This window comes from Antechinus flavipes, chromosome 3 (genome assembly GCF_016432865.1).
Source record: "Antechinus flavipes isolate AdamAnt ecotype Samford, QLD, Australia chromosome 3, AdamAnt_v2, whole genome shotgun sequence".
Taxonomy (NCBI): Eukaryota; Metazoa; Chordata; class Mammalia; order Dasyuromorphia; family Dasyuridae; genus Antechinus; species Antechinus flavipes.
In genome coordinates this window covers 545,677,143-545,821,321 of record NC_067400.1, presented here as the reverse complement: position 1 = coordinate 545,821,321, position 144,179 = coordinate 545,677,143, and the positions used below count along the sequence as shown (strand labels likewise).

Below are 144,179 nucleotides of genomic sequence, written 5' to 3'. Positions count from 1 at the left end.
CTTTCCTTTCTCCACTCTTTCCCTTTCTCTTGATACATCTTTTATCAAGTCTCTGATAAAAAAAAAACTTAATTTCAAATTATGCTTAAAGAAAAAAGTGAGAAACTTTAGCTGCAAATTCATAGCTATCATCATTTTGAATAGTTCTGACCTATCTGGCTCTTTGTTTTAAATGCAATCATAATGAAAGAAGAATTTACTTCGGGGTTTTGCTATAGAGCAGAATGAGTGGTTAAAAAAGGACAGCCTTGGTGTTTTTAATATCAGCACTGCTTAATCTGTCCTTTTTTGTGCTCTTTTGATATAGAACCTTCAAAGCTGTTAGGCAATTGGTTAACTTTCAGGTTTGATATTTCTGGCATGTGAAATCTCAGACTGTGGTCAGAGAGTAGATTTCTATCCACACTGTTTGCATAAAGCTGATTGTTAATAGGAATGACTTGAAAGCTGTAATTGTAGGGAATGATCTAGGATGTTCAAGTATGTTGATTTTCTAAATTCATTAATGTCAATTTAAAAAAATTTATTTATATTATATATTTATTCTTAGCTTTTGTCATTTTCCAATATGTTTCTTTCCTCCTTTCCTTCTCTCATAGCCCATTCCTCATAAAAAAGAAAAAATATTTAGCAAAACTATTAAACATATCAACCAAATGCAACACTATTTCAAGCTACCATACTCACAGTCCCTTCCTTTTTCTGTAAAGAAGGGAAGGAGGTGACATCTTCTCTTTGGGGCCATGTTTAGACATTATAATTTTTTGTTTGCTTGCTTTATGCCATTATTCTTTTCATTTACATTATTGTAGTCATTACATAAATTGTTTTCCTGGTTCTGCTTTTGTAACTTTGCGTCAGTTCACAAAAATCTTCCCAAGATTTTCTGTATATTCAATATTTTTTATAGCATAGTAAGGTTCCATTACTGGTTTGGCCAATCCCTGAATGATGGCTATGTACTTTGTTTCCAATTCTTTGTTATTATAAAAAGTGCAACAAATTAAAAAAAAACACGTTTCTTTTCATTAATAATCTCCTTAGAATATATTGTTTTCTGACAGACTTTTTAAATCTGCTCTTTCTACTGCCATGCATTTGTTCATGCTTTCCTGTCTGTCTGGAATGCTCCCGTACTCCCTTCCCCACCACAAACACTCTTTAAGCTTTAATTTCAGTGTCACCTGCTCCTCAAAGCTTTCCCGGATCCCTCTAACTGAAAGCAATCTTCTCCTTGGAGCTCTCATAGCACTCACAAACTCTCCTTCACCTATCACTTATATCACCTCCTCTGCACTCAGCATCATTCTAGTACCGCCCCTCATCACCTCTCGCCTGGGCTATTATAATTGTTCAGTTGTTTCAGTCATGTCCACCTCTTCTTGCTTCATTTAGTGCTTTCTTTGCAGATACTAGAGCAAGTTTACCATTTCCTTCTCTAATTTTACAGATGAGGAAACTGAGGCAAACAGAGTTAAGTGATTTGCCCAGAATCACACAGCTAGAGTCTGTTGTCAGATTTGAATGGAGATAAATCTTCCTGACTCTAGACCTGGTACCCTTTCCACATGCTACCTAGAAGCCCTGGATAATACAGTAAAACACTCCACTAACTGTTCTTTTCCCCAAGTTTTTCTCCCCTCTTTAATCCATCTCCTGTCAGCTGCCAAAGTGATCTTTCTAATGAGCAGGATAGATGGAGTCCCTTGATCAAGAAACTTCAATGGCTACTGAATGCTGTGAAGGATAAGAACAAGCTTCTCTCTTTGGCATTTAAAGCTCTTAGTGCTGGGGCTCCAACCCATCTTTCCAGACCAATTTCTTGACCAATGCTCTTTTTCCCTTCTTTGGCACACATGCTTGTTGCTTCTGCTATGTGACATTCCATTTCCCAAGCTGTGTGCCTTTGCGGCTGCCTAATGCCTTCAATATTATCTTTTTTAAAATCCTCTTTCAAAAAAAAAAATCAAGGCTCAACTAAAGCACTACTCTCTATATTCTTTCTCTGTTCCTCTAGTCCTTAATTTTCTTCTCACCTCACACCAATTATTCTGGTTTTATTTTACTTATATTTTATATTTATTTATTTATATACTTAATCTCATCCTCCCCTCTCCCCACCAGTAGAATGTAAACTTCTTGAAAGCAGGGGCTATTTTTCTACCTAAGCACGTAGTAGGAACTTAAAAATGCTAGTTGAATTAATCCCATCCTCTAGATCTCCACTAGTTGCCAAGGGCTGGAAATGACAAACATTTGTTAGGGTGGACCTTTTTTCCATTTTATTTTAAACTTGGCAAACCTTGAACAAATGCCAGCTCCTCATCATTTTTCAGGCAGGTGGAATGTACTTTTAAGGCATGTTCTGTTGTGACAGTAAGTCTCCAGGGACCTTAATACATCTGAAAGAAGTTTATTTCTGCCCATGAAAAAGAAAGGCCTGAGGGATGCTTCCTAATGACTATTCCTGTGGGGCTGGAGCACTAGTTTACATAATCTTATTCCTGGGAAGAATGTACAGGTATACAGGAGAGGGAAGCAGAAGAGGAGAAGTACATAATTTTCTTTCTTTTTTGGTATTTGTTTATTTAAAGACTCATAACTTTCCTTCACTGGAGTTCTTTGTTACATGTCCTTGTGACTCCCCTGATGTACAATCCCTATGGTGAGCTCAATCCATGTTATCGTTGCATTCATTGTTTAGTCATTAGAACTGTTTAATCATTGCTGCCATATATTTGTAGAGGAAGAAAAAAATGCACCACTATTTGTTTGTTTTGATCAAAGAAAGTAATAAAATAGTAAAATAATCTAGAAACCTAAGTGTGAATCCAACAGGTACAGAATCTGGTTAATCTAACTTTATAAATGGTTTTTGAAACCCATTTAGCAAGCACAAATTCCATATGACTCCCCAGAACTCTGGTTTTCTCATTTATAATATTCCTTATTGTCACATATTGACGAGTAGGCTTGGATTGGAGTTCAAATGGTGAGGTTCAGAAGGAGCATCCCAAAGGGTTGGAGTCACAGACTATTGTTGTGAGGTATCTCAAAAAAGAATTTGCAGGTTTGAAACCATCTCCAAGTCAAGGTGCAAAGTTTATTGTAATTATAATGCCATTTGAAATGGGCTAAGTTCTAAAAGGATTTAGTGAAGAACCAGGAGAGAGAAAGAAAATAAATTTATAGGACAAAGTTAGAGAGATAAGAGCTTCATGGTACTTATTTGATAATTTTATCGCTTACAGGTAGGTTTGAGGAGTGATCTATTCATTATTGTCTCAGGAACTTGGTTAGCACTGATCAATAGATTATCTATCTGACAGTCAGCATTGTTTGTAGGACTATCCCAAGGCTGGAAAACTTTAGAACCATTGACAGACAGATTTGTAAACTGAGTAAAGACACTCTCATGGAAATATAACTTTAAACTATACCTTAATTGTGATTTGAGATGTTATAATAACAAGTAGAGTTATAGTTTTTAAAAAAAAGTTGCAAGTGTATTGATCCCCCTCCTGTTTCCTACCATCTCTTAATTAACATTTAAGTACATTTTTAAAAGGCAATTTACTCTTTTATTTGTAGGATAGATTTCCATGATTAGAATATGTCCCGACTCCTCCAAACAATGGGAGAAAAGACATGGGGGGAGGGGGAGAGGCGAAGGCTTCTATGTTCAGGTTAGGTAATCTGGTGTTTTGCAATTTTTTTTACTTTGCACTCCTTTTACTGACGAACACTTTGTTAGATGGGAGATGCTCTTTCTCAGGAGATGGTTATAAACCTCTATGTGTTTTTTCTTACTCTGGGAGTTTCTGATTGTTTTTGTGGTTAATACAGTCCCACACAGTTTGTTTGAACAATAGCACTCTGAAGTCGGGGACCTCAGGATCACTGCTATATTTCCCCTAGAAGTTGTACTCCATCACAAAGATCTAGGTTCAAATGCCATTTGTGCTACTCACTACTTGTATTTCTTTGAGCAAATAGACTTTCCTCTCTAGCCCTCAGTTTCCTTATCTGTAAAATGACAATGTTATAGGTAACATATGAGTTTTCTTACAACTTTAGATCTATGATTTTGACTTGGAGGGTAGGGGCTGAGAATCAACTACTTTGAAGTGAGACAAAGCCCTAAATTCTTAGCCAGCATTTTAGCTTTAAGGTTTGCAGAGTATTTTACATTGAGGGCAGCTAGATGTCCAGATTATTATAAAGAAAGTACTTTGCAATCTTTATTGCATTTATGTACATCTGAGTTATTATTACTGTAGGCATATGGATATTTATGTATCCAGCTGGATGAGACTTAGTCCGCTAAAGAAGCCCATGATACAAACATAAATGAATGACTGAATGAACAAATATATGAATGAATAAATAAATAAACAAATAGGATAGGAAACTCTCCTTCTTCAAGGATAAGGGAAACTCTAAGAAACAGTGGGTATTAGCTAGATGGAGAAAGTTCAGCGTGTCTGATTCCTAATGTACATGTAGTTATATATTTCTTCTAGGTTTTAGGGAGGATGAAGTGATAACCCTGAGGTCCCTGGCCTTGGGAGTGCTATAGTTCCACAAACATTACTGGCTGTCAGTTGGTCAATAATCCTGAGGTCCCCTGGCCTTGGGAGTGCTATAGTTCTACTGGCTGTCAGATAACAATCTGTTGGTCAATAATCTTGAGATCCCCTGGCCTTGAGAGTGATGTAGTTCCACAAACATTGCTGGCTGTCAGATGACAATCTGTTGGGTCAGTGATAACAAAGTTTCTGAGACAATAATGAGGTACATATATCAGACCATTCCTCAATCCACCTGTAAAGCCATAAAATTAGCATATCAGTGATATAAAGCACCCATTCTCTCTAATTTTTTCCTATAAATTTAGCTTCTTGCTCCTGGTTCTTTGCTTTGCTAAATTCTTTTGGAATTTAGCCCACTGTTAGCAGTATACTAAATCTTTGCCCCTTAACTTGGAGACAAAGTGAGTTTGTGAATTATTTTGCCATACCTTCAACACCAACCTGGGGACCCTAATATTGCTGGGGTCTTTTTCACCTCAACATAGGGATAATCTATATCTGATGGGTGATAGGAATTGGACTTGTAATTTCATTGATATAGGGAATTCCTCAAAGGAAGAAACTCCTTCCACCGATGCAGAATGACACCTTCTGTGCAATATATAGTCTGGAACCATTGAGAAAAATTGCCTAGAGAACTGAGAAATTAAGTACCTTGCTTAGAGTCTCAATCTTTGTGTCTACATCATTGTTGTCTGAATCAAGAGCCAAGCTCAAAGAACTAGTCTCTTATCTATATACTTCACTATGGACAACAATAAAGCAGACACAAAGATTATGTCTCTATGATGTCAAAATAAAAAAGTTGATTTAATTTTAATTTTCAGTAAATTGTATAGATTTGGAATCATAGCCAAAGATATATTGTTAAATGTGAGGATCAGGGGAGAATTTGGTTCTAAAACAGTGTCACAGAGTGGGAAAAGCATGAGAATTATATGCAGAAGGCTTGATTCAAATCTACAGTTTGCTGTGTATTACTGTAGGATCTTGGACAATTAAATTCAATTCACAATCATTTACTAAGTGCCTACAAGTCAGCATACAAAGATAAAATTGAAAATAGTCCATACCCTCACGGAACTTATTTTTTACTGCGGGACAACATTTATATAGATAATTACAAAATACAAATTGAAAAATAAAGTTGTTTTGGAAGGGGAGTACTGATAATTGAGGGGATCAAGAAAGGCCAGGGTGAGTGTGATGAACAGCTCTTGAATGGAGTGAAGGCAATCTAAGCACTGGAAATGAGGAGAGAAAACATTCTACTTATCCTTCCTGGAAGAGTTTTTATCTACAGATATAATGGGGCTGATGTAGCAAATGTGGTACCATGTAATGTGCTTTAGGAGAAGCACCAAATGTTGAGGTTTAGTCATGTGAAGAATTCACAATGTTCCTTCTCTTTGTTAAAAGGTAGGTTTATTTAGGGGGAAAGGTTACATACAAAATAAAAGGTACAAATAGATACTAGGAATGGTAAATATGAAATAGGACTGGGAGAGCATGGAAAGGGGTTGTATGGAGATGTCAAGTTCCCTACTGAAACTTGCCATTTACCATGAGAAAGGGGATTCTCCATGAAGTTGAAGCATGCTCTTAGCTGGCAAGCTAAATCTTGAGAGAGAGTTAGCACCCCCAGAGAGCCATAAAGAGAAGAAGTGAGGTAAGGGGAAACACCATAGTATGGGGGAAGGATGGGGGAAAGACATCCCAAGACAAAGTGTCTTTGTGGACTGACCCAAATGAAAGCACTAAAGAAGCCATGGCCATAAACTGTTTTATAGGGAAAAGTTAGCCTCAGAAACTTGACATAATTTGGATTTCTGACTGGATTACCTCCATTGAGGATGGGACCATAGAACTAATTTTTTATTAATACTTCAGTTTCTTTCTGTCCACCACATCCACCATTCAGGACCTCATCAGACAGTTTCTTTATCTGTAGAATAAGGAATCAGAAACAAGGGATATCTAAGGACTCTTTCAGCTTTAATTCCTAGGATTCCAAATTTCTTTTATTTTGTTTGTCTCTGAGGAAAAGGGAAAAGGAAAAAATGGAGAAAGGAAGGAATGTAGGAAAGGATTCAGATAAAAAGATGTGGAGAAGGTGAGGGAAGAAATCAGGCTGGGCATTATGGGTCATGAATAAAAGAAGAGTCATGGGGCTCATTTTTTCCCCTGTGTCCCCCACTTCCTCCTCTTCATAGCTGGTCCTGCAGGTGTTCAAAATAGGAGGGGAGGAAGTAGGGCTTGAAAGCATTTCCAAGAGCCCTCCAGCTTTTACCGGTCATGGGAAGCTCACACTGTTACTCAAGCTGTGGTTTGCCTATGAATACAAATACCTCAAAATCCTTTTAAACAGATTGAACCAGTGAGCCTTGGAGAGATTTGCATTACTGGACTATTGTGAAGAATAAAACTGACAGAGAAGGTCTCCAACAGCTGAAAAATACTCACTGACCTGGCAAATAACATATGTACCACAGGGGTTCATTGCTAGGAAGATAGCTCTGTAAAATGCCAGAAAGGCAGAGAATTACTAAGACTCATATTTGAAATGAAAAAAAAAAAAGTCCTGACACCTGCTTTCCCATAAGAGATATAGCAGCTTGGGAACAACAATAAAAATGAAAAGGATAATTTGCATCATTGCCTCTCCTTGCTTGACTTTTATCAGTTGTGTAGAGTGTCTTGGTCAGGGTTCCATTGCCAAAATAAATCATAGAACGACAGATCTAGAATTAGAAAGGGTTTCAGAGGACAGTCAGTCCAACTCTCATGTTTTACAGATTGGGAAACTGAGGCACAGAGATTTGACCAAGAACAAAGTATGTTCTGATCTGCTCTTCCAAAGCTAAGCTATTGAATCTGCCCCTCAAGGCTCCAGGGCACTTTTTGAGAGGGGGAGTTGTTTTCTTAATGCTTTCAAGTTCTTACCATATGCTTCCCCAAGATTCTCCCCTATAAATCTCAGTTTCTAAACAGCCTTGATCCTACCATGTTCACATCCAGATGGGCCTGACTGCTGACCTAGGATCTCAAAGATGCCTCCTTGACCTGTAGGATATCAAAGCCAGACAAACTGCAAAGTCTGTCCTGGATCACTGGATCAAAACATTTTCCAAACCCTAGAAGCTGAGATGCACAAAATCCATGGGGGCTTTCCTCCCTTTACTGAAAAGAGAAAAGAACAAATTCAGAAACCAGAGTGAAGCCTCTTCACAGGGCCATTTGGTCTCAGAGGGGATAAAGTCCCCTGGCCCCAACCCTTACAAACATGTCTTCCACCAGAGGCCACAAGCCACAAGTGAAGTCATCAAATGAGACCAAGGGGAAGTATCTGACAAATTTTTTGGAAACCTCCACAGCAAAAAGCCTCCTCTTCAATAGATTGTGATCAGATGTCCACAAATATTCCACAGCATCTCCAAGATGGTCTATTCCACATCATCACTCCTGTCCAGCTTCCTACCTTTCTTGGTGAGCCATATAATGGGATGATAGGGTCCGCATAAGGACCAGATCATTCATATATATATATATATATAGATAGATAGATATAGATATGTATCTATATGTACATATATAGAGATAGATATAAATATAGATAGATTAAATATAGATATAGATTATAGATATAGATATATAGATATAGATAGGTAGATATAGATAGATATAGATATAGATTATAGATATAGATAGATATAGATATAGATATAGATATAGATTATAGATATAGATATATGGTACAAAGACCACTGGTTCAAATAAATAAATATAGATATATGGGACAAAGACCACTGGCTCAAAGAAATCAAGGAGATTTCTCAAGGTAGAAACAGAAAGGAATTTTAGGAATTTTATTACAATCTCATTAGAAAGGGCATCTCCCTCCCAACCAGCAGTCAGACAAGGAGAGGTGAGGTTCAGTAAGTTTGAGGTAACATTCCCTAAAGGCTGGACCTTCACCCTGATTAGTCAGGATAAATGATCTCACATTCTAAGTCATAAATGAGGAAAAACTTCTAACTCAACCACATTTTTAGGATGATTAAATTACCTTATTTGGGAATTTTAATGCCAAAGTGGCCCTAACTTAGTTTCATAAAGAAAAGGGCTATATGGTCCCATTCTTTGTAATTTCTAGATTTCAAGAGAAAGAAACCAGGCCCCGGGGCACAGCCAACCTTCACTCAATTTTTACAACATTGTCTCCATCTTGTGAGAAAGCTTTCACAGTTCTCCTCATTCAATTCCCCGTTCTCTTTTATCATTTGAAAGCTTCTCACACCAAAGTTTATACATTTCTTCAGCTTCCTAATGCACTTCCTTTTCCCGGCCTGACCTATCTTCCCAGTCTTTTGAGCACCATCAATGGCACTAATCCCATGACTGTATTTTCTATCTTAATGATTTTGCACAGTTTCTGAACCACATTGATAATAAGTTACATCAGATAGTGGGACATAACACCACTGAGGGCTATTAGGAGACACCATAAAGCCCATCTCCAGCAGGCTCCTCCAAATCAAGACCACCAAGAGGTGTTAAAAGGGGAGGTCCAAGTTTGAATCAGAACATGTGATGATTTTCTAATGTCTTTGGTTACATCTTTTACCAAGGCAATAGTCAATATTTTCTCCTGGTAACATAGTCTTTTCTTATGGGAACATTAACTATGAAATCACCCAGGCAGTTTCCTCCCTTCTTGCCCTTCATTCTAACCATTTTGGATAATACAGATTGGGATAGGAGGGGCCCACCAGGGGCTATAATGATAGCCTCCCACAGACATCTTCTTCTTGATAGGAGTCTTTCTTTCTTCTTCATCTATAATCCCAACCGGTTATGTCTCCCATGATTGGAGTAGACAGCCTTTCACAAATAAAGATGTCTTCACAAAAGTCAGCAACAACAAAAATGTTAAAATAAATAGACAAACATATGCACCTAGCAACAGATAAATGATTAGACAAAATACTCACCTACTTTAGGATATAATGACCACATTTTTTTTTTCAGATTACTTGAATTGTGCTCATGGCTTCCACCGACCATTTGCTCTGATTATAAAAACTTACCATAAGAGAAAAAAGGCAGGGACTTAATTTAAATAGAATCAACACTGGTCCTTCATGCCTTGGCCTGAGAGTGCATACATGATAACAGGATAAAGTATCCTTAAGTAAGTTCTACTTTAGGTAACTGTCACAATTTTCAATTAATCATATAGTAACAATTCCACCTTATAGGTGGACCTTATAGTCACCTTATAGTCAGACTCAGGAGTAAACAGGTAGGTTCTTATTCAAAAGAACACCACTGTGAAACTGAGTCAGAAGGATCCCACCTTAAGCAGAGACCAAAGTCATCCTCACAACTCTTGCCTATATACTAACCTCCACCTGTAACAATTCACGATCACATTCTTCTGAGTAGCTTGTGGCATATTCCTTTCAGATGATGGTTAGTTTGATGATCCATCAGACAATCATGTCCGAATTTAAAACTCCAAGAGGTTTTATCTCAACAAATCTAATTAAACAAAGCTTCAGGTGAATTTGGCTCTTAAGAATCATATATCCTAAATAGGTATTGACTGTGACCTTACATTGATAACAGTAAGAGATTCATCCTAGAAAATCCACAGCTTAAGTTTCATATCTAAGTAGCTGGTTTTAAGTTCAACCTTACAGAAATTATTTTGCTTCTAAAATGCTCAATAAATAGAAAAAAATTCTAATTTGCATAGTGAATAAAGCAGAAACATGTTCAAAGAGACAAAGGCAAAAACTGTCCCTTATCCCTTTAAGTCATGAGTATAACTTTAAGATGACTCAATATAACCAATTAAAACAAAGTTTGATAAATTTCATATACATAAGAGATTTATTTCACTTAATATCTTTGACACCTCCCCTTTTTTTAAATAAAAATTCATTCTGATAGGAGGTAAACATTAAAAATCATTTTTATATAACAATCTTGTAGATTATCAATAAACCCATTTTTTTTTTTTTTGGTTTGGAGACTATAAAACCTAAACAAACTCTATTCCCAAGGCTGCCAAAATGATTTCAAAAAATGTAGTAATTTTTCAAATAGGGAGATCAACAAGGTCCCAGTAAAGGGGCTGAGCTTGATGTTCCTACCTGTTCATCTCAACTATCCTTAGGATTTTTCTGCGGGTTGTCTCTTTGATATACATTTCTCCCCCATCAAAACATTTTAATTGTCCCGAGGCAAAATCAATTTTTATAGATTATAAATTGTTTTCCATTATCCATTCTTGAGTTTCCTCCTCAGGTCCTTTAGCCTTGGTATAGAGTCCACCTCTTCTTAGCCTCTGAACCATGGTCTTGGTCATCAGTAACATCTGATAAGGTCCTTCTCACTCCGAATCTTCCAAGATTTAAAAGGCACTCAGTCTCCTGGTATTGGACAAAACTCCAAAGATATTGTCTGGATCAGCAATCCTTGCTTCCTAAGGACTAAAAGGGAATGAAGACATAGCTAGTATCTGTTCCACTAACCCTTCCTAAAGCAGCAGAGCTCACAAGAAAGCTTCTACTCATCCCCTATATCTCAGTTTCCCCACTGGTATCATTTCATTAACACCTAACCTAAATTCTGGAGCCAGGCTCTCTCCCTGTGGGGGGACATCTCCTCAACACCTTCCCATCTATCACTAGACATATTACATGCCCTCAGTCACGATTTGCTCTACAATTACACATATCCTCATATGCCAAACCTTCCTGCCTCTGCCTTTTTGTTAAAGGAAGAAAGCAAGACAAACCTTAATGATTAATATTCTAAGTAGCTTTGGACTAAATTTCACAAAATTTATACCACATATCCAGCTGGGCTGATAAAATGTTAAAGCACAGTCCAATATGCAATTTAGCAAGCAGCATAGCTTAAATATATTTCATCTAATTAGGAGATACAAACATATGACCTTTTTAGGTTAGTTACCAAAGAACAAAAATTTTTAAATTTAAAATCAAATCAAATACAGATTTAAATTTCTAGTAACAATACTTCAATATCAATGCACACATTTCTAAAATCTTATACCATAATAAACAAGCTCACAATTTTAGCAAGTACAAGTTAACAGTAATTATCCCATACAATTTCAGAATCAGAATTCCAATTTAAACACACACAGTCCCAAAACTTAAGGTGGCAAAAAACTGCCTTCCAAGTCTGACCACAGAGCTTTAAAAAATTGGCACACTCTAGGGTCCTGGGAGAAAAGGGTCAGAGAAATTTGGACCCAGGTGATCCTCTACAGGTCTGTGGCCCAGTGACTACCCCACCCTCTATGCCAAAAATGCTGGGGAGAGGGCCCATTGTCAAAGATATTGAGGCACAAGTGTAAATCCCAGAAGAATTCAGGTCACCCAGGGATACCTTCCTAGTCAAAATAGATTCCACAAACCTGAAAAGCTTGAAAAATCCCAGAGAGGACAGTTTTTTCCTTTGGTAATTTTTTTTTTTTTAAAAGAAGCCTCAAGTTCTGGCTCTCAGAAGGCTTTTAATCATGTAAATTAGGCATTTTGAAAACACAATAGACCAACTCAATTTAGCTGATAGTGCCCAAGCAACTTAAAACTTACTCTCAAAAACACCAGAATCTGCTAAAAATGTTTTTAACAGTTCCATAATGTTTAACAATTTCTGCAGATTCAAATTGGCCAGTTCTAGGTCTCCAGAAATGTCATTTTTTTTTTCTTTTTGGTGTGGCAGTTGCATTTATCTCTATATAGTCAAATTGCCTTAAAAGATATCACACATTGCTTGAGTACTCCAATGGCTTCCTTAATACAATACAATTAAAATCTCCCCAGTAAAAGCCTTATTCAGCATTCTCCTCCCATCAGGTAATTGCCAATATCCTTCAAGGGGGTTTATTGCTCCAATATCTTCCAACATTTTCTCTTCCTCTTTAGAACATATTGGAGTTGCCTTTTTAGATAAATAAGGATAAGGACAAAAAAAAATGCTTTCTTCAGCACACATCAAGTTTGATGCAGAGGAATTTAGGACCCTGAGTCAAGGATCTGAGCCCTAATGGAGCAAAGAATGGTTTGAAACTTCTAAAGATCTTATCTTTTTATTCATTTGTTTTTGCTGAGGCAATTGGGGTTAAATGATTTGCCCAGGGTCACACAGCCAGTAAAGATCTTATCTTGAGCCACTCTGAAAGAATTACTACCCTGAATCCCAGCAATTCCAACAATTCAGCCTGATCTTTTCCAAACCAACAACACAGAAGCTGAATCCTTATCTTTTCATAAGAGTGCTAACTTTGAACACAGAACCTAGAATGCAAAGCAGACATCCACAGACACATATACACAGAAATCTCGTATTCCATCTTAGCTTTGGGAGCATCCTCCCCATGCAAAGCAACAATATTTTATCATTTCATTTTTCTTACTTTTGCCCTTATATTTTGGTAGTTCATCCTATTTGCTTAATCTATTTCCCAAGGGACTATCTACCTGTATTTTCTTTTCTGCAGAGGAAGTTTTGGACTGAGCCCTTCCCATTTTGAATATTTGATAAGACTTTCAGGATTAAGTACCCTTAGAGCTCAGTCTCTTACATCCAATTCAGTGGGGTCATCCCCAACCTTCAGTTACACAAATGGTTCTGACCTGCCAGGATTCTGCCTTCAGAGTCCAAGGTCTAGCTTATCTTTGAGCCTCATGCTCAGAAGTTGTCTGACTGCTGTCCTCACCCATTGGTTGAGTTTTCAACCATGGATTCACTTCTTTACACTGAGTTTCTCCACTTTGGGTCACTTTGTTCAGAGGCAGGAGCAAGGACTCTCAAACAATGGCACACTACCCAAATCAGGCAAGGCGCCTTTTGCCAAATTCCAAGAGCCTGGTGACTCCCAATGATCGCATGATCCTGGATGAGCCCCCATAAACTGTGTGGGACAAAGACCGTCAGTTCAAATAAATTAAGATTTCTCAAGGTAGAAGCAGAAAGGAATTTTATTATGATCTCTCAAGAAAGGGTGTCTCCCTCCCAACCAGCAGTCAGACAATCTGAAGCGAGGTCCAGTAAATTTGGGGTAACACTCCCTAAAGGCTGGACCTTCACCCTAATTAGTCAGGATAAATGACCTCACATTTTAAGTAATAAATGAGGAAAAACTTCTAATCCGACCACATTTTTAGGTTGACTAAATTATCTTATATGGGAGTTTTTATGCCAAGGTGAGACTAAAAGCTCACAAAGAAAAGAGCTATATGATCCCATTCTTTGTAAACCACATGATTTCTGGAGAAATAAATTTGTACCTGGGACACAGGTGACTTTCACTCAATTTTTAGAACACTGTTTCCATCTTGTGAGATAGCTTTCACAGTTCACTTCATTCACACATGTATACACATATATCTATATACATATATGTATGTATGTGTAATAAATATGAGGAAGACTTGAACTCACATCCTCTATTTTCAGAGCTAATTTTTTTCCTATTATACCACAGTTTTGGTACATGCTAGGCAGTTTTAGCAAACTCTTAAGAAGTGGCTATTTACATATTTAACATGTATTATTGATCAACCTGCCATCTGGGGGAAGGGATGGGGGGAAGGAGGGGAAAAATTGGAACAAAAGGTTTTGCAATTGTCAATGCTGAAAAATTACTCATGAATATATCTTGTAAATAAAAAGCTATAATAAAAAAAGAAGTGTCTGTTTATATGTATATGTATATATATGTGTATGTGTATACACATAAACATACATCCATATATACATTGCATCTATCTCCATCTGTGTGTATGTGTGTCTATATAATTTGTATGCCTTACTCTAGATATTTCAGTTCAGTTAATCAATAGCACAATACTTGGAGTCACTGTATACCACAGCACCTGGCACATTGTAGGTATTTCATAAATGTTTGTTGACCAATTCACTGACTGACTGACTGGAACACTTTCCTTTCCTTTCCTCTGGTAATAATTGAATGAGTTTGTTTTAAGATCCTGCTTCAGAAATGTGTAAGAATCTCATGAAATCAAACTGTATAGATTAAAAGACCTATGACTAGGGAGGTCTTTAATCTCCCAAACTAGAATTACAAGGTACTAGCATATGAAATATTCCAATGAAATCCAAAATTTTGGGGTAATCTCTAACATACTTTAATGTGTGTAATAACTAGGGCAGTAAGGTAGTACCATGGTAGACAGAGTGCTGAGTCTGGAGTTAAGAAAACATCTTCCTGAGTTCAAATATGACCTCAGATAACTCTATTTGCCTCAGTTTCCTTCTTTGAAAAAAAATAAGCAGGAGAAGGAAATTGCAAACTATTCCAGTATCTTTGATGTGATCTGTGATATGGGGTATGGTAACAAATGATGGCAGGCACCAAAGATTGGGTTCGGTCATATGAAGAATTCACAATGGCCATTTCCTTTGGCAAAAGGTACATTTATTTGGAGAATAGGTTACAGACAAAATGAAGGGATATAATAGACTCCAGGAAGGGTAAATATGAAATAGGAGTGGGAGAGCATAGGAAAGACAAGTTCCTCAGAAGAACCTACAATTTCCCAGTAGAAAGGGGGCACCCATGAGACTAAGACATCTCCTTAGCTGGCAGGCTAAATCCTGAAAAAGAACTTAGAACTTTAAAAAGTTAATTAGCTGTAAGGATGAGAAGTAGGTTTGGAAAGCATTGTGGAGTTGGAAGAGAGACCATATAGCATGGGGGAAGGGGAAGGGAAAAGGCACCACAATTGTAACACCAATTGAAGTGGGCTAAGTTCCTAAAAGGATTTAACAAAGAACCAGAGGCAAGAAGACAAATTTATAAGAAAAATTATAAAGACCAGAACTTCATATTACTTATTTGCTAATTTTATGACTTACAGGGAGGTTTGAGGAATGGTCTATTTACTATTCTCTCAGGAACTTGTTTATTACTGACCAACAGATTGTAACTATATTATTATAGTCTTAAGTCCAGGAGACTTTAGAATCACTGACAGACAAATTGTTAGAACAATAGCACTCTAAGGTCAGAGATCTCAGGATTACTGCTATAGTTCTCCTAGAAGCTATACCCCATCATCTTTGCTAAGAAAACCCAAAATGAGGTCACAAAGAGTTGTACATGACCAAAAAAACTGAGCAGCAATAAGGTAATAACTCATCCATAGACAATGGTAATCAACTCATTTATAAAAAGAGAATCAGGTGGGAAAAATACACCCCCATCTCTCTTGGTCTTTGAAGAAGGAAATCTACAACTCATCTTCCAATCTGGCCATTTCAGTCCCATCTTCTGGGAATGATGATGAAGAGGTGTGAGAAAGTGGCCAGGCCTGAGAAACTCCAAGGCTAGTTGGTCTTGGGAATGGCACAAACAATACTGGCCAATTGCAGTAATTCAATACTGATTCTGCTGGTCAGTAAGCTGTAGAACTCAATGATGGGAGCTACCCAACCCTTACCACTCTGCAATTGTACCTCAAAACCATAATATTACCATATCAACATAATCTTTGTTTCTCTTTCCATAAAATTATCTTCTTGATTCTGACTCTTTGCTAGATTCCCCTGGAATTAGCCTGTTGTAATTTCATCTTGCTTCTGTCTCTTTGCTAAGAAGTGCAAGAAATCTTTGCCCCTTAATGTGGAGACAAACTGTGTGTCCAAATTCTTTTGCCAAACCCATGACACCAACCAGGAGGCCCTAATCTTGTTGGGATGTCTTTCTTCTCAACAATGACATTAACCAAGACACAGGTATCCTGGTTTTACATTCTGAACCCCAATAAAATATTATGACCTGCTTCCCATCTCCATAGTTATAGAAGTACTAAATCCCAGGCTCATTTTCTTCTACTTTTTTAGTGGAATTCCCATGCCCACAAGATTTCATCTACTCAAACTCTGATTGATAGCCTCTTTGTTCAGGGAATTATCTTATTAGTTTGTGGAAGCTTGTGAGATGAACTACAATTTATTTTTTACTGCATTCTCAAAAAGTTTGGAACAGAATTACCAAATGCTTCCTAAGTTGCCAATCCTACTTTTCTCTCAACCTAAATTTCTAAGCATCAGATTGATGTTGATAAATTCCACTGAACTAACCAAATTCTTGGGTTGTAATGAATATTACGTGAACATTGAAATAATCTGGTCTTTGGCCAGAGTTGAGAAATTATTTTGTTTATGTAAAAATTTTATTATACTAGAATTTAATGCAGTGTTTTATGTGGTAATTAACTTGGGAGAGACAGATAGACAGGCAGAGACAGTCCAACTTGCACTCAAGGGATTGCTGTATTTTTTATGGTTAGCCAAAGCCTAACCAGTATTTGGTCCCCAGTTTTGCATATTCTAGAAGATTTCAGGTTCTGGGAGGATTGCTTTGTGAGGAACAGCTGCCAATTATATTTAGGAGATTTATTTAGAAACTATAGTGCTGATTTGTTATTATGCAATTGAAGATATGCCCTTCCTGTGACTAGAATACTAGAATTTCTATCTTCATTTCTTTAAGGCAATTGAGGAAATCTAACAAATAGAACAAATAACTAAAACAAAGGCTATAATTATCATAAAAAAGAACAGTACTAATACCTTACCTATGTGTGACACTTTATGCTTTACAAGCATTTTATAATTATCTAATTTAGCAGGAGTTGGATGATCCTGTGGGATATTTCACCCCAGCTCTGATGGAGCCTGGAAAATTATCACTGATCTTTTATAAAAGATTCCTTTCTAGTGATTCGAATACTAATGATTATCAGAAGGGTTTCTATTCTCTCTCTCTCTCTCTCTCTCTCTCTCTCTCTCTCTCTCTCTCTCTCTCTCTCTCTCTCTCTCTCTTCTCTCTCTGTCTCTCTCTCTCTCTCTCTCTCTCTCTCTCTCTTCTCTCTCTCCTCTCTCTCTCCTCTCTCTCTCTCTCTCTCTCTCTCTCTCTCTCTCTCCTCTCTCTCTCTCTCTTCTCTCTCTCCTCTCTCTCTCCTTCTCTCTCTCTCTCTCTCTCTCTTTCTCTTCTCTTCTCTCTCTCTCTCTCTCTCTCTCCTTCTCTCTCACTCTCTTCTCTTTTCTCTCTCTCTCTCTCTTCTCCTCTTCTCTCTCTCTCTCTTTCTCTCTCTCTCCTTTTCTCTTTCCTCTCCCCTCCCTTTCCTTTCCTCTCTTTTTCTCCCTTCCTCTCTTTCTTTCTTCCTCCCTCTCTTTCTCTGTCCTATTCTTGCTCTTGCTCCTGTTGCTCTTCATCCTTCTCTCTCAATCCTCCTCTCTCCTTCCCTCTTTTTTCTTTCCCTCTCTTTTTCTCCTCCCCTTCCCTCACTCTTCCTTCCTGTCCTTTTTTGCCCTTTCTCTGTCTCTATCCTCCTCTTCTTCCTCCTCCTTTGTCTCTTTGTTTCTCTCTGTGTGTCTTTCTGTCTCTATTTCTCTCTATCCCTCTCCCCAACTTTCTCTCCTCCTCTCTCTCTCTTTCTATCACAATCTCCACTGCACCACCCAGTCTATCATTAGCAGAGGGGCACTGCAGCTCATTTAGAGAACCAAGTAGAGACCAAATATTTGAATATGTTGAGCAAGTCACATTGTAAAGATGTAAAAGATGTTTGTGTTTCCAATTTCTTAGCTATTTGCCTGAGCATAATCTAATCGTATTTTCATGGTCTGCCCTTTGGATCCCTATGATGTGGACTGACTCTTTTTCCATGCAGGAGGAAGCCAATCTCGCTATTATCAGATGTAATCAATGTCCAGACTATTCTATGTATATAGAGTGATTGTGAAGATGGAATTCTTTTGTCTATCCCTCAAACCTTTGTGCATCTTTAAACAGCCTTTGAAATATTGATTAGCCTATCTTTAGACAGGTGTGGGACCTGGCCTGCCAGGTGCGTTCCATCTGGTTCCTTTATCTCTCCTGAATTTCCACCTTAACTTCCTTGATTTCCCTGAGAAATCCCCAAGATTATACTTTTCCTATAAAAGTTCTGCTTATGATAAAAATCTTTGCTAAGTTCTTTTCAGAACTAAGTTCACTATGAACACCTCTCTCTCCCCCCTTCATAATGGCTTTTCTTTAATGATATCTTTCTCCCTACTGTAGCTAATGCTGGTTAGTTTGCTAAATTACTCTATGGATCTAACCTACCAGTCAATACCATACCTAAGTCTCATGGCATATTCCTTTAATTGATTCTTTCAAATTTCTTTCCTTGATAACCCTATTGCTCTCCCAATTCTATTTCATATTGGCCACTCCTAGTGCCTATGTTACTTCTTATTTTTTCTGTAAGCAAAGAGAATGGCCATTGTCATCCCCAAACTGTCCTGTGGTTGATTGGACTCACATGTGATCTCAATTCTTTAATTTCCCTGCAGCTTCATCACATGTTCCCTTAGAAAACAGCAGGGCACTAGCCTCTGTAGAATAATACTTAAAGATCCATATTGCCATCCCTGAATCAGCTCTTCTCCAGATTAAAGCACATTAAGTTCCTTTACATTTTCCTCACAGTCCTCATTCTTCAGCCCCATAATCATCCTTTTATGAACCTTCTCTAAATTCTAACTTTTTGTACCACCAAAATAAGCTGCAGTTTCCTGATTGCACCTGTGTGATTCTTTTGGAAGAGTTTTGAAGATTTGTCTCCAGAGAATCAGAGCAAATTCTTTTAAATAAACATTCTGGCTTCAAATAGTTTGTTAAGTGATTCATATTCTGTAACCAATCTATTCGATTTTTCCTTGCCTAAAAAATTTCTCCTGCTTATGTTAGAGTTACTTACTCTCTTGAATAACCCAATTATGATTTACTTTAAATAACTGTTCAGTATTTCCAAACTGCCACAATAGCTCAGTCCTGAATGCTGTGGAGATCTGTGGCCTGGGGTGAACTAACGACAAAAGGAAATACTCTTCAAAGACTTCCATTTTCTTCAGCCCTTCTCTTATAGCACAGCTCAGCTTGGTTGAAGAAAATGCATTTTAAAAAACTAACAATCCTGGAGCTTTCAGAATTGCTTGCAAGACACCCACTACCTTCTAAAAATAGCCACCCACCGAGATGGCAGGTCTTAATATTTATTATCTCTTCTTAAGTTCTTTAAATCTCTTAAATCATTTTCAGACCTGAGAATAGAACTTCTCAAAGGAAATGCAGCGGCCAGCACTTTTGTCTATCTAGGCCTGAGTGGGTGCAATGAATGGAGTCTAGACAAACAAACAGGGAAATCTGAGTCCCAGCCCACATTACCCCTCAATTCAGATTTAGACATGAGTAATTCCATGTATCTGCTGTGTTTGCCACTTCCTTGGCCCATGTAGTCTCATGTAGGCTCATAAATAAAATTCCTAGAAATTTGATGCATTTCTTTAAAGGGGATTGTGGCAACAGGCAACTTTGGGGAACAAGAGACAATAGAAAGAATTTTAGATTAGAAATCAAAGGATCTGGCTCTAGTATTTGTGACCTGTAGGAGTGTAGCTAAGGCACTTGACATGGAACAAATCTCTTTTTTGAGTTCATGTGGTAGGTAACAGCTGCCAAAATAGAACTACCACTATACATATTATAGAAGTAAAAACCTATGCTTAAGTATAGGTACAAGCCTCAGAGACAAAAAAATAAACTTGAACCCAATTAGGATTCCAATAAGGCTTTTTATAGGCAAAATTATATCAGTGACAGAGTAATAGTTCTTTTACATATTACAATTTCATACACACTTTAGGCTATAAATGTTTTTTAAAAAGAAAGATTCATAAACCAATGCTTCCTTCAATATTAAAAGATATTAAAAGATAAAATCATAATTTTACATATCTCCTAAGAAAACAATCTATATAAATTCTATAGATAAACTAAGTCAGGTTATAGATTTAACTATGTTTAGAGTGTTCACAAAAGGCTAATGGCCTGGGGAGACTCACATATTACCAAGAAAACTTAGTGTGAGGCAAATTCTTCCTTAAACCATAAACTAAAAGAATCCTTTCTACAAATAACTAAATAGCTTTTGGGCATTTTAAACTCTAATTTGGTTTCTATCTGAGGAATGTCAATCAGGCTTTAGTCAGGTGAGTTTAATATTAACCGAAGACAGGCTTTCAGTTAACCAAGTGTGGCAGGAGGAATGATGTGGAGTCCTGAATAATAAAAATTAATTTAAAAAAAAGAAATTTTAAAAATTAATGAATCTCCAAGCACACAATCTCTCTTGTTCTCAATTTTTCATTTGTAAAAAGGCTAGATGTTATATTTTCCACTTTTGAATCTACGATCTTGTTACCCTGATACCCATTAGGGATGAGTCTAACATTGGTACCCCATTAATTCCAATTTGATGGAACAAAATGAAACACATAAATCACTGAATAGTTTATACAAATTTTAATAATATCAATGAAATTAAATAAAAACAATTTACTTAATTCTAATATACCAAGAATAAACAGTAACATTTAGTTTGGTTAGACATGATTTCCTTCCATCCACCTTTTCATTGGAGACAATCTATTTAGCAGAGCAGGTTGTGATAATTTTCATGTCTTTGAGTATCCATTCACCACAACTAGGTGACCAGAAAACTCTGTCAACATAGCCAGAGATCACCAAGAAACTACATTGAAATAGATAAGAACTTGAACCTTGCCTAACCTCAGGCCAACCAGATCTTGGATTTTTTACATTTTAGGTGTAGTGGAGTGTGTCTAAAGAGAGGCATGCTGGTAGATATTGGTCCTAACATGGTAACTTCTAAATTCTGGAGAGAAGTAGGGTAAAATATAAGGATGATATAAATGAAATATGGGCATGCAAGAAGTAGAATTTATTATCTGATTTCCATAGGGTCAACTGGTTTGAAATATGAAACCACATTCTCTCTCTCTCTCTCTCTCTCTCTCTCTTTCTCTCTCTCTTTCACTCCCTCACTCTCTCTCTTTCATTATTATTGATTTATATTAAGCTCCTGGTCTATTATAATCTTCAGGTCTTTTTTTAGGTTTGGATTACTGTCTTAATCACAATTTTCTCATCCTTTACTTTTGTAAATTGATTCTACAGATGAAGAACTTTATATTTATCATTATTCAATGACACTGTATTCCATTCAGACCTTCCCTCCAGCCTGTCAAAATGTTTATTCTCTCATGCAGCCTACAAGCTATCTTTTCTAGACTCTTGAATCTCCAGGGAGTAAGCATGAATGCCTTTTATATCTTTGTCAAAGTCAATGATTAAAATATTAAATAGAAAGAGACCAAGAGCAGAATATTGTAGCAGATCACCAGGATCCTTCTTCCAACTTCACATTAATTAATTAATTGCCCTTTTTTGAGTATCATTGTTCAATTAGTTCCAATTTCACCAACAATGCTATAATCTATCCCATATCTTTTCATTTTGTCTCTAACCATATAATAAAATATTTTGAAATATGCCTTATTGAAACTCAAATATACAACATCAGTGACATTTATCTGACTTACCAGGTTAATAAACCTGTTGATCCTATAAAGTTAGTATGACATTGCAGTTCTTAGTGAACCTTTATTTGGCTTGTTATGATCATCATTTCCCTTTATAGATTTAAAGAAATTTTTCCTAGTGACAGGCTTACTAGTTAGGTTCTTCTTATCTTTTAAATTATGTTCATATCTGAGAATAGAAACTCTACAACTTTCCATAGATAATCTAGTGATCAATGTTTTTGTCTATCTGGGAAGAGAGGGAAAGAAAGGAAAGGAGGGAGGGAGGGAGAAAGGGAGAGAGAGAGAGAGAGAGAGAGAGAGAGAGAGAGAGAGAGAGAGAGAGAAAGAAATAGAGAGAAAGAGACAGGGAGAGACACAGAGATAGAGAGAAAGAAGACATTTATTGAGCACTTACTATGTGCCAATGGTCAATACTTTGAAAGGAAGACAGTCCCAACTCCCAAAGGTTCTAGAAACATTCATTCACTCATTCTAGAGAAACACAGACAGACAGATACACACACACACACACACACACACACACACACACACCCCAAAGGGAGTATTGTGTGGTAAATGAGCTGGGGTAGAGATGGAAAAGTATGGGCAGTTTAAAACTGAGCAGGGAGAAAAGTGAGCATGGCTAGCCAGAACACTTTCTCAAATAGAGTTTCCTGACAATAACTCACTGATGAGTGGGCCCACTAAAAGGTCAGAGGAAACAAGGATGAGAAAGAACTGGGATGAAGGTAGAGAAGTCAAAAGTGAAGCTAGGGGAGCAAGTACATTGAATTAGATGTATATAAACAAATAGGAAAATCTCTCCCTTTTTGAAAGTTGGGGACATTTGCCATTTTTATTTTTATGGTGCTACTTCCTTTTCCCATAACTCCTTAAAGATCATTAATTAGGTAGGTAGGTATTATGGTAGATAGAGTACTGGACTTGACGCTGCAGAAGAATTGCATTTATTTTAACAGTTTTATTTAAAGTTTTGAGTTTCTAATTCTATCCTTTCCTCCCTCCTTCCCTTTTCTGATCCCTGAAAGCAATCAGATATAGGTTATACACGTGCAATTATGGAAAACATTTCCATATTAGTCATTTTGTACAAGATGAGTCAAATAAAAGAAAAAAAAGAAAGTAAGTAAAAAATAGCATGCTTGAGTCTATATTGAAACAGTATCAGTTTTCTCTCTGGAGGCAGATAGTATGTTTCATCATGAGTATTACTGACAAAAACTATGTCATTCACAATTCTTAATCATACAATATTGTTGTTACTGAGTACAACATTCTTCTGATTCTTCTCACTTCACTTTGCATCAGTTCATATGTCTTTACAAGTTTTTTTTCAAAATTGTCATGCTTGTCATTTCTAATAGCACAGAACTATTTTATTACAATCACACACTACAGTTGAGCTATTACCCAATTGATGGGCATACTTTCAATTTCTAATTCTTTGACACAAAGAATGGCGATAAATATTTTTGTACAAATAGATACTTTCCCCTTTTTTGTATGTCTTTCAGAAATAGACCTACCAGTGGTATTGCTGGATCAAAGGGTATGCAGAGTTTTATAACTCAATGGGAATAGTTCCAAATAGCTCTCTGGAATGGTTGGATAAGCCAACAACTCCACTATATTACATTAAATGTGTTCCAATTTTCTCACATTCCTCCCAAAATCCTACATTTTTCTGTTATTAACCATTATTAGCCATTCTGATAGGTATGAGGTGGTACACCTCAGAGTTGTTTTAATTTGCATTTCTCTGATCAATAGTGATTTAGAATATTTTTAAATGACTACAGATAGCTTTGGTTTCTTCCTCTGAAAACTGTTTGTTCATAATAGTAGACCATTTATCAATTGGGGAATAATTTATATTTTTATAAATTTTACTTCATTCTCTATATATTTGAGAAATGAAATCTTTGTTAGAGATATCTGTTGCAAAAAAATTTTTCCCCAGGATTCTGCTTTCCTTCAAATTTTGGTTGCATTAGTTTTGTTTGTACAAAAACTTTTATCTTTTACTTTTTTTGTAATGCTCTCATATCCCAGTTGGTCCTAAATTCTTATTATAATTTACATATATTTGACAGATAAACTACTCCCTGCTCTCTTGATTTAGTAATGATATCACCCAAAGGAATGCAAATTAAGCATGAGAGATTGCCTGTTTAAAGACTCAAAGAGAAAGTGCTGATGAAAGGGAAGTTTTCAAGAATTTCCCAGCAATCCTCTAAGAGTTTTGTGAGGAGGTTCCTTGATCATTTTCATTATTTTTTAAATTATTTTTTAATCTTTTAAATTATAAAAGACTTCATAACCCTTTCTATTAGATGAAGGAACTTGTTATAGAAAAACTACTTAATATATCGTTTAGAAACCTCTATAGATTAATTTGTCCAAAATATTTCTGTACAACATTTTAAAAAATATTTTGATAACTATTTTCAATATAATTCATTTTCTTGGAATCCTATGTATTTTATTTTGCACATTTAAAAACATGATTTTGAGAAGGGATCCATAGGCTTCACTAGATTGCCCAAGGAATCCAGGATACCAAAATTAAGAATACTTAGCCTAAAATCTAAAATTTGTAAAGGAGAACAATGTGAAATAAATCTGGAAAGGTAGGCTGAAACCACACTATGCCCCAAAATTTAAAAAACAAGCTTCAGAGTTTGCATTTTTATTGTAGAGGAAATTTAGAGACTAAAAATTTTTAAGTAGAGAATTGACATGGTCAGATCTGTGCTTTAGGAAAATGATTTGTTACAGCAATATCACAAGGATCATATAGAATAACCAAGTAGTCTTTATACCAGAATGTAAGGCTGGTTCAATATTAAGAAAACTATTAGCATAAAAGACCATATCAATAATAAAACCAAATGAAACCATATGATTATCTTCATAGATAAAAAAATAGTTTTTGACAAAATATAATATCCATTACTATTTTAAAAATAAACAGGCATAAATGGAGTTTTCCTTAAAATAAATAGTAACTATCTAAAACCTTGAGCAAGCATTAACTGTAATAGTCTGTAACAACCTCATACGTCTCAGATTGGCTAAGATGACAGAAAAGGAAAATTACAAATGTTGGAGAGGATGTGGGAAAATTGTAACACTAATGCATTGTTGATGAAGTTATGAACTTATCCAACCATTCTGGAGAACAATTTGGAACTACACCCAAAGGACTAGAAAGCTGTACATGTCCTTTAATCCAACAATACTACTACTTGGTCTCTATCCCAAAAAGATCTTTTTTGAAAAGGAAAAGACACTATTTGTTCAAAAAATAGCAGCTCTTTTTGTAATTGAAAAGAACTGGAAATTGAAGGGATGTCCATCATATGAAAGAGGAATCACATTTTTGCTTCTGGGACCAGAAGCAAAAGTATTAGAAATAAGTAGAAGCGCGAAAGATGTATTTAGACCTGAGGTGAGTTTTTTTTTAAAAAAAATCTAACAATTAGTTCTGTCCTAAAGTGGAATTGGCTGCCAGAATTTCCTGTTATCTTGTTTTTATCCACTCAATGATGTCCAACTCTTCACGACCCCATGCCAGGCCCTTCTATCTTTATTGTCTCCCAAAGTCTGTGCAAACTCATATTTGTTGTTTCCATGACACTTTCTGTCTCATCCTCTGCTGTCCTTTCTCCTTTTTCCTTCAATCCTTCCCAGCATCAGGGTCTTCCATTGAATCTGTCTTCTCATTATGTGGTCAAGACATTTAAGTTTCCTTCAGCTTCAGTATTTAGCTTTCCAATGAATAATCTGAATCACTTTAAGTATTGACTAATTTGATCTTTGTTGTCCAAGGTAGTCTCAAAGTCTTCTCCAGCACCATAATTCAAAAGAATAGATTTTTGTGGTGCTCAGTTTTTCTTATACTCCAACTCTCCATATATTACTACTGGAAAAACCAGTTTTGATTCTATGAATTTTTTTTGGCAGCTTTTTAGTATGCAATTCAGAGCTTTCTTTTCAAGAAGCAAGCATCTTTTAATTTTATGTCTGGAATTGCTGTCTGGAATGATTTTTGAACACCAAAATATAAAATCTAATATTGTGTCCATTTTTTCTCCCTCTTTGCCAGGAAGTTATAGGACTGCCATGACCTTAACTGTTTTTTTTTAAATGTTAAGTTTCAATTCAGTCTTTATACTTTTCTCTTTTACCTTCCTCAAGAGACTTCTTAATTCTTCACTTTCTGCCATCAGAGTAGTATCATTTCCATGTTTCTCCTGACAACCTTAATTCCAACTTTTGATTCATCCAACCAGGTATTTCTTATGATGTGGGCCACATAAATTAAATAAATAAGTTGGCAATATACAGCCTTATTGTACTCCTTTCCAAATCTTAAACCAATCAGTTGTTCAATGTTTGATTCTAACTCTTGCTTCTTGGCCTACATATGGGTTCTTCAGGAGCCAAAATGATCTGGTAGTTTCTATCTCTTAGATAACCTGTTACAATTTATTGTGATCCACACAGTCAAAAGCTAAAGCCTTTGTGTGGTCAATGAAGCAGAAGTGGACGCTTTTCTGCAACTCCTTTGCTTTTTTCATAGTCTAATGAATGTTAGCAATTTGGTCTCCTCTGCCTCTTTGAAAACCAGGCTGCATTTCTGGTAATTCTCAGTTCACTTATGGCTGAAGCTTTGCTTGCAGAAAAGTATAACCTTGCTGGCATGTGAAATGAACACAATTGTTTGGTAATTTGAACATTCTTTTCCATTGCCCTTCTTTAGGATTGGGATATTAATTGATGTTTTCCAATCCAGGGGCTACTGTTGAGTTTTCCAAATTTACTGGCATATTGAGTGCAACACTTTAAAAGCATCATCTTTTAGGATTTTAAATAGCTCAGCTGGAATTTCATCACCTTCAGTATACTTACTTTTAGCAGTTTCCTAAGGCCCACTTGATTTTATTCTCTAAAAGGTCTGACTCTAGATCAGTAACCTCACCATCATCATTACTGATATTAAGATCTTTCTTTTATATATTCCTTGCACATATTAATATTCTTGAGAATATATATACTAAGATCTTTCATATATTCTTGCTATCTCTTTTTAGTTTCTTCTACTTAAGTTCCTATCATTTTTGTCTTTTTTCGTGCCCATTTTTGCATGAAATGTAGCCTTAATATCTCTAATTTTCTTGATGAAATCTCATTTTTCTTATTCTGTTTTCTTCTATTTCTTTGCATTGCTCATTTTAAAAAACCTTCTTTTCTTGCTATATTCTGAAATTCTTCCTTCAGTTGGATATCTTTTCCTTTCTCCTCCACCTTTTACTTTCCTTCTTTTCTCAGCTATTTGTAAAATCTTAACAAATGTTTATTTTGCTTTCTCTTCTCTTTTCTTTGAAATGTTTTTTGTTGCTGCCTTTTCTACAATATTACTAAACCTCTTCATGCACTCTATAGATGGTCTAATTCCACGTATCTTTCATCACCTCCATTTCATATTCATAAAAGTTTTTTTTAGGTCATACCTATACATTCTGATGGTTTTTCCTACTTTAAGTCTGAATTTTGCTATAAGCTCATGAGCTAGCTACAGTCAGAGTCAGGTCTTGTTTTAACTGACTATATAAAAGTTTTCCACCTTTGGTTGCAAAGTGTATGGTCAGTCTGATTTCATTATTGACCATTTGATGAGGTCCAGGTATAGATACCTTTTGGATTGTTGAAAAAGTGTGTTTTGTAATGACCAGTTAGTTATTTTGACAAAACTTTGTGTCTGCCCTGATTCATTTTGTACTCCAAGGCCAAACTTGCCTTTTACTATAATTATCTTTTGTTTCCTACTTTAGCATTCCAATGCCCTACAATGAAGTCAACATCTTTTTTCAATGTTATTTCCACATGTTGTAGGATTTTATAGAATTGTACAATTTTGGCATCTTTGGTATCCTTGATTGGAACATAGACTTGTATTGTTGTGATGTTGAATGGTTTGCCTTGGATATGAATAGATGTCATGCTGTCATTTTAAAAATTATACCCAAGTATTACTTTTCTCACACTTTTATTAATTATGAAAGCTATTCCATTTCTTTTAAGACATTCTTACCTACTGTAGTATATGTAAATGATTTATCTGAATTAAATTCACCCATTCTTTTCCTTTTAAATTCACTGATACACTAGATGATGATATTTAACCTTTCCATCTCCTAGTTAACCACAGCTATAGACTCTGGGACATCATCTTTATCTAGGAACCTAGCTTCTCTTAATGGAGTAGCTAAATTCTCTAACTTGATTTAAAAAGTTATTCAGACTTACATGAACTGATGCTAAGTGAAATGAATAGAATCAGGACATCAGTGTACTTGGCAACAGCAAAATTATAGGATGATCAATTCTGACAGATGTGGCTCTTTTCAACAATGAGGTGATTCAGGATGGAGAGAGCCATCAGCACCCAGAGAGAGGGTTATGAAGACTGAGTGTGGACCAACATTTTCACTTTTTGTTATTTGCTTGCATTTTGTTTTCTTTCTCATTTTTCCTTTTTGATCTGATTTTTCTAGTACAGCATAATAATGGTTAAAAAAATGTAAGGAAGAATTGCACATGTTTAACATATATGGGATTACTTAGTGTCTAAAGCTGGGGGTTGGGGGAAAGGAGAGAAAAATTTTGGAATACAAGGTTTTACAAGGGTGAATGTTGAAAATTATCTGTGCATATATTTTTTATGTTAAATCCAATATGTATAAACATATTTATAGAATTCTCTTACTGCACAAGAAAAAGCAGATCAAAAAAAGAAAGTAAATGAGTAAGAAAACAAGATGCAAGCGAACAACAAAAAGAATGAGAATGTTATGTTGTGATTCACATTCAGTTCCCACAGTCCTCCCTCTGGGTGTAGGCTGTGCATATATTTTGAAAATAAAAAGCTTTAATAAAAAAATCTGTAATAATAAAAAAAAAGTTACTCAACATGGAGAATTATAGAATACCAGAACATATTGATTAAAGGGAGCTTTCTTTTTCTTTGTCTATATTAATTTTATTTTTTAATATTTATTTATTCCAAGGCAATTGGGGTTAAGTGACATGCCCAAAGTCACCCAGCTAGTGTTAAGTAAGAGAGGTCACATTTGAACTCAGGTCCTCCTGTCTTTGGCTATATTTAAATGCCACACAAGTAACTCTTATATTAAGGAAGATGGAATAACAGTAGGGGAGAGAAACTAGAGGCTTGCTCATTTTGTAATGGGAAAAAAGCCTTTCCTGGATTTTTCCTCCATTGGAATATGGTATAGAGGGAGAATGAGTTTTAGCCATTGGACTAGCTACTCTGGAAATATCTTTCATTGTATCTAAGAGCTGAAAGCAGAGATTAGGAAATGCAGCTCTACTGTGGTTTAATCGAGCATTTGGTTGCTAGGTAATCATTTATCACGTGGTAAGGTGTTCGGTGACCCTCCTAGCAATAGGAATCCCTTGTCACCCAGCTGCAAAAATGTAGATTTATATTTCATATGTATCTTTTTTTAGGGAGGAATAAATGATGCATATTGTGATAAATGCAACCCTAGGGGCTCTAAGCACAATCATAGAGTTCTATCAAAAACAATCATTTCTCCTGAGAAATGGGGATAGGAGGGATTGAGTGAGGGAATGGGGGAGGGAAGAGTAAAAACCACAGAATCCCAGATTCATATAACCCTAGCATTGGAAACGGCATTAAGAGTCAGTTGGATAGATACCAATAAAAAAATGAAACAAGAAAAACTAGGGAAGCTGATTAACTTGATGCTTAAAGATTACCAGTGTTATTGTGATGATCCTCAAAATTTGGAATTCATCCCATGAAGTTCATTTGGGCATGCTGCCCAGGCTCAAAGAGCTGCCCCTGCCTCCTCTTCCTAATATCCCTACCCTGTCCTTTTTTGGAAAATTCCAAAGTCCATGTATGTAAACCTTATTTGACCTTGCTCAATCTTCCCTGCCTAATACCTAGACTGTGATATCAGAGACAGGAAACCAAACAGACTCACCTGAACAGAATGGGTCCTCTCCCTAAATAAACTACAACTTTGGATGCAGCAGCAGGCATCCTTACTATGAAGGAGGTTGTGAGCCAGATGTCCAGCAATGATTTCAGGAGTAGACTATGGAGATTTTGGTTCAAGGTGAGGATCTGAAGAGCCCTCCCTGAAGCATCATCAACCTCACTACCACTATACCCCAAGAATGATTGCTTAATTATTCTGGAATTTAAAACTGGCTCCAATGTGCCTTTCTAGCCTATTTATAATTTTTCTTAATGGATGCCATTGTCCAGCAACTGCCCTTCTTACTGTTCCTCATAAATGCTCTTTCTCCCATATTCAAATCTTTTTATTTTACTCCCTTCATTTTGTTCCTCAAAATCCCTAATTTCCTTCAAGGCTCAGCTCAGACATGAACTTGTATATGAAATCTTGGTTGTTCAATTCTTTCAGTCACGTTTGACTCTTTGTGACCCTGCTTGGAGTTTTCTTGGTAAAGAAAATGGAATGGATTGCCATTTCTTTCTCCAGCACATTTTACAGATGAAGAAATTGAGTCAAACAATGTGAAGTTGACTTGCCCAAAGTCACACAACTGGTAAGTGTCTGAGGTCAGATTTGAACTGAGATTTTCCCTATTATAAGCCCAATACTCTATTCATTGCACCATCTAACTGCCCAATGAGAATCTTCCAAATTACTTTGTGATTGTATAAGTTCTCCATCCCAAATCACTTTGTGATTGTAGGACTATCATACAATTTATTTAATGTAAGCTTATATCTATACATATTGTCTCCCATTAAGTAATCTATAAATTCCTTGAGGCAGAAACCATTTCACTTTTTTGTATGTCTAGTACATACTTGGACTTCTCAAAGATGGGCACAAGAAATTTGAAATTCTGCTTTCCAGACATTTACTAGGAACTTAATGATTATTGATTGATTAATAAGCTAGTAAGACTTACAAAGATATAGGCTCTATCACAAGAATTATGAATTTGACACAAGAACCTACAGGAGACATAAGCTCCTTGAGAAGTAGGGATTCTTTCATTCTTTGTATTTATATCTATAGTGTCTTAGCAGAATGCCATTTAGTTAATGCCAACTTTTTGAGTGATTCCAGAAAATAATCTGAGAAGAAAATGGGCATCCATTATTTATGAAGAATGTTGACCTTGTTGCCTTATTTTGGGGAACGAATACTTGTAGATGTAGTTTAGATAGATATAGCCTATTCAATAGTAATTAAGTACCAAGCCAAAGACAGGGTCCTCACACACCAAATTGAACAACACTTGGGTGGTCTTTTTCTTTTTGGCCCATTCCAGTTGTCAAATACCATGGAAATTGGCTGCTTAAAACTCCAATTAACTTAGGGGTAATAATTATATTAAAGTCATGTGCAAAGATGGGCAAAAGAAATTTAGAATTCTGCTTTCCAGTCATTAAATATGCCTCAGAAACCTCCATCCTTATAAACTTTGTGCCTATGAGGCCACTGTGTAGTAACAACACTTTCTTCTATCATTCCAAACAAATAAAAAAAGCATTTTGTGTATTTTAGAACTTTTTTGATCTAATATCAGATTGCAAGGCTGCTGATTCAATGGGCCAATTGGCAAAATTGAGAAAATATTCCAGGAACATATTCTTTATTCTTTCACTGAAGTCCTACTAATTTAATGCTTCATCATAATGTGGAGAAGATCCTTGGTGTTCTTTTTATTATATTTTCAAATGCAAATCCAACTTCTATTCCTCTAACCTCCCTTTTACCTTCAATCCATTCCCTGCATTGAGATCTAGAAAAACATGTATAGTCATAACAAATGGTCATAATAAACATAACAAATTCCTATATTAGTCATTTAACAAAAAAATTAATATGCCCAGTCTATATTGAGTCCAGCCTTCTCTATCAGAAGTGAGTAGGCAGTTTCATCTAAGTCCTCAAGAATTATGGTTAGCCATGCATGTGTTTTGTCTATAAAAAAGCTATAAGTAAAAAAAAAAAAAAGAATTATGGTTGGTCATTATATTGATCAGAGTTGCCAAGCCTTTTAAAGTTCTTTGAGTTTACAATATTATTATATAAATTATATAAATTGTTCTGTTTACTTCATCAGTTATTGTTTTTCAATTGTGTCTGACTCTCTGTGACCCCATTTGGGTTTTCTTAGCAAAGATACTGAAATTTGCCATTTTCTTCTCCAGCTCATTTTACAGATGAGGAAACTGAGGCAAATAGGTTTAAATGACTTGCCCAAAGTCACACAGCTAGTAGAAATTGGATTTGAACTCAGAACATGGAGTTTTCCTGACTCTATCCATTGTACTACATAGTTGCCCTGTTCACTTCACTTTGTCTACATTCATGCAAATTTTCTCAAGTATAATCTTCTCCCTTATTTCTTATAGAACAAGGGCATTCTATCCCATTCTCATACTTTAACTTGTTTAGTCATTCTTTAATTGATGGATAGATTCCAATCCTTTATCAACACAAAAATTATGGCTACAAATATTTTATGTACATATGGGGACTATGGGTAGACCATCAGCTTCCAAAATTTCTAGAAAAGAAGGCTGGCTTCTGGATATGGAGGCAGTAACTAAGAAAATACATGTTTCTCTTGCAAAGATCTGCCTACCTAAGCTTGGAAGGATTGATTCATCACTGGGTTGGTTGCAAGGTGATGAATTTTTCAAATACGAAACTTCAGAAGATCATCTTCAGAAAAAGACAGGCTAGAGTCCTTGTTGGTGGACAAATGATGAGGAAATAATGGAGGAAGTCATTGATCTTTGAAGCATTTAATTATTTTTCATTATGGGAGGCAAAGTGATAATTTGCTTTTAAAAAAATCTTTATGTCTCATGTCATAATGTTATTGATCATAGGGAAGAATTTTAGCTAAGGCAAGTGCATGCATCCTAGACAACATGCAAGAGGTTTAGTTAATGAAGTGCTTAATGGTCCTTGCATGAATTCTGGGAACAGGATTATAGTGAAGTGCCAACATATGGGTATATTGCAATAGCATATCATCTCCATTGCAGATTCTGTTCCATTCCATTCCAACTTACTCAGTTCAACAAACATGCCATCTATGCTGTAAGGTACAGTGCTAGCTACTGGAAAAATAAAGATAGGAAAAAAAACCCTACATAAATCATTTAACCCAAACATTAGGACTAAACCTATAAACAGATCTCAGAAACCAGTTGTCCAAAATGGACTCAAACTGCTGTTATCTCTTTGTGAGTTATCTTATTATTGTTGTCTTTAAAATAAGAGAAATCACTTAAATCCCTCTAAATGGAATAAGTTAGAATAGCAATGATATGGAATCAGGAAATAGCATTTGCTAAGGAGATATGTGTTTGGAAGTAACCCACCAAGGGCTACTGTTGGAGTGACCCTCAGTTTATACTCTCACCCTTGTGATGTCATTGGCTTTCTTCAAGAATGAAGAAATTCAAGAATGAAGGGCAATTATACTACTAAATGGCTCTGCTAAACTAAACTGTGACTCACACCCTCACTTATCTTTTTACCTTTATCTCTAGTCATTCAGAAGACATAATTAGCTTATGATAAAAGTGTTGGCTGAAATGACATAGTGACATTAACAATACATCCCCAAAGCATCATAATTGTGCAGTATTAACACTTATAATGTCATTGGGAAGACTGGATACCCCATTGAGCTCACCAGTGAAGAGGAATGCCTATAAGGGTCACATGTGGCTAAGGTACGTGTCTCGAAGGACAACTTGAGTCTGGTACTACAGGGTTACAAGTCTGCTAATGTCCCCCCATCCCTCCCACTGTCCTTGGTCTTGCAATCTCTGCTGGACATTACTTCCCTGCTTGGCTGTGGTCATCACTGCTTCCAGCTTTGGAATCAGCTCACATTCTGACCATGAGCTTTTGGAAAGAACTAAAGTCCGAACCTTAGGATTGGGAAGAGATTCTACTCTAGGACCTGCTATTTCCTGTGCAGGATCACACTTGGCCAAAAATCAAGTCACTCACATCACACCCACTCCCTAAATCTGTCAGTCACTACACTTTCTAGGACCATGAATTTTTGCTTCATGAGACACTGTCCATGGATGTGGGTAAGGGAGAATCAGATATAAATCCCCTCTTTACTTTTGTTTGCAAAGGGAAAGAGTGAATTCTTTCCTCAGAGCTCCCTGGCTACACTGTCTCTGAAGCTCAATTCCTATGCTTTTACACTCTCATTGAGACTCTCCTTACCAGTGTTAAGTTCATTGTCTCCATTAATCTTCAACAGTTACTTGACGTCTTCATAGACAAATTGGCCCATGAGAGTCTAGGAGTATCTTACCTTTTAACTAGGTATTTGGTTACATTGAAAGGATATGAATGAACAAGTTTGACAGGGATTCCTTAACTGTATTTAAGATATGCTCATCATTTTATTAAGGTCACTCTCAACTTAACCTTAATTCTCATTGTCTCTATTAAAATGTGGTAACCCATGTATATTTATTTTGTATTTAATTTATACTTTAACATATTTAATATGCATTGGTCATCCTGCCATCTGGGGAAGGGGGTGGGGGGAAGGAAGGGAAAAATTGGAACAAAAAGTTTGGCAATTGTCAATGCTGTAAAATTACCCACGCATATAACTTGTAAATAAAAAGCTATTTAAAAAAATGTGGTCTCCTCCATGAAAGTAATGGACTTGACATTCATGAATTTGACCTTTTCCTTGGAAACTGCTGGCGATCTCATTTAAATACTTTCGGAAGGCTTGATGTGTCCAGTGGAAAAAAAGGCATTAGAGAATAAAACCTTTAGAGGTCCAAAGAGTAGATTTCCATGAAAGGTAGTATTTGCTACTGTTATAAATTGCTATTTGCTACCTATACTTCTCTTAGATCTGCTGTTTTATCAATCTTTATAAAGCTTGTATTAAGTGTTCCATAATTCTTTGGACACAGCTTAATTATTTATGATTCTGGAACAGCATGCATGATTATATTCCCCACTGAGATTTTCAGGTAGGAAAATCAGGATGCTACTTAGGTGACAGCATAACAACTGATGCAAGCATAGATCTTTTGAATTATCACAGTGCACTGGAGAGAGTAAAACTTTAATTTCCTTGCCATCCTTGAGATTCCTCACCCAATTCTAAATGGCAAGGAAATTAGCTTTGGGGAAATCAGCTGAGCTCTAGACCTACAGGATGGGTCCAAGAAAGTTTATTGGGCCAATCAAAATCTAGGAGAGTCTCATTCATTGATAGATATAAATTGGTAACTTTGAAAGAGTAGCCAAGGTAGGGGAAAAAAAAAAAACAAGACAAGGAGACACCCCGACTTAATATTGGTGATAGAGTTGAGTAATAGTGTGACACTGCTTCCTGGGTGCACACCTCAAGTGAAGCTAGAATTCTAGTACAAGAGGAGGAGAGACCATCCATACCCATATTTGCCTTGGAGCAGCAAACATAGAAACCAGGTGTCTGTCCCTACCAAGTTAAGAGAGCTCTGGAGGATTTCACATAGCCAATGGCAATGGTGTCTGATAGAGATACCAAGGGTTGAAAATGACAAAGAGGAAGAGATCAGGAAGCATCATCTCAGGAGAATGGGAAAAGACCTGACTTAAAAGTCAGGATTCAGATCTCGCTTGTGTGACCATAGGCAAGCCATTAACCTGCTTGGGTCCAGCATCCCCACATACAAAATGAAATTGAATCAGATAGTCTTTGAGGTACCTTTGAGCTATGCTTCTATAATTGAGTGGAAAATTACTGCTCAGGATGATGGAAGATGGTAACCAGGAGTGAAAAACATCTGCTGTGAATGACAGAATTGTAGGCAGAGTAAAGTATAGCACTACTGAGACAGACAAAACTGTGGAGAAGAATGAATGACAATGAAGGACTATTAGACCAGCCCCAGGAGGAGACATGTACCACGAGCCACGTTGGAGGCAGAGGGTGCTTACCCTAGTCTGGACTGTAGTTGATTAGCAGTGTGTAAACTTCCAGGAGGAAAAGGTGGAAGCAAGAAGAGAAGTTGCGTATAGTCACATTTTACAATTTTAGCCTGGAAACTACTCTTCTTCTATTTTATGATTTAATACAATTGAGGTAGCTAGATAGTACAGTGGGGGGGTACCTGGAGTCAGATCTGTGAATTCAAAACTGGTCTCAAACACTTCCTAGTTGTGTGACACTGGGCAAGTCACTTAACCCTGTTTGCCTGAGTTCCTCATCTATAAAATGGAATAGAGAAGGAAATGGCAAACCACTCCAGTTTTTCTGCCAAGAAACTGCCAAATGGGATCACAAAGAGTTGAACATGACTGGAAAACAATAACTATTGAATTAGTGAAAGCACCCTCAAATAATGAAATTCTCAGATTATCTGATTATAGACAAGCCAGAGAACAAAAATTCCCCTGAAGTGTATCCAGACCCTTTTTTATTGCTATCGCATATTGATTGTCCTTCTCAAAGATGACCAAAATGACATCACTTAAAACTATGTCCAGTTGGCTTATCAGACCAATATAAACTCAGAATGCTCTGTCACAGGTCAGACACAAATAGTCCCTATGAACATTTGGGATGGATTCTCTAACTTTGTGAATCTTGCATTTCTTCTGAGCTAATTCAGAGATTATATGTAAGGGAATGGCAGAGGAATAGTTCCTCATCTATATAATGGACAAGAGAAGGACAAGAGTGGCAAACCACTCCAGCTTTTCTGCCAAGAAACTCCCAAATGGGATCACAAAGAGTTGAACATGACTGGAAAACAATAACTATTAAGTGAAGGTACCCTCAAATAATGCAATTCTCAAATAATTTGGTTATGGACAAGTCAGAGAACAGAAATCTCCCTGAGTGTATCCCAACCCATTTCTTATATGATGGATTGTTGGTTGTCCTTCCTTCTTAAAGATGACCAAAATGACATTATTTAGAACTATGTCCAACTGGCTGATCAGACAAATATAAACTCACAATGCTCTGTCACAAGTCAGACACAAATAGTCCCTTATGAACAATTGGAATGGATTCTCTAACTTAGTGAATCTTGCATTTCCTCTGAGCTAATTGAGAGAGAAAATGTAAAGGCGGGGGGCAGAGGGATCTTGATCAAGAAAACACTGAGGAATGGGAATTCCCTGGAGCCTTGTAACTCCCAGTTCTGAGATTGCTGCTACATGGGCAGCATCCTGGCCACAGCATGAACTTATTGATAGCATGAAACAAAAAAATGACACAGTCCCCAAAGATCAAACCTTCTTGAGAATCACCTCAGCACACAGAAAAAAAAACAAAAAACAAAAAAACCCACAATCTCTGGTAGAATCTGGGCCACAGCCTTTATGAATTGGCTAATAAAATAATCCTCAGACACAATTATAACCTCTCACTAAATGTGTCCTAGGGAGAAACTTGGGATGGGTGGGAGGCAGTAATGTTAAACCCTTTTCTCTCCCCATCTGCCTCTGGTTCAAATTTCTTGTGTTCTCATGAGTGAAGCGACCCTAATTTCTACAAATATCAATTGTGTCTGTGTAAGGAGTCCACCAAATCAACTATTTTTTTCCATTGAATCGGTTTCCCCCTAGAGCCTTAACAACCTATTCTGAATAAATTTTTAAGCTATTCTGAGTAAGAGAAAATGGCTTACAGTCAATGGAGTGTCGCTTCCTATTGGAGCACAGGGCTCTATTTCTGTCGTCTTCCATTCTCTAAGGGATCTGCTTAAGTCTTTACGTTGAAGGGGTAGGAACAGGTCTGAGTGTAGAGGGACTGGCAGTGATACCCCTTTCTTGGCTCAGTCTATTGCCTGAGGATGATCAAAGGGTTATAGGGGTAAACTGCATTTATCAAGAGGGATAAAGAACATTAGTGTCCTGGATGGCCCTGGAAGCTCTATGTCATGGCCCAGCCTCACAAGAATGTGCATGGTCTATATTATACAGGTTTGTCTAACAGGGGAACTCTATAAAAATTGTGTAAAACAATGTCCCCTTTGATCTGTAAAAGAAGAGAGATCAGGGTCTCCCAGATTCCAGAGAGTCTAGAAAGAAGCACATCCTCCCAGAGTAAGATAAGCAGTATCATTCAAGGGCAAATCAACTCCCATTGATGTTTTAGGGAGTCACATCTTCGTTCAGGAAACTCCACTGGGAGATACTGGTCTGATAATCAGTTCAAACTGCCCCCAGATTTGCTCATAAAATAGGTTTTTGCCAGCTCATTCTTTGCAAACCTCTTCATTAAGAGATTTGTCTGCTGAGACACACTCTTAGTGAAAAATAAACTTCCTTTTTGCCATTCGATATTTCAGATTCATGCACAAAGGATCTGAATATTTCGATTTGAAAATCCATGAAGGATCTGTGCTGACCAGAAGGGGATTCCCACAACTCTCTGCACTGCCACTAACCTTATTGGGGGGAAAGGCACATCTTACTGATATTTCACAGACCACATGGTATTGGTTCAGGGGGCACGAATCATGGGATTTCTAGACATAGTCCAAAGCTTTCTGTGGTGTTAGAATTTTCTCTTTTAGAGAAAACTCTGGAGAAGTTGGCCCATCAGTCAATAAAAGTGGCCTGATGTCCCTAAGCAGCCAGAGGTTTCAGATTTCTTTCCTTCCTGGCCCATCAACTCGGGTTATGTTTCCATCTCTGGCCACCAAAGAGTATGAGCTGTGTAAGAAATTCAAATTCTCCCAGGACTGCTGGAGGTCAGCTCTAGACAAGATTTTGGCCACTTTCATGGGAAATGCCTTGTTTGATATAGAGAGCATTTTCTGGAAAAAACACTAATCCTAGAACACCATTAAAGATCTCTCATACTTCTATGGAAATAGGAAAGTTTTACTTAGCAATACTAAAGTCTTTAAGGGGAGAGAGAGAAACTTAGGGAGAGTGATGGGCTAAGAAAGAGAAACATCACTTCACCCATCTCTCAGATTGTCTAGGATGACAGAAAAAGATAAATATTGGAGGGGATGTAGAAAAACTGGACCACTAAATACATTGTGAACGGATCCAACCATTCTGTGGAGCAATTTGTAACTATGCCCAAAGGGCTATAAAACTGTGCATGCCCTTTGATTCAGCAGTGGGTCTGTATCCCAAAGAGATAATAAAAAAGGGGAAAAGACCCATATGTACAAAAATGTTTGTAGCAACTTTTTTTTGTAGTGGCAAGGAACTAGAAATTGAGTGACTATTCATCAATTAGGGAATGGCTAAATAAGCTATGGTATATGAATGTGATGGCATGTTATTGGTTGATCAAATTGCTTGATTTCTTGGGGAGGGTAGAGGGAGGAGAGTGTTGAAAACTCTCTTTACATATAATTAGAAAAATAAAATACTATTAAATTAAAAAAAAAAGCAGCATCTCTATCTCTGTCTCTGTTTTCATTTCTCTTCTCCCTTCTACCTCCCCACCTTCTCTTAAATAAGGGAGAAAAAAAATGTCCTCTACAGCCTGAGGAGAGTCCAGATTGATTCACCACTGATGCCCAAGATTTTCTGGGTGGTTCAAAGATGTCAACCCGAAAGAAGAGCGAGAAGAGCGTAAGGAAGGACAGGAGGCAACATGAAGGTAACTGACTTCCCTGGAGTTGGATTTTCCAAATTCCGCTCAGGACTTTATTTAGGCCTCTAGGATCCAGGAGACAAATAGATACAAAGTTCCTCCAGCACATGAGCACTCCCAGGGCGTGGATGTGCAGACTAGCCGAGTCCAGGCTCCATGCCCCAGCCCCTTTGGCTCAGGCTCTGCCTCTGGAATGACTTGGCGATGTCGGGCCTCCGTTGGCATTTAAGGCCCCGTCTTCAGGGGGTAATGGTTCCTCTCCTATAGGGCCACCTCCCTCCACCCAGAATGCTTTTTCCTCCTCCCACAGGGCATTTTCCTCTTCCCAAAGGGATTTTTTATCTTCCCACAGAGCCTTCTCCTCCTCCAGCAAGGCTCTTTCCTCTACCCACAAAGCCTTCTCTTCCTCCCACAGAGCCTTGTCCTCCTGGAGAAGGTTCCGGTCTCTTTCCCATAAAGCATTGTCCTCTTTCCAGAAGGCTTTATCCTCCCTCCAGAAGGTACGATATTTTTTCCAGAAGGCTTTTTCCTCTTCTCGGAAGGATTTTTCCATTTCCCAGAAGGCTTTTTCCTCCCTCCAGAAGGTTTTCTCTTCTTCCCAAAAAGGTTTTTCCTCTTCCCAGAAACCCATGATTCGACCTCGAAAGCCTCGAATCTTTGCCCTGAACTCCCACATCTGCTCCCTGAAGGCCTCGATCTTCTCACGGAAAACCTTCATTTCAGCCCGAAAGTTTTTCTCCTCCTGTAGTTTGTGGATCAACTTCTTCTGGCGTATGGTAGGGGAGGGAGAGAGCAATGACCGGAAGCAGCCAAACCCCATCCATTTGCTCACCTTGAAGGGAAACATCTTTCCAGTGAGCCTGGCAGGGCTGGCTGCAGCAGAGGGGTTGGCTGTTGTCCGAGCCCAGGTCAGCTGGTTAAGTCCTGCAAGGAGATCACAAAGAACAGGGGTCCATGTGGGAGCCACATTGCCAAGGGAAGTAATTCCTGAAATTGGGAGAGGGAGCAACGATTAACAGCCACTGGGTTGTTAAGAGACTGAAAGACCGTTCTCCTTGTTACTCGGTAGCATCCCGCTAAGGATGGTAGATGGAATCAGAGATTAAGACCTAGGACAAGCCCTGAATTTTACAGATGGGGAAACTTGACCCAGAGTGGTTAAATGACTTTGCCCAGGGTTATGTGATTGAATGTTGGAGGCAAGTCTTTCCAATTACAAGTCCAGCACCTGATTCACCATTAAGCACATTCTATGCATTAGGTTCTGTACTAGGCCTGGAAGTACAACACTCCTTGATCTCAAGCAACTTAGCTGGGTGAGCCTGCATAAGGTACTCAAATTCTATATGCCTCAATTTCCTAACTGTAAAATAGGGGTTATAATAGCACTTTCCTCCGGGGTTGTTGTGAGGATCAAATGGCAAATATTTGTAAAATGCTTAGCAGAGTGTCTGACACATAGAAAATGCTTAATAAATGTTTCCCTCCCTTCTTTCTTCCTTGCTACTTTCTTCTTTTCCCCCTCCTCTCCTTTTCTTCCTTTCTTTCCTTACTTCATCTCTCTCTTTTTCTTCCTTCATTCCTTTGTTCCTTCCTTCTTTCCTTCCATCCTTCCTTTTTTCCTCACCCTTCCCTCCCTCCCTTCCTTTCTTCCTTTTTTCCTTCTATCCATCCAACTGGGAGGGTCAGCATGCAGGACCTGAATTTATTTCCCATCTCTCTCATACTTACTATTTGTGTTCAACAGTTGGGCAAGTCACTTAACCTCCCTAAGTGTTCATTTCTTTTATCTGTAAAGTGAAGGGAGATAACTTTCTAGCTCTGGATCTATGAGTCAATTAAACAATGTGTACACAAGGAGAAAATTGTACATAGTAATAACAATATTGTGCAATGATCAACTGTGTTTAGTCTCAGCAATACAATGATCCAAGATAATCCCCAAAGACTGATGACGAAAAATGCTATCCTCCCCCTCCAGAAAAAGAAATGATGGAATCTGAATGCAGATTGAAGCTTTTTTTTTTTTTTGGATTGTTTTTTGTTTTGTTTTGTGTGGGTTTTTTTCATAGTATGACTGATAAGGAAATATGTTGTGCATGACTGCACAGCTATAATCTATATTGAATTTCTAGTCTTCTCACTAAATGGGGAGGGGTGAAAAGAGGAAAAGAATTCGGAACTTAACATTTTTAAATGAATGTCAAAAATTGTTTTTACATGTAATTGGGAAAAAATTAAATATATTTCTAAAATGTGTACAAAGAAATAAATCCAAATTACATATTATATAAAATGCAAATTAATTTTAGGACAAGAGAGGACAACTGAATGGAACAGAAGAGACCTCCTATCTGAGGTAGCCCTCAAGACTCAGCTTGTTCTTGAGGGAGACTAGTGATTCTTAGAAGCAGATGATAATGATGGGAGAGCATTCTAGAAGTGAAGGAAAGACTTTGTCAAGACTCATAGTCAACAAAAAGGAATATTGAATTCAGTGAAAAGATAAAAAGTCAAATTAGCTAGAATATAAGTAATAAGTGACTTTGTTTTTTTCTTTATTAGAAACAGCATGAAAGAGCCAGGGCAGATCAGACTTGGATTCTGGTCTTGACTCTGTGACTTACTAGCAGTGTGACTGTGACTAAGTTACATTAATAATAGCTAGCATTTGTATGGGGTAGCTAGGTGGTGCAGTAGATGGAGCACCTGGCCTGGAGTCAGAAAGATTCTTCTTTGTCTGTTCAAATCCTGCCTCAGACATTTATTAGCACTGTGACTCTGAGCAAGTCACTTAACTCCTATTTGTCTCAGATCTTCCTCTGTAAAATGGGCACACATTGGAGAAGTAAATGACAAATCACTCCAGTATCTTTGTAGAGAAACTTCCATGGAAATAATCCATGGAGTCACAAAGAGTGAGAAAAGCATTAGTATAGCACACATTAATGTCTCACAAGATATTTTACAAACATACTGTTAGCTGATCTTCACAACAAACCTGGAAAGTATACTATGATCCCCAGATGAAGAAATTGAGACCGACAGAATTTGAATGAACAAAGATTTTCCTAACTATAGGACCAAACTTCTCTCAACTCTGCCACCTAGCTGTCTCTTTAGGCTTCACTAATTTTTTTAAACTCATTTCAGTCATGTCCAACTCTTGTTGACTCCATTGGGGTTCTCTTAACAGAAATACTAAAGTAGTTTGCCATTTCTTTCTCCAGTCCATTTTACAGGAGGATAAAAAAAACTTGCCCTGGGTCATACAGCAGAGACCAAATTTTGAATTGAGGGCTTCTTGACTCCAGGTCCAGTACTCTATTTATTGTACCCCCCAGCTAGCCCTTCCCCATCTATAAAAGGGGCTAGCAAAACCGTCACTACTTACCTCATAGTAACGTTGTGAGGAAAGTTCTTGTAATACCAGGAACGCTATGTAAAAGGTAAGTCATTATTATTATTATTTGTTACTCCCTTACATACCAAGGCTTACATAGTGGGAATGTCCATAAGACAAAATAATCAGCAAATAATGCCAGTATCCTGCTTATTGGATTGGTCAAATATGATAAGACTCTTAAAAATCCCCACATTGCCCTGAAAATACTAATGTTACCACTGAAGACGAGATCAATTTAAATCTTTGACAAGCATAAATTTGGAATAGAACATAAAATATCAACTAATCCTTGACTTTACTGTCTTCTCATCCTTACTGAATTGCTAGTCAGTCAAAAACATGTATTGAGCACTGCAGCATATAGAATACTGGATACTCATAAGAAAAGGAGAAAATGTTCTTCCCTTCAAGGAATTCATTATATTTACTTGTAACTTATAATACAAATACTATTACACACATTCTCCTCCACCCTGAAGCATTTCTTCCTCCTTCATTCTGAGGAATAAGTGAGATTTTCTTTGTTTCATTTCCCCTAGTGGGCTAACAACAGCAAATAGTTCTAAAGCTATGTTATCTTGGTAGGAAAAGTTGAAGAATTTGTATTTAATTAAGAACTCATAATGAAAAGTAAACAGAGTTTTTTTAAACTACTGTTCACACCTCTTCCATTGCTATCAAGGCTCCAGAGACTTTTCTCTATATTGAACAGTTGTTACTAATAACCTCAGGAGAAAAATTAACTCTTTGAATCAGCTTCCATAATCCCCACCACTACTGTTAGCAATATCTCCTGTTTCTCCAATTTTAGTAGTAAAATATCTTCAAAGGGGGTGGAAATCATGTGAATAAGTATAGTGTAAACATGAATATGAGTGAAACATGCCAACATCAAATTCCTCTTCCTTGGGATAATTTGTGTCTGGGGCACGTAGAAAGGCAGAACATAAGTTACACATAGGATACTTTCATCCTAAGTTTAGAATCCTTTATCACCAAATCTGAAATAAAGGGATACTTACTGCTTAGCTGTTCCCCAAATCAACTGGACAACTCTTGTTACATCCAGGAGACAGGCACTCATTGTCTAACTGATCAGGTCATCTATAGTGATGTCATTTCAAAGGATGCAAAACCAATTGTGTTTGTAATACTCCCTCTCTCTTTCCCTACTCATCCCTTTCCTCCTCTCTTAAGGTCAGCTTTTAAGATGAGGAGGACAGTGAAGAAGATAGAGATTGAAGAAATTGAACAAGATAAAAAGAATATTGAGAGACTCAAATAATTTGGTCCATCTTCCTTTTTCAATCTGACTGGAAAGAACAGCAGCAGTATAGATGGTTCCAGTGTTAATATCAAGAAGATTATGACCTCACTTCCTGTCTCAACCATTTTCCTTTGGGGTAGACTTTATGAAAATCACTTCTATTTAGAGATGTTACCATTTCGAGTTACTATCCCTGCTTTTCTCCAAGCAAACTTATGTTGTGGATACTATTAGTATTATTACACTATTTTATTTTTTACATTATTTATTACATTATTTTATTTTTCATTTATTATTATATTTATTATATATATAATATAATATATAATAATATATTTATTAAAATAATTTATTACATTATTTTACAGATAACTAAAACTCAAAAAGATTAAGTGGCTTGCTTACAATCATATACTTAATAAGTAATGGAATCAGTCCTAGAATCCAGATTTTGTGATTCCAAGTCTCATTTTCATTATACTAGATGATTATAGAGGATGGGCAAATTGAAGTGATTGGAATAATTGAATAGCAAGAGATTCATGGAGAAAGTAGCACTTGAGATGGATCTTATGAAGGATTTGTAGAACTTATATGGGTGGTAAAGTAGGTTGAGGACATTCTAAGATGGCAGAGTCATACAAATATGGAAGCGGAAGAAAATAAAACATCTACTACTTAATCTAGTTAGTGACTATTGTTACTGGATTGTCAATCACCACATACAGCTTGGCTAGAACTAAAAGTTGTGTTGAAGAAGGATGCTAGATGATTAATTGTATAAACTCAGGCTATGGACAATCTGGAATATCCAACTGAGAAATTTGAACTTTTATATATGGGAAACCATTGAAGATTATTGACAAGAAAAATAATGCTAATGGAAAAACCTCAAGACATGAAAGCGATTTAGAAAGTTATCTGGTCTAACCTTCTCCCAGAAGCATAAAGTCTTTTTTCTCTCTAGACAAGTTATCAATCTAATCCTTGCTTGAATGCTTCTGGGAATAAGGATTTAGTATATGGAATAGCTCAAATTATTAGGACATATTTCTTTAATGTTACTGACATCTGCTTTCCCATTACTTCCAGATCATTCAGATTTGAAGGCAACTCCCACTTCTATAAGCTTTATACAGACTAATAAGTTCATATTCTTTCAGCCATTCTACATATGACATAGTTTTGTGACCCTTCAATAATTCAAGTATTCTTCAATAAGTACCCTAAGATGAATAAAAGACTTGACATACCAATAAATGATATAGATACTGGAAAAAAGAACATACATTCTAGTTATATTTTTTATGGGTCATTGGGAGATTGGCTGATCCTTATCTAGGTGGAGTTCAGTGTTGAATGAAAATATGTCCCTTTCCCTTTCTCTTCCTTCTTTGCCAACTCATAAAAAAAGACTTTGCCAATGACATCACCATAAAATGGAAGTTGTACTAGGATTATTATCTACTCTTCTAATTTATTATCACAATTTTAATCATTTTTAAATGATGGATGTCTTTTTAAAAAATTGATTTCTTTTGCTTTTATATTACATGCTGTGAATCTTCCTGTCACATCTTTCCCCACTTCAGTCCTACCCTTCATTAAGTGAATAAAGTGATTTTCCCAAATGACATTCTAACCATGTTATCCCATACTCAATAAACTTCAATGACTCATCACCTCTAGTAGCAAGGACAAAATCCTTTGTCTGGCTTTTAGGGACCTTCATAACCTGTCCCCTCCTGTCTTTCTATTTGTATACCTTATTCTCCTCCTTCCATATATTGTATGATCAAGTGACACTAATGTCCTTGACTTTTCCTGAAACAAAACACTCCATCTCAGCTCTGGGAACTTTCTCTGGATGTCTAGAATGCTTTCTGTCCTCTTCTCTGGTTCCTAGCTTTCTTGGCCTCCCTCAAATCTCAACAAGCCCTTCCCAATCCCTTGTTTCTATGTGTTTGCTCGTTGTCTCCCCCATTAGACTTTGTTTCTCATGAAAAACTGTATCTGTCAGATTTATAGATTAAGGAACTCTTAAGGAAGAATTTATGACCAAAAAAGAGAGCAGAGATTACAAGAAGTAAAATAGATAATTTTGATTACATGAAATTAAAAGGCTTTTGCAACAAAGCTAATGTAACCAAAATTAGAAGGAAAACTGAAAACTAGGAAATAATTTTTACAGAGAAATTTTCTCTAATAAAGGCCTAATTTCTCAAACATAGAGAAATTTGAGCCAAATTTATAAAAATAAGCATCGTTTCTCAATTGATATATATGGTTTAAGGATATGAATAGGGAATTTTCAGATAAAGAAATCAAAGCTATCAATAGTTACATTAAAAAATGATCTAGGGAAAGCTAGGTGGCTCAGTGGATAGAGCTCCAGCCCTGAATTCAGGAAGACTCGAGTTCAAATCTGATCTCAAGACATTTAACACTTCCTAGCTGTGTGACCCTGAGCAAATCACTTAATCCTAATTACTTCAGCAAAAAACAAAAACAAAAAAAGTGATCTAAACCATTACTGATTATAGAGAAATGCAAATTAAAACAACCATGAGATACCATCCTACACCTATAAGATTGACTAATGTGACAGAAAACGAAAATGACAAGTGCTAAAGGAGATGTGGAAAAACTGGGACACATACATTGTTGGTGGATCCACATTCTGAACTAACATTCTGGAGAACAATTTACTCCAAAGCCTACAAAACTATGCATACACTTTGACCCAGTAATACTACTACTAGGTTTAAATCCCAACAAGGTCAAAGAAAAGGAGAAAAAAATCTATTTATACAAAAAATATTTATAGCAGCTCTTTTTGTGGTGGCAAAGACTTGGAAATTAACATGCATATCTTTTGACCTAACAATATATGAATCTCAAAAGAGATTAAAAAAAAAAAAAGAAAATGACCCCAAAAATTTTATATCAGCTCTCTTCTCAAGGCAAAAATTATGATAGAATATTATGTTTCTATAAGAAATGTTGAGCAGCATGCTTTCAGAAAAACCTGGAAAGTCCTCCATGAACACAAGCAAAATGGAATCTGTACAAAGTAATAGCAATGTTATGAGGTGGCCAGCTGTGAATGACTTTGCTATTCTCAGTAGTACAATGATCCACAACTACTCTGAAGAGTTTATGATGAAAAATGTTATCCATACACAGAGAAAAAACTGATTGAAGCATATACTCACTCACTTACTCTGTGTGTGTGTGTGTCTTTTTGCTGAGGCAACTGGGGGTAAGTGACTTAACCAATGTCACACAGCCAGGAAGTGTTAAGTGTCTGAGGCTTTGATTTAAACTCATGTGACTTCAGGTCTGGTGCTCTATCCACTACACCAACTAGCTGCCCCCTCTATCTTCTTTTAAACTTTATTTTACTTAAAAGTTTTTTTTTTTAAGAGGGGAATTCCATGTTTTCTTTCACAATATGACTTTTATGGAAATGCTTTGCATAACTTCACATGTGCTTTCTCAATGTGGGATGGGAATGGGGATAAGGGATAGAATCTAGAACTCAAAGTTTTTAAAACATGTAAAAAATGTTTTAAATGTAACTGGAGAAAATAAAAATATTTTTAAAACAAAGAATTGGAAGAGTTTATGACTAAACAAAAGAGAAGATTCCCCATCAACTGGGGGATGACTAAATAATTTGTGGTATATGATTGTGATGGAATACTATTGTGCTATAAGAAATGATGAACAGGATGCTTTCAGAAAAACCTAGAAAGAGTTATGTGAAGTGATGCAAAATGAGCCAAGCCAGGAGAATTTGTAAATTATAAAAACAATATTTAAGGGAAGCAACTGTGAAGGACATAGTTATTCTGATCAAGACAATGACCCAAGACAATTCCAAGAACTCATGATGAAAAATGTTATTCATCTTCAGAGAGAAAACTGATGAACTTTGAAGGCAGATTGAAGCATATTTTTAAGCTCTTTTAATTTTCATCGTTTTCTTTTGTTTGTGTTCTCTTTGCAACATGGCTAATATAGAAATATGTTTTGTATGCCTTCTCGTATATAATCTATATCAAATTGCTTTTCTCTTTAAGGAGTGAAGAAGGAAGAACTCTTTCTTTGAGAAACTTTGGATTTCAAAATTTTAAATGATTGCTATAATTTTTTACCTGAAATTGAAAAATATTTAATAAGATAAATAAAAACTGTCAAAAGCTTGTATACTTCTTGAGAACACACTATGTTTTTAAAGCCTTTATTTTTGGCATCCCTTGCACATAGCATAATGCTTTGCACATGGCGGTTGCTTTTAAATGTTTATTGACTACCTGATTGAATTCTTCCCATTCAGAAAGTCATGTTTATGTAGGGAATGGCTTTTCAAAATGTGTTTCTATCCTGCCCCACCACTTCCCGACACAGTGAGAGGTCCAGAATAGGCACTTAATATAGATCTGCTGATCTTAATTGAATTGAAGGAAGTACCAAAAGTGGCTACCCATGACCTTTTTAGTTAACAATGGAAAAAGAAAGGTTAATGGCAGAAACAACAGAAACAATTGCATTGAACTCTTGGGGATGCTCAAAAGTTTCTTGATTCTCAAAAATGAAAAATTCTAGGTGTCAAGTACAGAATCTCTCTTAGAAGCCACCATACTGGGTCCTTCAAGCTTGGAGAATGCTGAAAATAGTAGCTGCTCCCAGCTCTTCCAGTCCAATATCTATTAAATGCTTCCTATGTATCAAATTCTGTGGTAAGTGCTAGGGATACAAAACTAAAAACAATTTCTGCCTTCAAGGAACAAACATTTTTATGGAGGAGACAACATAAAAATAATTAATTACATATAATAAATATTCAGAAATCAAGGGAACCTCCACCACCACCACCAATTCTGAAAGAGAGAATAAGGATTTGTCAACCTTTCCTTCAGGTGTAGTGTTGGCAGTGATTTTGGAAAAAGGTTTAACCTCATTAGGACTATCAAATCTGTTGTTACCATTTAAGGAGCTTGTTCTTACTTCCTCTTTCCCAAATAAGGACACTAGTTTTAGAGGCCAGAACTTTTTCTGTTCAACTTTTTCCCCTTTCCTCAAATTATCTTGTAGAATATTGTGATGTTGAGAGTAGAAACATTTCATTTTAATTTGTTTTTTTATTCAAGTGGAAGTTTCCATGAGTGACCCTGTAGATTTTTTTCTAAATTAGGAAGAAATCATGAGGAGGTGGTGATTATAGCAAAGTGAGTCAAATAGAAGAATGACTTCAGTAAGAAAGACTTTTGTGCTGGGGAAAGCATGAAAAAAAATAGAGAACATTTATGCAGAAGCAATTTATTTTGACAGTGACTTTCCAAACACTCCCTGCTTTTTTAGAAATAAAAAACCTATTTGTGTTTGAATAAGAACATTATTCATCTACACATGCACACAAGAAGTGTCTAGTTTGGTAGATGACACTATTAGATCATATTATTACTATGCATGCAGGTATAGATGCCAAAACCCACAAAAGTTCAGGGCCAGCTCTTTCTGTGTATTCATTAGGTTGGTGATTAGAAGCCTCTAATCTGTTGGAAGCAAAATAACAGGGACAAATGGCTTTCTTGATGAAGTTTCCCATTTATGGACCACAGGTCCCTAGATGGAAGAGTGGGAATCTCCTTCAACTTGTTTTCATCCCAGAGTTGGGTTTTTTTTTTTGGTCATATTTTTAAATTTCTCTGCAGTTTTTGACATTATTGTTTACCTGATAACCTCATGGTTTCTCTCTCTCTTTCTTTACTTCTCTTGGTCTCCTCTTCTATACCATCATCCATGGCCTGCCTTTTATGTTGACTGCAACCTGGGATTCTGTCATCTTTCATCAATCTTATCAGCTCCCATGAATTCAGTATCATTATGCAGATAACTGTAAAATCTACAAATCCTGAGCTCCTATTCCCCACCATCAGCTTTCTGTTGAAAATCTCAAACTCAATATATCCAAAACTGAACTCATAGAGCTCCCTGAACCAGTCCCCATCTCTGTCAAGATACCACTGTCCTTTTCAGCCAGTTTCAAAAAACCAATCAATCACCAAACATTGTGGATCAGCTGGGAATACAAATATAATGAATGTAATAATAGCTACCAAACAATGGAAGGTCCATTTGAATGGGGATGACAATGAATACACACACACAAGTATGTGTATGTGTGTATATATATACATTAAAACATGTATGCACAAATATACTGTGCTGTACACATATATATGTATTTATTTCCATATATATAATACACACATGTATAATATAAAAGTTTATACAAAATAAATATAAGGAAAATAAGGATGGACTGCTATATAACTACCTGATGCTATTTCCAAAGTCAGTTCCTCAGGGAGATGGATACATGACCAAGTTTTTCAAGTAACACACATAAAACTGCCTGAGTTGTTACATCCTCTTTTATGTTAGCAAGTTTCATTCTACAGTCTTCCAAACTTTTCACATTACTGTGCAAAATTCTTAAAATGTCTTTATCTTCATAATCTGGGTGTATACCTAATAGCAAAAGACCTCTACAGTTTTCAAGACCTTACATGGGATAATACATTTGTTCTCTTTAGCACTCATCTTTGTAAGAAACACATATCTGTGCTATAATATCACCAATACTCAAATATTAATTCTAGCCATAAAGTCATATACAAATAGCAAGATTTTATGTGATTATTAAATAGCATAAAAACATGAATGAAGCAAATAATATCAGTATAATAGGCAAGAACTCAAAATCATGGAAACCATATTAATAACTTTTTCATATACTAATACATAAAAATAATTATATAAACAATAAGTATTCAAAATTTTTATAATCATATCAAAATTTTACCACATACATATTTTGCAATATTATTTTCATATTATTAGTAGTGGGACTATGGAAGATTAAGTCTGTTTGAAAAAGCTTGTAGTCATATCTGTTAAATTTTTTAAAATAGGAAATAAAGCTTTCCTGAAATAATCACTGGAAGAACAATTCCATCTTATAACCAGAGAATGGAACAAAATTATCTGTGTCTATTAAAAAATATGCCTACTATGGAAAAAGAAAAGCAAAATAAAATGTGAGCTTCAAAATGAAGGTTGTGAGGCAAAATAAAAGCAGAAATAAAAATTAAAAAAAAATTTAAGATCCCAATAGGTTATGCAAACTTTTATTGAAACTTTAAAAAAATCATTGAAATAGTAACACTTTATTATCATCAAAACAATTCCAGATTCCTGAAAAGCAACAAAATAAAATTTAAAATTCCAACTAGTTTCATAAAAATAAAATCTGATGGAGTTAGCTGAAATTTAAAATCACCACCAACATTTCAAGGCAAAGAAAGTTAAAAATTCAAATTTCTAGGACCAGGTCCATCAAGCAGCATATTTTATCACACCTCCAAAGAGATGGGTAAAACTTCTACATCTATCTTTGCTTCTAGCAGTAGACGTAGAAAAATCCACAAAAGGCTCCAATGGCATAATCTCTCTCATCTTGTGGGGAAGGAAGACATTTCAGGAAGCATTTTCTAACTTTGTGAATCTGCCTCAAATTTGTGCTCAGAATGTTCTAAGGCTACTTTACTCACTATGCTATTTCATTCAATGACTCTACTTTTAACTAATTGTATCCTCTGACTAAGAAAATTTCATATATTGCGGTTTGTGAACTATTGTTTAAGACCAGAGTAATATTTGAGTTTTTTTTTTTTTTTTTTTGGAGAGGAGCAGGCAAGATACAATACCCTCAAATGCTTGTGGGTAAATAATGTAACTCCATTTTGTTTACAATTCCTCTATCTTGCTCCTGAGCTTGTTTATATTGCAAACTAACTTCTTTCCATACTTCCCCACTCCCTTTTGTGACCTTCCTTACTTCTAAAATAAGTATAGTCCTATCTGTTAGAATTAACCTGAAAAAGGTTACTAGCTGTTACTAGCTTTTCAGCTACTTTTCTGTTACTATCTCCTAGGACCAAGTCTGTCTAATCTTGAGATATCCTATATCTACTTCATTTTCTGCCTAACTGAAACTTAATAGACTTTGTCTTTTTGTTTCTTGGAGGAGTCTTTGCCCTTGTGGATGGGACTTCCTTGTTGGCAAACTCATTAAACCCTGGCATTTTTATGGTATTAAGTTTGAATTATGGCTTTGGTTCTGGGTCTGTTTTGTTGCAACGCTAATAATTTTACTCACATGCTTCTAGTCACTGGCCTCCTTATTATTTGGCACTGATATTTGTTAATGTTTTCCATGCATTTTTAATTGCTAAAAAAATTTTAAATCATATAATATTTTTCAAACTTAAAGGAAATTTTTTTTTTAATTCATTGCCAGCCTGCATCATCTAGACAATGGTAATATTATCATATGCCTCTTCTCATAATCACAGAATTTGACAGCTAGCAAGGACTTCAGAGACCAGCTAGACCAACCTTTACCTGAAAAAAAAAAAGATGATCTTCCATTCCCTCTCTTGTGCAGAGAAATGGGAGGGACAGTTGGTTCAGGGACAATACCCTTCTAAGTACTGTTCTGGCTTTTGTAGCCCTTGATATCAATGTTGACAAATGTTAACAAGGATAAGGAGGAAGGCCTCTGTGACCACACGGCTGCAAGTGCTTTCTATCAGAACTCCTTTCCTATTTTTCACGTTATCAGCACTGCAGGGTTATACTAGCAGACCCAAAGACACAATATAGGCTTACATGAAAATCCACTCCCAAACCGTGGTCTCTCTTCCTTTTTTTTCCTAGTGTCAAAGAGATTCTATTTGAGTAAACCTACTAAATTTGTAGCCACAACAAATAAGAAGCAAAAGCCAGCTAAGGGAAGCAACTTCATAACACTAGTGCTGTAGAGTTTTGATCTACTGGTGTTGGGAAGACAAACTTTAAACTGCCAGTGCCAGGACAGAGAACTAAGGAACAAAGAGAGTGAGACAGGTCATCATTACAGAACACTATTCATATGGGGAGCTATATAGCAATCCACCAAGCCTGAAGGAAAGAGTACAGAATTCAATTAAAGTCAAAACATCAGTTTTGAAGTCAAAACATCAGTTGGGACAAAGACTTGGACTGGTGAACCATGAATTGCCCAATGGGAGAAATGCTAAGACACTTTGAGATCTCCCCCAAAGAAACCACAATATATATATATATATTCTATTGTACTTCTGAGTTTCTAAACTTTTTCTGTGTTATCTACTGGCCTTCATATGTGGTTTGCAGCTTCCACTAAATTCCCCCCAAATTCTAATTTAATTTCTTACTCTGACCTGTGATAAATCAAACTTATGATAGGTATGGTTGTGATGTGGAAAGGCATGATGTAGAAGGGATTACTTTTCATTTTCCCAATGCTTAGCATAGTTCCTGGCTCATAATAAATGTTTAATAAATGATTATTACATTGTTGTAGTCATTGAGATGTTTTTAGTTTCCTGTTCATGGTAATAATATTTGAGACTTTTCTACACTTTTAATATTTTCCCTTTATCCACATAGCTTGAGAATTTATCTCTCAATGTCTTTCAAATTAGGCCATCTTCAGCAGAATCTCCTCTGTGTATACTTGCTTTTAGCTGCCTGTTTCTCCCCTCTTCATTTTCTTCAGTATCATTTCCATTTTCTCTAGCAGTATATCCAGAGTCAAAATTGGACAACTCCATTATCCCTGGTGGTGAAGAGAATTAGTTATAACAATCTTTATAGTCTTTCCCATTTTTGTCTATTTTATCAAGTTAAATAAGCTATCTGTGAACAGAACATACTAACAAAGATATTATATATCTAAAAGAGAAGGAATATGAAGAACAAATTAGACAAAACCAAACTAAATCTCTTATCTTTGGGTATAATTGAAGAGAAAAGATTTACCATATAATCATAGAGTTGAAAGGAATCTCTAATCCAATAAATCAAAATGAATCAGTAGGATTCTTAGGTAACCCAACACATAATAACAATTGCTAGTTGAATTAATTTCAATTTCATATACAATTCCTATTTTTAAATTCTTGCTATTCCAAATTGCTTGCTATATACACATTTAAGATGAAAACAAATTTATTTCCATGATATATTAAATAATGGTTGATATCCAGTCTGGTACCCTTTTGGAAAACTATCACAAATGAGTAGATAAAGTGCTAGAAAATCTAGGGGAAAAAAAGAAATATATCCTTTGTCAAACAAGTTGATCCATCTCTCAACATTGGGCATTTTGTCTTTCTGTCTCTTAAACCTGAAGTGCTCTCCCTCTTCTGCTCTAAACACTGACTTTCTTGGCTTCTTTAAAGATCCAATTATAATTCCATTTTTTCAACCACCGACTTCCTTGGCTTCTTTAAAATTCCATTTTTGACAGGAAGTCTTCTCTCAGCCCTCTTATTTCCAGAGCTCTCCCCCTTTTTAATCATTTCCTATTTATACTGTTTATAGCTTTGCTTTGTATATATTTGTTTGCATGTTGCCTTCCCCATTAGATTATAAACTCCTTGAGGGCAGGAATTGTCTTTTTCCTCTTTATGTATCTTCAGTGCTTAGCACAGTGCCTGGTGCATAGTAGGCACTTTTAATACGTTTGTCAATTAATTAAAGGGTGCCCCTTTTAGATGTGGAGAGTTTTACTAATAAAAAGGAGTAGAGGCAAGACAGTTGTGAGAAAAACACTGAAAAGATAAAATTATTAAGAGTATAAGTAACTCACCCTATAACTAGGTAATATTCACTAATGTGTAGTTCACAGGGCCTTTGTGAAGAGACAGTACCTTTGGGATAAAAGCAGGTATGGGCTGCAGCCAGCTCTAACCAATGTGCAAGAACTGATTATTAAATTTTCAGTATGAACATTTACATCTTGAAAATGCTACAAATTAAGGCTTAATATATTGTTTAGTTGATTATCTAGACTACAGCTTCTTAAACTGAGGTTTGCAACTTCATGTGGGATCTTATAAGTGATGTGGGGATCAAGAAATTATGATTTATTATCAGTAAATGTTTGATTTGTATACCTACTTTATATACCTATTTACCTGGATTCATGTAAAAATTTTTCTGGTGAAAAGAGATTGCAAGTGGAAAAAGTTTAAAAAGTCCTAGGGGAGCTTAAGAAAGTGATGGAGAAAATATTAATGATGCTGATAAATTTAAATGTGTGTTGTATACAATCCCTCCCAGTCAGTTGTTAAACATTTACCAGTATGTTGCTAGATAAAAATCATTGCAAACTCCCCAGGTTTCTAGCACAGTGATCATTTGTGATATATCATCAGAGGTTATACACTTGGCAAACAGTTCCACAATCTCACCCTTGAGTTCCTTCAGAACAATTGAGCAGATGCTGGTAACATATCTTACATCTAGTCTGACAATAAATTTAAAAACACAGTGTATGTTTCTGTTTGAGTTCATGCCTCCTACCCATTCATTCATTTCAAGGGAGTGAAAATGTTTCTAATTGACAACCTTCTTTGGAAAAGACTAAGGCAAAGACCCCATTTCACCTGACTACAGTCTCCTTTGGAGATGGTTCTATTAACAGACTACCAGCTGGAGACTTCCCTATGATATAATTGAAGAGTTTCTGACTGGCTTTTGCAAGGACTTAATGCTTATGCTTTGGACTTATTCAAGTTCTAGTTTGTACCTGACATACTTTCTCTTCTTTCTTGATCTGGCAGTTTTCCCATTAAAAACAAAACATAAGACCAATAAGCTTTTCCCCCAAGTTAACCTTCTTTGACTTCATCCATTAGCCAAAACATGGAAAGGATTTCCCCCCAATCTCCCCAGTAGTATTGAACCATGGCACAGTTTTGCCTGAGACCCCAATAGGAGACAGGTGTTTTAGTTCTACTGTCAATTATTTAACCTCTCTTCTTAATCTACCATTATAACTTTACCATGTATCAGAACACTTTGGTTTTCCATTCACTCTGAGATAAAGAATACATTGTATATGATCCTTGATAGAGACACTGATACAGATGATATAGGTGCTTTGTTCACCTGGCTTTTCTGTCCTAGCATCACCAGTCAGTAGCAAATCTATTGAGTTTGCCATAATTGTGTGTTCTAGGACAGTGGTATCAAATTCAAATAAAAACATAAATGTGCCTGTTATATTGGCTTAGAAAACCACAAACTAATATCATTATATTATGGGGCAAGTAGGTGGCACACTGTTTGGAATGCTAGCCCTGTAGTCAAGAGAATCTATGTTCAAATCCAACCTTAGATATTTACTAGCTGTATGATCTTGGAGAAGCCACTTAATCCTATTTGTCTCAGTTTCCTAATTTGTAAAATGAGTTAGAGAGGAAAATAGCAAACCACTCTGTTATCTTTGCTAAGAAAACCCCAAATGGGGTCACAGAGAATTGATCACAACTGAATAACAACAATGTTGTAGCGTGTCTTTATTTCATTAAACATTTCCCAATTACATTTTAATCTGTTTCCAGAGAAGGGGAGCAAGTTTGACATCTCTGTTTTAAGATAATAGGGGATCCTGGGAAGCCAAGACATAAGAAAGGACCCTAAATAAAATAAGATGAGGCAGTTAGGTGGCAAAGGGAATAGAGTAATGGAACTAGAGTCAGAAATCCAGCCTCAGATACTTATCAGCTGTATGATTTGGGGAACTCATTTAACTTATTGGTCTGTTTCCTGATATATAAAATAATGATAAAATATCACCTGCCTCCTGGGATCATTGTGAAGATAAAATGAAATAATATTTGTAAAATACTTTTCAACATTAAAATGCTCTATAAATTGTCATCATTATCATCCTCATCATTGATTACCTGGATCTGAGGAGGAAGGAAGGAAAATTTAAAAAAAGTTGACAATTTTCTTCAGTCACAATTTTATTGAATGCAGGTTCTATTACAAATAATTACAATGATAATAATAGTAGCTAACATTTATATAACACATTAACTTTGCAAAGAACTCTACATATATTATTATTTCATTTAATTAATCATCCTATGAAATGGATGCTATTATTATCTTCATTTTATTGATGAGGAAACTGAGAGTGACAGATGTTAAATGACTTACCCAGGATCATAAAAGCTTGTAAATGTACATAGGACCTTCATTACTACAGGGGAGAGTAGACTAGTCTACTGAAGGTTTTCCATGAGTACAGTGCTCTGTAGACAGGGTGTGGAAGGAAAGCAGATAGATTGTTGATAATAATGAGAATAATTCAAGAGAATTTATCCAAAGTTTAATCTCCCTGCTTTGCCCCTATAAAATATTCTGTCAATCTGTGTCTAGAATTTTTAAACCTCATTATCTCTTGCTCAATTCATTTTTCAGCTTCCTCAGTCTCATTTAACATTTCTTAGCTTAGCCTCATTATCCTGAGCAGACAGTCTACAGTATATCCTTATTATGACACATTCATTATATAAGCTGGAATTCCAACCAGGCATACATACAACTAGCTCTTTGACAAAGTGCCAAAGGTCTATTAGAATACAAGAGCGTTGGCTCCTAAATCTCAAGAAACCAGAAGTTCCTTAGAGGTCATCTGGCTCAACCCCCTCATATTTTACAACCTGGATCACTGAACAAACCAGAGAGTCTTCAAAAGCACAAAAATCACACTACTTTCTTTTTATAACCAATAGTTTCATTTTATTTTTTGTTAAAATGTTCCCAAACATAGTCCATGTCTATTTATTTTGTCTCTCACATGCAAGGCTATCCTCTGCCTTGTTCTACCATTCTTCTCTGTCTCATGATTTCTATCTTTCTTGAGAATTTAAAAGATTCATAATCACTAAAGTCCTTTCCAACTTTAGGAATCAGTAAGTCTATACATGTGTGAATGGGAAAGCCAGGTTTAACCATTTTGTATTTGATTGGTTGAGAAACACTTTTAAATTTAGTGTGCAATTCTAATACTTCTTAAGTCTAGATGATCAGCAAAATGATAAATCAAGACTGCCTGATTTCTAAGGTGTAAATGCTCAGATGGAAATTTTATAATCAGCTCTCCCAAGTTGGTTAAAGCTAGCTCTACTCAAGTTATAATAATAATTAGGCCTTGATCATTTATTACATATGTCACTTTGAGCAAATTTCTTAACCCTTGGAGCCTCATTGAAGAAAATGACAGCTGGATAAAATAATCTATCTCTAAGGCCCCTTAATCGTGGTAGCCAATTTAAATGATTCTCAGGAATATAGACAGTCTCAGACTGCATGGATTAAACTTTCAGATTTCTTGAGATTTTGCAAATGAATTTAGCCAATTGAGTCTTGCAAAAAGTATGTAAGATATGTATTCTCCCTGCTTTATCACCATGCCTGGGCCATCCCAACTTGGGCTATCCCCATTTGGGCCAGCTTTGGCTAAATGAAGCTTGCAGATGGCTATGCCCCTGGTGATCAACCCAGCCCAAGCAGTTATCTGGTTATGGAAGGCCTAAAATGTCAGGGGGATATAAGATTTTATACTGAAGCAGACAAAGGAAACTAAAGCCTTTTAATGAATGAATGAATTGATCTCTGTGGTAAGCAAAGGGAAGCATAGGGATAGGCAGAATTCCTGTGGAGTCAGAGGCTGTGCTCACAGACATGGAACTGTCATTCTCCACGTTTCTGCATCCTCCTTCCCCATCCCTATCTGGTCTAACTGGCTGGCACCACCCTTCTAATTCACAATGTTATGATTCCTAATGATAAGGTCTAGATTTAGGGAACCAAAATGAGATTAGGGTTTCTGGTGGTCAAGGAGTTAAATGATAAGGTCTAGAGCCAGGTTTGGGGTTCAGGGAACCAAATGGAAAGGTTTAGCTCCCCTACACCCCCTTGGGATTCAGCGCAAGGGTAGGGAGTTTTGGGGATTCCCTTCTGGCGGCGCAGAAATTCTCTGTAAAGGAATTTACAGACACAAAAACCTAGATTGATAAAAGAAGTTTAATTATAGGGATTGGGAAGTAAGGTTAGAAATCCTGACAGAGAGGCATAAAGTCTCATAAGAGAAATAAGTGGGGGCAAAGAGAGAGTGACACTGGAAAAAGAATATTCCAGTGGACAAAGGCTCCTTGGCATGCCATGGCATGTTTGGAACCTCTGCAAACAGAGGATTTTAGATGGATCTTTTATAATAGGAGTTTTAGCTACAAGCTGAAGGGAACTCATGGATGGAGTCCCAAACTGGCTCATCACTGGATTTCAGCTTGAGCTGGAAATTCTATAGGATTGGAATTCCTTTGCTAGATAACACAATGAAACTGTTTTGTTTGCTTTCCCTCTGAAGGGGTCCCTCACTGAGGCAGAGTTGAAGGAGATTTTTTCCTTCAAGGATTGTGAGTTTCGGGGTCCCTTCTTTACTAACCTTACTCGTTTATTTTTAATAACATTTCAAGGTCTTTTCAGTCCCCTCAAAGGGTGTTAAAAATTCCCATTACAAAATTAGTTTAAATTCTCTTAAATATTTTAAAGTATATGTGTTTTTCAAAACTTCTTGAGATGTGTTTATGTGTGGGACAATGAGATGGACAGGAGTATCGAAAAATCATATAAGCAATGAATGTGAAGTATTTGGAATTATTCAATCAATTAATTAACCAATATTCACTGGGTTCCTACAATGCAGTCAGCATACTAGGTAAAAGATAAGGCTAATTTAGGAACCTATTCTAGAGTTCTTGATGTCTTTTTTGGAATTCTTTCTCTCTTTTAGGATTATAGAAACTGATTTAACAAAAAAGAATTCATGAAGTTAACAAGCATTTATGAAGCACCTACTATGTGCTAGCACTGTACTAAGCAATGGGAATACAAAGAAAGGCAAAAGAATCTCCCCTCCTCCCAAGGAGCTTACAGTCTAATAGACTAAACAACATGAGAAAAACTATGTAGAAACAAAATAATCTCAGAAGGAAAACAATACAATTATCTTTTCCAATCCAATTCCTTCCAACAGCTAGCAGGTGACAGAAAAAGTTGAAACTCAAATGCATGAAATATATGTATAATATTGTATAATATCAACATTTTTTTTGTTTTTTCCATCATTAATTATTTTTAAAAATATTTTATTTTATTTTATAATAACTTTATATCGACAGAATCCATGTCAGGGTAATTTTTTTACAACATTACCCCTTGCACTCGCTTCTGTTCCGATTTTTCCCTTCCCTCCCTCCACCTCCTCCCCTAGATGGCAAGCAGTCCTATATATTCAACATATGTTTAATACTATAATAATTTAAACTTTTTCTCTGGTATGAAGGGAGGGCCAAAAAAAATTATGAAGATTTTCCAGACAAAGGGGTGGGGGGGCACTGAAGCCCAAATTCCCTTGATGTGAAAGGGATAACTATAGTACTAAGGTGGTGGGTTAAGGTTTTTTGCAGAAGGTAGGACTTTAGTAGTCTTGAAGGAAGTCAAGAAAGCCAGGAGGTAGAGATGAAGAGGGAGAAAGTTCTTAACATGTAAGACAGCCAGTGAAAATGATGGGAACAGGGAGGTGACTATCTTATTCAAGGAACAGAAAGTAGGTCACTGTCACCGGGACAGAGAATATGGATAGAGCACCAGCCCTGAAGTCAAGAAAACCTGAGTTCAAATACAGCTTCAGACACTTAAAACTTCCTAGCTGTGTGACACTGGGCAAGTCACTTAGTCCCAGTTACTTCAGGTTAAAAAAAAAAAAAAAAAAAAAAAAAACCAGAGAATATGGAAATGAGAGAGAGGTAAGAAGACAGGAAAGGGATGGGTAGAAAGGGTAAGAAAGGCTTTCCAAGCCAAATGAAGGACTTTACTTTTTGATCCTGGAAGCAAGAGAGAACCATTGGAGATAATTAAGTATGGCTCCAGCATATTTCTGCCCAAGTTACAATAGTAATTACTACTTGACTACTTATTACCCATGTCACTTTGAGCAAGCCATTTAGCCCACGGGGCCTCATTGAAGCAGTAATTTAGAATTTAAAAGGCCAAGATCTCCCATTACATCCAAGGCCATCTCCAATTCTCCTAATCTATATCTGGCCACTAGACCTATGTGGGAGGGGAAAGGGAGAAGTGAGGCAGTTCCTCCCTCACTTAAATAAATTTCCCCCCCATAGACATGAAGATAGTGGATAGCAGACAGGATAAGTTAGTCACTGAGCATTTATTGTTTACTATGTAGTGAAGTAAAGAGTACCTGAACTGGAGTTAGAAGGACCTGAGTTCAAATGTTGCTGCTGATACTAACTAGATGAACCTGAGTAAGATTTAATCCTGTTTGTCTCAATTTCCTCATCTGTAGAATGAGTAAATTAGCCCTCCCTGAGTAGTGCCCCATATTCTACAATGATCATTTTTCCCTACCAAAACTCCCACCTCCCCAGGACTCTTCTTCCACTGAGCTTTCCCAGAGGAAGGAGATCTAGTCTGCTACTTTATACTAATGTGTGAATGACCCATATCAGTTTATCTAGAAAGACTTCCTTTTAAAAAGGAAGCCTAATTCTGTAACTCAAATGAACTAATCTTTAGGGTACTTGATTCTATGTAACAGACTGGTAGGAAAATGTCAGGGATTGGAGAATTTTCCTTGGATGCCTCAAATTATAACACCATTGTTATAGTAATATTCTTAGAAACAGTATTCAATTAACGTCAACAAGCATTTATTAAGTACTTGGTCACTTGGGATACAAGAACAAAAATTAAGCATCTCCTTGTCTTTATGTAAAATACCACAGAGATATCAGCATGTTGTTATTTGTCCTTCCTTCTCCAAGAGGACCATGGTATGAGGGAGGTGCCATGACATGAAAGTGAATTAGATTTAAGGGAGCAAGAGCTGTGCAAAATCATCTGCCTCACCTTCCTCTCCAGAGCCATCAGGGTTTAATGGCCAGATATAGATCAGGTAGACTGGAGATGGCCCTGGATGAAATGGGAGACCTTCGGCTTTTTTAAGCTAAAGTCTTCAACAGGTCTCAGTTAAACCGGGGCAGCACCCATTCAGTCATTCAGGATAGGTAGAAATTGAGGTAAAGAATCTACTTGCACCTAGTCAGAAAAAAAAAAGAAATCTAAAAAAGAAAGAAAGAAATCTGGGAGGGGAAGACACCCAAGGTTTCTGGCCAAAGCAGAAATGATTGCTATTTACATTCAATCTTAATCAAACAGGACCCAGACTATGACCAAATGCCCTGGGACCTGTAGATAGCTAATCAATGAGAATCCGAGTGATTTTGGTTTATTAAGGCTTGGTCTTTAAGAAAGAAATCTAATCGGTAAACTCCAAGATATCTTGGGAGGGTTCAGGATGTATTCAGGATGGAACAGTATCAGGGAATGTTTTAGTGCTCGTTTTACAGATGTGGAAACTGAGACTTAGAAAGAAGGGACTTGCTTCAGCATATATGAGTGGTAAGCATCAGAATCTGGAGATGAAACCTGGACCTTGGGCTCCAAAGACATTGCCACCATGACTGAAGACAAGATGAAAGGATCTAACCAAAAACTTCCATCTGTCCTGTTTCCAAGGTGTTAATTTTCCAGGACAATTCCAACCTCCTCTGCTGCCCCCTCCTGGCCCTGTGGAACACTACTGGGGGTATTAAAGCTTGGCAGGGGGGAGGGGGTTGTACCTCCGCCTGAAAAGTGGGAGTGGGAAATGCAGATTATCAGCTCTCCTCCCGGCTGGAAGCCGCGGGCTTGCTGTGCGTCCGCAGGGAAGAGAACTGAAGAACCAAACAGGGAAAGAAAGTGATCAGGAGAGGAAAGCTGAAGGAAAAGGAGCCCACAGACAGACAGCAGCAGCAGGTAGAGCCCCTGGCTGCACAGGCTTGCCAGGAACGCCTTAGAGAACCTGACTTGGGCCACCTTCTCTTCTTGAAGGCATATTCTCCCAGCCCGCGTCTCTCCGTCTAACTCTTCCATTGGCTCCAAAGGTAAGTGAGGACGTGCTTTCAGGTCAGAGAAGTGGCTGGAAGATGATTTCTCAGAAACCTTTAGAGGAGGGATGACAATGTGCTGCTTTATTCTATTCGGGGTGAGTGGGGGGTGCGGGGGGGAATGACTATTGTCAAAGTGTTTTTCATGGAGCGGGGAGAGAAAGGAAAATCTTAACCTCTATTCGGTCTGAACAAAATAGTTTTCTTGCTGAGAAAATGGTATCAGTCCATAGACACAGTGAAGCGCAGGGTCAAAGGAGATCATGTTGGGCTGTCAGAATCTGCTGATATCAAAGGTGGTGAATTGGAACTGGAAGAAATTATCCAGGGTCTCCCCTGTTGAAAAGCCGTACAGGCGGTTTGGACTTGGTAATTTAAAAAGTACCTGAGCCCTCACAAAGAAAGTATATTTGATAGAAATGAGACAATAGAGAGAAGATGAGAGGAAATGCATCTTTAGGGATCTGGAGGCTAGGGATTAGAGAGGACAGAGAATGAAAAACATAGAACTTCTGGGGACAGTTAGGGTGTATTTGGGTGAGTGGCGGGAGGCAGTAAGGACACGTGTGTGACAGGTAATGCAAAGCTGTCTAATGATACTCTGTGATCACATAAATCCAAACACCGTCTCCTTTCTCTCTCCTTTCCGCGTGAACTGTTTAATTTTCCAAGTCAATCATACATTATAAACCTGTGAAAGAGAAGACATAGTCAGGTGGGGGTTTGAAAGTATTCAGTTTACCTTGAATATTGAACACAGTTCAGGTGACTGCTGGCCATTAGCTTATAGTTGAATGTTAATGGCAAAATATACAACATTTAAATATAGCTAAATAAAGATTTGTGACCCCCATCAATGGCCTTAGAGTATAGCAGATATCTTGCAAGATTAGTGAAACATTCAAGCCTGTGATATTATAGAAGCTTTGCATGGGATTCAAATAAAAAAGTGTTTTGACAAACTTATTTACTTGTTTTCTATCATTTTACAGTTTATAGAATAAGTGCCTTCATGTGTTTTGGTTAGTCCAATATAGTTGGAAGGATTATGAGAGCTTATTGCATCCTTTTTGAGAAGACATTAAATAGCATCAATCACAATAATAACTTGATGATCAGAGCTGTATTCACAAGTCCCTGAGCTATGGGGGAGACAGCAGCTCACACTGATAGGAGTGTGCTGGGATGTGGTGGCAGTGCTCCCTGTGCTGCTGCTACTCCATATTTCAGTTGTATAAAAGAAAGAAGGTATGTCTTGCAATCAATCAACAACTATTTATTAAGCTTCTACTGTATAACAGGCAAACTGCCCTAAGTGTTGGGGATACAAAGGGCAAAATTAAATAGATCCTGCCCTCAGGGTGAAAGATCAGGGTTTAAATCTTACCTTAGGCATAGCATACTGTGTGACCTTGGATGTAAATCATTTAATATCTCAGTGCTCTCAGGCAACTAAGAATATAAATCACAAATGAGTCACTGATCTGTATGGGAAGAGGGAGGGAGTTTACAAAGCAGGAGTTCTCTTATAATATCACTAGTCTGTTCCTGCTCCATCCTTACAGACAAAAGGAAAAACCCTGATGGTTTCATTTTCTTGAAGCTTCAAAAGGTAAGAAGTTAGCCCATAGTTTCTCACCACCACCATCTTGTTGCTGTTTGGTCATTTTTAGTTGTATCCAATTCTTAATGGGTTTTCTTGGCAAAGAAACTAGTTTGCCTTTTCCTTCTCAAACTCATTTTACAGATGAGGAAACGAAGGCAAACAGTGTGAAGTGGCTTGCCAATGGTCATACAACTAGCTATCATATTACCATTCATTAAACACCACCAATATTTATTGCTATATCTCTTGTATATCCCTAGTTATTTATATCACCCCCATTTAACTGTGACGTCCTTCTTGATATCCCTAGCATTTAGCACAATTCCTACCACTTACTAAGATCCAATAAATGTGTGTTGACTGAGGGACTATGCATAGAGTACCTAGTGAGTAAGTAAGTATGCAGTGAGTAAGGAGGATGAAGTCACTTCCTAGACCCTGATGAGGTTCCTTTAGTAAATGTTGAGTTAGGTGGATTACCATTTCAAAAGCACAACTGTTGTTAATCAGTACAGCTACTATTAAGAAAGATGTTATTTGAACTATCTGCATTTTTGTTTTTCTTCCCGGGTTATTTATACCTTCTGAATCCAATTCTCCCTATGCAATAAGAGAACTGTTCGGTTCTGCAAACATATATTGTATCTAGGATATACTGCAACATATCCAACATATAAAGGACTGCTTGCCATCTAGGGGAGGGGGTGGAGGGAGGGAGGGGAAAAAATCGGAACAGAAACGAGTGCAAGGGATAATGTTGTAAAAAAAATTACCCTGGCATGGATTCTGTCAATATAAAGTAATTATTTAATAAAAATTAAAAAAAAAGAAAGATGTTATTTGTTGTCTCTTTTTTACATTGCAGTTTTTAGCTAAGTGGCATTTAATGACTATTTTGAGGATTTGGAATGAAGCTCATGAAAGGGAAGGAACTACTTCTGATCATTTCATGTCACCTCTACCTCCTTGGGCAATACCATTGCTGAGATGAAACCAGAGACCTCAGAGATTTTAATTTTGCATTCCTTGGGAGAGACACGAGTGACTACTTTTAAGAAATTTGGGAAAAGCAAAAAGAAAAATCAACAATCCTTTCTTAAGTATCTATTATGTGCCAGGTCCTATGCTAGGTGAGGAGGGGGAGACATAAAGCAAGAAAATTCCTGCCCTCAAGGAGCTTACTGAAATGATACAACATATACAAATCAGAAATACATACAGAAAAAAATGCAAAATAATTGAAGGAGGCACTATTAACTGGAGAAATCAAGAAAAGGCCTCATGTTGGTCAGTGGTGGCACATGAGGTGAATTTTGAAGGAAATTAGGGATTCTTAAAAGCAGAGGGGAAGGAGGGAACATTCCAGGCATGGATGAAAGCCTGGATAAAAGAATATTAAGAGGCTAGTTTGATTGAAACATAAAGTGATAAGGAGAAATGTCATCAGGCTGTAAATATAGGCTATAGCAAGACCAAACTAAACCAAAAACACTTTGGTGTGCAAATGAAACTTTCATGGTGAGTTCTGACAGTGCCCCACATCCCAGCTTCAAAAACTGTAATAGATCTTTAAGATAATAAATACTTCTTGTAGTAGAACAGTCAGCAGTTCTCCTCATATTTTGGTTCTTCTCAATTGCCTTGGGTGTTAAAGAAAAATGAAAGAATTGAAAAGATATAAATTGTCTCCTTTTAAAAATAGAAATAATGCTGTATCCTGAATTCATTCTTTTTTTTAATCAGTTGTTATCAGCCAGATTCATCATCTGCCATTTTATTTTGTATTGTTTTATAAAATATTTTCCTCCACTGAAGCCCTCTTTTCATTTTTTTAATCAGTTGTTATCAGCCAGATTCATCATCCGCCATTTTATTTTGTATTGTTTTATAAAACATTTTCCTCCAGTGAAGTATGAGTCTTTCTCATCGGCATTAGCATAAACCTGCAGGTTGGACCCACTTGAAAAGGCTTTGTTATGCTTTTTTATGTCTGTTGCCCAAATACCAATCTGGCTAAATTGAATAGTCTCATCACCTGAAAGACTGGCCATCAGGACATAGAATTTTACAACACAGTAATTTATGAAGATAGTCTCCTAAGGTGCTTTATTCTTTATCAGTAAGAGAGTTGCCACCACTAATGAAGTCATGGCTCTCTGAGGTACTAAAATAAACATAAAACATTTGCTTGATTAGCTCTGATAGTCTCAACTAAAATCATCAACCTAGAAAATACAAGGTCCTCGAGAGCAGGAGCTATTTTCTTTTTATCTGAATATCCCAGCATCTAACATGGTACCCAGCTGGTAATCAGGTGTTTAGTAAATGCTTGTCTATTGATTGAATGAATATAATTTCTCACTGAGGTTGGAGATGGAGGTGGAATGGGTGGAGGGATTTGGCAAATAAAATGTAAAACAGAATTCTGTTCAGCATTCTTTTATGTAGGTGGCTGGGTGGAGTGCTCTGATGTATGATAAATTAGGTTATAACTCTTTGTTCTCTAGGATTCCTTGTGTGTGTATATAGCCAAATACACAAATATTGAGGTACAAACAAATTGTACTGTTAAGTTGGACACACACCTAATGCCACGAAGTCCTAGCATACCCTTTAATAACTTCGTTTAGTAGAAGTGTTAGAAACAATATGAAAACAGTGCTTAAAAGCAAATTTAATTAAAATTTCAGTAACATAGTAGCATCTTGAGAACCCAGCAGCATCCCTAGCACAAACTAAATGCTTAACAAATGGCTTTTCATTCTCTAGTGACCTTGAACAATTTGTACAGTGCAATATTATCCCAGGGACAAACACAAAACGATTACCACAGAGAAAAGACCTAAATGTTGCAGAGGTGGCAGAATAACTTTGTATCTGCTATGAAAAGAACATTCCATTTATCCTTTAAAATCTGACTTGGATTGTTTGCCTCAGTTTCCTCATCTGTAAAATGATCTGGAGAAGGAAATGGCAAACCATTTTAGTATCTGCCAAGAAAACCCCAATCGGGTCACAAAGAGTAGGACATGACTGAAACTAATGAACAATAACTACAACCATCAAACGGATGGGATGAGCCCGACATCAGGAATACCTGAGTTCAAAGTCTTAGGTGTGTGACCTTGTGCAAGTCACTTAATCTGCCTCAAAATTTCCTAGTCCTTCCCTCCCAGGGTCAGTGTGAATCAAATGAAATGATGCTTGCAAAAGCACTGAGTACATATATTGCCTGGAACATAGTGAGTGCTACAGAAATACTTATTCTCTTTCCTTTAATATTCTAGGTATATGGTAAGTGCTTGTTGATTAATTAATCATTTATGTCTCTCTCATTAGGACATGAGTCCAGTCCTTTTCAGTTGTGTCCAATTCTTGGTTTTCTTGGCAAAGATACTGAAGAAGTTTGCCATTTCCTTCCCAGTACATTTTGCAGATGAGGAAACTGAGGCAATAGGGTTAAATGATTTGTCCACACAGGGCACACAGCAAATGCATTTCTGAGGCTAGAGCTCAAATCAGGTTTACCTGACTGCAAATCCAGAACTCTCCCTATTGTGCCATTTAGCTGCCTCATTAAAACATAGGTTCCAGCTAAAATCTAGGGACACAGAGAAAGGCAAAAATCTAACCCCTGCCCTCAAAGAACATGCATTCTAATGGGGGAGACATAAATATCACTGACCATGGCCACAGAAAAAGTTAAGAGAATTTCAAAGTTGAAAACTTTCATAAGGACTTTATGAAGATTTCCTGTACATAGATCTATGAATAAATGCTTCAGCTGGGCTGTACTGCCTCCATGGTCCTAAACTGTTATGTTATATGTGTTATGGGAGATATATCTCTCCTCTGTGTTCACATGGCTTCAAAATATATTTTTATCACCTTGGTACAAACCTAGGTTTTATTATTGTGCTAAAAAATGAGTTCAGATCCCCGAGAAAACATGAACAATTATGAGTATTCTGATAAGGATCTCTATAGGTAAAATTATGTCCGAGTGACAGAAAAAGAATTTGCATATTGTAATTTTGTTACATTCTTTTTAGGCCATAAAACTTAGAGAAGATAGATCCATAATTCCATGTCTTTGAATATCATAAAGGTTGGCAAACATAGTTAAACAGAGTTATGATCTCATAATTCTCCTACAAAAACAAACTTCACCAATAGGTAAATTAAGTTACAGATTAAACTACATTTAGAGGATTCATAATAAGTTGATTGAGGAGGAGGATTTATATGTTTCTAAGGAGTCAGGAACAGTTGAGATTCTTCTTCTTGGCTTCTTATGTCAAGAATGTTTAAGACTCTTAAGAAAATTTTTACATCCCTTGGAACAAGTTTTGATCAGATGAGATTAAGTGTTAACCAAAAATTGCAAGAAGAATAAAGGGAAATTTAAAATTCCCATAATATATGGGATTTCTAAGATAGCAGAAAATCAAAAAAAGTAGACCTCCAAGAAACTAGTCTTCTCTGGCCTGTTAATATTGTATCTAAGAATTGCCACTGTCCAGCCAAGAAAGACTTCTGAGAACCTGAAATAATTCATTTTTTTTCTAAGTTAAAGACTTATTCACAACAAAGCAGAAAAAGTAATGTTATCTTTATCATCTATAAGTGCCTACTGCTGTATAGAACATTATACTTAATGCTGAAAGAGAAAAGGAGTTTTGATAAAACCTAGTCACTGCAGCCTCATGGAATTTAGTTCCAATACAGATAAAGATAATGCAAAATATTAAACAACCAATGAATTGGAGAGTTTAAAAACAAAATATAATGGGGAATCGAAGCAGAAAGATAGATGGGAGAAATGATGAATGGGAAAGGACAAAGGAAAACTATTTAAAGTGGATGATATTTAAATTTGGGCTTTAAAGAATGAGCAGGAATAGGGCAAAGAACTGGAAATTGAGGGCATGCCTGTCAGTTGGGGAATGGCTGAATAAATTGTGGTATGTGATTATGAATTGGAATATTATTGTTCTATAATAAATGTTGAGCAGGATGCTCTCAGAAAAACCTGGAAAGTCCTCTATGAATTCAAGCAAAGTGAAATGTACTATGTACAAAGCAATAACAATGTTGTGGGATGATCAGCTGTGAACGACTTTGCTATTCTCAGCAATACAGCAATACAATACAATTCTGAAGGACTTATGATAAAAAATGCTAGTAAAAAATCATACTCAGAGAAAGAATGATTGTATCTGAATACAGACTGAAGTATACTTTTTTCCCTTGAGGGTTTTTTGGGGGAGGGAGAATTAAGTGTTCTTTTGCAACATGACTTTTATGAAAATGTTTTGCAAATGTGCCTTCTCAAGGGTGGGGTGGGAAGGATGGGAAAGAATCAGGAACTCAAAGTTTTAAAAACATGTAAAATCATTTTCCGTGTAACTGGGGAAAATAAAAAATATTGAAATATTTTTTAAAAGAAAACTCCTTCAAAAAAAAAAAAAAAGAACAAGCAAGAAATTCACATCTCATGAAGAGGGAGAAGAGGGATATTCTAAGTCAAGGGAACATCCCTAGCAAAGACAGAGATGCAAGAATATATAGTGCTTGTCCAGAGACCCATTTTTTCCTACAACTAAAAGAATCATGAAGGAATGCCAGAAGTGAATCACTCTATACAGAAAGCTAAATAAAGTAATCTCCTACTGACCCAAAGCCCCAAGAAAGAGGACTGCATTCTCCTCACTTTTTAGCCAAAGGTGATTTTCTGTGGGACTCCAGAGGTTTGTTCAAATAACCTTTATGTTCTTAAAGGCAGACTCTGCAGTAACCCACTTCATTTAGTGTATATAAGAACAATCAAGTTCCCAGTCTTCACAATAACCGCCTTTGTCTCCTGACTGGTTTTTTGTCTTTTCAAACAAACCACTGGCACCTGCTAACCTCATTACTGCATCCCAGAAGTCTGGCTCCTGTTATACTCTGACCAGTGGGAAACCAATGGATTGTTGTTGTTCAGTCATTCTTCAGTTATGTCCGACTCTTCATGACCCCTTTTGGAGTTTTCTTGGCAGAGATATTGAAGTGGTTTGCCATTTCCTTCTCCAGCACATTTTACAGATGAGGCAGCTGAGACAAACAGAATTAAGTGACTCGACTAGAGTCATACAGCTAGTTAGTGTCTGGAGCCACATTTGAACTCAGGAAGATGAATCTTCCTGACTCCAAGGACTACTGCCCCAGCCAGCTGCCAAAGCTGCCAAATGCTTAATGTTCTCAAATGAAAATAATAGAGGAAATTTTCATTGATTCAGTATCATTAAGAAAAATGTATTTTTCTAGGTAAATTCAATTGATCCCTTTAAGGATCTGTACTTTTGTTATTTTAACCTCTTAGTATAGAGATCTTTAGGGATAGTTAGGTGACATAGTAGACAGAGTGTAACAACCTGAGTTCAGACCTCATCTGCAAAATGAACTAGAGGGAGACTCAAAAAACTTTTCAGTCTACAGAGATTTTTTCACTTTCTATTTATAGTCCTTACTAAATTGTGTTCTAATTGTCAAGATTTCCAAAAATATGACTAGTCGCCAAGCAAAGGCCTTACTTTAACAAAATAATGAGAACAATAATAATATCATATTAGTTGCATTAACACTCTTGTACATTTAAGCGTGCCTCCCTACTCTTAGTTTCCTCCCTCCTATCCTTCAAGGTACGACAAAAGTGTCACCTCTTCCCTGAAGACTTCCTTGATCTCAACTAGCTCACCTCTCTCTCTCAACTTTCTCATACACAGCATTCTGGACTTCTTTGCACCCATATAATTTTCATTGGTTCAATAGATATTTACATATACATCTTATCAATTATTCCATTGCTTAGTCATGACTGACTTTTTCTTATCTACCCTGTTAGAATATAAACTCCTTAAAGTCAGGGAGTTTATCTAATTTTAGTTTTCTGTCCCCAGAATCCTTATACAACATCCTATATAATAAGTTTTAATATTTTTGTTGGATTGAATTAAATATTTAGCGTATGATGTGCTCTTCTTATAAATGGACTTTTAAAACTCTGAACTTGTGATTTCATGAATGTGGAGAAATTTCTGATGTATAAATCCTTATTATCAACACAGATCAGCAACTCCTCAGTAAATTAAAATCTTAGAGATTTGTCTGGGTTCACTGAAAAGTCAACTGATTTATCTAAGGTCACACAATAGAATGTGTCAGAAGTAATACTTGACTTTTATGTCTTTCTGATTCCAATCAAGCTTTCTATTTTCTATACTGCACCACCTCTCATAAATGAAGTATCTATGGATGTATGGAATCTTTCCTTTTATGTCCTTCCTCCTTTTTATTCATATCTTTCATTACATGGAGGAGTTGATAGTACTTTGACAGATAAGTAAATAACTAGGTGTTCATCAATCTCCTATTCTCGATGCATTGAAATGAATGGAATTCTTCCCAAGAAAACAGAACTAGAGGGCAAGACCTTGCTGGTGGGTGACTTTAATCCTGTTGCAGTAATAAGGTGATGGGTTATTCCAGTTTGTGGTGATGAGAAAGCAGTAGAATGAGCCAGAGATGAACGGATTGGTTCCAATCATTGCATTCCATCTTTTTCTCCAATTGCTCCCATTTGTTTCCCCATTCAATTGTGTCCTACTCAGCACCATCTAGAGGAAACCCATTTTATTGTGATGTCTTTACATGCTCCAATTTAGGGATTTAAAATTTTCTCCAGTAGTTTAGGAAACATGGTGTCTTAGTCATATTTTGATATAGCACAAAACTGATTCTGAAATGATGAAAAATTAAGGGAGGCATAGAAGAGAGAGAGACAGAGACAGAGACAGAGAGACAGAGACAGACAGAGAGACAGAGAGAAAGAGAAAGACAGAAAGACAGAGACAGAAAGACAGAGACAGAAAGACAGAGAGAAAGACAGAGAGACAGAGACAGAGAGAGACAGAGGCAGAGAGACAGAGAGAAAGAGGCATAGAATCTAGGAATGAGAGGATGACAGTTCTGTTTAGTTTTGGGCACCCCACTTTAGGAAGAATATCAATAAGCTGGAAAGTATCTAGAAGAGAACATTCCTCTGCCAACAAAGGCTCCAGGATGGTGAAGAGATGAGCACAGAGTTCATGCCATATGAAGATCAATATACTATAATATCTCTAGGAAGTAAAAGAGAGATTCAGATTTCTCCTGGAAATGTTAGTGGAACGTTGGTCAAGGGAAAGGAGCGGGGACTGAGATCTGTTTCTCAGTCCTGGACCTCATTCCCAGCCTTGACTATATTCTTAATGACAATAATATGAACAACTAGATGGTGCAATGGATAGAGTGACAGATATGAAGTCATGAAAATTCTTCTTTCTGGCCTCAGACACTCACTAGCTATATGGCCCTGGGCAAATGACTTAATCCTGTTTGCCTCAATTTCCTCATTTGTAAAATTAGCTAGAGAAGGAAATGGCAAATCATTCTAGTTTCTTTGCTAAGAAAACTCCAAATGGAGTTACAAAGAGTTTGACATGACTGAAACAACTATAATTCATATAATGAGTGAAGAGTGAAGATGAACTCCTAAGACTTGGATTATAGACTTACCATTGGTCTACACTGCTGTGTATCTGTCACAAACACATATGCATATTTACCAAAGGTAGTTAATTAATTCACATAAAATATCCTCCTTGTTATTTTAATGGATTTTTTTTTTAATTCTTAGGTCTACTTTAGACACTTAACAATGCCTGGTGGTTTGGAGAAGGCCTGTCATCGGTGCATATCAACAATTGCAAGTAATGGTAAGTTGCTAATCTTGGCACTGTTTATTTTCCAGGAAAGAAGAACGGGTTTAGAGTTGACATTGAGAGTCTGAATTCTAAATCAGGGTTTTATTTTTTTTAATCTTGCTTAGGAACAGATCCCTTTGGCAATTTTTTTTCCCCAAAGATCAGATTTTTTTTTATTGCCCCAAATTTTAATACCTGTCCATATGGTGTATCTAATATACTCATATAAAAGGACCACTATATCACCCAGAAAGTTAGTGACAGGGACACCAGGCTACATTAAGAGTAAATTCAATAAATCACTTAGCCATTCTGAACTTGAGTTTCCTTTTCTGTAAAATGATTAAGTTATACTAGATAATCTCCAAGATTTCTTCCATCTCCAAATTCATTTATTAAAAGATTTATAAAAAGAGAGTTAACTTGAAAGTGGGCAATTTAACCTTAGTTTGCCTCAATTTCCTTATTTGTAAAATAAGGATGATAACAATAGTATCTACTTTTCAAGGCTGTTGTGGAGATCAAGTGAGATAATTGTGAAGCATTTAGCATAATTCCTGGGGAAGAGAGAGAGAGAGACAGACAGACAGAGAAAGAGAGAGAGAAACAGAGATACAAGAGAGAGAGACAGAGAGACAGAGAGACAGAGACAGAGACACACAACACACACACAGAGACAGAGACAGAGACAGAGACAGAGAGACAGAGACAGAAACACAGAGACAGAGAGAGACAGAGACAGAAACACGGAGACAGAGACACAGAGAGACAGAGACAGAGAAAAGGGGGGAGGATCAGATTTAGGAAAATCTAATCTTTAGGAAAGTCACTTTAGGAAAATCCCATCAGCACACTGACATACTGGCAGCTAAGTGGAGAATGGAATGGATCGAGGAGAGACGAATCAGGAAGACCACAGATAGGCTCTAGCACTAGTACAGGTGATAAGGGAATGTACAAGAGTGGCAGCACCCTCAATATCCAGAAATATGCCTATATGGCATTAGAATGGGCCATATTAATATTTGTCTAAAGGTCAAAAAGAACCTTTTAACTGCTTCTAAATCCTAAACCTAGTGGAAAAGAGGATAAAACAAGAGAGATATCTAGGAAGGAGAGTCACCCAATCTAATAATAACAACTCATTTTTTATAGCTCTTTGTATGCTTTATCTAATTTGCTTTTATCACAATCCTGTGAGATAGTTGCTATTATTTCCATTTGACATATGAAAACACTGAGATTCAAAGAATTTAAAACACTAAGACTCAGAGTTTAGATGATTTGTCCAGGTTAGTTTTCTCTAAATAGAGATTTTAAAAATTCAAAATGCTCCTAAAATAAATTAGAGAGAATATTTTAACTTTTCAAAATTCAGAAGAATTTGGTTTTTCACCATTCTTGGATTTCAAAATAATTGTGATTATTCTTCTAGTTTTCTATTTCTTTTAATAGGACCTAAGCATTATTTCAATTTCAGTGAATTTTGCATGCATCTCTATTTCTCCTTTTAAAAAACACTTTTATATGTAGATATTTTCAATGTCAAATTAAAACAATAACTTTTCAGTAAACATATATTGACCATATCTAATTGAAATTGTGACTTGTGCATTAAATATAAATGGCTAAGAATATCAGAGCAAAGCATTTCCATGTATACTCTAAGAAAATAGCCAATAATTGCAATGTTTTCCATTGATACACTCCACTAGTTAGTGAGGAATCTTGCCAGGGATAAACATGAGACTTCTTCCTTTATGTGTCAGTGGAAGGGGAAATGGTCCTGTTGCCATATTAATGACCAATGATGAGCAATAATATCAATCTAGTTTGCTTTTGGCATGTTACTCTCTTGCTCAAAACTTCACAATAATTCTTAATTTACTATGTAAATCAAAATAAAATTGCCTAGCTAGTCCTACTGAAGATCTATTTTTACTCTCTTTAATGGAATTTCTTCCAGCATTCATCCTCCCTCTTCTTTCATTCTTTGAACAGCCTTCATCTACTAGGTTATAGTAGCAGAATTGAGTACCAGCTCTGAGTAGTTTAAGCGCATTTTCACAGTGCCCACACAATAGGCATTTGAAAAGATGAGATTAGAGAAAGAGCTATGGATAGTGTGTGTAGGTAGAGTTCTGGATCCTAATGTAATGATTTGGTTGTCTTCCATTCATCTACCCTCTTCTATTCAGTCATCTTATTCTCATTTACAACTCTTGTTTTCCCATCTTTTTATAATCCATCCTCCTCCTCACTCACACTCAATTCTCTTCTTCTGTCTCCTTGATCTAAAATAAACATTTCTTTTTTCTAGTAAATTTATTTATATTATTAATGTATATTACTTTATGAATCACGTTGGGAGAGAAAAATCAGAGCAAAAGGGAAAAATCATGCAAGAGATAAAGAAAAAAACAGAAAAAAGAAGTGAATGTAGCATGTGTTGATTTACATTCAGTTTCCTTGGTTCTTTTTCTGAATACAAATGATATTTTCTGTCCAAAGTCTATTGGGATTGCTTTGAATTACTGAATCACAGAGAAGAACCAAGTCTTTTCTTTTTTTTTTTTTTTAATTAAAGCTTTTTATTTTCCAAACATATGGATGGATAATTTTTCAACATTGACCCTTGCAAAGCCCTGTATTCCAAATTTTCCCCTCCTTTTCCCTAACCCTTCCTCCAGATGGCAAGTAATCCAATATATATTATACATGTTAAAATATATGTCAAATCCAATATATGTAAACATATTTATACAATTATCTTGCTGCACAAGAAAAATCAGATCAAAAAGGAAAGAAAATGAGTAAGAAAACAAAATGCAAGAGAACTATAACAAAAAGAGTGAGAATGCTATGTTGTGGTCCACATTCAGTTCTTACAGTCCTCTCTCTGGGTGTAGATGGTTCTCTTCATCACAAGATCATTAGAACTAGCCTCTAACATCTCATTGTTAGAAAAAGTCATGTCTATCAGAATTGATTGTTGTATTATATTGTTGTTGCTATATACAATGATCTCTTGCTTCTGCTCATTTCACTTAGCATCAGTTCATGTTAGTCTCTCCAGGCCTCTCTAAAATCATCCTGCTGATCATGTCTTATAGAACAATAATATTCCATAGCATTCATATACCATAACTTATTCAGCGATTCTCCAACTGATGGGCATCCATTCAGTTACCAGTTTCTAGCCACTACAAAGAGGGCTGCCACAAACATTTTGGCACATACAGGTCCCTTTACCTCCTTTAAGATCTTTTTAGGATATAATCCCAGTAGTAACACTGCTGGATCAAAGGGTATGAACAGTTTGATAACTTTTTGAGCATGGTTCCAAATTGCTCTCCAGAATGGTTGAATCTGTTCACAATTCCATCAACAATGTAGCAGTGTCCCAGTTTCCCCACATCCCCTTCAACATTTGTCATTATCTTTTCCTGTGTCATCTTAGCCAATTTGAGAGGTATGTAGTGGTATCTCAGAGTTGTCTTAATTTGCATTTCTCTGATTAATAGTGATTTAGCGTACTTTTTCATATGACTAGAAATGGTTTATATTTCTTCATCTATTCCTAACCTTTGACCATTTGCCAATTGGAGAATTGTTTGAATTCTTATAAATTTGAGTTAATTCTCTACATATATTAGAAATGAGGTCTTTATCAGAACCCTTAAATGTAAAAATGTTTTCCCAATTTAATGCTTCCCTTCTGATCTTGTCTGCATTAGTTCTGTTTGTACAAAAAAATTTTAACTTAATATAATCAAAATTATCTATTTGGTGTTCAATAATGAGTTTCAGTTCTTTGATCACAAATTCCTTTCTTCTCCACATATCTGAGAAGTAAACTATCCTATGTTCTTCTAATTTGCTTATAATATCACTCTTTATGTCTAAATAGTGAACTTATTTTGGTATGTGATGTTAGGTGTGGATCAATGCCTAGTTTTTATCCTATTAGTTTCCAATTTTCCCAGCAGTCTTTGTCAAATAGTGAGTTCTTATCCCAAAACCTGGGGCCTTTGGATTTGCCAAACACTAGATTGCTATAATCATTGAATATTTTGTCCTGTGAACCTAACCTATTCCACTGATCAACTATATTTCTTATAAAATGGTTTTGATGACTGCTGCTTTATAATATACTTTTAGGTCTGGCACAGCTAGGCCACCTTCATTGGCATTTTTCCAATTAATTCCCTTGAAATTCTTGACCTTTTGTTCTTTCAGATGAATTTTGTTATTATTTTTTCTAGATCTATAAAATAATTTCTTGGGAATTTGATATGGCACTAAATAAATAGATTAATTTAGGTAGTATTGTCATTTTTATTATATTGGCTTAGCCTATCCATGAGCACTGGCTATTTTTCCAACTTATTAGATCTGACTTTATTTGTGTGGAAAGTGTTTTGTAATTACAGAACCAAGTCTTTTCATAATTGATCATTTCATATTCTTGCTGATATTGTGTACAATGTATTCCTGGTTTTGCTTGGTTCACTCAGCATCAATTCATGTAAATCTTTCCAGATCTTTCTAAAATTAGCTTGTTCATCATTTTTTATAAACAAATATTATTGTTATATATATATATATATGGCACCTTCATGTGCCACAACTTGTTCAGCCATTCCCCAATTGATGGGCATCTACTCATTTTCCAATTCTTTGCCACCACAAAAAGAGCTGTTACAAATATTTTTGCATATGTGAGTCCTTTTCCCTCCTTTATGATGTCCTTGAGATACAGCTTCAGTAATGGCACTGCTGGTCCAAAAGGTATGCACAGTTTGATAGCCCTCTGGGCATAGTTTCAAATTGCTCTCCAGAATGATTGGGTAAATTCACAATTCCGCCAATAATGCATCAGAGTCCCACATCCCCTCCAATATTTGTCATTATCTTTTCCTGTCATCTTAGTCAATCTGAGAGGTATGAGGTGGTATCTCAGAGTTGTTTTAATTTGCATTTCTCTAATCAATAGTGATTTAGAGCATTTTTCATATCTCTACAAATGGCTTTAATGTCATCATCTGAAAATTCTGTTCATATCTTTTGACCATTTATCAATGGGGGAATGACTTGTATTCTTATTTAAAAAAAAAAACAAACATTTCTATTGGTGTCCCAAAAGTGTCAGGATCTCACAATCACTGAAAGATATATGTAACTAGTTGTGATTCCTTAATTAGTTACTATTATTATTAGGATCTATAAGGACCACATTTAGAATGTCTGCTTTTACATTTATTTGCAAATTCTAAATGCTTTATATGGTCTTTTTTGCACTTAATAGTATTTTGTTTTTTCCAATTACATGTAAATATAGTTTTCAACATTCAATTTTGTAACTTTTTGAGTTCCTGCAACATATTTAATATATATAGGACTGCTTGCCATCTAGGGGAGGAGGTAGAGGGAGGGAGGGGAAAAATCGGAACAGAAGCGAGTGCAAGGGATAATGTTGTAAAAAAAATTACCCTGGCATGGATTCTGTCAATAAAAAGTTATTATAAAATTTAAAAAAAAACATTTTGAGTTCCAAATTTTTCTCCCTCTTCCCTTACCCCAAGACATCAAGCAATCCATTATAAGCTATATTTGTACAATTCATATTAAATATTTTTCCATATTAGTTATGTTGCGAAAGAAGAATCAGAACAAAAGGAAAAAACAAGAAAGAAAAAACAAATTTTCAAAAAGGGGGAAAATAATATACTTTGATCTGTATTCAGACTTCATAGTTGTTTCTCTGGATGTGGATGGCTTTTCCATCACAAATCTTTTGGAATTATCGTGGATCATTGTAAAGAGCTGAGTCATTCATAACTGATCAATACATAATCTTTCTGTTACTCTCCTGGTTCAGCTCACTGCACTCAGAATCAGTAGGTTTCTCTGAAATCCACCTGGTTATCATTTTTACAACACAATAGTATTGCATTACATTTATATACTTGATTTGATTGATTTCCAATGCCTTGTCATCGCCAAAAGAGAACCTAAAAATATTTTTGTTGATGTAGGTTCTTTTCCATTTTTTATGATCTCTTTAGGATATGAAGCTAATTGGTTGGTTGTTGTCCTTCATTCTTGAAGAAGACCAAAATGACATCACAATGTTAGAGTTGAGTTACAGTATGTCCTACTATGGCTGATCAGACCAATATGAGCTTGGAGTGCTCTGCCACAGGTCAGATGCAAATAATCCACATGAACATTTGGTATGGCTTCTCTAATTAATGGTATTGCTGGATCAAAAGTATTATAGCTCTTTGGGCATAGTTCCAAATTGCTCTTCAAAATGGAGATCAGTTAACAACTTTGCGAACAGTACATTAGTTTTCCCACTTTCTTCAACTCTTATCATTTTCTTTTTCTGACATGTTAGTAAATCTGATAGGGGTCAGGTGATATCTCAGAACTGTTTTAACTTGCATTTCTCTAATCAATAGTGATTTAGAGCATTTTTATGTGATTATAGACTGCTTTAATTTCTTCATCTGAAAACTGCCTGTTCATAGTTTTTTAATCATTTATCATTGCAGGAATGACTTATATGGAGTCTTTAAAAAAAAAATGCAAGTCCCATGTAGTGCTAAGAAATACATGTAATTGTAAGTGTTTTCATTCAGAAAGCATCCAAATGTTTTAACTTTAACTTCTCCAATGCTATTTTTAAGTTTTTATTTTTATTTATCTTTCTATTAAATTTTTCATGCTCTGACCATGGGACATTAAATTCTCCCACTACAGTAAAAAGTAGAGAACCTCAACCTCTGACAAAATCAAGCTTGGGAGAATCAAGAAGAGCTCACTGGATGTTGTTGGAAATTCAGCTGATGCTGATTTTTGACATATTGTGGATTCTATGACAACAGCCTCAAATAATTTGCAACTTAGCTCATTGCATAAGAATTTGTTTAGAGATAAACAATACTAGATGGTTCAGTGAATAGGGCATAGGGCCTAAAGTAAGGAAGTTATCCCATCTTTTCAATTGTATCCAATTTTTCATACCCCTATTTGAGGTTTTCTTGACAAAGATTCTAGAGTGTTTGTCATTTCCTTTTCCAGCTCATTTTACAGATTTTAAATTGAAGCAAATTGGATTAAGTAACTTATCCAAGGTTACACAGTTAGCAAGTTTTAAGGCTATAGTTGAACTCAGGAAAATGAGTTTTCCTGACTTCAGGCCCCTGAACTCTATCCATTGTGCCACCTAACTGTCCAGGAGTCAAGTAGATCCAAGTTCAAATGTGGTCTCTGATACTTATTAGTTGTATGATCCTAGACAAGATAGCTTCTGTTTGCCTCAGTTTCCTCATTTGTTAATTGGGGGATAATAATAATACCTATCTCCCATGGTTGTTATGAGGATCAAATGAGAAAATACTTATAAAGTTCTTAGCCTAGTTCCTGGTATATAGTAGGTGCTATATAAATAGTTGCTATTATTTAAAATATCACAAAATAGTTATACAGAAAATAAGCGGATTCCCTAAAATTATATTGCCCTACCACAAAAAGTTTTCACCTGGTCCTTCTGCTCTTCTTCTTTTATTGTTGAGGGATATTGAGAGGAATTTAAAATAACTGTCAATAGTAAAAAACATGGTTCAACCATCACAAAATTCTTAGCTAGCCTAATATGAACCCAGAAGGCCAGCTTTTCTGCTATCCAGTCAAAACCTCTGGTTCTTAAAGAGATTTGCATATTCTTTAAGTTATTGATAGCTGGGAAACCCATCTCCCAATTTCCTAATCACTTACCCCACTTTCCTGATTCTGGTGCCTGAATACCTAAGATATACCCCTAATCCCAAAATTGGAGTGTTATCCTTTTTTGGCTTATTTGTCACAATGTAGACAATCCATCCTCCCCCTCCTAATTGAAAAAGGTGGTTGGCTTTGTCTAGAGAGGGATTGGTTGGTTGCCATCCTTTTTCCTTCAGGAGGACCAAAATGACATTATTTTGGGGTAAAGGTACAGTGTGTCCAACTGGCTGATCAGACCCCAGTTGGTGTTTAGAAACCTCTGCCAGAGGTCGGACACAAATAGTCCACATGAACATCCTTTTTGTCTTTCAAAGACATAATTTAACTTTCTAATCTTCTTACACTCTATTCCTCTCCAACTTTTCTGTAATATAATGACACTGGCTTCCTTTCTAATCTTTCAACAAGACACTCCGTTTTTGATTTCCCAAACATTTTCACTGGCTGTCTGCCAGGCCTGAAATGCACTCTATCTCCTTCTTTCTGATTTCCTTCTAATTTCAGCTGAAGTTTCAATTTCCATAAGAAATCTTTTCTTATCTTCCTTAATTGTCGAGCTTTCTCTCTGAGATTATCACTCTCCAATTTATCCTGTATATATCCTGTTTGTAATTGCATATTGTCTATCCCTTCCTGATTCCTCCCCCAGGTCCCATCTTAAGTTTGTGAGCTCCTTGAAGGCAGGAATTGTTATTTGCCTTTCTTTGTATTTCCAATACTTAGCCAAGTGCTTGGTACATACTAGGTGATTAATAAATGCTGTTTGACTGACTAAAATTCTTATTATTTTGTGCATATATTATGCACATCTGTATTATGCAGCCTTTCTCTCCCAAAGAGCACAATCTCTTTAAAAAGAAAGAAAGTGTCCAGATTAGTGCCTTTCACTCAACAAGTTAAGAAAGGGATTAGAAACTGCTGAGTATTCCTACTACTTTCTAAGTTTTATTTCTCTAAAAGTGGGACTCCTCTACCTGACACTAAGAGATTTTATAATTGTGAACAGAATTTTTAAAAATCCCTTTAAACCCATAAGCCATAAACCTACCTTTTATTTGGGAAATTCAATGAGGAAAGAAGCTTGTGGTTGTTCACTATCACCATTACTATTCAATATTGTATTAGAAATACTAGCTTTGGCAATGAGAAGAAAAAGAGATTAAAGAAATTAGAGTAGGTAATGATAAAACCAAATTATTACTCTTTGCAGATGTTATGATGGTATACTTAGAGAACCCTAAAGAATCAACTAAAAACTATTAGAAATAATCTACAACTTTAGCAAAGATGCAGGATACAAAATAAATTCACATAAATCATCAGCATTTTTACCAATCACTAACAAAATCCAGCAGCAAGAGATAAAGAGAAATTCCATTTAAAATAACTGTCAATAGTATAAAATATTTGGGAATCTATCTGTCAAGAGAAAGTCAGGAACTATATAAGGAAAACTACAAAACACTTTCCACACAAATTAAATAAGATCTAAACAACTGGAAAACTATCAAGTGCTCTTGAATAAGTCGAGCGAATATAATAAAGATGACAATACTACCTAAACTAATTTAGTTATTTAGTGTTATACCAATCAAACTCCCAAGAAACTATTTTACTAACCTAGAAAAAATAACAACAAAATTCATATGGAAGAATAAAAGATCAAGAATTTCAAGGGAATTAATGGGAAACAAAATGCAAATGAAGGTAGCCTAGCTATACCAGATCTGAAACTATATTATAAAACAGCAGTTATCAAAACCATTTGGTACTGGCTAAGAAATAGAGTAGTTGATCAGTGGAATAGGTTAGGTTCACAGGACAAAACAGTCAATGATTATAGTAATCTAGTGTTTGACAAATCTGAAGGCCCCAGCTTTGGGGATAAGAATTTATTTGACAAAAACTGCTGGGAAAATTGGAAACTAGCATGGCAGAAACTAGGTATTGATCCACACCTAACACCATATACCAAAATAAAGTCAAAATGGGTTCATGATTTAGACATAATGATATTATAAACAAATTAGAAGAACATAGGATAGTTTACCTCTCAGATCTGTTGAGGAGTAAGGAATTTGTGACCAAAGAAGAACTAGAGATGATTATTGATCACAAAATAAAAAAATTTGATTATATTAAGTTTAAAAGGTTTTGTACAAACAAAACTATTGCAGACAAGATTAGAAAGGAAGCAATAAACTGGGAAAACATTTTTACATTCAAAGTTTCTGATAAAGACCTCATTTCTAAAATATATAGAGAATTAAGTCAAATTTATAAGAATTCAAGACATTCTCCAACTGGTAAATGGTTAAAGGTTAGGAACAGATAATTTTCAAATGAAGAAATTGAAACTATTTCTAGTCATATAAAAAGGTGCTCCAAGTCATTATTAACCAGAGAAATGCAAATTAAGACAACTCTGAGATACTACACTGCTCAGATTGGCTAAGATGACAGGAAAAGATAATGACAATGTTGGAGGGGATATGGGAAAACTGGGACACTGATGCATATACAACAGTGGTTGGTGAAATTGTGAATACATCCAGCCATTCTGGAGAGCAATTTGGAACTATGCTCAAAATGTTATCAAACTGTGCATGCCCTTTGACCCACAGTGCTTCTACTGGGCTTATATCCCAAAGAGATCTTAAAGGAGGAAAGGGGACCCACATGTGCAAAAATGTTTGTAGCAGCCTTTTTATAGTGGCCAGAAACTGGAAATTGAATGAATGCCCATCAGTTGGAGAATGGCTGAATAAATTGTGGTATATGAATGTTATAGAATATTATTGTTCTGTAAGAAACGACCAAAAGGATGATTTCAGAGAGGCCTGGAGAGACTTATATGAACTGATGCTGACTGAAATGAGCAGGACCAGGAGATCATTGTTCACGGCAACAACAAGACTATATGATGATCAATTCTGATGGACATGGCTCTCTTCAACACTGAGATGATTCAAACCAGTTCCAATTGTTCAATGATGAAGAGAGCCATCTATAGCCAGAGAGAGGCCTGTGGGAACTGAGTGTGGACCATTTTCACACTTTCTGTTGATGTTTGCTTGTATTTTGTTTTCCTTCTCAGGTTTTTTTTTTCTTTCTCAATCTGATTTTTCTTATGCAGCTAGATAACTATGTGTGTGTATGTGTGTGTGTGTGTGTGTGTGTGTGTATGATTTAACATGTATTGGACTACCTGCTGTCTAGGGGAGGGGTGGGGGGAAGGAGGAAAAAATTTGGAACAGAAAGTTTTGCAAGGATCAATGTTGAAAAATTACACCATGCATATGTTTTGTAAATAAAAAGCTTTAATAAAAAAAAAAGAAACTTGTAAAGAAGATGGCAGCCATTTATGGAGCTCAGCCACAGGTCTAAAGTTAAGGCCAGCTTCGTGCTCAGACCCCAAAATTCCTCTGTCAGTCCAGATTTGAAACAGTGTTATGCTTCTTGTGATAATGGTTCTGAGCTGCCCCTCCCCCAGCCTTCCAGTTGTCCATCTCTCTCATTTTCTTCCTGCCAAGCATGAACAGCTGCATTCTATGTGCTTTCCAAACCCCTGAAGGAATCCCTTAATATCTGAAGCAACAAAACATTGATAAAGTCATCTGTGTGATATGTGCTCCCTCCTTCAGTCTCTCGGGATATCTCAATTAAATTTGATAAATGCACATGTTCAGGTAAGGGAAAGATGCATTTTAAAATTGTCTGTGAGATTCTGAGAAATCTTTCCTTAAGTCTGGATAGATGGGGAAGACTAGGGGACCCATGAATGATAAAGCACAGCAGAACCCACATTTCACCGGCATAACATCCGACAGGAATTGCAATAAATCTGTAAAGTAAGAGAATAAAGCACCTGACAAACCTGAGATGCTAAAAAATTGTATCTTTGATCAATTCTGATAGACATGGCTCTCATAAACAATGAGATGATTCAGGCCAGTTCCAATGGCTTTGTGATGAAGAAAGCCATCTGCACTCATAGAAAGAGGACTTGTGGGAACTGAATGTGGATCACAACATGCCAGTTTCACTCTTTTTGTTATTTGCTTGCATTTTGTTTTCTTTCTCATTTTTTTCCTTTTTGATTTTATTTTTCTTGTGCAGCATGATAATTGTGGTAATATGTATAGAATTACTCATGTTTAACATTTTTTGTATCACGACATCTAGGGGAGAGTATGGAGGGAAGACAGGGAAAAATTAGAACACAAGGTTTTGTAAGAGTGAATGTTGAAAATTATCCATGTGTATATTTTGAAAATAATAAGCTTTAATTTAAAAAAAAAAGAAAATTATATCTTTGGTTAAAAGAGGAGGTGAAAGAGATAGGCAAGAAAATACCAAGGCCCTAGAATCTGTGAATATAATAAGACTTCTTGACATCTCAAAAACTCAAAATGGTCAGAATTAAACTCTTTTTCAGAAAGTTCCCCAGTTTCTCTGCTCAAAAAATTTTATTTTTTCCTCTTGATTTTCCTATTTTTAATAATGTCAAAAGTTCCCAGTTACCCAGTTTTAAAACCACAAAGTGGTGTTGGGCAAATTACTAATCACTCTGGACCACGTGCCCCTTATGTGTAAATAGATGATTTCCAGTGATCTTTCTATTTGATATCTCAAGTCATCAAAGACTGATAACCACTGGTTGAGAGGGGAACTCAAGAAATAAAAAATAGCTATGTTTTTCAGCACCTTCCTGTGCCTTAGCCTCCCGTATCCAATTGGTTCCCAAGTCTTGTCTGTGCTTCCTCTGAAGTGTCCGTCAAATCCATCCCCTTCTTTCTATTTCCACTGCTACTTGCTTTTCATGTGGACTTTGGCAAATAGCCTCCTAACTCATCATTCCCAATCTTTCTCCCCTTGAATTCATCCTTTATGCTTCTACCAAAGCATTTGGGTTTGAAATCAAACCCTGTTACTTATAATTTATGCATCCCTAAATCCAGCCTCAGACATTTATCAGCTCTGTGACCCTGAACAAATCTTTTTGCCTCAGTTTCTGCAACTGTAAAATGGGGATAATAACAGCACTTAATTCCTAAGGATGTAGTGAGAATGAGCATTCTCTCAAATAAGCTAATAATTATAAAGTGCTTACTTAGTACAGTGCCTGGCACAGAGTAAGCACTATTTAAAAGTTTTTGTTTTTATTCAGTCTTGTCTAATTCTTTATGACCCCATTTGGGGTTTTCTTGGCAGAGATACTGGAATAGGTTGCCATCTCCTTCTCTAGTTTATTTTACAAATAAGGAAACTAAGACAAACAGGGTTAAGTGAATTGCCCAGAATAATACAACTAATAAGTGTCTGAGGTCCAAGTTAAATTCAGAAAGATGAGTCTTCCTGACTTCAGGTCTGGCATTCTATCCATTGAGTCTATCATCATCATCTTGTCATCAACATCATTATTATTCACATTATTGTGGAATGTTGTTGTTGTTTGAACAATGAAGATATTAAATTAGATAATTTCTAAGGTCCTTCCAAAACTAAATCCTATGTTCTTATAATCAGATGAATCTTCCTAAAATATAACTGTAATCACTTTATTTCTCCACTGTCAAAAATCTTCAATTGATCCCTATTATCTAACAAAGTCCAAACTTTTTAGCCTGGTATTGAGAGTGCTTTATATTTGTAGAATAGAATGATAAAATCAGAAAAAATGTTAGGTTTGGAGTCAGAGAAATTGGGTTCAAATCTATAGGAAGCCAACTAACCCTCTCTGAGTCTTAGATTCCCCAACTATAAAATGAAATGGTTGAACTAGGTGTTTGAGGTTCTTTTTAATTTTAATTCTATGATCATATGATTATATCTTAACCTCTACATTTCCATACTTGTTTCATACTGCTATCCTTTGTTCCAGCTAAATTAGAAGAGTCTCCCAGAATAAAATTTCTGTTTCCCACTCCTGGACCTTTGCCTATCTTCAGGCACACTGCCTGGTATGCCCTTCCTTTCTCTCCTCACCACATTCCAATAGCTGAATCTTTTTTTATTTTATAGCTTTTTATTTTTCAAAATACATGGAAAGATCGTTTTTAACACTCACCCTTGCAAAACCTTGTGTTCCAAATTCTTCTCCCTCCCTCCCCACTAACCCCTTCCCTTAGATAGCTAGTAATCAAATATAAGCAAACATGTGCAATTCTTCTAAACATATTTCCACTTTTATCGTGCCCATCAGCTGAATCTTGCATCTTCTCAAGGGCCAGTTCACAAACTACCTCTTACACAAATCCTGCCCTGATCAGAACAGTCAGAAATGATTGTTGCCTCTTCTGAAATTTTGTAACTCTTTAAAAACAATTATTGAATATAACAAATATCTTCTTGTAATTTTACTTGAGAGCACGTCTTGTCTCCTCCACTGGAGAATAACCACTCTGAAGGTCGGCCATGAATTATTGATCTCATCACTTTGTATCTTTGAGGACAGGAGCATGACTTTTTCTTTGTATCTCAGCCACCAGCACTCAGCCTAGCATGGGATAAATGCTTGTTGACTGACTAACCGACTAATTTCCAACTGGTGCCTCAGAATTTTTGAGCGATAGCATGTTGCACTTTTTCAATGTGGCTAAAAAGCATAGTCACATAGAAGCAAGCTAACTCAGCTGATAACAACAGAGCCTCCTTGTGGATTATGCAACGAGTGCCCTGGACTTGCTCAGGATCATACAGTTGTGGGAGGCAAGATTTAAAGTCACATTTTCTTGACTTCAAGTAAGTCCAAAGCTTTGTCCCAGTGCCATCTGTCATTATCATAAAGGGAAGTCAAATTTTATGTAATACATTGAATGATTAGCAATTTTAAACAGAATGGAGTGGTTCCATGACTAACTTGGTAACATGTCATGCTTTCTCTTCCAACAGCCTGCTTCATATTTGCCCTTCTGGCTTTTCTGGCCCTGCCCTTGTCCATGGCTTTCACAGGTAAGCTTGCTCACTGAATTCCTGGGCCAACACCTGGAGGTAGGGTGTTTGTTTAGCAGCCTGAGGCATCTTTTCATCCTCCAAACTTAAAAGGAGCATGCTGAGGGTAAGAAGAGTAAGAAAGAACCTTCAAAGGTTCTTTCCAGATCTTATGATTCCATGTGGAAATTTGATATGTATAGGAAAAAACAGTTTGCTAATATCCCAAAATGTTTTTGAATGAGTAGGTAAGTTGATCAAAAAGTTATTTACTTAATAAATTCAATTTTCTAGAACAGGAGTTCTCAATCATAAATCCCTGGTACGCAAGAGAAGCTTATTAGGGAAGTTGGGAAATATTTTCAAGAATAGATTTCCAAAAGAAAAAAAAAAAAGAATAGATTGCCATATAAGACTTTGATTCCATTTATAATGTTTTCACTAATCTATTTTATTTATTTGCATGTATGTTAAACTCTAGAATTTATTTCCTTTTGCATTGAATAGGAAAAACAGAAAGGACTAAGTAATTGTCCAAGATTATTAGTGGCAGAAAAGGTGCTAAACTGAATTGATTAAGAATTTTCTTATCCTAATGTTCCCTATAGCATTGATGAAGCCATTGACAAAAAAAAATTAATATTAACTATGTTTTATTGAATTCTTGTTTATTTTGTTAACTATTACCCCCCAAAAAAGAAAAAAAACAAGGGATATAGGGACTGAGAAATGTTAGAAATACCTCATCTAAAACATAGCAGAAACCAACAAGGAAATAAGACACCAAAGATAAAAACAATTGGAAAAACTAAATAACATAGGTGTCATAGAAGCTTCTGCACATATGCATTGACACTTTATCACAAAGAAAAACATTCAGAAGCTAATATATTCTTAGCTTACATTCAAGGTTAGTAAAAAGCTTGGTCACATCATTTTCTAGCCTTCAACAGATTAGAAGAACAGATAAAATGATCTTGGGTCTCCCCTTATTCCTTTGCAGAGAAGGAGGGTAGATCTATGAACATTCCTTACAATGTCAGATATTTTTCAGTGATGGGTGATTGACTTTCTTGATTTTTTTCTCTTTCTCTTTATTTTCTTTTTAAAATTAAACTTTTATTAGGAGTGACTGTGAGGAGAGAGGTTGCAGGGAGAAATCTAGGCAATATAAAAACAAAAGATCAATAAAAATCTATTTTAAAAGTGTATGTGAATAGGGAATTACTAGAAACAGGCATTGACAGACAAAAAGAGGGATAAATGATGAAAGATAGTGAGGAAAGAGAAGAAAATGAAGAAGCAGACACTTAGAACAACACAGCCCCCCTAAATCTGGGGCCATTTAGTTTAGGGACTAATGTGCCTTGCCTCACCAACCCCCTGAGATTGTTACTTCCTCACAATACAGCATGATAATTAATGGTTCTAATCATGATGCTGCATCATCTTCATTAATCTTAATTCTGAGTCATTAGAGTGCTTGGTAACCAGAAATACATGATGCATTTTAGAAAGATTTTTATCCAAAATAAAATAATAACAGCAATGACAGCAATGATTATGATGACAATGATACAACTTTAGCTTCTGAAAAAAACAAATTCTCAATGCAAAAAAAATTCAGCTATGTTTACAGTCATCTCCCTAATTTTGCCAGGTAAATGAGGCTCACAGACATGGACATTTATTAGGACTTTCTAACCTCTCCAGAACTGATCTGAATCTCCAGTGAACAGTAACTGTCTTTCTTCATTAGAAATGAACAGGGTTTAGAGACATCACTTAGTGATATCAGACATCACTCACATCTGGGTTCTGAGTTTGAAAAGGAAGTTCATACATACAGTGACATTGACATAAACAACTGCTTACATCAATTTCATGGACCTTTAAGATACTTGAATTTAGCCTTTTGTTAAAAAAAATGTTATACCCATATTTCAGTATCATTTTCTTTCATAGCTTCTTCCAGGGGAATCCATTACAGATTTCCAGAGATTAAAGCAATCAGACATTTGAAAATCACATAGGTTTGATTTCCCCTTGGGAACCTCTGCCTTTGAACTTGAGTTATGAATCTTTGCACTCATTATACCTGGATATCTTTGTGAATGTCAGCAGAATACAGTGTTGTCAGTGGATGGTGGTTTGCTGTGTCTCCTTAACCACCAAAGAATAAATGAGAAATGAAATATCTCAATGCTGGAACATTAGTTACCTAAGCTGGAGACTTCAGTAATTGTCCTTTCTGTCTTCTGCTGGCAGAGCCTCACAATCACTGGGCTTTATAAGTAGCATTATAGATAAAGATCTGGGTCAAGACCTGAGTCTTTTACTGCCTGTGCCACCATGGATAAACCATCTAACTTGATAATTGTACAAGACTATTAGTGACAGAAAAGATGCTAACCTGCATTGATTAAGAATTTCCTCATCTTGTGACCCGTCCACCAGGCCATCAAAGTGTGGGTCCTGAGGCTGGCATTTGTCTGTAAGGCTAGGCCTGAAAAGGAATGGGGTTAGAAATGAGGAGGGAGACCAGTTGGGGTGAAACAAAGTCTCAGTTTAATGAGTGAAGAGGGTCTAGTTAAATACATTTCTGAATGGGGGGTTGCAAAGTAAAGAATGTTACACCAGATGTGTGGCAGACATCCTGGAGCCTAATCGTTATCTTGCACCTGGGCTGATAGGGCCAATTTTCTGGGACACACATCATCTTGTCTCAGGAGTTTAGGGTGTATAGTTTGTTTATGATAAGGTTGTAGCTTCAGAATTTATGTGCAGGCGATTACATTCTTCTTTAGCTCTTTGATTCCAAGGACATGGTCTCTGGCATGTCCCCCAAGGACATGGTCTCTGGTATGTCCCCCAAGGACATGGTCTCTGGCAATCTTGATGTTCCCTATACTACTGGTAGGGCCACTAAACTATGATCCTGGTGGATAATATTGACAAAAAAATTAATATTAACTATGTTTTATTTCATTTCAAAATTTAAAATTCATATTAAAATTTGTTAACTATTACTCAATTACATTTTAATCTGGTTTGGGAATGTTGTGGGTCATCTGTTTGACACCTTTGCCTTATACCAATAATATCAAAGTTTTAGACCCCATCCCATGTATGAAGCTGAAAGAAATTTAAAAATAATGGTAAAACAAGAAAAGTTATCCTGAGGAAAGGGGTAAAAGCCTTGGGTACACTTTGATTTGTGGCTAGAATGAATTAGAATCATGGGATAAGGGATCTAGAAGTGGAAGAAAATTTGAGGCCATTTATAGATGAGAAAAATGAAGCTGCAGGAAGATTAGCATCAGAGATATGATTTGAAGCTGCATCCCCTAATTCAAGAGTAAGAGTGTCTTTTCATTGTACCATGGTTTTCATGTACCAGGTTTCACCAGTATTATAACCTCAAGGTCTCTTAGTGGCAGATGGTCATAGCTGAAACTTTGGCATCATTATCAATGCAAATAGCATGTTCTCAACTCAAAGGCATTGGCTGTTCATCATCCATAGTCCCTTTTATTCCCCTCTTGGGGATGTGTCAAGAAGTAAAAATCAATCAATAATCATTTATAAAACCCTATACACCAGGCACTATTGTTGTGCTTAGCCCTGGAGACATAGCAGAAGCAAAAAGAATGAACCCCTGTTCTCAGGGACCTTACATGCTAATGATTTACTTTTCAATAACACAATGGTCATAATTTTACACTATGTATGGATTCTGAACAAATGGTATATAAGTCCATATTTTATCAATCAAGTCCCATTTTAGGGAAACTTTGTGAATACCTGAAGGATTCATGATTTTATCAGCATGAGGAATTCTCAGGGATTGAATCTCCTTTACCCATGTAGGTTTCAACCTTCCTGCGACTGAGTAAAATGGGACTTGATTGATAAAATATGGACTTATATACCATTTGTTCAGAATCCATACATAGTGTAAAATTATGACCATTGTGTTATTGAAAAGTAAATCATTAGCATGTAAGGTCCCTGAGAACAGGGGTTCATTCTTTTTGCTTCTGCTATGTCTCCAGGGCTAAGCACAACAATAGTGCCTGGTGTATAGGGTTTTATAAATGATTATTGATTGATTTTTACTTCTTGACACATCCCCAATAGGGGAATAAAAGGGACTATGGATGATGAACAGCCAATGCCTTTGAGTTGAGAACATGCTATTTGCATTGATAAAGATGCCTTGGTAGGGTCAATTAAGCATCAAAAGTAGGATTTAAACTGAATCTTCTTGATGTTAAGTGCATTTTGACTATCTAGGTTACCTCTGTCTTTTAGTATTGTGGAAGCAAATAGTGATGGTTGCTATTTTGGCCAGAAACTCTGAGATCTTCCCCGCTTAGATTGATTCCTTTTATTTTTAATTTTTTGACTAAGGAAAAAAGGCCATCTCTGTCTCATTTCATTGATTGAATTTGGAATTCTTTGCGTCTTCAACTAGTTATTCTACAACAAGTCAGGGGTGCCCAGAGAAAGAACACTGGGAAGTGAATATAAACTGCTTGCATTTTTGTTTTTCTTCCCGGGTTATTTATACCTTCTGAATTCAATTCTCCCTGTGCAACAAGAGAACTGTTCGGTTCTGCACACATATATTGTATCTAGGATATACTGTAACCCATTCAACATGTAAAGGACTGCTTGCCATCTGGGGGAGGGGGTGAAGAGAGGGAGGGGGAAAATCGGAACAGAAGTGAGTGCAAGGGATAATGCTGTAAAAATTACCCTGGCATGCGTTCTATCAATAAAAAGTTATTTTAAAAATTAATTAATTAATTAAAAAAAAAAGTCAGGGGTGCCAAGTAAAGTACTACAGCCAGAATATAAACCTTCAAAAGGTTTATATCCTTTTATATCCCTTATTCATAAAAGAGAAAGTTCACTTGAACAGAACAGTTTAATCAATCCTGCAGAGTGTTTTATCTGGCTGTTAGTTAGAAAGGCCACACTGGACCCAGATGGTTCCAGAGGGGAAAGTAGGCAGGCGACCTTTCACAGCCCTCACTCACTCAAATCTAATTCACTTGCATGTCATCCCTGCTCATCTTTGATATTGGTGGGTAAACAATAACATGTTAAAGGGAGCCAGACTTGTAATTTCATTGGTGTAGACATTTTCTGGTAAAGAATTCCTTCTAGCACTACCCTTTTTTGTGACTCTAAGTCTTAACAGAGTTGCCTGGAGCACTGAGAGGTAATTTGTAGGGATCCCAAAGCAGTTCTGTCTCAGATGTTGGACTTGAACCCAGGACTTCTAGTCTCAAGGTCAGTTTTCATTTTATCATACTGTACCATTCCATATCTTTTGATTTTCTTGGACTAAAGAACTCCCACAGTGAATCCTTTTGTAAAGTATATAATTCCATTGATGATCTCCATATGTTGGATCTACCATAAGAAGTTCTCCATCCTTTCTAGCTAACAGCCAGGTAAAACACTCTACAGGATTGATTAAACTGTTCTGTCCAATAAACTTTCCCTTTTATCTGTGGAAAGTTCATTCTGGCTGCAGCACTTTACTTGGCACTCTTGGTTTGTTGTAGAATAACTAGTTGAAGAAACAAAGAATCCCAAATTGAATAAAGCAAGGAACATTTCTTAAGTACCTACTATGTACTTTAATAAATATCTATTCTGAAGAATTTATTAAGCACTATATGTATTAGTCATTGTGCTAGATGCTAGATAGTCAAAGACAAAAATGAAACCGCCTGTCTTCAAGGAGCTTCCACTCTATAGGAAGAGATAGCATCCACATCCACATGTATACATAACGTACAAGCTATATAAGGCATTTTTGTGTGTGAGAGAGAGGTATTATCATCAGCATCTTCCTCTTCCATTTACTTTATACATTCAAGGTATAAATTAGATGGTTTGTCAGGGGAGGAATGTGATTCCTGTCTGCCACCTGACTGGTATATACATCCCTAATTCTTCTTCTAACTAAGGCTTCCTGCTTTATGACACTACTTTAAATCCTTGCACATTTTCTGTATCATTTCCCATATCTAGGAATGAAGTTTTTGGAGGACTGCCCCATTGAGCCACTCATTCCCTTATACTTACTAGTGGGCGGAATCATCGGCAGCTTGAAGGTAATGTATGTATAATGTATATTAACTTTAGCTTGAAAAAACCTAAACCGTGACCGTGGGCAAGTCACTTAACCTCAATTGTCTCAGCAAAAAAAAGAAAGAAAGAAAAAACCTAAGCTGAGGAAACCCCTCTAAAACCTCTTTTAAGTGTTTGCTGCTCACAGAGGAGTCTGAAAAGCTTTTCAGTGGAAAGCCTTTGGTTAGCAGAAAAATGCAGTTAAAACAACAGTTGCAATCATGAGATAATGAAATCTTCCCACTGTGGTTTGGATACCAGGATGGAGGGGAGATATTGATTTTCCAGGCAGGAGCTGAGAATCTGCTATCAGGGCTTGGTTAACCAATTCCCTGCTTACCCCTATCCCACACAGCAGATGCTGTCACCCGCTTGGTCTGATGGCTGCTGGAGACACTGAGAGCTGATTAGACCTTGAGAGGGAGGATGGATGGAAGCCAATAGAGGCACACATCATTCACACACATCTAGAGCTGCTCCTTTCCCCCCTCCTTTTCTTGAGGGAAAATAATCTTTACTTTTGTGGATGAGAGATTTTACAATTTGCTCTGGCTGGGTCTACTCTATCTCATGGACCAGCACAAATCTCTCAGACTGTAGCTATCAGCTAAATCCTAAATTCTTCCTGACTGTTTATTTCATGCACTTGAGGAAACTAACAAAGTATTGGAAGATTCAGTCTCCAAGTGCCAAATGGCACTTCTCTTCCATGCCAGGGGTTGGCTCTTTGGTACCCCCTGCTGGTGGTCTATTGCCACCCCTCTCAGCTTCCAGTTTGCCATTCCCTGCTTCCTCTGAACTTAATGAAGTCTTCTGATTTGGGTCTTTGTATGTTTTTAAAGGATGTTAATTATTGCAGAGAAATAGAGAGCAGTTTAAAATGCCAATAGCAAAAACATAAAATTGCAAGAAATTTTAGGCATTATTTTTACATGTCCCAAGTATGTACATAGACACACACACACACACATATGAAAAGAGGTTTTGGTTGTTTTCCATGAAATACAGGAATACACATTTAGAGCTGTAGGGAAACATAAAGATTATCTAGTTCGGGGGTTCTTATCCTTTTTTGTGTCTTGATCCCCTTTGGCCATGTAGTACATTGAGAGTATTTCCTACTCACTTTTTCTCTGCTGAAAAACGTGCCTTCTTTACTGAGAAGATGGAGACCATTTGGAACAGACTTTCCAACCTCAATCTCTTCATCTCAAAATTCCCTTTTCTCTCCTTTTTCTAAGTGTATGACAAAGAAGTAGTCTTCCTCCTTGCTAAGCACAGCCTTCCTATATGTATGCTTGAACCTATCCCCTCCCATCTTCTCTAGCAAATTGCTACCTATTATTCTCTCTGTCTCTAGTTCTCTGACTCTGTCTTTGCCCACGAACCTTTTCTTAAGAATAATTTATTTGAATGTATAAAGTAAAATATATAGAATTACAAAGGAATCCAATATGTTGAAATGAAAGTACAAAAGAATCTAATTATATTGAAATACAGTTATCAGAATATTAAGAAAAAGTGAAAAAATTATATTGAAATAGTTATCAGAATGTTTAAAAGTTAAGAAACCAATTATATTGAAATATAGAATATATTAAAAAGTCAGGAAATCAATTATATTGAAATAGTTATTACAATTTTTTAAAAGTCTATGGACCTCAGATTAAGAATCCCTGATCTAGTCCTACTCCTTCATTTTACAGACCGGAACTAAGTGACTTACTGCATCTCTCAGAGTTCCTTTTTTATTTTGTCTGGAATCACTCTCGCCTAAAGTTGAAATTCCTATTTGTTCCCCAGGAATGGGGTCTTCCTGGAATTGACTTCCCCTCAATGCAAAAAAAGAATTTCCAACTTCTGCTTATCTTTCCTCACTCTGTTTACATCTAAGGTATCCCAGGGGATATTTCTCAAAATAGGATAATAAGTAATGATTTAACATAAAGAAGTCCAGGAATAATTGCATTTCAAATTTTATTTTTAAGTATTTTAACCAGTTTCTCTCAAAGTATGGTTTGGGGACCTTTAGAAGTTCCTGAGATCTTTTCAATATGTTCTATACTATATTGCACATTAAAATAGTGTTATCATAAAATGATATTATAATAGTTTTAATTTTTAGTATAATAAATATGAATATAATCCACATTAAACAAAAATTCTTTGGAGGGCTGCTATGTGGCATAGTAGATATGGTACCATCCCTGAAGTAAAGAGGACCTGAAATGTAATCTCAGAAACGTGACCCTTATTACCTGTGCAACCCTCGTCAAGCCACTTAACCCCAATTTCTTCCTCCCCCCAAAAAGATCCTCAATAGGATCCTCAATAATTTCTAAGAGTACAGAGTGCTTCTGGTCAAAAAAATTGGAAACTGTTGCTCTGGACCAAAAATGTTCATTCTAAGCATCCTTCAACTTAAGAGGTTATTTCCTTACAATTATCTGTACTTATACACCTTTGTTCCTTCCACATCATTATCTTCACCCTCAGTTTGAGGATCCTCCTAGTATTCTTGGGCTACCCAGAGGCTTCCTATTATAGCTTCTTATCCACCTCTTTTTACTCTGGTGATTCCTTGTATTTAGGATCTAGTGCTTTGTGTCCCAGCTCAATGATGATAGTCAAGCCACTTGAACTCAGACTCTCAGTCTCTTCATCTAAATAACCTTCAGACCTCTGTCATTCCTGCTTCCTCCATTCTCTCAAATGCATGTACTGCTGAACTGTTGACTGGAAATGTTCTAAATTCATGTTGTCCAAATTCTGCGGGCCCTCACTGCATCCAGGCAGTGCTTTTATTTCTCTTCATTGATTCACTATCTCAGTCCTTGCAGAAGCTATTCCAAACTTTCTCTTCCCAAGCTTTTCCATACCTTCCTCCCCCACTTTCTCAGCTGAACATCTTGCCTTCTTTACTTGAGGAAATGGAGGTCACTTGACATGAACCCTCTCATCTCAATCTTTTCATTCCAAAATTCCTTTTCCTCTCCTTTTTTCAAGTCTGTGATAGAGCAGTAGCCCTTCTTCTTGCCAAGGGTAACCCTCTTATAGGTGTGCTTGAACTCATCTTCTTCCATCTTCTCTAACAGATTGTGACCCATTATTCTCTCTCCATGTCTTTCTCTGTCTCTATTCTGATTCTATTTCTCTCTGACTCTGTCTCTATCTCTGACATTGTCTCTGTATCTGTCTGTTTCTATCTTTTTCTATATCAATGTCTTTGTTTCTTTATCCATCATTCTGTCTCTATATTTTACTGTCCCTGTTTTTGTCTCTGTCTCTGTCTCCTTGTCATTGTGTCAGTGTCTCTTTCTGTTTCTCTGTCTCTGTCTCCTTCTCTCTGTGTCAACGTGTCTTTCTGTTTGTCTTTGTGTCTCTGTCTCCTTCTCTCTGTGTCAATGTCTCTGTTTGTCTTGGTCTGTCTCCTTCTCTCTGTGTCAACGTCTCTTTCTGTTTGTCTTTGTGTCTCTGTCTCCTCTCTCTCTATGTCAACGTCTCTTTCTGTTTGTCTTTGTGTCTCTGTCTCCTCTCTCTCCATGTCAATGTCTCTTTCTGTTTGTCTTTGTGTCTCTGTCTCCTTCTCTCTGTGTCAACGTCTCTTTCTGTTTCTCTGTCTCTGTCTCCTTGTCTCTGTGTCAACGTCTCTTTCTGTTTGTCTTTGTGTCTCTGTCTCCTCTCTGTGTCAACGTCTCTTTCTGTTTGTCTTTGTGTCTTTGTCTCCTTCTCTCTCTCTCTATGTCAATGTCTCTTTCTGTTTGTCTTTGTGTCTCTGTCTCCTTCTCTCTCTCTATGTCAATGTCTCTTTCTGTTTGTCTTTGTGTCTCTGTCTCCTTCTCTCTCTCTGTGTCAATATCTCTTTCTGTTTGTCTTTGTGTCTCTGTCTCCTTCTCTCTCTCTAGGTCAATGTCTCTTTCTGTTTGTCTTGGTCTGTCTCCTTCTCTCTGTGTCAACGTCTCTTTCTGTTTCTCTGTCTCTGTCTCCTTGTCTCTGTGTCAACGTCTCTTTCTGTTTGTCTTTGTGTCTCTGTCTCCTCTCTGTGTCAACGTCTCTTTCTGTTTGTCTTTGTGTCTCTGTCTCCTTCTCTCTCTCTATGTCAACGTCTCTTTATGTTTCTCTGTCTCTGTCTCCTTCTCTCTGTGTCAACGTCTCTTTCTGTTTCTCTGTCTCGGTCTCCTTCTCTCTGTGTCAACGTCTCTTTCTGTTTGTCTTTGTGTCTCTGTCTCCTTCTCTCTCTCTATGTCAATGTCTCTTTCTGTTTGTCTTTGTGTCTCTGTCTCCTTCTCTCTGTGTCAATGTCTCTTTCTGTTTGTCTTTGTGTCTCTGTCTCCTTGTCTCTGTGTCAACGTCTCTTTCTGTTTGTCTTTGTGTCTCTGTCTCCTTCTCTCTGTGTCAATATCTCTTTCTGTTTCTCTGTCTCTGTCTCCTTCTCTCTGTGTCAGTGTCTGTTTCTCTGTCTGTCTCTGTGTCAATCCCTCTTTCTATTTCTCTTTCTGTCTGTGTCAATGTCTCTTTCTGTTTTTCTTTCTGTCTGTTTCAATGTCTCTTTCTCTTTCTCTGTCTTTTTGTCTGTCTCCTTGTCTCTCAATGTCTCTGTTTTCTTTCTGTAATTCTCATGAGAATTAATCTATCACCTATGCATATTACTCACAAATCTATATATCCTGCTTTAATTTCTCTCATGGGCTTCAGTTCCACACTATTATCTATTGGACAATACAAATTTGATATACCAAGGATACATGTCAAGCCCAACATTTAGAAAACATTATCTTTCTTTCCAACTCCCTTTGCTGCCAACTTCCAGATTTCTATCAAAAGCACCACTATCTTCCAGATTCTGATTTTGTACCCTCAGTATTATTGTAAGATCATAGGAGAATAGACTTATAAATAAAGGAGATTTAGAGTCCTAAATCCAACCCTCACATTTTACAGATGTAGAAAATAAGACAAAAGAAAGGTTAGATGACTTGCCCAGATAAATGCCTGAGGTAGCATTTGAATCCAGGTGCTCGCTGACTCCAGGTCCACTAGTTTATCTACCATACAACCTGATTGCAGCCTAAACTATTCTTCTTCAATGTACCTCACCATACACATCTAATCAAGGTATCAAATCTCACTGTTTCCAGCTCTATAATCTTTCTTCTGACATCTTTTCTTTACTCCAATAATTTCCATCTTACTTCAGGCTCCCCTGTCTACATGACGTCTATGTTCTTCTAGTGGGTCTACAACCTCATCTTCTCATTGCGCTGGTAGTTGTTGCTGTTGGACAGCTAGGTGGTGCCATTGAGCACAGGTCTGGAGTCAGAAAGGCTCATCCTCCTGAGTTCACATGCTGCCTTAGACATTGTGTGCCCCTGGGCAAGTCACTTCATCCTGTTTGCCTCAGATTCCTCATCTGTAAAATGAGCTGGAGAAGGAAATAATGATCTCTGTCAAGAAAACCTCAAATAGGATCATGATTATTCAGACAGTTCAGCAATAAAAACAACAAAAGTCTAGGTGATCTCACTACCCCAAGTCTTCCTTCTTCACTTGGTTCTCCACACTGCTGCCAAAATGAGCAGATGTGACCATAGCACTCCCTACTCAATACATACTAGTGGTGCTTTATTGCCCCTGGACCAGATATAAATTCCTCTTATTAGTTTTTCCTTCCTTTTGTGGGGGGAGGGGAAGGTAATTGAGGTTCAGTGACTTGCCCAGGGTCACACAGCTAGAAAGGAGTTAAATGTCTGAGGTCACATTTGAACTCAGGTGCTCCTGACTTCAGGGCTGCTGCTCTTTCCTCTGCACCACCCAGCTGCCCTCTCTAACTAAAGGCACGTTAGTACCCTGGTGAATAAAGAACCCCGTGCCTGGAGTTAGGAAGACCTGAATTCAAATGCAGCTCCAGACTCTTATGAGCTGTGTGACCCTCCACAAGTCACCCTTATTAATTTGTTTTCTCAACTGTAAAATGTGAATGATGACAACATCAAGGTGGTTGTAAGGATTAAAGGAGATATATTTGTAAAGCACTTAGCATAGGTCTTGACACATAGATATAGATAAATGCATATTTCTTTCCTCTCTACTCATAAGCTCTCCACAATCTTTTCCCAATATATCAATCCAGCCTCATTTTTATGTCACTCCCCTTCTCACATTCTGTGATTTAAATTGACTTGATCTCTGTCCCTCACTCAAAGTACTCTCTTGTCTCAGTGTCTTTGCCTCCATAAATGCCACTGCAGGCCAGGAGTGCATTTCTTCCTTACATCCACACCACAGATTCTTCATGCACTACTTTCTACACCAAACTTTTCCTGTTCCCCCTCCCAAATTGCTGATACTCTTCTTTCTTAACTCTCTTGTATTTATTCTGTTTATATTTATTCTATGTAACTATAGCTATGTCTATATTTATATATGAGTGATATAGATATTTATGTTTCTGTGTCTGTAGCTACATTTATATGTCCATATGCGTCTATTCTTCTAGTTAATATTTTATGGATCTATTTATGTATCTATCAATCTATTCGTCTATCATCTATGTACCCATCTATCTATATATCTATTCATCTCTCTATTTATCCATCCATCTATGCACCCACCTATCTCATCTCTCTAGCTATTCATCTAGTTATTTATTGATCAATCTCTGTATTTATCTATCCATCTATATGTTTATCCATCTATCCATACTTATTTATCTACTTATCCATCAATCTATATCTATTCATCTATGTATTGATTCATCTATCTTTTTATCCATATACCTATTTATCTATCCATCTATTCATCCATCTATATCATTCTATCTATTCATTCATTCATCCATCTATTTATCTCACTATCCATTGATCTATCTATATTTGTTTGTCTCTCCATCTATCTATCCATACTTATTTATCTACTTATCCATCAATCTATATCCATCCATCTATCATCTTTATTTATCTATGTATTCACATATCTCTGTACCCATCTATCTAGCTATCCATTGATTTTCTATATCTATCCATCCATCTATATAATGATCCATCTATTAATATCTATTTAGCTATCTATCTATCTATCCATACCTATTTATCTATCTATTGATCTATATCTATCCATTTATCATGTCTATTTATCTACCATCTAGCCATATCCATCCATCCATCCATCTACCTATCTCTCCATACTGTCTTCCCATGTAGAATGTAAAGTCCTTGAGAGTAAGGAATTGTGTCTTTTTTTGCTTAGTTTCCCCCGTGCCTAGAACATAGTAGGACATTAATAAATTCTTGTTGATTGACTGACACCTTTCCTGATGAATAATAGCTATGTATATTACAGAGATCCTGTTGCTTCATTTACCCACTATAAGACAAAATTTATTAACAAAATATTTGACTCTTCAGTTCCATCTTGGATTCCAGTGGTTCCCAGGAGCCCCTAAGACTCTTATTAGAATGCAGCCTTAACTAAAACAGAGTCCTAATGCCAGAACTCCTGAATAGAATTCCATAAAGAGGATAACATGTACAGAGAAAGTCATTAACGTTGGATGACTCACTTGCTGAGCCATCTGACTGCTGAGTTGAACTTTTCCTTTAGAGATGTTAGAATCTGGGCAGTCTTTTCTTTTTAATAAAAGAAAACTTTTCCTCTAGGAAAGAAACCAAAAAAAAAAAAAAAACTGGAGTAATTTCCTTTAATGAACAGCTTGGGACCCTAATAAACAACAGTGATGTTTTCCTGCCTAGCTAAAGCCATGCAATAGCAAATTAAATTTTGATACTCATCACCACAAGATAATTCACTAGAAGTCAATAATCATTAGCTCCAATAGGGAGTAAATTTTTAAGTTGCACCAAATGTAGAATTCTATTAGCAATAATAACATTTAATATTAAGCACCATCAACAGAATGCATTTGTATTCCCTGTATCTCTGTGAAATGGGTTATTAATCCCATCATGCCATTATATTGATGGGAAAATGGAAGAAGGATGAATTTACTAGTCCAGAGTCACTGAATGAAATATGGCTTGTACCTTGTTAGTATCAACATATCAACTAATAAATCATCAATGAGCATTTATCAAGAGCCTACTGATGTGCCAGGCACTGCATTAGGCACTGGTAATAAAAGACAGGCTATCATAAACACTGTTCTACCTCATGACTTAGCCTCAGATATATTGAATTGGTACAAAAAAAGTCCACATATGAAAGGGGAAAAAAAATTTGGTTGCAAAGAGTGGAAGAAGGAAACTCTCTATTTAACATTTTAGGAGTATGTTAGAGAAAAAACTAAAACTAAAGCCTCAATTAGCTTCTTCGTAATAGTGTTGGCTTTTACTCTGGTCTTGGGTTTTTGTTTTTTGTTTTTGTTTTATTTTGTTTTAAGAAGTAAAGTGACTAAAGTCTTCAAAGCCAACAGAGACTTGAGTTTGAGTCCTGCCCCTAATACATACTGACACAGAGCAAGCAATTTAACTTCCTAGGGCTGCAAGTTTAAATTGCAGAGAAGGAGTGATTACATTGGTGGAGGGTATTTCCTCAGTCCTTGAAAGGGAATTGTTTGGAATGGGAAAAGTAGGGTGGGAAATCTTTAACTCTTCCACTTGACCAGAGGAAAATTTTATAACCCTCAAAAGGCCAGGAGATCTGGACTTCCCATAAATAGCTGGAGCAATGTCCTAAGAATGGCAGTAGTTCAAGGATAAATTAGACACACCAAGAAAAAGCAGCTTCAGCATTTTACAAGGGCCCCTACCCCTACCTTCAGGGCCTAATCAAGAGCTATCCATACATCAAGACTTCATGAGGACTCTAGGAAGGTGGGGCAAGAAATGAAGGCAACAAGCATTTATTAAATGCCTACTATATGCCAGGCACTGTGCGAAGTACTTTGGAAATATTTTGCCATTTGATCTTCACAACATTCCTGGGTGACTGATGCTGTTATCCTCATTTTACAGATGAGGAAACTGAGGCAGATAAGTTAAGTGACTTGTAAACATCTAAGGGTGGATTTGCATTTTAGGGCTTCCAACTCTAGATCCAACATTCTTATCCATCAACTTTTTCCTTCTATCAGTAGTAGTGAGTCACATAATTCTTGGATTTTATCTTATATCTACTTGTGGGAGATTGTATCCCAGAATTTGGGGGGAATGTTTTATGCTAACAACTTTAGGAATCATCTTCCTCTTCCCAGAGATGGCTTATTGAAGAGGGGAGAATATGCCCCTGATTTGGGGCTAATTATATTATAATAATAATATAACAAAAATAACAATAATATAGCATTAACCTGGACATGCCCTTGAATGGCCCTTGGAGTATGTCCTAATTGTCTAAGACAGAGGTTTCTGCCTCCCATCCCCATGGTTGGGCTTAGCCTCCTTTTATTGGTTACCCACACCTTTTAAACTACAGACCAAAAGGAGCTCTCTTTTTCCCATTTTTCACAGGCTAGCTCAGTTCCCATAGAGCACAATCTCACGTCAAAGTTCAAAACCAGTCTGGGACTTAAGTCCCCAGCACCTGGCTTCTCGAGGCTCCCATGCCAGGCTGGCTGCCCGTGCCATCCTACCTACAGTCCTGACTGTAAGGTCATTTAGGCTCTAAACTACAGTACCTGAAACTGAGGAGGGCAAAGGACACAGAGCAGAAACATAAACAAATGCTTCCAGACCGGTTTCTCAGAGGGGGGTAAAAGAGAAGGAATACCTGTTCTCACCTGTTCAGTCCTTGGGTAGGAATGCAATCAAAGGAGGCCACTCCAGCCCTTTGGGAGAAGGGGGGATGGACACAGAGACCTCCATGTGCAGCACCTGGACACAGTTCCAAAGCCCCTCAAGGACATTTCCATTTTAGACAACACTAGTGTTTATATATAATGCTTTTAAAATGTAAAAAGTGCTTTTTTTATGTTATCTAACTTGATTCTCACAATGACCTTGTGAAGTACTTGCTATTATTCCCCTTTTACAGATGAAGAAACTGAGACTAATAAGTATTTGGGACAGTTTTCTTGACCTAACTCCCAAATATCAAGATGATATCAATTAGCTAATTGATATTGAGAGATATGAGCTGGTTAAATGATATTGATGGATTAATTGATATTGGAAGATATCAGATAGATAATTGACACTTGCTGTTTAATTGATATTTGGAGATATCAGCTGAATAACTGATACTGACTGGTTAATTGATATTGGGAGTTATCAGCTGGATTATTGATATTAGTTGGTTAATTGATTTTGGGAGGTTAACTGATATCTAGGCATTTCAGATTAATGTGATGTTTTCTTGAGAGTAATAATGATAGAAATAATCCCAACCCCTTGGGGATGCTATGTAAATTATTATGTTATTAGTTGTAGTATTATAAGCATTATTTTTATTATTATCTTGTCTACACCCTTAGATGGGGAAATGGTTTATTTGTAGCTGACCTGGGGCAGGAACCTGAGTCTCCTAATTCCTCTTTCAAATGGTTTGATGAATTAATTAGCTCATATCCTCAAAAATAATACATTCTATATCCATGAGACACAATATTATTCAAATGAGTTTTTAGAGGAAGAAATTGATAAGAAATCAAGGATTAGGAGGTTAAAAAAAAATTAAGGGATTCACAAAGAGGGAAACTGTTCAATGCTAAGGATAAGAAAGCATGTCAAAGGAATCACAGTCTTTTAACATAGCAGGGACTGTCTCCCTGACAGGCATTACTCCCTAGATATTTTCAATAGAAAAATAGCAGGATCTCATAAATTGCTTGTGCCTGCCCTTAAGGGACTTAGCAAAACCAGAGAAAATGCTTCCACCTTTAAAAGAGAGAAAAGCATTAAGAAGCTGTAGCATCTGGTAACCAAGAGGAAATCCAGGCACGTTTAGGATGGCAGCAACACTTGCTCTGACCAGCCGAGTTTCCCCCTGGCCACTCCTGCTATCAGCCTCAGCCAGTGGCCAGGACACAGTGCAGCCGCTGGGGGGCAACAGGATTCTGCCTTGGAGAGGAGAACTGATGTCACAAGTAGCACATGAGCATATTATTTCCCTCCTGCTCTGACCCTTATGGTACATTTTTAGCAAACTCCCCCAAGAGCAGGACCTAAAAAATGTGGAAAATATACAAATAAGGAAACTAAGGAACTGAACCTTCTTTTAAGAGAAATCTCTCTAGTAAGGATGTCCTTTAGGTTGAAGTCACACTTAAAAGTGCAGGTTTATTCTCTTTTTCACCCTGAATTTTCCAGTCCTGAGCCAATCGGCACGCTGCCTGTGTTGCCAAAGAAAGAAAATTCTCCCCTTTCCCCTCTCTCCTTTCTCCTCCCTCTCCTCTTGTTCCTTCACTTCCTGGATTTTCCTGCAGCTGGCAAGCCTGCAGAACATTAGCTCCCACAAATTTTTTTTTTCCCTACTGCTTTAAAAAACAGCCCAGGAAAGTGTCAGCAGGAGGGCAGAGGGACTGCTCCTAGGAAAATCTAGAGTTAAATCACCATTGTCAGTTGGTGACACAGTGGATAGAGCAGATAAGGAAAACATGAGCTCACATATGACCTAGACCCTTACTAGTTAGACCCTGGGAAAGTCACCGAATCTCAGTCTCCTCAACAGTAATTTGGGGATAACAATAAGATGTCTCATCCAGGGTTGTTCTGGATAAATGAAATGATATCGGTATAAAGCATTTAGCACATAGTAGGTGCTAATTCTCTTTCCCCAAAACATCTGAGACAGCACATAATCAGTGTCTGCCATCCAGATCATATAAATCCATTTTTATAGTCTGCCTGGTTACAGGAATGATGCTGGACTGAAGCCAAAGGAAAGATGAGTTCAAATCAAGTCACTTCTCTTGTCCTCAGTTTCCTATTTTATAAAAGCAAAGAGTAAGGGTAGTGATCTCTAGGGTCCCTTCTAAATCAAGTCTGTGACCTCTTCTGGCTAGCTTCTTAGAAGGAGGATTTGAAGGAGGATTAGAAGGAGGATGTAGAAATGCTAGCTTCCAAAGCTTTCTGCTTGGGTAAGGGCCAGTTAATAGAGTACTGGCCGTACTCTGACTCATTCACAATGGAAATGCTGCACATTTCTTAGTGAAATGCTACACATTCCTTAGCCATCATTCCATATTAAATTACCCTCTTTGTCCCTCATCCCATCTCCTCCCCCTGCCCTCAGGGATATGCCTCATTGAAAAACTAAATAACAGCTAGCCATCAACCCCGTGGTTCCATCTGGCTTGAGAGAACAGCTCCTCACTCATCTGGGAAGAGACAAGCCCTGAATTCTGACATCCCCCTCTTCTGCTTAAGATTTGCTGTGTTCCAGCCTCTTGGATTCTGACCAGCATCACATCTTTTCTATGTCATTTTGGGAAGGACCTTTTTCGTTCACATTTAGGTCTTTAAAACTGTAATGACCTGTTATCAAAATTTAAATACACACACCCCACAACCCACTTCTGGAATGCAGATGGTCTCACAAATAAGGGTGGGGTGGGAGAAGAGATGGAGATGAGCCTAGATTCTTCACCCAAAGGATTTTGGGTGTATCAAGCAGATTTAATTTAGTTTAGTGGTTTTTTAAAATTATCCTTTATTTTTTTTCCAATTCTCAAGCATTTCTTTTTTTTTTTTCTTTCTCTCCAACCACCCTACTCCTTAGGGAAAAACTCCCTAGGGGGAAAAATGCATAGTTAAACAAAATAAACTCCCATATGAGCTTGGTCTCATTTGCAAATTTAGTCCATTATCTTGCTATCAGAATGAGGATAACATTCTTCTTCATCCGAAGTCCTTTAGAATTTTCATTATGGTATTGATAAGAGTTCTTAAGTCATTTGATTTTTTTTTTTTTTTTTTTTGCTGAAGCGGTTGGGGTTAAGTGACTTGCCCAGGGTCACATAGCTAGGAAGTATTAAGTGTCTGAGGTCAGATTTTGAACTCAGGTCCTCCTGACTTCAGGGCTGGTATTCTATCCACTGCACCAACTAGGTGCCCCTACATTTTTTTTTAAGACTAGATTTTTCCATCTCCCCCGAGCTGTAAGTAACCACTTGAATCTGCACCTGAGTCAGTCCAATCCAACAATTCATTAAGGAGGACTCTCCATATTGGTACTATACTCAGTGCTGACAGCAATCAACAGTCTTACTAAAGCTCAGAACTCCTGAGCTCAAGAAACCCACAGTCCTAGTCTCCCCCAGTAGCAGAGATTATATGTATGTACCTTTTCGCCCAGCACAATGGTTCCACGTCATTATAGTTTTCATTATTCTTCTGGTTCTTCTAAGTTTAATTTTAACCACTTCTTCAGGAGAAAATAGCAGCACTGAATTCTGGTCCCTAAGGGCTCATAACAGACATACTTTAGTTGCTGAGTATAAGGTGGAGCAAAGTTGGGCATATGCTTTCCGACAGCCCAGTTCCCAATTTGGTACAAATCATTTTCAGGGGAAATTCCCGAGACAACTATAGGCAGGAAGAAATCAGATGCCAAAGATGGTTTCCATCAGGAGTTGCTTTATGAGCAGACTTGATCTGATTGGAGATGCTCATCAAAGGCTATCTCCTCCTTCCCAAATATATATTCTAGCTTTTTGTAGAGTCTAAAACTCCAGTTATTTGTCAATAAGAGAGTGTTAAGACATTAAGGACTCTTGTTGCAATAGGGAACAAAGACATCATTAGCACTTTAATGGCTTTAATTAATTTAGCAAGTAGCTACTGTTGTTGTTTGTCCTTTGTTCTTGAAGATGACCATGACATCAGGGAGCTGATACCATGACATGCAAGTGAATTGGATTTGAGGGAGGGAGGGCTATGCAAGGTCACCAGCCTCACTTTGTCCTCCAGAACCATCTGAATTTAGTGGCCAGATAGCAAAGAACACCAGGAAATGAGACAGAGAATGGGCTTATTTTTGATGGGAGCAAAAAATGGTGGATGCTAAAAAACACTCTCCCTGAACTTTCCTTACTGTGGTGTCTCATCTAGAATTGGTTCTATTTTCAGTTCCCTTCTCCTCTGCTCCCCTCTTCTCTGCTAGCCTAATCTCGCCCTTCCTATCCTTTCTACTGTGCAACCTTATTCCCCTGCTAGGGATAAGCAGATCTTCTTTTAGTGGGATAGGACAGTAGGATGCTGAACTTGAAATGCTGGCTGGGTAACCAGGGACAAGTCACTTTACTTCCCTCTCATCCTTCATTTTCTCAGCTGTAAAATGGGAATAATAATAATATTCTCACCTCATAATAATAGTCTTACCTCATAGAGTCATGGTAAGAATGTACAGATAAGATAATATATATGTAAAGTGTTCTATAAACTTTAAAGCAACATAAAAATGTTAGCTATTGTTAAATAAAGGTTAAATTAAAAGGCTAACTATTGTTAAATAGTGTTAAATAATGTGATGGGGGCAGCAGAAAAACTGGCCTCATGAAAATTGCCCTGAGAGCTCTGTTCTTGTGCAGCTACCATTTATATACACATATGCACATCTGGGTAAGGAAACCTTTACAGGGAAAACAGTAACTGTTTAATGACAGGCTGGAATTATAAGACTTCCTGTTTCTGGCACACTTAACCCTGGTGTGATATACTGAATCTTCTTCATTAAGAAAAGCTGGAGTATTTTCTATCTAATTGGAATCTCAATGGAGATTCCTGCATGTTTAAAGTAGCAAGGGGAGTAGGAATCTAGTCCTCCCTCTCCTGGACCTATAAACAGAGAAGGGAGTGAGAAGAGGAAGGATGGCCCAAAAGGTAAGCTTAATCTTCTCTTTTTATATAATACCAGGGGTATGCTAATAAATATTTAACAATTAGACCTCTTAAAAAAAAAAAAAAAACTTCAACACATGTTTAAGTTTAATTTGCATTATTAATTTTTTCTCCAACTATTTTTTTTCATAAATTCCTGAAGTGGGAAAATTTTAAAATCCCATTTTAGTCTGACTTTAGCCCATCCCTGCATAATGCCTTTTGTTCTCACAGTCTTCCTCTGAGACAAGGACTTAGGAATAGATATTATTACTCATGTTTTAGAGAAAGAAGTGAAATGACTTCCATAGTTCATAAAACAATAAATTAAAAAGAATTCATTAAGTTCCCACTTTTGCACTAGGCACTGGGGATACAAATAAAAGAGAATGTGCCTGCCCTCAAGGAGCTTACATTCTGCTAATGGAAATAAGAAGGAACTCAACTTTTTTTCTGGGTTTGAAATCAGGTTTCCTGACCCCAAAGTCAGGGCCCCATCCACCTTGCCACCCAGCTGATCCAAAACAAATTTGTTTTTAAAAAATTTGAGGCAGTTGGATCCAGTGATCTCTTAGGTTTTATCCAGGTCTTCATCCATAGTCTTATCACAAGGGGAACACAAAAAATTCACCTCCCTTCCATCTTTCTGATCTATGACATTCTCTTCTCTCCTCTTCCTCTTCCTCCTCCTCCTCCCCATCCCCTCTCTGCCTGTCTATCTATATCACAGGTCTCTCTTCTGCTCTATGACTCCACCAAGATGAGACAGCTACTCTCCAAGTCTGTTGTGATCGATGACGATGATGATGATGAATATCCCTGGAGACAGAACGCTCATAAGTACTATATCCACCTCATCCTCAGCCTCTTCCTCTTCATCTGGTTCATACTGGGCAACTACTGGGTCTTTTCCATCTACATGCCAAATTTCATTCCTCCATTCCACCAGCCTCAAGATTACTGTGATAAAACCCTGTACCTCTTTGCTGTGAGTGTCTTGGTTATAAGTCATTCAGTGCTGTTCTTGCTCATCTTTTGTAGCTGTTGCATATATGTCTGTTCCAGGCAAAGGTATACTATTGAGGAAGACTAATACACAGGTCCCATTTCAATGGAAAGACAATAACCACACTCATTCAGAAAAACAATGAAGAATCATGAAAATGCCCTTATGGATACCTTCCAAAAGAGAAAGGATTCCTGGGGTTTGTGAACCTGTTTTTTTAAAAATATTTTGATAGCTTTGTTTCAATATCATTGGTTTCCTTTGCAGTTCTACATATTTTATTTTATTTTCTGTATTTAAAAACATTATTCTGAAAGGGGTCATAAACTTTACTAAACTCCCAAAAAGGCCCATGATCCAAAAAATAAAATTAGAACCTTTGTTCTAAACATATATATTGCTTTGGTAGGGACACCACTTTCTTGTTCTCATTTGCCATCTTTTACATTCAGAATTTCATCCATAAGGAATGTTGCTTTGTTTTGTTTTTTTCTTGAGGTAGGGATAGAAAGGAAAAGGGAAAGGGGAAAGACTTTTCTTGTGGGAAGTATTTACCTCACCTGGCTGTTGTGAAGCTCAAATGAAAAGATGTATATAAAGTACTTTGCAGCCTTTGAAATTCCATAGAAATTCCAGTTATTATTATATCATTATCATATTTTATTATTCCCATTATTAGCATCCAAATATACTGATTGTCAGTCACTACAACCACTCAGTGTTACAGGATCCAAGGCCTGACTGGCTATTTTAAAATGCCAAGAAGACCTGTTATCTGTGCTTTGAGATACAAAGTCTGTGCTTTGAGACACAAAGGCTGCTCTTTTAATTATCCTAGCCATCCTTTGGAGGAAGAGAAAAGCACCACTAGGTTTGCTCAGTCACTATCTGACCCCATGGGAGCTGGCCAAGGTCTATATTAAAGTCTCCTTTCAGAAGGGAACCATATGACATTCTAGCCCAGCTTAGAATGCTACCATGAATGTGGAACAGAATGCTCATAAATACTATATCTCAGTGCTGACAGATGAGAGTCAATTGGCCAATGAGCATTTATTAAACATTTACTCTATGTCAGACACTTTTCTAAGCACTGGTTTACCAAGAAAAACAAAAACACTGTCCTTGCTTTCAAGAAGCTTACATACTAATAGAACAGAATCATTATGAATAGAAGGGTTTTCTTTTAAAATAGAGTATATGATATTATTGCAAAGCTATTGACTTGGCTTTAAGTTTATATTTCTCCCTGCCTTCCAGTCTCTCCTACCTGTCCAATATTTAATTTATGAAAATGTAGACAGTATTGTCAAACTCACCTTGAAATGGATATGGATGTATGTGTATATAGACACACACACACACATACATATCTTTAGATGTGGATATATAAGGATCCCTATGGGTGCATATTGACTTAGAAAACTACATATTAACATTGTCCATGTTTTATAGCATTTCCAATTACATTCCCATGTGGTTTGGGCTGATAGGCTGCCCAGAGACCATATGTCTGACCCTTCTTTTATAGGCAGCATTAGTGTATCTGAGGCTGCTGTTCCAAGGTATACTGAACACCTTCTTAGCCTCTCAGAAGCTGAATATCATTTTTAGCTCCATTCTTTTGTTATATCTGAGGTTGCGTTAACCTTCTACTCAAGACAACAGCTAAATAATACAGATTTCTTTGGGTGTTTGTTTTCTTAATGAATAAGGCAGGAAAGCTGTTAGTTCCATGATTTACAGAAATAAATCCTCCAAAGGAAAAGGACACAGAGTTATATTTGTAGGTATACAATCAGGTTTTTTCCTTCTATTCCAATCAGGTGCATGTGCTGTATATATGCATGTTTTTATGGTGCCTATCTTGAAAAATACTCTCCTTCTGGTGCTTTCTAATCAAAACCAACAACAGAGTTGCAGTCAATCTGGAGCACTGCCTTTCAGCAAAAACATCTGGGTTATTTAAAAAAGCAGATTCCCTTCTATAGTTTTGCATTGAAAAGCTTCCATGTTTCTCATGGAGGCATATGCTTGTGTTTCTAATATCATCCTGTGTACTGTACTATACATTCATGGGACTGTGATGTGGAGATGATTTTGTTCAACCTGAGATGTACTTAAGCCCAACTCTCATTTTGGAGTTAAAGAAATGTCTACCTGGACAATAAGGGCATTTCACAGAGACACAGACTTTCAGTGTCAATCAACAAATGTTTTTTAAGCTACCACTGTGTGCCAGACACTGTTCTAAGTTCTGGAGATTCAAAAAAAGGCAAATACAGTCAAGAAACTCCCACTCTAACAGGGAAGACAACATGCAAACAATTATATATATATAGCTTGTAAGTTACATGTAGTTTAAATGGAAATTATCAGCAGCGAGAAGGTGCTAGATGCTCTCCAGTTTATCAATATCCTCTTTAATATGTAATGCCTAGAACTAAAAATACTACTTCGGATGTCAGATGTCATCCAGTAGGGGCTAGTTAATGAAACCATCACCTTCATACTAAATGTTCTATGTCTCTCTTCATGTGGTCTAAGATGGCAAAAGCTTTTTTGACTCCTTTATCATGCTGACTGATTTTAAACTTATACTACAAAAAAAACCTCCCTGATCTTTTTTATAGTCATCTCCCTCTGGTTTGTACTTGCCAAGTTGATTTCTTGAAGCTAAGTGTAAGAATTTATATTTATCTCCAGTTTTATCTTATTAAAGTCTACCCAAGTTCAAGCCCAGGAAATGGTAATTGACTCTTGGGCTAAATCTGGCTCTTACCTGTCTCATGAAAATGGTGGGCTGGATTTGGACCTCAAACAGTAATATTTGAGTCCTGTTTTGTCTAGATCTAATTAATAGCATCTGTATCTTTTTGCATCCTGACCATCCTCTAGCATGTAAACTGTCCATCCAAGTTTTGTGTCTTCTGTAAATACTATAAGCTTACCATCTATGGCTTTACTTATTTCATTGATAAAGATATTCAGCAGAACCAAACCATGATGAGATGTTCAAGAGATGGCCTTGCAAGTTGACATTTATTAATGGTTCATCTTCATGAATTCAAATCTAGTCTCAGATATTTACTTGCTGTATGACCCTGATCAAGTCAATTAACCCAGTTTGCCTCGGTTTCCTCATCTGTAAAATGAGCTGGAGAAGGAAATGGTAAAGTACTCCAGCATCTCTACCAAGAAAACCCCAAATGGGACCATAAAAAATTCCACTACTGAAAAAAAAAAAAAAAAAAAACCCAACAACTGCAATTTGATGTCCAATTACTTATTAATGGCTTTTTTTTTTTTTTTTTGGGGGGGGGAGGAACTTCAACTAGTTTTAAATTCATTAAATTGTACTATGTCACTTAACCCACCTCTCTCTATCTAGTCGGCAAGGTTAGCATAAGAGATTATATAAATCTCTGCTCTGCTGAGACTTGAGTAGAGTTCTCATTGCTTAAGGGCCAGAGCTTAGCAATGCTTTCTTGGTTGAGCAGAGATGAGGAAATCGTCATCTTTTTCTTTGATTCATCCCATGCATGAAGGGAGATTGCTTGCTATATAGTGTGTAGCAGTGATCACTATGGGAATATGAGCTTCTTTTCACCATTTGTAGTTGTTGTGCCCTATGGAGAAAAAGCATGACTCCTTCCAGGGAAAACTCAGTTCAGGTGGGTGTCATGTCAAAATAATGCTGTTCATGTTTGCTGATGGAATCTACATGCAATTTGATAGAATGGGAGACCCTAGAAGACTTGGTGGTTCCAGTTAACTCTCTGGCCATCAATGGGGAGCGTCCTGGAAGAACCAATTTCTGCTCTTTCTATAGCAGTCATCACAGGCTAAAGTGAAGCAGACCTATTACACTTGGCCAGTGTAGAACTTATTGGCTGTCAGTCCCATGATTTTAATATCAACTTCCATGATTTCATGTTATGTCTGTATGTTGTTTACTTTGTGCAATGATAGAGTTATGGTTTAGCATGAGATGATGCAGAATGATAATTGATTTTGCAGATGTCATAAATACCTTTGTTTTTTTTTTGTAAGGCTGTTGTTTTTCTAACTTTGGTGAAATAAATTTTGAATAAGCAATTTTCTTGAGTTTTCAGACTCTTGCTTGAACACCAAATGACAATTTTACCAGCATCCCACAGATTATGTCACTTGGTTATTACTTCAGTGGATTAGATGGAACATTACAGTCCTCACCCCTAAAACCCAAGTCCATCAAGAGTCCAGCCTGCTCAAAAGTTTCTCCACAAAATTCACATTTGTATATTTGCCATGTTTCAGATTTTATGGGACAATCCAAATACTTTTTAAACAAAAGTATTTTTTTTCTCTCCTTCCTACATAATATCTATCTCTTCAACAGAACAATGAAAAAAGCAAAATAACCAAAATCTTCACAATAAAGGTGGACAATCCAGCAAAACAGATTCCAGCGTTGGCCATGTTCAGGTATTCATGTCTTGTTCTAAATTTTAAATTCATCCCTTTTCTGATAGGAGGTGAATGAACTAATTTTCAGTCCTTTGGACTCATAGTTTATCATTGCATTAATAAGAGGTCTAAAGTCTATCAAAGTTTTTTTTTTTTCCTCCATAATGTTATTTCATAAATTGTTCTAACTTTGCTCACTTCCTTCCACCTCAGTTCATAAAGGTCTTTCCAGATTCCTCTTAAACTGCCCATTCTATCATTTCTTATGGCACAATAATATTCCATTATATTCATCTTTGTTTACCATTCTCCAATAGGTGGGAACTCTCCAAAATTGGGCAGGTTCTACTTTGGTACCATAACAAAGAGAGGCTATATGTATTTTTGTACATATAGATTCTAAAAGTATATTTTGATAAGACTTTTCAAGAAGAAAATATTTTGTTAGATCATGTCTGTTAGCACACAAGCAAATTAACTACTTACTTTGTATGAGACACTATGTTCCATGGGCAGGTGTTACTATAGTGGGATTTCTGGAAGAATGAATAAACAGGAAAGCTTTTCTGACCCTTCCTGTGTGTAGAAATAAGAAAAAAAAATCTTTCCTCCAGGATTTAGATCTAAAGGTGTCTTTTTCAAAGTTCACTGTGTGATCTAGACCAAATCTTCTTAAACTGTGGGTTACACCCCATATAAGGTCATCTAATTAAATTGGGGGATGCAAAATTATGATTTATTATCAGTAAATGTACTGATTTGTACATTAAGATTGTTAAATTAAAGGAATATAGTAAGATTGCTTTAATGCAGTTTAACTCAAGTCTATACTCACAATCTAATTGCTCAATTGGTGAGCAAGCATTTTTTAAAGAATCTACTGTATGTCAGACATGGTGGTACAAAATGCTAGACACAGAAAATCAATCCCTGCTTGTCGTCAAGGAGATTATAATCTATCAAGAGAGGCAACAAATGCGTATATAATTAGTTACAAAATATTTAGATAGATAATAGAATCTATTCTATTATATAGATAGATTAGTTACTGCCTTACTTCAGGTCATCCGCACTTCTTACCTAGATTTTTACAATTGCCTCCTAATTGGTGTCCCTGCCTTGTCTTTCCCTATTCCAGTTGATTTCAAAATAATTTTCCTCAGGCACATATTCGACCACATGACTTTTAATCAATTCTTATTGTATTTAAGGTACAATACAAATTCATCTGTTTAGTTTATAAAGCTCTATAGCTGTATGGAACAATCAGATGCCATGGTAGATAGATTGTTAGGCCTGAGTTCAAATCAGAAAGATCTGAGTTCAAATAAAACTTTAGACACTTTCTAGCTGTGTGTATCTGGCCAATTCACTTAATCTCTGTCTATCTCAGTCTCCTAAACTGAAAAATGAGGATAATCAAAATACCTACATCTCAGGGTTGTTGTGAGGATCAGTGAGATTTGTCAAGTGCCTAACACACAGTAGGCATTTTTAATAAATGCTTATTCTCCTACATAACAGCCCCCGTCTACCTTTCCAGCTTCATTGGACATTTCTCTTTTTGTTTTCTGTGATCCAAGCAAAGTAAATTTCTCTCCGTTCCTAACCTATGATCCCATCTTCCTCCTCTGTTATCCAGCATTTATTAAGCACTTATTATATGCTAGATAATTTGTACTAAGGATAAAAAGAAATTCAAAGCAACTACTGTCAAAGAATTCCCAATTGTGTGTGTGTGTGTGTGTGTGTGTGTGTGTGTGTGTGTGTGTATGAGAGAGACAGAGACAGAGACAAAAAGAAAAAGAAGAGAGAGAGAAAGACAAAAAGAAAAAGAGAAGAGAGAAAGAGAGAGAGGGAGGGAGGGAAAGAGAAAAGAAAGAGAGGAAGGAGATAGGGGAGAGAGAGAAGAAGAGAAAAAGAGACACAAAGACAGAAGAAAGAAGGAAATAAGGAGCAACAGAGACAAGAGAAAAAGAGAGAAAGCCAGAGAGACAAAGAGAGAAAAAGAAAGCAAGAAAGGAATTAAAGGGGGTGGGAAGAGAGAGACACGTATTTGCCTTCCTTGTTAGAATGTAAGTTCTAGTTGTTAGTAGGGTTCATTTTGTCCTTTGTACATGTATCCACAGTGCCTGGTATATAGTAGACACTTAATACATGTTGTTGATTGATGGAAAATACAAATTTCATTTGGTAGGGGAGCAGCTAGGGGAAGTCAGGAGAAATCTCAGGTAGGAGATCACGTTAGAGTTGAGGTCTAAAGGAAGTTCAGGATTGCAAGAGATGGAGGCCAGGATGTGACATATAATGAAGAGTTTTATTCTGTATGTGGGTTAATACAATAAAAAAGCAGTATATGACAGTCAAAGGGGAGATCCAAACAAATTCCCTAGGAAAATGTGAGGAAGTGGAGATCACTTATAGTCAGGGGAAGTGGTCTCATTGCTTGTCTTCATATGTAGAGATACAAGATTGGGAAATTCCAGTGTGACTGGAATCTAAAGCACATGAAGGATGCTAGTGGGAAATAAGGCTGTCTTTATTTATCATCCTCCACCACAATGAAACTCAATTTCAGCAGAAATAGGGAAGCTGAGAGAAACTTAGCAGCAAAGATGAATTCGTTTGAGCTTGAGGTATCTGTGGACAGTTGTATTCACAGATTTGGAGGGTAGGAGAAATCTTGGGTCTGGATACGTAGCTTTGGGAATCAGCTGGGATAATTGAACTTAGCTGAGTAGATGAGATGAGATATCCAAGGAATAGAGTGTAGAGAAAAAAGACAAGAAAGCTGAGAAGACAGAACCTTGTGGGACATTCTCACTTAAAAAGAAATGAAAGAAGCTTCAACAAATAGACCTGAGGAGCATTTACACACATAGTAGACAAACCAGGAGAAAGAAAGGTTACAGAAAACAAGAGAGGAGGGACTCTTCAGAAGGATGGAATGGTTGAAAGTGTTTGAGGTTATAGAAGAAATCAAGGAGAATGAGGACAGAAAAAACACCATTGGATTTGGTTGTTTAGATGGCCATTAAGGAGTTATCTGTGTGTAGAGGAGGCACAATAAATAGAATGCAAGATTTGGAGTCAGGAAAACCTGAAATCAGATCTTGCCTTAGATTCTTCCTAGCTAGTGGATGAGTCACTTAGCTGCTATTGTCTCAGTTTCCTTATCTGTAAAATGGACATTATAATAGTACTTATCTCCCTAGGTGAAATGATAGATTTGAAAAGTATTTTGTAAACCTCAAAGCAATATGGAAACACTGTTATTTATTATTGTTATGTTGTTGTTACTTTTCAGTCAATCTGTTTCAATAGAATAGTAGAAATAGAAGCAGATTATAGTGGAGTGAAGAGTGAGGCAATAAGAAAGTATCCATTTGGATCCTTTCTAGAGGCTTGGCAGGAAAAGGAATATATAGGATGATAACTCAAAGGAAGGTAGAGTTAAGTGAAGGTTTTCTAAGTTGGGAACATGTTTGTAAGCATTGGGAAAAGAGCCAAAAAGAATGAGAGGATAAAATGAGAGAGAGAAGTGAATGATTGATGGAGCAAGTACAGGAAGAGATAGAATAAAGGACACAAAGGTTAGCCTTCTCGAAAGGAAGTTACACCTGATTTTCAAAATAAGACAGAATGGGAAAAGATGGAGAGAGGTTTTGAGGTACAAAGGAGGAGAGACAAGGAATCCAGGACCGCTGGCCTTGGTACTCTTAGTAAAGGAGGAATAGAGGCTTTCTTTTGAGAAAGAAGGAATAGGATCATATTGAAGGGTTGGGTTATGAGAAGGTTTGGAGTGCTTACTATGGGTATTGTGATAGAGAATCAATAATAGATGACTAAAAGGTTTGCCAGACAATTATTGAGTCCGTTTGTGACTTAATCCATTCCAGAATATGCTCTATCATCATTTTCCCTCTTTTATTATTACTCATTCATCAATTTATTTTTAATATTAATTTTTTTGAAATTGAGTTCCAAATTCTTTTCCTTCCTCTCTCCCCTCCTTCCACCCATTGAGAAGGCAAGTAATGTGATATCAATTATACATACAAAGTAATGCAAAACACATTTCTGTGTTTGCCATGTTGCCAAAAAAAAAAAAAAAAAAAAGAATCCCAATTCTATAAATAGCAAGAAACTTTACCATTCCTTTTCAATGACTCTTAATTCCTCTTTTGAGGTCTATTCAATAATTTATAGTACTCTCTTCCATCCTTCTCAAGGTCATTCTCCCCAGTGTTTTTAGTACCTAGATTGGTACTTCCCCTTCACCTCATCCTCTGATTTCATCCTTGAAGACTTTAATTTTTATGTTGATGATCCTTCTAGCAAACTGACCTCTCAGTTCTTCAACCATTTAAATTAATTCCAAGGGCTTTAATTACCATATCTACGCATCTCCCAAACTTCTCTCTCTGGTATTGATTTCTCTTTTCAGCTCCAGATTCATATCTGTGCCCGTCCATAATATCACAACTTAGTCCCTGGGGAAATGAAACTACTCAGCTTTGTAACTCCCACCCTATATATAATCTTCTCTAGGCCAGACCAGACCAGACTATGCTTCATGTTCTATCCAGCTGCCCACCTAGGTCACCTTTTGATCTTCCCTACCACAGCAAGTGTACCACCTCTCTATCTACCCTACCTCTACTTTTCAGTCTTCCAACTGACAAACTTTATTGCTTGTCAATAGCCTGACATCTAGAAGGATACTTTTTTCCCCAGGTTGCTGTTTTCCTATATGTATTGTCTTCTCCAACTAGAATATAATTTGGAGGGCAGAGGCTGTCTGACTTTATGTATCTTTCTCCCCAGTGATTAGTACAGTGCTTTAATGCTAAATATTTAATTTTTATTCGTTTATTCATATACATATTCCAACAGCCTCCCTCAAGTTGAATTTGTCCAAAACTCAAGAAATTAGCTTTCCCCTTAAACATGCTCCTCTTTCTGACTTCACTCTTTGTGTCTTGGTCCCTCATGTTAAAAACCTTGGAGTTGATTTCAAAAGGCAGCGTGGAACAATGGACTGGGAGTTAAGAAGATCTGATTCAAATTCTTCTTCAGATACCAATTGTGTGATACTTAAACTCTCCTTAAGATTCCTAAGAACATGGACGAGGTCCAGTTTGATCTTGGTGATTTCTAGGGTTCCTTTCAGCTCTAAATCTATGACCCCCATGAATCTTTCCTCCCCACCAATTCTTACATTTGATCAAATAAATTCCATTTCTGTATCTCTTGGTATCCATCTCCTTATTCACAACCAGGCGACTACCTAGTTTTATATACCCCTAGAATATTTACAATAAGACCACAGCTTTTAACACCTCCACTCTTTCTACACTTCAACTACTTCCTTCATATTGTTGCCAAAATAATCCTTTTTGAGCCTAAATCATGTCTTACCTTGGCTCAAAAATCCTCTGTGGCTCCCTATTGCCTCCAAAGTAAAGTTCAGTCCCTTTGTAACCTGATGGAAGTCTATCTTTACCATTTTATCTCATATTATTTCATTTTTTATGCCAAATGATCCACCCAAACTGTATAACCATCCCCCTCCAGAGCACACTTCTCATATCTCTGATTTTGTTCAAGCTAGCAGTGGATAGACTGAGTTCAGAAAGATTCATCTTTCTGAGTTCAAATCCTGCCTCAGACATTTAGTAGCTGTATGACTCTGGCTAAATCATTTAATCGTGTTTGCCTCAGTTTCCTCATCTGTAGAATGAACTCAAAAAGGAAATTGTGAACCACTTCAGTAACTGCCCAAAAAACTCTCCAGATGGGGTCATAAAGAGTTAGACAGACATGACAGAAAAATATCTGAATAACAATTTTCCCTTCATGGAAGGCCTTCTCTCACAGTATTCCTGATTATACCATAGACTGTTTTCCTGGAAGTTTTACATCTTTCATTTTGGGAAAGGCCCTCCACAGACCCTCCTTACTTCTTCATTGGTGACTGCCTTTCCTGGCCTGCTAGTTCAAGAAGACCACATTTCACTTCATTCCTTATTCTTTGGCCATCTTCTTCACAGTCTTGCCAACTACTTTGTCTGTAGTTGGGTGTACTTTCCCCATCAAATTCTAGAACCAAAATCAAATCAATTATTGTTAGTGCAAAGAATGTGTTCATTTATCCCTATTTACCATCTTGTAACTTTCTGGACCAAAGTGCCCTTCTCCCTGCCCCCAACTCTTTTATATATATTGTTTCCCTGCTATTAGGATGTAAACTCCATGACAGTTGGAACTATCTTTGCTTTTATATTTTTATGACCAGCACTGATGCAGTTATCATATAATAATGGGTATGATAGCTGTGCTGGTGTCTTATCCCCTTGATTAGTGAGCTCTTCAAGAGGCAACTAAGTGGTGTAGTGGATAGAGTGCCAACAATCCAGCCTCAGAGACTTACTAGTTGTGTGACTCTGGGCCAATCACTCATCCCTGTTTGCTCAGTTCCTCATCTATAAAATGAACTAGAGAAGAAAATGGAAAATCATTCCAGTATCTTTGCCAAGAAAACCCCCAAATGGAGTCACCAAGTACTAGTCAAGACTGAAACAGCTGAGTAACAAAAACTAATCAATGGATACATTGAGCTCAAAAACAAGGTTTTTAAGCATTTTATGGCAACAAAGTAAGCAAACTATCAAGGACACATTTCCTGCCTGAACCTGGGGTACTTCTTCCTGGAAATACATATACTTTGAGTGGGAAGAGTAGTCTCAATAAGAGAACATTGTAGAGGAGCTCACATAAGGAATATATATGTCCAGATGAGTTTACATGTGAAGGAGTTTATGTGTAAGGATGTGGCCAGAGCACATCTGAGGGAGGGCTCATTTCTAATGTTGCAGAGCAATCCTGTGTCATCCCACTGCTGCCTATGCATGTCCTGGGGGGCACACAAATTCTTACGGACAGTTCTAGGCCTGTCTGTCTCCTGGTTGCTAATACACACTGCTCCATTGGGCACATAGTTGTGGAACTGGTCTGCTCTGAACTCCTGGCTCAGGTGGAGTCTTCAACTGAAGTACTACTTCATTGCCATAAAAGGAAGAATGGACTTTGCCAATTTTCTTTTAGCTTTGAGCTCATAGGTATATATTTAGTGATGGAGGCAGATTTTTCACACACCCAATTTTAGGATTAGGGGAAAAACTCTCAGCTGCTTTGTCTCCAAAACACTTTTGAAGTTTCTATTATTTTAGCTGTGAATGTTTGTTTGTTTCTTCTGATAGGAGAATATTTACTTCTAGGGCAAAACATTTTTGGGACAAAGAAGTAATGCTAAATAACCAGCTAACTAATTTGAGATCACAGACGTTTTCATTTGTCTTTTATCCTTACTTACTCCTACCCACCAAGGGCAACATCATTATTCCAAATCTCTAAGGGTTAAAAATTTTTCTTTTTAACGTTTATCAGTTTTAGACTGCCCACTTGCATCCCTTCAAAGGCTATTTTGAAAGGCTATTTTTCAACAAAATGCCAAGAGCATGTTGGGCCTCATGTGTTCTTTTACTATTCCAAGATTCTTTGGATCTCCCATGCAAACTAAAAGGATAAGAAAGGCTATCCACTGAGGCACCTAGTTCTGTTATTTAGAAACCAATTAGTAATAATAACAAACTAGCAAAACCTTTTAATTTTTGTAACATTTAACAAAGCACTTTTACATCCATTGTTATACTTGGTCCTCTTCACCCAGGAAAGTAGGCAAAACAAATATTCCCTCTAATGCATGTAGAAACTGGATTTGAGACTATTGGTGGTCCAAGACTGTCTAGCTAGGAACTGGACTTAACTGTCTTTTGGAATCATTTGTGCCTTTCAATTCCTCTCAACAGTTTTTTTTCTGTTGCTTGACATGTAGTCATTTGTTAGCAGGAGAACCACAGAATCTTAAGTCACTTAATTTCTCTCCTTCTTAATTTGCTCAAACTGGACAGAAACATCCTGAATGTAGTTAGCCATTTTACAAGTTTTCTGTAGGGCATCAGGGAAATTCGAATGGCCGCCTAGAAAAAGCAAACCAACTTAAAACATTCGCTAGACTGGAATTTCCTGACCATGTGTTTCTGCCTGACTGTATGAGTCACTCACTCTGTGTATGAATGCATGTGTGTGAGCGTGAGTGAGTGAATGGACTTAAAAAATGTATCACTAGTATTATCTGTGTCTCTTCTTTTCTCCATTAGTATGGATAATGGAAAGCAATCAATTTGTGTATCTCTTGAATCAAGCTTGGCAGACACCATCACTGGCACTTCCTGTCCAGGCTAAAAAGACCTGCCACTCTATTCAGTCACAGGAGAGAACTTGTGAATTTATTTGCATATTATAGTCACAGAATTACTCAAGGCAAGACATACAGCTCCTTTTTTCTCCTCTTCTTCCTTCTCCTCCTTTTCCCTGTTTCCCTTCTATTCCATTCTCTCTTTCTCCCCTCCTCCTTTTTTTGCTCCTTTCACTTTTTCTTATACACCCTTTGTGTACTAAGTACCCAGGACTAATGATGCCTGATTGCCTATGGAATTATGGTTAATTCTCTTACTGACTGAATAAGGGGCTTATACTAAGTAAAACATATAACAGCATTGCCATTATGACCCCATCTTCAATGATCTCACAAGCAGCTGGTGTTGCCATGACAACTTTGCAGGAGAAAATTGTGCTGTGCTCCATGTTGTCAATGAAGCATTTGTGGGTACCAAAGGGAGCCATCTTTTCCCATCATGTGTTGATTGTTAAGGAGGCCATAAGGATGAATCTTTTTTTTTTTTTTAGATTGTCTATATTCTCATGAAATCTGGTCAGAACTGATATCAGAAATCGACAATAGATCAATCAACCAACATTAAATGCTTACTATGGCCCAGACATTGTGTTAAGTACTGGGGGGTACAAGAACAGCAAAGCCATCAAGAACAGAAACATTTAAACACTTTTTTCTTGAATAAGTGGGGCACACAAATATTTTATCAGTTTTCTATCCATAGGAAATGTCCATTATTTGAGCCCATATTGATTCTTTCTTTAAGCACTTACAGGCTAGACCATGTACCTTGGGACTTATTCAAAGACCATCTAATTTAGTTCTGGAATTGTTTCAGGGATATGTGTGATTAGTCTTTCCAGTGAGACAATACTCCTTAAGGGCATATACTTCTGTATCATAGGTTTCTTTTTTTTTTTTTATTATTCCCCCCACACACAGAGATTCTAGCAGTGCTGAACCCTATTTAACTCAATAAATGCTCCTTGAATTGTCACGATGCTTTAAAAAAATAAAACTTTTTTTTTAAATATGGATTTTCATTTACCAGGCATTTCTTATGCTGTATGTATAGCCAAGCACCCTACAAAATATTCATATGTCATACCTTATTCCAGATTTCCCCTTTACCCCTCAGTGTGTTATCATTGATGCCTCTTAAAGTCCAGAGATTCTGTTTATTTTGCAGCTAACCATAAGAAAAGGAATTCTAACATGTTCTAGATAAGCTGGGGGCAGGAGATGGGTCCTTATTTGCCAATAATCTGAGCTTACACTTTTATAATACTTTAAAGTTTAAATGTATTTTCTTGACAACAATCCTTAGGGAGATGTAAGGAGCAGCTAGATGGCCCATATATGGAGTCAGGAATTTCTAAGTTCAAATCTGACCTCAGACACTTACTAAGCTCTGCTAGCCTCAGTTTCCTCCTCTACAAAATAGGAATATTAATGATATTAATCTCCCAGGGTTGTTGTGAGGATCAAATGAGATAATAATTGTAAAGTATCGATTAATGATTATTAATCAGTAATAGCAAGTGATTGCTTAATAATTATTAATCATAACCTTTGAGTATTAAGTTAATTATTAATGGTAAAGGATTGCTTTATAATTATTAATTAATAATAGTGAAGATTAAATAATGATTATTAATCAATAACAGTCAAGGATTGCTTTATATTTATTGATTAATAATTCCAAAGTATTAATGATTACTGATTACTGATAGTTAATATTTGTAAAGCTCTTAGCACAGTGCTTGTCACATAATAAGCCACATATAAATATTAGCTGTTATTATGTAATATTAACCCCATTGACTGATGAAGAAACTGAAGTTAATAGGTGTTAGAATAAGACCTTATATGCACATGTTCATTCTCCAGATTCCTTGTCCTTTTCATTCTGAATGAGAATAGTGACTGTGTCAGCCCATGGCCCTTTTAGATCTATAGGTAGGATGAGAAGCGGGAAGGGGTGTGCGACAGGTGTATATTGATTGATCTAGAGACTTTTCCCCAAAAGCCTTCTTCAGTCACAACTTAGGTTAGCACTGTTCACTGAAGAGTTATTGAAACAGTTCTGTTTGATTAAAAATATCATAATAATAACTTTTCTATAGCATTTATTATGTGCTAGACACTACATAAGCATTTTACAATTATTATCTCTTTTAATCCTCACAACAATCCTGTAAGACCCCCATTTTACAGATAAGGAAATTGAGACAAATGGGTTAGGTGACTTGCCCAGGATCACATGGCTTAGTAATTGTCTGAAGCTGGATTTGAACTCAGATATTCCTGACTCCAAAGAAGGCTAATTATGGGCACGGGATTATGTAAGGCAAACACTGTCAGAGACACAGATCTGGGAAAACCCTTACATGTTCCTCTGGACAAAATACGATAGATGCATACAATACTAAAGTGCCAGGGGATTTTTAAAATGCCATTTGTTGCTCAAAACTTCTCGTAGTATCCTATTGAAAATGTGAGCAGTGAATTTTGCAGTCGTTTTGTGAACAGCTTTGTACCCAGATTTCAAAGGTTATTTTGAAGTAATCAGCAGCCTACTGAAAGAGAAAGGAACATCTTGATTATTAACTACTAAGTTAACTTAATTGGTCAGCCTCTGTAGACCTGAAATGCTCCCCACCAGAAGATTTCAGTTTCCATAACACTTGTCTGGATGAGAGGGGGGATGATATGAATGAACTATGTTATCTCCTGGAGAGAAGTCTGGAGGACTCCTCCCTAATACCAGCATTTTTCACCTTTTTTATAGCATCTCTGCCCCTTTGGCAGGTTGATGAAGCTTCTGGACTCCTTTTCAGAATGTTTTTAATTGCATAAAATACATGGAATTACCAAGGAAACTAAACATTAGTGGAAAGAATGTCCTTTTTTCCCCCTATTCGAGTTTCTCAATTCTGAATTCTATCTACTCTCATGGCTTAGTCTATGGACACTCCTGGCTTGAAAACTCCCTGCACTAATATGACTTATTATTAAATACACAGGCAAAATGCCTCATCACTATCATAAAAATATCTGTGTATGGGGCAGCTAGGTGGCAGTGGATAGAGCACCTGAAGTCAGGAGGACCTGAGTTCAAATCAGGACTCAGATACTTAACACTTCCTAGCTGTGTGACCTCTGGGCAAGTCACTTAACCCCAATTGCCTCAGCAACAACAACAAAAAAGTGTAATTAAAAAAAAAAAAAAACCACCTCATGACAGTGATTTTCAGTGCAACCAAATTTCAACACATAACCTGTCCTTATATATGTACATCCTTGCTTTAGACACTGGCACATACCACAATATGGGCACATATCTGACATTTAGTAAATTCATTTCAGTTGACAGACACATAGAGCTGTGTGTATATATAATAATGTCGTTTTGTAGGAAGCTCACCACGACCCTAATAGGCAGGGTGGTACAAGTAGAATTTCCATTTTACAGATGAGGAAACTGATGTTCTACCATGTTATAAGACTGGCCAAAGGTCACACATCTACTAATTTTAGATTAAAGATTTTTTAACTGAGTCTTCTCCACAGGAGTCCGGTCCTGGGCTCCTGTGTGTTTGAGTAAATGAAGAGCTCACTGTATTTACTCATTGAAATGGAAGGTGATCGGGATGTGACGGGCACGGAGCAAGAGCACTTTCGGGGAGGGGGAGGGTGCCTTTTTGGAGGGGACAAACTAGTTCTTGGTTGCTTTCCCGTTCAGGGCTGCAGTGGTCAAGGAGCTCCCTAAAATGGAGGAGAGCGGACGAAGCTGAACCTGGCTCTCGCGGCTTGTCCCTGACCGTCTGGCTTCATTTCCCTTCGGAAGAACACGGCGGGGAGGCTAAGCGTCTTATATAATGTGGAGTGATGTAATGGGCTGCTCCTGTGGGATGCGGGAGGGAGGCGGAGGAGCTGTCAGCCAGCCCACCCGCTGTTTGCTGCTGTTGCTGCAGCCCCCGTCTCGGCAGCCCCCAGGCCTGGGATCAGTGATTCCTCCCAGAGTGCTCCAAAAACGTACCCAGAGACACTGCTGGTACCGTCATATTCCCCCCACCTCCAGCAGCAACAGCAGTTCTGGACAGCAGGGAAGGAGGTCCGGCTACTGCTTGAGAACCCCTTTACTGCTAGGGAACCCCTAAGCCAGAGTGAGAAGTGAGACTCCAGCTCTGGAGATCGATTGCTTCGGGAGTGGGAGGGGTGGAAAATGTCATCGGATCAGAAAGCTAGACCTGGAGAGCAGAAACAGTCCCAGAGAGGTTAACTGCAACTTGGGGGAGGGGGGGAAAGGGAAGGGGGGTGATCCTGGGCAAATCTAACCTCCAGAAGCCTCAGTTTCCTAGAGGAGCAGAGCAATACCCTCTTGCGGTGATAGGGCACACGGAGCTTAAAGCGCTGGATAAATGCGATCTGCTATTATTAAGTGACTCGCTCAGGGTCTCACAGCTATTATGAGCAATAGTATTTGAACCCTCGTCTTTCTGTCTCCAGACCCGGGTCTGCCCCTCTGTGCTAGCGCTGCCCCTCCCGCCGCGAGCCCTACCCTGCCCTGGCAGGAGCTTGAGTGCCAAGTAACAAGTGGCTCTCCCAGGGAGGGGGAAGGGAGGGGAAGGCGGTTCTGTGCTGTTGATGCCTTTGTGAGCGCAGACTGTTTGGGGCTCTACAGCTCCCAGTGTGACTTCCAGGCGTTCCTATGGCAGTTTCATCACAAACCCCCAGCCCAGAGTCGTGAACAAAAGAGACACCCGAGTGGGAGAGATTCTTTGTCCTTGACTTGTTCTCCCTGTTGGGCTTATGTAAGGTGGGAGTGATCTCCCCCTCCCCCTCCCCCTTCCGCTTCGCACTGCCGAAACGCTTCTTGGCTTCCTTGGGAACGAGCATGTGCAGCTCCCTTGCTAGCCCCGTGCAGTTCAGCTTATGTAAAGTTCACTCCCCCTTTCCGCAGTGAGCTACCCGCCGGCTAAGCCTGCCTTTGGACACGCCAGTTTTGTGCTTTGGCAATCAGTCGTCCTGGATTCCAAGCCTTTGAGCTCCCTGGTTAGTGCAGACTTCCTGCCTGGGACACCAAGATCTGTTAGCTAACCATGATAGCCATAATTCACACTTCCAGCCTTTCACCTCTTGCCCTCACTACTGTCCCATGCTTTCCATCTGTTCCTCAGTCTGAGACCTTGGAATAAGTGCTACCCAGGGTTGCCCAGAGAAAGAAAATGTATAATCGGATACTGTCCCTTCTCTCTGTGTCTCTGTCTGCCTCTCTATGTCTGTCTCTCTTTTTCTCTGTTTCTGTCTCTCTTTTTGTCTCTGTTTTTCTGTATCTGTCTGTCTTTCTCTGTGTCTCCGTCTGTCTCTCTGTGTCCCCGTCTGTCTCTCTGTGTCCCTCTCTGTCTTTGTCTGTCTCTCTCTCTCTCTCTCTCTCTCTCTCTCTCTCTCTCTCTCTCGCTCTCTCTCGCTCTCTTTCTCTCTCTCTCTCTCTCTCTCTCTCTCTCTCTCTCTCTCTCTCTCTCTCTCTCTGTCTCTTTCTGTCTGTCTCTCTTTGTATCTCTTTCTCTGTCTTTATTTCTGTCTCAGTCCTTTTCTCTCTGTGTCTCTTTGCGTGTCTCTTTGTTTTTCTCTCTGTCTCTGTGTGTCTCTATGTTCTGTCTCTTTTTCTGCCTCTCTGTCTCTGTCTTTGTCTCCCTCTGTCTTTCTCTGTTTTTGTCTCTGTCTCTCTCTGTCCCTGTCCCTGTTTCTGTCTCTGTGTGTCTCCCTGTCTCTTGGTCTATCTCTCTCTGGGTCCCTCTTTGTCTCTCTGTGTGTCTCTCTGTCTTTCTATCTCTCAGTCTGTCTCTTTCTGTCTGTGTGTCCCTCTCTGTCTCTTCCTCTGTCTCTCTGTCTCTGTCTCTTTCCCTTTCTCTGTTTGTATCTCTCAGTCCCTATTTCTGTCTCTCTCTGTGTATCTTTGTGTGAGTCTCTCCATCTGTCTGTCTGTCTGTCTCTCTCTATTTCTCCCCTTATCTCTCTTTCTTTCTTTCTTCTCTCTCTGATTCTCTCTCTCATTTAAGAAGGAGTCGGTGTTTTGAGTACAGAAGGTATATTGCCTTGGATATAAACAGCCCAGTCATGTCAGCACCATCAAGAATAACCAGGCACATTCCTGTTTTTCATCATCCCTTTCATTCACTGTAATCTGAATACTGCCCTTGTACAAGAGGGAAACTTCCTAATAATTATAGCTGTACAAAAGGGAAACTGAACAGCCTGGGAGGTAGTGACTTTCTCCAAGAAATTTGACATTGCCTACTGGGTCCTGTGGAAGCAGTTAGGTAGCAGGTTGGGCTGGCTAAGCACTGGGCATCCTTTTACTGATTCTGTGAATGGTCTGAAACAGTGCTTCTCTCTCCACACATGGCATTGATTCTCTAGCATTATTCTTTTTTTGTTATTCAGTCATGTGGGATTCTTCATGACCCCATTTAGGGTTTTCTTGGCAATGCTATTGGAATGGTTTGTCATTACCTTCTCCAGCTCATTTTATCAATAAGATGATTGAAGTAAACAGTGTTACAGCTAGTAAATCTCTGTGGTTGAATTTGAACTCAGGTTTCCTCATTCTAGGCCTAAGGTGCTAGCCACCGTGCCACATTTCCTAGTATTACTTCTTAGATCCTTGGGAATGCTAAATTTACTTGATGAAAAATTCTTCCAAGCATTACCCAGGTACTTTTTGTGGGGATGAAATAATCAGGTATTAATGATTGGGTGTGATCCCAAAGTGGTATGATCACAGCGGCATTCTGGTTAAAAGATGTGTTGTCTTTATACCAGAACTAATTCTTAAAAATAATGTCCCTGAAGTCCATCTTCTTTAAGAGAAAACCTTAATAGTAAAAGCTTAATAAATGTCTGTTGGTTGATTGCTTGCTTGATTATGAGAGAAGTACCATTCTTGAAAGAATGATTTGGATTCAGGACCTGGCTTTCTATTCTAAATCCTGGGTTAAAAAAAAAAAAAAAAAAAAAAAAAAAAAAAAAAAAAGATTTGCATGACTTTGAGAAAGAATCAGTTATCCGTTCTGGGTCTCACTTTCTTAGTCTGCAGAAATGAGGGGGTTAAATTGGTCAAGCTCTAAAGTCTTTTCCAGGTTTAAATCAATGATCCCATGATCTAATGTCCCTCTGAATTGCAGAAATTTATGACCATGATGGGAAGAAGGAAAAAAATAATCACTCTTGGGTTTCTTCAGCTGAGTACATTTTGAGCTTCTTTTGGGAACTCTTCAAGATGTTGGGAAGAAGAAAGGAAAAAAGGCAGCACATTAGAAACTGCTATCAAGAGCTTTGAGAGTAGCTTCTATCTGGAACCAAAAGGGGTTTCTGTCACAAAGAGGCAGACCCAAGTTAATGAAGTAAACTGGATTAAGTATGTATATATTTATTCTCATAGATTAGACTTCACAATCTGGTTCAGGCCTCTCGTTTTAAAGATAAATAAACTGAAGTTATAAATACTCTTGATTAATTTAACATCACATAAGTAGCAAGTGGCAGGGCTAAGACTTGAATCAATGTGCTCTGCCTTCCAACCCTGAGTTCTTTCCACTGCACCAAAAGTAGCCTTAGAGGATCAAGGAATTCAGAGCTTGAATGAATGTTAGGGAACATCTAATCCAATTTCTTTAAGTGGTTCAGGTCTGGAGTTAGGAAGACTCATCTTTCTGAGTTAAAATCTGGTGTCAGACAGTCCGTGTGACTCTGGGCAAGTCACTTTACCTTATTTTCCTCTATTTCCTTACCTATAAGAGGAGCCGGAGAAGGAAATGGCAAAACAACTTTAGTATCTTTGTCAAGAAGACCCTAAATGGGGTCATAAAGAGTCAGACATGACTGAACAACAACAAAAGAGTTATTGAGGTCATCTAGTATGTAAGTAATAACAATAATAAACACTTATAAAACTCTTCTAACACTTTCAATGTTCTTTACATTCATTTATTATTTCATTTGACCATCCCAACAACTCTGTGAGGTAAGTGCTATGAGTAGTATTACTATCTCAGTTTTATAGATAAGGAAAATAAGTCAGTGTGAGATTAAATTGGTTTGTTCTGGTTCATGCAGTTATTAAATGTCTGAATTGCATTTATACCCATCTTCCTGTTGACTTCCTAGTACCCTGTCCATTCCCTTCTTTTGTTTCCTTTTGAGTTATTTCTAACTCTCCTTGACCCATTTGGGGTTTTCTTTCTAAAGACACTAGCATGGTTTGCAATTTCCTTCTCCGGCTCATTTTACAGGTGAGGAAACTGAGGCAAACAGGATTAAGTGACTTGCCCAGGATCACAGAGCTACTAAATGTTTTGAGACTGGATTTTAACTCAGGTCCTGCTGACTTCAGGGTCAGAGTCCCTTGGATTGTGCCATTTAGCTGCCCCATTCCCCCTCTATGACATCTCATCAGGTCTTTGTCTGAAGACCTATTGAGAAAGTTCATAGAACCATAGATTTATAGCTGGAAGGAACCTTATAAACTAATCCAATTCCCATTTTACAGAAGAATGATGATAATGGTGGTGGTGGTGGTGATTATGGTAATGATGATGATGATGATGGTAATGGTAATTATGGTGATGATGAGGATGATGACAATAACTACACATATAGTGCTTTATGGTTTACAAAATGCTTAACAAGTATTAGCTTTTCCTTCCAATAACCCTGGAAGGTAGGTGCTATTATTATACCCATTTTACAGACAAAGCATACAGAGATTAAGTGAATTGTCCAGGGTCCAAATATCTGAGGATGAATATGAATTCAACTCTTTCTAACTCCCCTGCTCTCAATCTTCTGCACCAGAGAGTTTGACTTGCCCAGTGTCACGTAGTGACAAAGTCAGAATTTGAATCTGGGGCTTCTGACTCCAAATGCAGTCAGTCACCTTTCCACTGTACTATGCTTCCTATTACCTCCAAAGTAGCCCATTCCAAAAGCAGTTAGATGAGAAAGCGGATAATCTTACCAGTTATGAAGTCAGGAGGACTAGAGTTCAAATGCAATCTCAGACACTTAACTCTTACTAGCTGTGTGATTCTTAAACCCAATTGCCTCAAAAATAGGAAACAAAGTAGCCCATTCCACTTTTGAACAGCTGTTTGAGAATTTTCCCTTTCAGGGGGTTGAAACTTGCTTCTTTGTATCTTCTACATCATCCTGCCATCAAGGGCCAAGTGGACCTATTCCAGTAGATTTGGATAGCCTTAAAAACTCAACCCAGATTATCTGCTTCAAGCCCACAATTCTGCATTTGAGACACAAGTGACCCCTCACCCTGCTGGAGTCTACCATTATCAGAACATCTCATTATCTTATCGAATTCCACCAGGTGGCACAGTTTACCTGGTTTGCCCCAAGCCAGGACCAGCTGAAGAAGCTAGGAGTGATGTGGAAGGGGCGGGTGGTAATCAGGTGAATGGGATGCTTTATCTTCTCTCTGCTTGATGTTTCTCCTCTCCTTTATTAAATCCTTTAAAAAGATTGGAGCCTTCCTAACTCCATCAATTCTCGTTTGCTGCTGTTTTGTATTTCTGTGCTGGAAGCGACATCAGAAAGCAAAAACCCCATTGTAGTGATTTTTAACTGTTGAGTTGGACACAACATTACTCAACCGGCTGTGGCTTGAGAGACTTCTCAGGCACTGCTGGAGAAGATGCCTGAGAGCAAGAGCTCTCTGGGGCTGCTGAGGCTATTATACTTAACAAATGGAGGTTCCTGGGCTCCCTGCACCCTGCTTCTGAGGAGGATGGGAGTGCCAGCTTTTGTCCATTTACTCCCCACAGTGCTTAAGCCCCTGAAAGATCAGAATCTTCCACCTCTTAGCCATCAATTCCTGCGCAAACCAAATAAGCTGGGTGGCAGTTTTCATTTAAAATATTCTTTAACTCAAAATCTTATTTAAAAAAAGAATGCTGGAAGCTATATTTACATGAATGGGAAAAAATAAAATACTACTTACAAAAAATTAAAAGATTTACTTTAAAAAATATATGTAAAAAGTAATTGATATCAATAAGATTTTCATTTTTAATGGAAACAAAATATTCTTTTTAAATTAAAGCTTTTTATTTCCAAAATATATACATAGATAATTTTCAACATTCATCCTTACAAAATCTTGTGTTCTAAATTTTTTACCTCCCTTCTCCCTACCTCTTCCTCTAGATGGCAAGTAATCCAATATATGTTAAACATGTGCAATTCTTCTATATTTTATTTCTCTAAGACATGAGTTTTTCCATATCTGAAAAAGTTTTCTGGCATCCTACTAATTTGGGGAGGGGGAGAGCAGCAGTTTTGCCTTGAGGCCCTTCTTCTTCACAACTGAGAAAAGTCACATGTGCTGAGTATCAAATTCTCACCATACCCTCTAATAGGGTTGTTGTTTATTCTTTGATGAGCTCTGGGAATGCACTTTCACCAGGAAACTTTGGATCTCTGGGTTCCCACCCCCCTTAAAAGCTGCCAATTTTCCCTGCCTTTCTTCCTTCCTGCCTACTGTGTTTTCTACTCTCTGCAGCTTCTTCTTTGCCCTGCATTCCTCAGCCCCAATGCCTCCCCTGTGAGTTGTGATCTACTAATTGCTCAGGGTTGAGAGGGGGGATATAAAATGGGGCAATCAATATTTTCCCTCCCAGGGCTTCCCAAAGCTATTGTTTGGCCTTTGGTCAAAGAGAAAATGCATCCACCCAAACACACACACACACACACACACACACACACACACACACACACACACCCCTCTTAGAATGGAATATTTTACATATGTTGCAGAAGGTTTTTTTTTTTAATGTTATTTTTACTACAGATGGAACTTTAAAAGCAATTTTTTTTCCCTTTCATTTTTCATAAAGTGTGAACAATCATGTTTTGTCTCATATCGTGAGAGGGAAAAGGCAATGAATATTAGTAATCTGTGATGGGGGAGAAGAAGGGAAAAAATATTCAAGGAGGGAGGGTCTCTAAATCTTTGTCTAATATCTGGGACTTGCCCAGGCTGTCTGCTGTCATTTGCCTTAAGACTGAAAGCTGGCTGTCTGGGGTTGATAACTTTTCCTTCTGCTATGACAGGATGCAACAGGAATACCAATCTCGAGCTTCAAGCTCTGAGCAGACTGGAGATTTGCTTGTATCAGAGGTTGCTTTGGTTTGGGAGACACATATTTTCCAAGGAGTTGGGTGGGAAAACTAAAAATATGGTTTGATTTATAAAGTTGAGCCTGATTCTTCCCACCCACTTTTGAATGTAGCTCAGACATAACGTTCCCTGTTTCATGTGCAGAGATGGCTACTAGTCTGATAAACAAATTAGTGATGAAGTGACAATGGGTTTTGTAAAATGAATCTGTTACATCCTACTACCAATAAAATCATTTTTATATCTTAAGAGAAGCTTTCCTGAGTCAGTGCCATAATCCAAAAGTAATGGCAAAGGCCAAGGAAAGAGAAACCTTTCCCTCCATTCATGTTCGTGGTGGAGAGGGGAGAGGTGGTAAAAGATGCTTTGCTCTTGAGCCAAATAAGTTATTCTCTCTTGGCTGACCTTCATCCTCTCCTAGTTTTTTTTCTTTTAGGTATGACTTTCTCTCTAATAAATACCTTAGCTATGTCCCTTGTGGGGAATGATTTTCCTTTCAAAATTTCCTTGAAAAGAATGATTTTTAAAATGGAGTTATTAAGGCAAGCTCAGAAACTTCCTCCACGAGGTTTCTGATTTATGTATTTATGTCTAGGTCTGGGTCTGAATAGGTCTAAGTAGGGGCAGCTAAAGGGATGCAGTGGATAGAGTGCCAGGTCTGCAGTCAGGAAGTCTCATTTCTTGATTTCAAATGCAATCTAAGATGCTTACTAGCTGTGTGATCCTAGGCAAATCCCTTTCCTCCTGTTTGCCTCAGTTTCCCCATCTGTAAGATGAGTGGAGAAGGAAATAGTAAAACACTCCAACATCTCTGCCAAGAAAACCTCAGATGGGATCACAAAAAAAATTGGACATTCCTGAAATGATGACAACAAAATGGGAATGGATTCACTTGTTCATCCTAGCTTTGGAAAAGTGATTTAAAAAATATGAATCAATTTTTAAAGATCTTTTTTTATTTAGCTCACAATCCCAATGGGGGATATTCCAGCAATTAGACAACCTCTGTCCAATCTCCACTTAAAATCTATCTTTTCCTCCTATGTATTTTATCAACTCTGTCCTCAGTCTTATCTTCCTTCACCTCATGAACACATGCAAATTACTTATGTAATAAGTGACCATATTACCTTAGAGGAACTGAATTTTTAAAAACTCAATGGTGAAATAAAATAAAAAAAAAACAAGAAATAGAAAGCAAAACAAGAATAAAGATTGGGAAAATAAGATAATTAAGAAGGAAGGAAAGCCAAGGATGCAAGAGTAGAACCAGCAGATGCATCTTATTAGCATATGGGATATGGTACTCTGTATCTGATGGCTTCTGGTTAGATGGTGTCATAGCATCCTCTTCCCTTTTGTCCCTAAGTGGATGCCTCTCTCAAGCCATGGCATCCTTGGTGGAGGTGGATGCTTTACCTGCCCCAGATCCAGCTTTTAGAGGCCCTGGCAGCTATTACTATTTCCTGTTCCTCTTAGCATACTCACTCACATCCCTCTCATTCTTGCCCACAGTTTACCTCCCAGGGGGCTTATGTACTCTTTCCTTCCTTTCAGTGGGAGAGAAGCAAACCTTTCAGATATAGTTTTGATCTGTTTGTTATAGGGTCTGAGCATACTGGGGTTTCAGTACTGATCAGCAGGCATCTCTGTGACTTCCACTCTATCTCCTTGGCAACCCAAAGGATGCTACAATGGGATCATAGAATTACAGCTAGAAAAGACCTTTAGATCATCAAATCCAATCCTTTTGTTATATTTACTCCTGTGTTAACCAGGATAAAAGTGTTCGGGATACTCTCAGGCTCTATCCCACTGAACATGGAAGTTTTCATCTTTATTATTTCCATCCTGACCAGGTCATCCCTCTTTGGAAAACCTGATAGCTCTTCTCTCCTAAATGCTAACCACATTAATGCTGAAAGTGCAGATATCAGATCAATTTAGCCCATTGCAGTTCAGAAATCCTAAAAAGGTTCCTCCCACCCACCCCCAGATTGAGGTGTGCTCCATCCAATTAGCCCCCTCATTTTATAGATAAGGAAACTATGGATTTTGGAATTAATCAGCATAGAGATTCAGTGGCTTTCCCAGAGCCCCACAGCTTATATCTGAGGTGGGATTCAAACTCATCTGCTACCAAGTTAGTACTCTATTGTTTCTGACACCTGCAGCATACAAGGAAGGATCTCTCTATCTGCTTCCCACCTTCTTTATGTTTGTTTTCCTTTTCTTCATGCTTTTAAGGACTGTAGATTATGCCGATCTTCTCCATGGGTCCATCAGCTACATGTATTCAAATGCCCTCTGTCAGCTCAATTCCATGCACACTCTACCCATTAAGCTTATTTGTCTTGTTACCAACTCTGGTGATGTATGATGAAACCTGAGCTCCCACTACTTCTGCCTTCCCTGCACTTCCCATTGCAATGGGTAACTACCATAGCAATAACTTGTGAGAGATTACTTTTTGCTGCAATTTTGCTAAAATGATTTTCTGGGATTCTCTAAGAATACCATCATATCATCTGCAAAGAATGATAATTTGGTTTCCTCATTACCTACTCTAATTCCTTTAATTTATTTTTCATCTTTTATTGCCAAAGCTAACATTTCTAACACAATATTGAATAGTAATGGTGATAGTGGGCAGCCTTGTTTCACCCCGATCTTATTGGGAGCATATCTCTTTAGAGGGTAGTAGACAGGTTAAGATTAAGGAGGAGAGGAGAAGAACCAAGTAATATGGTATATATGGTTAGAGTACTGGTCCTGGGGTCAGGAAGAACTGAGATAAAATATAACTTTAGTAGCTGTGTGACTCTGGACAAGTCATTTAATTTCTGTCTAACTTACTTTCATGAAATGTGGGTAATAACACTGACCTTCCAGAGTCAATGATCATGAAAATCAAATCATATTTATAAAGTACTTAACCAATGCCTGGCACACAGTGCCACTTAACAAAAGTTTCTTTTCTTCTTTCCCCTCTCCCACTCTCCCTCCCTCCTTCCCTTCTTTCTTTCCTCCCTCCCTCCCTCCCTTCTTTCCTTCCTTCCTTCCTTCTTCCTTCCTATATGCTATAGAATGAAACATTTTTCTATACCAATTCTGACTTTTAAAAATTGTTAATTGAATTTATAGAAAGATAAGTACCAAAGCAAGAGATGAGAGGGACCTTAGCGGCCATCTCCTCTCAGAGGGATCAGAGGGATCCCAGCTGGGTTATTCCCATCAGTGCTGCAGATCACTCTCTGTCTATACCTTCCCATCCTGGGTGATTTGTCTATGGCCCCCCAATAGTTTACTCACAGGAAATTCACCCAACGTGAGGAAGTCTTTCTCTACTTTCTCTTGATGTTGAGAAGAGGATCTCCCATTGCACTTTTCATATCTACATTTCTTAAATAGTATCTTTCATTCCAAGTTTTCTTCATGCTCCCTTATAGCTAAACATTGCCACCTCCTTACACCTACCTTTTGCCTCGCCATTGCCCTCTCAGTGATTCTCACTGTTAATTCTTCAGGGATTAGTTTCCTATGACTCAAGTCTTACAAAAACACACATAGAGGTCTTTCATCTACCCACTTCATTTTTATAGCTTAGGAAACTGAGGTCTTGAGAAATAAAGTAATTTGCCCCAGGCTATCCAGGTGATTAGTGGGATCTGAAGCCAGATTCTCTGACTGCAAATTCAAAACACTATCTAAATGCACCTCTGTGTCTGCCATTTCAAAAGGATTGTGGAAGGCCTATCAGGCAAAGGGAAACATACCATCAAATCTTGGGAAATCTCAATTTATGGACTGCCTCTTATCAGCTCAGACAGAAAATTTCAAGGGAATTAGTAGGAGGAAACAAGGCTTGGGGTATTCTTTCAAAAGCTTCCAGATCCAGTCCTTGATGATTGCACTCCAAAGACTGGTTTTAGGATAGTAGGTGGCCACTGGAAATCTTCCTATTTTAAGTATCAGATGATATAAATTCCTCACTCAACATGGGCAAAAGCTTAAACTCAAGGTGAAGATCAGATTGGAATCCTTTTGCCAAGATTTTTCCTTTGTGTTCCTTTTCTTCCACGGAGGCTGGTGGGGTCAAATGCAACTCCAAAAAAAAAAAAAAAAAAATTGAACATTTTTTCAATGGGTTCTTTCTTATAGGAGCAGAGCGAAATTAGGAATATGTCAGTTTCCTCATCTGTAAAATGGATATAAAAAAGCACCTATCTCCTGGGATTGGTGTAAGGATAAAATGAGGTAATAATTGTAAAGCTCTTAGCATAGTGTCTAGCACAAACTAAGTACAACACGTCACTGTTCACTCATTTCAGTGATATCCAATTCTTCATGATCCCATTTGGGATTTTCTTAGTAAAAACACTAGAATGAAAAAAAAACAAAAACAAAAAGAACACTAGAGGGGCTTACCATTTTCTTCTTCAGCTCATTTTACAGATGAGGAAACTGAGGCAACCAGCGTTAAGTGACTTAGCCAGGATCACACAGCTAGGAAGTATTTGAATTCAGATTTGAACTACCGGCTGATATTCAGTGAACCACCTATCTGCCTCTATATAAAGTACAATGTAAATGTTAGATATTATTTTGTCACTTGTGCAAAGTCTATTGTTAGGCATAAACCTTCTATAAAACCTTTACTCTCCCTGCCTGCATGATAGGAGGTAATGCTTAGCAGCATCCCCTAATTCCCATGAGGTTTGTAACTGGAACTACTCTGAGTCTACAGACTTTCCCCTTCAAATTGTCTCTATATTGAAGCATCTGATGAACTTAGTTAATGCTCCTGGCCCTGGTCCTGGCCTAATATTGTCACTAACTACTAAGTTTTGTTGTAGTAGCCCCTCAACAAATGATACTTTTATTTCCTTCTATGGTTCTTGGTTAAAAAAAAGTAGATGATCCAAAATTTTAATACTGTTATCACTTAATATAATATTTTCTAAGGACCTCTAAGGCCACCAATCACAGTTTGATAAAACTTTAAAAAGTCAAAAAGATATAGAAATTTGAAATGAGCTTACTCTTTGGAAGAGATTGGGGGAAGGTTCTTGAAGATATATTGAGAAAATGTAAACAGATCAACATTAAATGAAAATATCTTATGAATTACAAATTAATTTGTATTTCTCAAGGTGCCTCCATATACCTATTAATAACCCTGGGAGAGAGGCCTATAAGGTCCCACCCCATTGCTTTATAATGACTGATTATGAAACCCACAATCATACTAACCCACAGGAAGAAATGTTGTATCTGGCTGATTCAACACAATGCTGATCCAGGCTTCATTATAACATTTGTTTGGACTATCACAGTAACAGAGTTTTGTTCAAATTCAGTAACTACTCTGACATTTCAAGATGCACCAAGGTTGGCAAAGTTAGGACAACAGACCCACAAAGAATTGTGGTGCTGAATTTTATGATACATGGCAGCAGCAGCAGAGGCTTTGAGCATATTTCCCTGTTTCTAAGTTTTATTCTCTTTTCATCCACAACAGGGTCCTAGACTCGGCTCCTGGGCCATTTCTGGCTTTCTATTTCTTTTCTACCAAAGTGAAACAGATGATTGTCTCATTTTTACAAAATTGTGTTTTCTCTAATTCCCTGAGATTATTTATTTGATCTAGAGGTTCTTAATCTTTTTTCCCCCTGGGTCCCTTCCATAGACTGATGAAACTTGTAGATTTCATCTCAGAATAATGCTTTTGAATGCAGAAAACAAAATATGAGGATTACAAAGGAAACTCATTTGAAAAAACAGTTTTGTTTTTGAGTCATTTTTCAGTTATGTATGATTCTTCATAATCCCATTTGGAGTTTTATTGCCAAAGATGCTGGAGTGGTTTGCCATTTCCTTCTCCAACTCATTTTACGGACGAGGAACTGAGGCAAACAGGTTAAGTGATTTGCCCAGGCTTACCCAGTTAATAATTGTCTGAGGCCAGATCTGAACTCAAGGGAATTAAATTTTCCTGATTTCAGGCCTGGCACTCAATCCACTGAACTACCTAGCTATTTTTGAAAAAACAATTATCAAAGTTTTTTTTGTTGGTTTTTTTTTTTTTTTTTGGTTTTTTTAAATTCACAGACCACAAATTAAGAATCTCAGTCTAGGAATTTCTTCTTTACCATGATTTTCTAACATTCCAGGTGTTTCTAAGTATCTCAAGAAATATCACAGAATTTTCTGCACAAAAAGAATTTTAATTCACTTAATTTTTTAAAAGTTAAAATTTTAAAACTTAAACTTAACTTTTTGAACTTAATTGATTTAAGTTTTTAAAACCAAGCTGCACATGACTTTTTTGCTTATGTGTGAATGTTTGTGTGTGTGAACAAAAAGGAGAGGGTATCAAAATCAAAGTGAGGTAGGGGCAAGGAGGCTTAGAGTTTGCCAAAGATTGGACATCACCACAAATGAATACTCCAACAGATTTGCTATGGATTAGAACATGATTGGTAACATTATGCATCTGAGGTCTCTCATCTGATGCTGGCTTTCACCCATCCCTAGCAGTGTTTGGCAAGTTTTAATGTACAAAGCCCTACTCAGTACTCACCCTATCCCTTAGAGGCAGATAAACATAAGATTGTGCCAAATGTAAGTTTATTATGATATACAAGGAGACCCAAAGCTTGGAGACTGTGATAGAGGAGATTCAGGGAGCCAGGAGAGCTGCAATGAAGGGAGACCCAGACTTAAATCCTGCCTCTAACTCTTACTAGCTGTAGGATCATGGGCAACTAATTTAATTTCTCTGAACCTCTCTTTCTTTCTCTGTAAAAGGGGATGATAAAACTTGTAGGATTTATCTCAGTGGGTTGTTATGGTAATCCAATGAGATAATCAATGTAAAACATTGTGTAAACCTTAAAGAGCTATGTGAATATCAGCCATAATAATCATTTACTTTAATTTTCACATTTCTTGAGCATTTAAAAGTTATTTGGAAGCAGTGTCCTGTAGTTGAAAGAGTGCTGAACTGGGAAATAATAAATCCATCAAAAAGCATTTATTAAATATTTTGGATACCATCCAGACCAACCTCCTCATTTTATAGTGGAGCAAACTAAAGTTTAAGAAAATTAAATTATTTGCAACAATTAAATTATTTGCTTACAACACCAAGGTAGTAAGTGCTACAGTCAGGATTTGAACACATATCTTCTGAGTCTCAAATTCAACACTTTTTCCAAAGCACCACACTTCTTCCCTATTAATTGTTGTGTTAAAAGGGGGTTGATGAAAATGCCTCTAGTATTGGTTTGGAAGTCAAATCAAATCAGCAAACATTATTAAGTGCTTTTTGAGGGGAATTGGAGAGAAAAGAGGAGGTACTTATTAAATGTCTATTATGTTCCAGGCACTGTGCAAAGCACTTTATAGATATTTTCTCTTTTGCTTTTTATAGCTATCCTGTGAGGTAAATGCAACTATTATACCCAGTTTACAATTAAAGAAATAGAAGCAGACAGGTCAAATGACTTGCCCAGGTTCACCCAGCTACTAGTATCTAAGGCCAGATTTATGCTTTAGGGATAAAAACATAAGATTAAAGAAAAACAGTCCTTGTTCTCAAGGAGCTTACATTCTAATGGAGGAAGTCAATACCTAAAAGGAAACTGAAAAGCTAAGGGGAAAAATATTAGCGACCAGGACATGGTAGAGAAAGATGAAGATCAAAAGTGCAACCTGGAGAAGAATACAGATTTAGCTGGTGGGATTATTTCCCTAATAATAGATAGTCTAAAAGGAAAGAGTAAGAGAAGTGTAAAGACATTCTGTAACTGGTTCTAGTCTACTAATCAATGTGGTGAAGAAACAGACTATTGATTAGCTATAGAAATGGAACTAGGTTCAAAAGGCTCTATGTGACCAATAGAAATTTCATTTTTTTCTCTTTTCTAATTGAATGCTATTTGGGGGAAAGAGATAGTGCTTTGAAAACTCTCCACAATCGCCTTCTGGGGAACTTAAAAATGTGAGTTTCTGGGGTGTGTGTGTGTGTGTGTGTGTGTGTGTGTGTGTGTGTATTGGAGACATTTTAGACCATTTTGAAAAGTTGGTGAGCTAATTGAGGTCTGGAAGGTGGACTCTGTTGGGATTTGTGGAAGGGAGAGGTGGCACTCAAACTCATGGAAAATGGTAATTTAATCTAGCCCAGAAGTTGTGGATTCATCCATCCAAAAGCTATCCTACATTTGATAGTAAACTTAGTGGGATGAATGCAGAAGAAGCTATTTTCAGGAGCTGAGATGATAGGAGACTATGACTCCACCCCCATTCATTGTTTGGGGAAAATGAAACTTCCATTCTTTCTATGTCTTCACAATAAAAATCCCTTTGTAAAAAATGATTGATGTTAATTGGTTAAATAAGGGGAGGCACTAATTATTGAGAACGTGCTGGAGTAGAGACTTGAGCTGATAACAGGGGGTGAACCACCCCCAAGTCGCTACACTCTTGAATCCTAAAAGAGACAGGTAGCTAATCTTGTCCTAGGACAAGTAAATTTAGAATCCTGCTACAAATGATTATTGTGGATATGTTTAAACTCAAGAAGATTTGAAGGTTTTACCAAAAAAATAATAATAATAATTTAAGGGGAAAAAAGCTTTATATTTTGTATGTTTATAAGTCTAAATGTGCCTTATATTCCTTGTTTGAATGTGTATGCCTTGCACATATGTTCATATCCGTTAATGTTAAGATTATTTATTAATAAAATAATAAAGATTACTATTTATTATCTGTATATATATTTTAGTGTTTGTGTTTGCACATTAGAGCTTTTATCCTTAGATTTTCTAAATGCATAAGTTTAATTATTTGGTTAAAGAAATAGAGAACTTCAATATATTACTTTGATTCACCTCCTGTTTTCCTGAGTAGGCGTTAAGGGAAATGCTTTGGATAACAACGCTTTAAAACTTATTTGGAAACTTTGGAGTCATGTTTTCATTAGTCTGGGGGCAGCCTCCATATTGAAATTCTTCCTCCCACCCCCTCACCCCCCTTCTCCTCTTATATACTTCTTGGATTTGTTTTTTCATCTGTGCACTGTAGATGAGCTATCCCCAATATTGGAGAACTTTCCATTATTATTTTTTTAAGTATCTCAGAAATTCCATGGTACCTCAGAGTTCCTCATCTCCAAAAACACGATATCATAATCATTATGTGTTTTCAATGTCATTTCTATCGTTTTCATGCATACCAATTTGCACTCAACAGCCTGCCTATAGGATCATAGCTTTAGAGCCGGAAGGAACCTTAGCAATATCATTCCAAACCCCCATTTCACAGATAAGGAAACTGCAGCTAAGAGCTCCCATGATCCCACAGCTGGTGAATGCCCGAGGCAGGATTCATCCTCAGCATTTTCCCATTCCACTTTCAGGCACTAGACCTTGTACCATCTAGTTGCCATGTGTCCTTCCTTTGGGTTCTGGGTTAATTATGATTCTAATTCTCCTGTGGGTATTCCAGTTTTTTTGTCCCCACAAACGCTCTAGAAAATATTGTTACTGGACTTCTGCTGCCCTGACATAGAACTTTTTACAATGGGATCCATGAAAATTCATTATGCATTTTCCCAAATGGGATTCAGTCTCTTTCCTTGACATTTCCCCTAGTTCCATATGAAAATTATTATCTAACTGTAGCATTTGTTTTTCGTAAGAAATTATTAAATTACAGAGCTACATTGAAGGCTGACATATAAATTTGCGATGTGTACCAGGT

At 37.1% G+C, this 144,179-nt stretch overlaps 3 protein-coding genes across 5 annotated transcripts; 2 read left to right on the top strand and 1 right to left on the bottom strand.

The window, feature by feature from the left end:
• Positions 1-39,786: 39,786 nt before the first annotated feature.
• On the bottom strand, positions 39,787-44,531 carry CCDC70 (coiled-coil domain containing 70). 3 transcript variants are annotated; one of them, XM_051991304.1, is made up of 3 exons: positions 44,214-44,531; positions 43,180-43,223; positions 39,787-40,709 (listed from the first exon to the last, which is right to left on the bottom strand). In XM_051991304.1, exon 3 carries the CDS (start codon positions 40,630-40,632, stop codon positions 39,961-39,963), a length of 672 nt encoding a protein of 223 aa, XP_051847264.1. In that variant the 5' UTR covers positions 40,633-40,709; positions 43,180-43,223; positions 44,214-44,531; the 3' UTR covers positions 39,787-39,960. The 3 variants fall into 3 exon arrangements, with proteins under 3 accessions (XP_051847264.1, XP_051847263.1, XP_051847265.1); XM_051991303.1 differs by lacking the exon at positions 43,180-43,223 and having other exon boundaries at positions 44,214-44,530; XM_051991305.1 differs by lacking the exons at positions 43,180-43,223; positions 44,214-44,531 and adding an exon at positions 41,517-41,568.
• A 17,704-nt stretch (positions 44,532-62,235) lies between these two features.
• TMEM272 (transmembrane protein 272) lies at positions 62,236-114,567 on the top strand. The gene is made up of 5 exons (XM_051987382.1): positions 62,236-63,423; positions 73,752-73,830; positions 88,504-88,563; positions 94,594-94,676; positions 110,194-114,567. The coding sequence occupies exons 2-5, from the start codon at positions 73,773-73,775 to the stop codon at positions 110,554-110,556; spliced, it is 564 nt and encodes a 187-aa protein (XP_051843342.1). The 5' UTR covers positions 62,236-63,423; positions 73,752-73,772; the 3' UTR covers positions 110,557-114,567.
• LOC127555213 (serine-rich adhesin for platelets-like) lies at positions 96,905-99,874 on the top strand. The gene is made up of 2 exons (XM_051987380.1): positions 96,905-98,489; positions 98,598-99,874. Exons 1-2 carry the CDS (start codon positions 97,913-97,915, stop codon positions 99,455-99,457), a joined length of 1,437 nt encoding a protein of 478 aa, XP_051843340.1. The 5' UTR covers positions 96,905-97,912; the 3' UTR covers positions 99,458-99,874.
• Positions 114,568-144,179: the final 29,612 nt, after the last annotated feature.

Bases quoted from the DNA above. Each gene is read 5' to 3' on its own strand.
- CCDC70 (XM_051991304.1), bottom strand. From the start codon at position 40,632: ATGTTTCCCTTCAAGGTGAGCAAATGGATGGGGTTTGGCTGCTTCCGG.
- TMEM272 (XM_051987382.1), top strand. From the start codon at position 73,773: ATGCCTGGTGGTTTGGAGAAGGCCTGTCATCGGTGCATATCAACAATT. The intron at 73,831-88,503 runs GTAAGTTGCTAA...CTCTTCCAACAG, and splicing joins ATCAACAATTGCAAGTAATG to CCTGCTTCATATTTGCCCTT. The intron at 88,564-94,593 runs GTAAGCTTGCTC...TCCCATATCTAG, and splicing joins CTTGTCCATGGCTTTCACAG to GAATGAAGTTTTTGGAGGAC.
- LOC127555213 (XM_051987380.1), top strand. From the start codon at position 97,913: ATGTCTTTGTTTCTTTATCCATCATTCTGTCTCTATATTTTACTGTCC. The intron at 98,490-98,597 runs GTCAATGTCTCT...CTCTCTCTCTAG, and splicing joins GTCTCCTTCTCTCTCTCTAT to GTCAATGTCTCTTTCTGTTT.